The 126340-nt window shown below is 37.1% G+C and overlaps 3 protein-coding genes and 1 long non-coding RNA gene across 7 annotated transcripts; 2 read left to right on the top strand and 2 right to left on the bottom strand.

Moving 5' to 3' along the window:
* Nucleotides 1-5996: 5996 nt before the first annotated feature.
* Nucleotides 5997-9768, bottom strand: LOC121373533. Of its 3 annotated transcripts, none has more exons than XR_005958092.1 (3): nucleotides 9642-9768; nucleotides 7244-7376; nucleotides 5997-6778 (listed from the first exon to the last, which is right to left on the bottom strand). It is a non-coding gene; the product is annotated as an uncharacterized LOC121373533 (long non-coding RNA). The 3 variants fall into 3 exon arrangements; XR_005958087.1 differs by lacking the exon at nucleotides 9642-9768 and adding an exon at nucleotides 8973-9142; XR_005958088.1 differs by lacking the exon at nucleotides 9642-9768 and adding an exon at nucleotides 8322-8381.
* A 60-nt stretch (nucleotides 9769-9828) lies between these two features.
* LOC121373525 (transmembrane 9 superfamily member 2-like) lies at nucleotides 9829-52466 on the top strand. The gene is made up of 19 exons (XM_041500201.1): nucleotides 9829-10106; nucleotides 17488-17555; nucleotides 18985-19084; nucleotides 20332-20459; nucleotides 21175-21304; nucleotides 22352-22497; nucleotides 24108-24237; nucleotides 25659-25738; nucleotides 27300-27408; nucleotides 29529-29648; nucleotides 30595-30616; nucleotides 30786-30838; nucleotides 33901-33958; nucleotides 36064-36121; nucleotides 37614-37773; nucleotides 38627-38778; nucleotides 44731-44842; nucleotides 48894-49065; nucleotides 49518-52466. Exons 1-19 carry the CDS (start codon nucleotides 9978-9980, stop codon nucleotides 49583-49585), a joined length of 1995 nt encoding a protein of 664 aa, XP_041356135.1. The 5' UTR covers nucleotides 9829-9977; the 3' UTR covers nucleotides 49586-52466.
* Nucleotides 52467-55900: 3434 nt separating this feature from the next.
* On the bottom strand, nucleotides 55901-84985 carry LOC121373516 (splicing factor 3A subunit 1-like). Its single transcript, XM_041500190.1, has 19 exons — nucleotides 84805-84985; nucleotides 79282-79446; nucleotides 78681-78703; nucleotides 76900-77027; nucleotides 76072-76231; nucleotides 75264-75326; nucleotides 73345-73435; nucleotides 72024-72095; nucleotides 71445-71521; nucleotides 70788-70946; nucleotides 69979-70135; nucleotides 65873-65974; nucleotides 64870-65042; nucleotides 63784-63926; nucleotides 62150-62388; nucleotides 60063-60283; nucleotides 57805-57906; nucleotides 57179-57250; nucleotides 55901-56907 (listed from the first exon to the last, which is right to left on the bottom strand). The coding sequence occupies exons 1-19, from the start codon at nucleotides 84908-84910 to the stop codon at nucleotides 56806-56808; spliced, it is 2355 nt and encodes a 784-aa protein (XP_041356124.1). The 5' UTR covers nucleotides 84911-84985; the 3' UTR covers nucleotides 55901-56805.
* Nucleotides 84986-86777: 1792 nt separating this feature from the next.
* LOC121373500 (zinc finger B-box domain-containing protein 1-like) lies at nucleotides 86778-123463 on the top strand. 2 transcript variants are annotated; one of them, XM_041500174.1, is made up of 21 exons: nucleotides 86778-86915; nucleotides 90148-90231; nucleotides 90803-90814; nucleotides 94455-94568; nucleotides 95323-95410; nucleotides 97270-97312; nucleotides 97963-98087; nucleotides 99802-99897; nucleotides 101222-101271; nucleotides 102926-102989; nucleotides 106158-106374; nucleotides 110520-110714; nucleotides 112383-112510; nucleotides 113514-113605; nucleotides 115055-115480; nucleotides 115917-116116; nucleotides 116784-116964; nucleotides 117490-118253; nucleotides 119701-119826; nucleotides 120776-120884; nucleotides 123008-123463. In XM_041500174.1, the coding sequence occupies exons 2-21, from the start codon at nucleotides 90170-90172 to the stop codon at nucleotides 123084-123086; spliced, it is 3171 nt and encodes a 1056-aa protein (XP_041356108.1). In that variant the 5' UTR covers nucleotides 86778-86915; nucleotides 90148-90169; the 3' UTR covers nucleotides 123087-123463. The 2 variants fall into 2 exon arrangements, with proteins under 2 accessions (XP_041356108.1, XP_041356114.1); XM_041500180.1 differs by lacking the exon at nucleotides 90803-90814.
* Nucleotides 123464-126340: the final 2877 nt, after the last annotated feature.

Here is a 126340-nt window from a genome sequence, read left to right as displayed (position 1 = left end):
CGAGTGCAATAAATAGGAAGCGAAAATAATGTATGTGAAGTTCTGTATTTATTACATATCTTCTTTATGTTTTACAAAAAAACAATTTCATTTAACGTCATAACAACACTTTGTTAAATCTATGATCAAAACTCCTTTCATGGATTTATTAACGTTAAGAATCTTACTCTGTGGTGGCCATGTGTAATGTTTCAAATATGATGTAACATAATTTGTAAATCGTATATGACGTCGGTAAATAAAAGGTGCTAACTGCAGTAAAAATAAAAAGGGAATTTAAAAGTTCCGGTCCAGAACTTTATCACACGGTTTCAAAATGTTTTTATCAGTATAGTAAGATTGAATAGGTATGTAATAAGTACTATGGCCTTTGTTACCCTAGTTCAGTGTTTTTGGGTATGGCGCTATGGGGGGGGGGGGGGGGGGGGGGGGGGCCTCCCCCAGAAAGAAAATGGGTTAAATTTAGGGTTAGGGTTAAGAAAATCAAACATTAATGATAAGAGTAATTAATTTTGTCAAAAGGTTAACTTAAAAAAAAAATCTTCAAAACAATATGGGTATGGCGCCATACCCATTTTACCCTCTGGCAGAAAGCCTGCAGGTGGGGGGGGGTGGATGGAATGAGAAAATAGCCCAATGGGCACACCAATGGGGATCGATCCTAGACCAAAAGCAAATCTAGCAAACAGTTTACCACTGGGCAACATACTGACCCTAGTGGTTATTGAGAGAAAATAAGTTTTGTAGTTTTGCATCTCTCCACTGAATTGTCAGAACTCTAGGATGGAGCTGGTGTAGGGATGTGAACCCAGTACCTACCAGCCTTAATGCTTGTGGTTTAAACTGCCGGGATCATGTTCTGTCAGTGGAGCACTCGTCTGAGGTGCTTCGGTCAAAGGATCAAATTTCTCAGTGGACCGAGTCTCTGGTTGGGTTTTTCCTCCATCCCAACCAGGGGGGTGGGGGAACGTAGCTCAGTGGTAAAGTGCTAACCTGATGCGTGGTCGGTTTTGGATCGATCCCCGTAGGTGGGCCCATTGGGCTATTTCTCGTTCCAGCCAGTGCTCCACAACTGGTGTAACAAAGGTCGTGGTATGTGCTATCCTGTCTGTGGGATGGTACATATAAAAGATATCTTGCTGCTAATCAAAAAGAGTATCCCATTAGATGGCGGCAGCGGGTTTCCTCTCTCAATATCTGTGTGTTCCTTAACCATATGTCTAACGCCATATAACCATAATTAAAAATGTGTTGAGTGCGTTGTAAAATAAAACGTTCCTTCCTTCCATCCATCCCAACCAGTATCACACAACTGGTGTATCAGAGACCATGGTATGTGTCCTGTCTTTGAGTAAGAGCATACATAAAAGATCTCTAGCTGCTCATGGAAAAAATGTACCGGGTTTCCTCTGAAAACTATTTGTCACAATTAAGGTACATCCAATGGCCGATGATTAATTAATCAACATGCTCAAAATATAATCAAATAAACTTTTTTTCTTAAAAGCTGGGTTCCTTTCTAAATCCAACCTGTAGTGAATGATTTACGGTACTATCTCCATTTATTTTAACTATAGAACAGCAACTATGAAATTTCTTTAGATCTCAAGACTGTATGATTTTAGAAATGGAATTTCAAAAGGTCTGCCTGAAAAATTACATCTACTAACGAGCATAAATCATTAATACTGGCAGAAATAGTGGTTTATTTACAAATAAAAGAGAATAATTGTAAAATTGAAATGTACCATGAGTGATTGAAAGTTGTGATGCATAATATTCATAATAATGATTTGTATATAAAGCTGTAACCTCTGATGTATTTTGTTTTTATATTTAATTATTCAGAAAAGATCATGATCTAATTTTCAAAACAGCAGACTACTTGTGCGAACAAATTTCCGGATTTTCGACAACCAAATGGGAAGATAACTGTAATCTGAGTCCAGACGAGCTCTGTTATTATTTTTAGACCTTTTTCAATGTCACAGACTCATGTTTCACTCTATTGTAACTATCCAGATATACAGCACAACAATTATAGATTTTGGTAGCGATTCCAAACCACTTGTCGTTGTTGCGAAAGACGTGTAACAATCCGTTTGATTACTTTGGCACTACGTAATTGTCAGATCAACTTATGTTATTAGTCTCCTACCGGTCCAACTTATATGTTTCATCTCTCTCCGTCCATACGTCTATAAAGCTCGCTTCGCTACACGACGGTGAGTACATTTGGTATTACAGCTACATGCTGGATGCCTTTCTGATTAAAATAATATTGCGATACGGCTCTAGAATGAATATTCTCTCCATTTGTTTACTTAATTCCCGATTTTGTTAAACCACAAAAAAGCTATTGAAGAAAAACCTCGTTGTTTTGACGGCCAAAACCAATCTAATTAAAATTAGTTCCACTATTACATGTGGATCTAACACCAGCCAGCTGGAGCTCATGTCCACCAATCAAAACCTTACGTGCAGAATCCTGCCAGTGATTTAAAACTAACAACACTGCGTAGTCCCCAATGTCCAGGTAACATTTCGTCTGTAAATAATAATTTGGAATGGAATGGAAACTGGGTTTAACGTGCCCCTATCCACAGAGGTTCAGGCACGCCCACTTCGGATTTAGCCTCTGACCAACTCCGGAGCGGGGGGAGGGGGGGGGGGATTGAGTTTGAAGTGGGCAGGTTTTGGAAAAAAGCCATTTAGTGCGGTCAAACGCAAGCGCGGACAGAATAGCAGACACTTCGCAAACTTGAAGTATCGCCGAGTGGGAGCCGTGCTCTGATTGGCTAAGTTTCGATTCCTCGGTGAAGCCTGACAAATACCTAAGTCTACAAAGAGTAACTGCATCCAAAAACATGTCTGGACTCTAAAATTTAACCCAAAATAGTTGAGACTGCTCGGCCGAAAAGTTTTAAAGGTGATTTTGGAGCAATTGATCAGGCGCCAAAATAAAATGCGTTAGACTTTATAAAAAAATAAACATAAGAATTTTGAACTCGATTGAAAACGTTTAAAGTCTAACTAGCCCAAAAAGGAGGTTGATACCTGTCCTAGCAAAGGTTGGCGTCTAGGGGGATCCGATGTACCCGGTGATCTCAAGCTGCGGGAGGAACTGCCGGTAGTCGGAGTCTGCTAAAGCCTTGGTGATGGTACGGTAATGAGTCCCCGCGGCGGTTTTCAGAACGCGATGTATTGTCGGGTTGTCCATCTCCAATAGTAGCAGTCCTTGGCTGAATATTCCGCTCCGGCAGATGGTGACGCAAACTGCGTTGTGTCCCTCCCGCATCTTGAGTCGATGTACTGCGAATTCCCCCTCATCCGGATTGTCTGGCAAAGGTTGATATGCTAGTGCCTTGGGCGTGCTGATGAGATGGCGTTCGACTTGGATGTTGGTTTTAACCAGTTGTTGAAAACGCTGTGGGAGCCGGCTGGCCTGCAGTGACCACGGCTCCACTGGTTGTTCGTCTGGCTTCGGCGGTTGAGAGGGGCGACTTGGCTTGGCTGGTATGGCACTCGGGGGAGTGGTCGCCTTCCTCTTTACCACAGACACCTTCCGGGCCTGCGCCTCAACGGGTGTCGCCTGTATAATCGGCGGCACAACCGGAGGCGCTGAAGTCAAGGCCTGTGGAGTTGGTCCAAGTTCCATCGTAGAAGACGGGATGTCCGGGGCTGGTGCCTCTTCTATTCCAGTCTTCTTCGGGGGGTCGGCGTTGGGCCGTCCAGCAGACGGAGTCGCTGCCGGCGGTTTAGCCGCCGGTTTTGACTCCCCCCTGCGCCGCCGCTGGCGCATGTCTCCTCTTCCTCCACCTTCCTTTCTTCGGGACTCTATCACCGTACACCAAGGTCACGGTGTACCTTGACCCGGTGTACGTGACTCGATACTCTAGCAAGCTTCCGTATGTGGCAATTAATCCCCCCAGGTGGGGGGGGGGGGGTAATCGCACAGCGCACTCGACAACGTGTTGTTGGATAGGCTGCATAACTGGAATGAAGTACAGAAGAAAGTAATGACATAATATTGGGTCTTGTCTATCTAGACAAAATAGTCGTCTTAAATTAAAACGGACATTTATTCATAGTTTTCATGGGCCATCTACCCGCTGTCTGACTCTGTTTCCAAGTCAATCTAATTAAAATTAGCTCCACTATTACATGTGGATCTAACAGCAGCCAGTTGGAGCTCATGTCCACCAATCAAAACCTTACTTGCAGAATCATGTCGGTGATAATTTGAAAATATTCCGAATTATTCTGAAGGTATACGATATGTTTCATGTGAATTACAAATGCCTTATTTAGACCAGTAGAACTAATTTTAATCAGATTGCTAACAACCCTGCGTAGTCTCCAATGTCCAAGTTACATTTCGTCTGTAAATAATAATTTAAATATTGACCAATCACACTTCGCCTTTTATAACGTTATTTGGGAGCATACAAATTCTAAAAATATCGGGTGAGTCTATTTTAGTGGCCGCAGTACAGCGAACCATACCAATACGTACGAGGTGGGTTATCAGTCTTCAATTTTACATTAATCTATTTTTATTTATTTATAAAAAAACCCAAAAAACTAAATCAGTCTTCAGTTTTACATTACAAATTATTTATTTTATAAAATAAAACATGTTTTAAGGCATTCGTAATTCACACGAAACATGTCGTATACCCTCAGGATAATTCGGAATGTTTTCAAATTATTTTTAAATCACTGGCAGGATTCTGCAAGTAAGGTTTTGACTGGTGGACATGAACTCCAACTGGCTGGTGTTAGATCCACATGTAATAGTTGAGCTAATTTTAATTAGATTGGGCCAAAACAAACCTGATCAAAGTTTTTTGTGTTAATTTAAGGAAAAGAGTTATGTTTATACTCTTAAAAGGTGTCTTGATGAAAGTTTGTATACCCTGGAAGCTAAATTAAGCAAATACGTTTTGGAACGTCATTATATAATTATCCATCCAAGAATTTTCTTATAGTTCAGGCATATCTTCGTCTGCTCCCCCGGGTTTAGAACACCTAATCGTATGTTCCAAATTTTGTTTTTCAGAACAGTTTGTGAAGACTGCGGCCAACTATACTCTGGAAGGTCTGCCGTCCGCAGACATGTGGTTGTCCATCACGGCAGACCAGGCGGGTACCAGTGCACTGGCTGTGGACGAGTATTGTTAACTAGGAGTCATCTCCAAGGACACTGCGTTTCCAGATTCATTGGAATGAATGATCTAGTTTTTATATATTGTTTAATAAATCGACATTATAATGCAATGTAGTGTTAGTTTGTGTTAGTGCCCCACTGGACACCTAAAACAGCATTCCTAGTATATGGATGCATGCTATGACCTTGACTGACCCTTGACCTACATCTGGGGGTTTTCAGATGTGTTTAGACAAAATTTAATGGCAATATGACGTAAGTTGTATTATGTACATGAAAGCTCCACAACGAGTGACGGTTGATTATTGTATTTATTTCACTCTCGTTAGTTAAGACATGGGTTTTACGTCTTAAGTGACGTTTTGAAAATTAACTAACGTGAGTGACATAAGTAAGATGGTCAACCTTCACGAATTGAGAAACTTACTTCATAAATGAGGGAATTTGCATTACGTTTCTGTTGCCATTCTACTAAATTTTGTTTTTATTTTTTTCAAACTGAACAGAGAAAAATTAGGAATTACAATTGTGACGTCACATTACAAATACTGCATCACAATTCGTTTTTATCCAATCTAAAGCCTCTGAGATGTTTGTCATCTGGAGTGTGATAACCTAAATGTTTTATTACTGCTGCCAGTGGTATCACATAGTGTCAGTGATGTAACACGAGCAGTGTCAGAATAAATAGACTATTCAGGCTGTCTTTGAATATAAATGTACATGTAATCAAATCATAAACCAATTATATATAAGCATTCACAGGTCTCGAACAATACTTGGGTGGTTTTTTTTTAGGGTTTTTAGAAATAAGAACGCATTTGAATAGTTGAAATTTGGTTTATGTGTACATTTTAATTGCATGTAACATCTGAACACGAGCATTTGTCCTTGATTCCAAGTCATAACGAAGGAAGTATCTTTCCTTCATCCACCTTGTAGTTGGCACGTGCAGGTTGAACTCCTTGAGGTGGTCCAGGATATATCCCGGCGAGAAAACCCGCTCATGAATCTGATAAACTGACCTTAAAAAAAGAGAGTTCCTGTCCAAAACAAGTCCTTGTTGGCGTCAGAATACCTCATTCAGGATGAATTACCGTGACAGTGCCATTTTAGCGTATCTTTAAATAATACATAGGAAATGTTTTGTTTTGGGTTTTTTGTGGAACAAAAGCCATTTTAAACACTGCTTCTGAAGAGTAACATTGTTTCTGTTATATCATCAGTATACATGTCTGCGTCAAGAGACGGTTCATCTAACACTTGAAATGTATGATTATCATCACTGTCATTTACACTCTGAGATGCGAATGACAAAATCTTCCTAAATCGCTTTTCTCCTTTTTTTTGTGATGATCTCTGCTGTGGTGGTGGTGGAAATTCCTTGTTGGATGTAGGATTTACATCTATAGGTGTTGATATGGAAGATGCTTTCTTAAATGGATTGAGGAAAGATTTATTTGTGCAATTTGTGAAGTCTGAGGTACGACGATTACACAGCCTTTTGCCAGAACTGGATCGTCTAGGTGTCAAGACGGGAAACAACTTTCCTCTTTCGTTATTGGCAAATGCTTAACTTAACTAGCCTCTTTTTGTATCTCCCCATTACTGAAAAAACACAACAAAAAAACACCTTAAGTTGAAAAATATAATCACGATATTTATGGGGTACAAATTCAAATATAATTTTTTGAAGTAAACGAAATCTTGGCTTAAACCAGGGGGAGCAGACGAAGATGTGCCTAAACTATAAGAAATATCTTGGATGAACAATTATAAAATGACTTTCCCAAACATATTGGCATATTTTAGCTTCCAGGGTGTACCAGCTTTCATCATGACACTTTGAAGGTATATAAATATAACTTGTTTCATTAAAATAACACCAATATTTTGATCATGTTTGTTTTGACCGTCAAAACAACGAGGTTTTTCTTTAATAGCTTTTTTGGGGTTGAACAAAATCGAGAATTACGTAAACAGATGGATAGAGTATTCATTGTAGAGCCGTATCGCACTATTTTTTAATCAGAAAGGCATTCAGTATGCAGCTGTAAGACAAAATGTACTCACCGTCGTGTATCGAAGCGAGCTTTATCCGCCATTTTGGTAGTGGTATACGAAGTTCAAACAGGTGTCATACGGTTTAGGTTGGACCCCTTGATCTTGCGAACTTTCAATAGAAAGTAATGAATGTCTGTCACAGCTAGAGGACGCCATTATAAAATAATGAAACAAAATCATAAACAAGCCACATGGTCTACAATAAACGGTTACATAAATATTGTATTTTCCCATGTTATCTTTATGGCATGGGTCATAATAATACATTAAAAACTTGTGACACACTTCTGACATCCGTGAAATTGACAACATTCAGTGTCACTATAATTGACATACTGAATGTTATTAACATCGATTGTGAAGCGGCAACAATCATATTTAACGTTTGTTATAAATTATAGAATATGAATAATAAATAAATCATAACATTCACGTAAGTGCTATACATAATTTATCAAACTCATTTCATAAATTCTGTATGACACTCCCGCTCAATCTATAGTTATGTACCAGTCATGGAAAAATGATTTATTTTGGCTGGGAGGGGAAGGGGAGGGGAGGTTTGGCAAGTAACTTGAGAGTGATGTATTTTGTGAATTGTTGCAAGAGTGGATCCAGGATTTTGTAAAATAAAACGGCCTGGCAAATTTGTTGGAGGTTCGAAAACATACTTTCCCAGAACCTTTTTTTAATAAAGATGTTTAGCACGTGTTTTCAGGGCAAGTTTGATACATTTTGTGATATATCCCCCCCCCCCCCCCCCCCAAGTATATTCATATATATATATATACACATATACGTGCCAGATATATATTTTAATGGCGTATGAAGCGGGGGATAGGAGGGGAAGGAGGACGCCTGGTTTGTAGCAGAAGCGATGGTTTATATATACATACATACACACACACAAGTATTTATATATATATACATACATGTCACTTTTTATTTTTAAGCCCAAGCATTAAAAATAGATAAAATTATTATTCTCCAAAAGGGGAAACAATTTTCAGTTTAAATATATACTCTTCAAAAAAAGTAGGGGAACCTGAAATATTAATGTTAATATCAACTATTAGATCGAACATACCTTTTGATCACAGACATCCTAGTAAAAAACGTTCAGGTCTGTTTATTAACACACCGAAACACATTCCATAGTTTGCACATGCATCACGCAGTTGCCCCGTACACGTGCGTGGGGTGTCATTCTCGATTTTGACAATTTCCAGGAATCACTGTGGAACATTATTTGTCAATCTCTTTCATTCTGTTGATCATACAGTTGTTACTGTTTTGGTTTTAGTCATTTTTCTTGTTTGAATTTGCGATTTACTGATAAAAAAAACCCGTCAACTTTCAAATTTCACTTCTGACCTTCAAGATCTTTAGTGGTCATAAAAGCTACTGTAACACTGAACTACCGGTTGTAATGTTTGCCCAATTAATTCACTATCATTCCCCACAGCTAATATACCTTACAATTTTGGCAATTGTAAATTCTTATTAGAGTTCCCCTACTTTTCTGAAGAGTAGGCTCTATATATATATATATATGTGTGTGTGTGTGTGTGTGTGAGCCCTCCCCCCCCCCCCTTTTTGACACCTTCCTACGGCCGTGTATTTGATCACCATTTTACATCAGAATAAATACGCAAACCACATGTTCCTCTTTAATTGAGAATTAACTAGTGCTCATAATAATAAAGCACCGAGTATGTGTTTATATCCTGAATCACACCTTCCCCAACTTCCCCCACACCATGTGTCTGTGCCCACACACCGGTCTCCGTGGCGTCGTGGTTAGGCCATCGGTCAACAGGCTGGTAGGTACTGGGTTCGGATCCCAGTCGATTTTTAATCCAGATACCGACTCCAAACCCTGAGTGAGTGCTCCGCAAAGCTTAATGGGTAGGTGTAAACCACTTGCATCGACCAGTGATCCATAACTGGTTCAACAAAGGCCATGGTTTGTGCTATCCTGCCTGTGGGAAGCGCAAATAAAAGATCCCTTGCTGCCAATCGGAAAGAGTAGCCCATGAAGTGGCGACAGCGGGTTTCCTCTCAAAAGCTGTGTGGTCCTTAACCATATGTCTGACGTCATATAACCGTAAATAAAATGTGTTGAGTGCGTCGTGAAATAAAACATTTCTTTCTGTGCCCACACTACCCCAACGAGCATTGAGCGTGTTACCTTCGCGGCGACAACGGTGTTGAATAGACCGCTGAGGCGCGCTAACGCCAGCATTTAATTCATTCATTTCAACTTAATTTCGTGCTTATATCCAGTTAAGGTTCAAGCACGCTGTCCTGGGCACACAGCTCAGCTATCTGGGCTGTCTATCCAGGACAGTGGGTTATTTGTTAATTGTTAGTGAGAGAGAAGAGGGTGTAGTGACCTTACACCTACCCATTGAGTCGTTAAAATTTCGCTCTGGGTGGAAGCCAGTACCGGACTGCGAACCCTCTACCTACCAGCCTTATGTCCGATGGCTTATTAACAACGACATCGAGGCCGGTCCAGCCCTTAATGGACACGAGTACTCAAATGGGTAATGTCATAATATTTGTGGACGTAGCTATAAACTGGTTTCGGCACTTATTACGGAAATAGCCGAATGACTGGTGACGTGTAGCAGCCATCTTTGCCAACACGAATCAACTTGTGTATGTTGTATAACGACCCAACACCTCTTGGTTTCGTTCCTCATTACAACCATAGTCTTACATTTATCTTTTGGTCAACATGACCTTCATAAACGTTTATAGCTGTCTCATTTTTGTGACTGGCTTGATCGTTGGAGATTGTTTTTATTTGCCCGGAATCGCTCCAGTGGTTTACTGCAAAGATCCAGCTTCAAATCAAGGATGCCAGGTCGGTACATTTATAATTTAATATGACAAGAATGATAACGATGTGTTGTTGTTGTACTGATGGGATGCCTTTAAAATAACTATTTTCAAAGAACTAAAAAATAACTTTGTCCTAACACCCCCCCCCCCCCATCCCGTCAAACTCAAAGTGGAAATTTTCTAATATGGGGAACTAACTCCGTTTAGCAAAAATTTACAGAAGACCTAAAAATTGGCACAGTGAAATGTTTTTAAATGTAAGCCTTATTTTGGGTTAAAATACCTTTATTAGCATTTACCTTATAAATATTTCAACTAAATTGTCATTAAAATAACACCAACATTGTTTCAAAGGAAACATGTCACGTGACCTATATTTGGCACCAACCATGTACAATTAATTATAAATTGAATCACCTGAAAAAAAAAAAATAATAATTACTTAAAATATCTCCATAAAAAACCCCCAGATACGAGCTCTTAGCGGAAATTGCCGATCTTTAATGAGCAGGGCAATCACGAGGTCCGTTACATCAGAGACGCGTCGCTTGATCTGAAGCCTTACACTTAAAAGCATTAGTCTGTACCACTCATAAAGAATCTAAGACTTGCACAGCTTACCAAAACAATGAGTGTTAGTTCGCAAAACGTTTTGCCGTATCAATTTGAGCTGTTAGTAAATGAAGAACACACATAAATTTACTTACAACAGTGATACTGAAGAGAAAAAACCCAGATTGCGAGTCGGAGGGTGGAGAAACCGATGGTGCCAGACCAGACCGGTCAACCAATTTACAGCCCGGAGCCCAAAAGTAACCTGGAGACAAAACCAAAACTCGGATGCTAATGCCGAGGTGTATACTGTTCATATTTAGCATAAAGATACACCTCGATATGATGTATTTAAATATGTAAAAAATATAAATGTAGGTCAAACATTTTCTTTGTTTTTAGAAAATATCGCATTTTTCATGTTTGGGCTGTACATAATGAAATCTGTATGTACAGTGTAAACAAACGCTGTAATTTACAAGGCCCTTCACTTTCATTAAACTGACTTGTAAAACAACATAACTGACTTGAGAATATAATCAACTTTTTAACTAAATATATTTCAATTTGCATCAATAGAACGAAATGGGGTTATACTTATAGTATTTTTCTCTCTTAAAAAAAAGCAGCATATTATTAGGCCTATTGGTAGGGTTCGTTAGAGTAAAAACGACCACTCACGATACCCATGTGATAATTTTCTTTTCTTTGGTACTACGTAATTGGTCAGTTTTGTAATTTTAGATGGGAAAGTCTACTTAATCAAGGGTTTTACAGCAGTATTTACAGTAATGAAGCAGGGCGGCTGATAATGTCCATTAACATTGTGCTATAGTCGCGACAGGTTACGCCACAATACCCTGTGATCTTAAAAAACTGGCAAGTATTTTGTACGTATGTCTAGACAGTGGTAATCACTTACCTGGTCGATACCCTGCAACATACACCTGCCAATCAGGAATCACATGTGCAGGCCACGGAAAGAAAGGACCAATTAACTAAAACAACACTCCGATTCTCACGTCAGCCCGTGGAAGAAACATAATAGTTATTTCGACACCGACAGTAGTGGTTTATTTTGTATTGAACTTCGTGTTACTTTGGGGCTTCGGGCGATGAGGAACGTTTTTGTGACGTACTCTGCCCGAAGATTAAAATCTTTTTTTTTTTTTTTTTTAAACATATTTAAATACATCGTACTGAGATGTATCCTCATGCCAAATCTTATGTTTGTATATGCCATATTTAATTAATTATTGACGTTTCCTTCTTCGGACGGTGAATACAGATTTTGTTATGTAGGCCTAACATGAAAAATCTCTTCTTTTAAAAAAAAATCTACGTTTGTTTTAACATATATAAATACATCATGCTGAGGTGTATCTTTGTGCCAAATATGTACAATGTACACCTCGGCATTCGCAACCGAGTACTGTTTTTGTCTCTGGGTAACGTTCGGGCTCCAGGCTATAAATTTATACTAAAATAGGCTGACACCAAAGTACTATGCGGTGTTGGTGTCCAATCTTTTGTTTTGCGATACAAACCTTTGGAAAACCGTAAAAAGACAATCCCGATCGTTTAAACTGTTTATTTTCATACCCAAAGGCCGCGCAGTATGGCACTGCTGGACTGAAAAGATCGTACGGCCCTTACTCCATATATAAACAGTTAACAACAATGGAAGAGTACAGCGGCTCTGACGTCACTTCCCTTTTTTTCCGAACACTCACGAATAAATATGCATAAATCGTACTTTGATACTGATTGGCGTAATTTCTTCATTTTAAGTTAACTACGCGTATTTTATTGTTATAAACTTGTTTGTATATTATTTTTATATATTTTATTTTGCTTTTAAAATGAGCTATAATATGGTCTCGTGACATGTTTCCTTTAACACCAAAAAAGGACCATTCACTTGCCTCAAGTATATGATGCATGAATTTAGTACCGTATTAGGCCTATATATATGTATATATGATTTATATCCATTTTTTTAATACGTTTTCTAACTTAATTAAATCAATGTAATTAGATATTATATGCATAATACATATAAAATAATCAGAAAGAGTTTGACCCATACCCCTCTACAGTGTTCTGCACTCGGTTTTATAACTTACTCTTCTTTGGCTAGTGGACACAATTTTTTTACTAGCCAAGCTAAAAATGTTACTCGCCATAGTGTGACAGTACTCATTTTGTATCATTTATGAATGTGTTGTAACCATCATAGCATTATAGATGACTTATGCTGCTAAATTAAATAAATAGCTTGAAACAGTGAAATTGTTTACTTTTCACTCAATCATGAATCTGAAATGAGGACCATTTCAGAACTGATCGCATGATGGAGGTGGGATGGACTGTAATTATAATTCTATGCCTCATATGACTGCTATTTTTTTCCTACATATCCTACCGTTTAACTAAAATATTATTTTGTGGGTGGTGGGTATACAAAAAAAAAATATCTCCCCTCATTTGATTTATGCCAGCAACATGCTTGCTAATTTTTCTACAATAGGTATAGTGCATTGTGTCAGTATTATCGTCATGTTGAAGTTTCATTAAATTTTCTACGTTTTTTGGCTGGCTCTGTTTCGGTTTCAGCTGCAGATTTCTCTGATTGGCCTCAATTCATTTGACTTTTAAGTACTCGTTTCACCTGTCTCATCTTCTTGATTACCATTTGAAGTTTTAGATTTTCGTTTTTCTAAAGAATTGTAAATTTTAAAATTTTGCCACTTTGAAAGTTTTCGCTGTGCTTCTGCATGGTGGGCGGAAACAGCGCATACATCTACACACTAAGGTCTCACTACACAGATGTCATCTGCCATTGAAACCCATGTTAAACTGCCAAACTTCAAGCGAAGATTGCCCATAGAACAGGTTCTCGTTGGCACTAACAACATACACCATTGCGAACATACATTATATAAGCATTTATTTTCACTCCAAAATTGAGAACATTTCTGTCTCAGTTTTTTGCTATATGACCGCATCTGGCTGTAGTACCGGTCTGAACAGGTGGTTCATTAACCGATTCACTCCGGCTGTCACTTGCGCTATATATTCATGTCCCAAAAGGTCGATGCACAATATTACAAAATAACATGGGCAAAATACAGCCAGAAGGCTTACCATTAAACATACATATTGTTTTAATTCTTCACCATTTCCTAGAAGTGAATATGTGAACCATAACGTGTCACAATTAGGAACTATAGTGGACCGTGATCAATGAACTCTCACCCGGAAGTGATCTGTGTAGTGAGACCTTAAACACAGCAAGAAAAAAGAAAAGAAAAACGCTAACTGGGGCTGCATTCGATTTGAACGATTGTAGAAATGTGCGTAATGGGTTAGCAGATCAAATGCAACACTTGTGTCCGTTCAATAATTACATAGTGAAAACTTTGGCATGTTTACTTTTTACCCTGCTCCACATCCCCTCCCCTCCCCCATATCGTTTGTAATGCATCACATGGTGCATCAAAGAGTGTTACGTAACTGTTGAAATGCTTATTTTGTAATGCATTGTTTAATAATCTGTCTCCATTTTGCACGTTTGGTTACAATGTGTATAGTATGAACAGTTAGTGAGCAACCTTTACTTGATTTTGTACTTGTGTTCTTCAATCGAATGCAACCACCAATAATGTACCATAGTGAATCGGTTATGTATAGTACAATACAGTATTCGGAACTTATTTATTACATACATGATCCAGAAATCGATATCAATTGAGATATTCCAAATGGTTGTCTGCATTAAAATAACACACTAATCGAAATACCTGAAATGTTTTTTCGCAAGTATCTGGATTGTTTTCGCCAAATCACTAAAGTCAACGATGAGTTCCAAACGGTACCGACAATTAATACGGAATTCACAGTGATCAATCGGACAACTTCGTAAATAACAAAATGTTCCGACTGCACAATGATGTCAACAAATTTCATTTGTTTTCGTTGTTAGGACTCTGAACGCACATGGCAAATAATTTAATACTTAGACGTTTTTGGAGTCAGTCGCCGGATGACGACGATAATAAATTCAATCAGTCGCCATGCCAACATTTTGGTCACATTTGGCGACCATTTTGGTCGCAACGTAGAACACTGCTCTATATCAAGGCTCTAAAGACGATCCTAACATTAAAACTAACCTTAACCATTGAAAGGAAGAAGAAGAAGGAAATGTTTTATTTAACAATGCACTCAACACATTTTATTTACGGTTATATGGTGTCGGACCATTGAAAGATGTACGGGCCGAACTCGTGCCAAATAATCAACCATGGATCCAAGGAAAATGTTTTAGGGGTGTGTACTCTACCCCCTCCCAGTTTCAAAATGCCAGGGATGCAGAAAGTACTTGCCCACTCGCCAAATGCAAGTAGAAATTCTGACGGACGAATTAAAAAATGCACCTACCAGTCCGACGGGCGATCTATCTATTTCTGACTGACTGTATTATAATTTTATTTATTTATTTATTTATTTATTTATTTTTGCATTGAATCTGCGGCTACGCATCAGTCATGCAAGAATTCGAAACCATTCAAACAAACACAGAAAATGCACCACGTCCCGTCAAAGTTATCTAATAATTCTAAACATCTAACTTTTGTGTTGTAGTCAGTCAGCAATTGATTAACAACTGTAAAATCACACAACTGGACACTTGTCATTAAACAACACCACTATTTTTCAATAACTAATAGCGGTCTCCTTAATTTCTGACTTAGCTACTGAATAAATATAAATTAGCAATTAAAATGAGTTCTGTGTTTTGTATACAGTTATTTTAATACATGTATTTTGCACCAGTTACAACTACTGATATTTTTGTAGTACTACAGATAAATGTTGTAATTGTCATCAACGAACATATAGTTTTCAAGCAAAGAAACACTGCAATGGACTGGTGGCAGTGTGTGGCGCCACCAGTCTTCCTGTGCGGTCTCTATTTAATGTGTGGTTTGAGTATTATTAACCATTTAAAGCTCTGTATGTCATCGTGTATTTCATGGCATTTTCCCCCTCAAGGCTAGTACTGTTGTTTAGACTTTATCAAATGTATGCATTTATTGATTATAAAGTAATTACTAGCCAGTTCAGTCTTTCTTATCTAAAACTGTTGAAAACCGGAAAAGAGTTCGACCCGTACCCCTCTATATCAAGGCTCTCAAGACTAACCCTAACCCTAAAACTAACCTTAACAATTGAAAGGGAGGTATGGGTCGAATTCATGCTGAAAACCGTCACTTGGACTAACTGGCCCAATCGAAAACCACCTTTTTTTTTGTCTCGCCTTTACGAAGTGTAAAGGCGACATAATATGGGTATTACTATTCTGACAGTGGCATCAACATTTGGCTTAAATTTTAAGTTTGAAGTTTTGTATTTCTCAGAAACTACAGTCGACGACAGTCACTTTTCGGACCCTTGTTTTGGCTTCATACACAATAAATAAAACACATCCAACGCCTTCTCTTGCCATGAGCTATCATGGACTCTTAACTTCCCATCACTCACCCAAGTTTATTTCAATAAGAGTAATTTTTTGTTTCCCTTAGAGTATAAAAAGTGAGTACTAGTACTACTACAAAAGGATTGAAATTCAATGTTCAGTGTGATAATATCTTTAATGGCTCCCCATAATATAAATTAGGAAGGCATATAAAAAGTGAGTACTACAAAAGGCTCCCCATAATGTAAATTAGGGAAGCAATTGATCACTATCCTAACAGTGTGTGGACCCTGTTATAAAACCACAGAAAATTATTTTTATTGAAATGCAACTGTTTAAAATTAATTATTACACATGTATGGACATTTGTATATAGGTGGAAGTTTTATAATAGTCTACAGGATATGCTGAACATATTTGTAATTGATAGTCACTTGATAAACAAGTGTGTGTGTGAAGTGTGTCTGTGTGTGTGTGTGTGTCTGTGTGTCACTGCTGTGTGTATGTTACATAAACTTTTTATTGCTACACATGTATGTACATGTACATCAGCATATATCAGGGCTTGAAATAGCAGCCTGGTCGGTGAAATAATTCACCTGTTAAAAATTACTAAAAAAATTGCATGTCATTGTTCAAGATACACATGTATGTACAATCATCTCGTGTTCTATTTAGCTGAGGCTGAGCTTGTGCTTCTGTTATGTTTTAATTTTATAATGCTCTAAAATACATCTCAAACAGTCCTAACTTTCCACACACTGTCCTTAACAATATTCGCGTGGGTGTAATTTTCGCGATTTTAATTTGACCGCGAAAATTAAACTCGCACGAATATTAATACTAGTATCATCTTTAAAAAAAAAAAAAACACAATCAAAAATAAGGTTAACACATTTCATTTACTCACAAACTACTACGACTACTTCAGTTAGCAGCTGTATACACGTGTTTCTTACTTCGTACTATTTTCTAGAAGACCAGCTTTACGAAAGCCACTCACAAGCATGTCCCTCTTTAAAGCAACCCATTCCTGAACATGAATTAACCATCTGGCATGAATGGGTTTCATGTTGCTCATTCGCAAATCAACAGAGATTTTTTCATTCTTTTTCACTGACTTAAGAAAAAACCAAAAAAAACCCCGACTACTCGAAAATTACAAACCGCGAAATGGCTATAATTGACTGGTCGCGAAAATTTACTCCCGCGAATATTACCCGTTTTACAGTATATTCTTTTGGCCTGCTAGTTAAACAAATTTAACAGCAGGCTATATTTTAATTCCTATTTTGTGTCTGGTATATGTTTATAAATTTGTTACCTGTACTGTTCAATCTTTTTTCTTTCCTTTTTTTTTTCTTTTTAGAAAAAATTAGATATTTTCGTAAATCGTCTCAATTCGATGGAAACAGTCGTTCCATATGAGTACCACAGGTAAGCTGTTTTCCTCACATACACATATTTACAACTTGAACTAAAATGATGTTAGGGAGATCATTTGTAAGTGGCTGGCAGCAATTGTTTTTATCACATTTAATAAACGGTTCCTGGGTACAAAATCGGATTTCAAAGATGACATACTTCTCAGCTCTGGCACTCAACAAATTTGTGCATTAATGACTGATAAACTAATCTTGTGTGATTAAAAGTTCCTCATTGGTTAATATATGATTTTATACTGTTAACCTCTATGATAAACCAATGAAATACTGTCTTTCATAGGCTTTGGTATCATACTATCAACCTGATTACATCACATTACATTTGAATCGGATGGTAATAGCTGGCTATAACAGGTCTGTGCAAATTAAAAATTTGCATAACCTGAAATGGGTTTATGCCAAAAGATTTTGCATAACCTATTTTGGTTTGCATAACCTGTTTTTTTTCTTTATAATTAAAAAAAATATTCTAAATTTTGAGAAACAAGGGAGTTGCAATGGTAAGTAAAAAGTATATGTATACAAATGTTTAAGAGATTTAAAAATAATAATAATGATTAGAACTATTGTAATAAATTACCAAAACATAGTGAATGTCAGGCTTGACCTATTATATAAAACACATCATCATGTGTGAATAAATAAGAATTCACTGCAAGGCAATCTCTTACCATTAATTTTATAATATTAGTCTTTTATGTGTATATAATGTCATGACATTCAGTCGTGAGTGGGAGACTTGGTGCCATCTTCCTCATCTGAGGAACAGGGGATACTGATACTGTCACTGTCATTATCACTGACGCTGTCGTCATCGTCATTGTCACTATTTCATTCGGAATTACAGTTAATAATAGGGTCACTGTGACTCTAGTTTACCCTGGTTGCTGATCCAGTTCGAGATTGTAATGGCCATCACAATATAGCCATTTTTGATTGGTTAAATTCAGCTATAAGTTATAACACCTTCTAACAACCAATGGGAATGCACCTACTTCGCAAGATATTTATACAAACTTGACTGGTTACATTACGCACTACGAACAAGCACTGCGTCGGGAACAAGTCTAATGTTTGTACTCGCGATAAAAATATGTTGGTACTTTGCCGGAATTAATAATTCAGTAAATATTACACGAACGGTAAATCGGTTATGCCAAATAAAATAACCGATGCACGAACGAAACGGTCATTCGTGCAATTTGTGCAGGCCTGCTATAAATTATAATATAATTGTTACCTGCAGTTTTTATTCTCATTGACATCACTGATAATAAAATGAATTTTTGAATCGCAGAATAACCAGAAGTATTATGGTAAACTAGTGTACTTGGTTGTTCTTTGTCATTGTAAAAATCGCATTGATAACTAAAATTTCTATACTCATTCATATATATATATATATATATGTACTTTTCCAGTTTTGATTTTTGTACTGTGGCCCAAGAATACCAGGGTTCACCAGTGGAAAATCTGGGTCAGGTCGTATTTGGAGAGAGAATTCGACCATCGCCATACAAAGTAAGTGTCATTAACCTTTAGACTACTGGATTAATTTGTAACAAAAACCACGTTGAGTGGGTACAAGTTTATAATTTTTACTCACATATATTCACTTAAATGTTTTATAAATACATGAAATAAAGTTCATATATGAATCGGTAAGTATTATTTTCGTGTCTTTTTTTGTAATTTTTATTATTTTAGATCGGCTAATTGTGATTAAAATTAGGCAAAAAATCGCAAAAGTTGCGTTTACTTACGGGCATTTGTGGCCAGCTGTCCAGTATTTATGTCCATTATTCCCGATAACAGTGGTTTTCTGACCAGACTTTTTTTTTAAACCCGAACTAAGATTCATATTGCAATATTTGGTAATTTTTGTTGTTGGTAAAACGATCAAATTTATTATCAAATTAGCTGTCACAATCAGCTATCGATCCCTGAAAATGACCGCGACGTGCCGCCATTGTTGTCAAGCGAAAATACTTGCTGAAAACCACTTTTTGAACTCAAAATTTCAAGGTATTTTCAATTGAAAAAATCAAAACAAAAGCCACCATTTTGAAAAAAAATCTTTTTTCTTTAATTATATTTCCATTTCCGGTGAGTGTCATGTGCAAAACGGCGGGAAATATGAATTGGGGAATGCACTGTATACAGTGTACAGTATATCGACTGATGTGACGTCGGGCGAGATATCTCGCCTGCAGTAGTCAGAAGGTTAAATGGAAGTCAGTGAACTGTGTTCAGCTAGGAACATTATATTTAGATTATTAAAGCAGCAAGCTATAAGTTATGAAGGGTGACATTATGTACTTTAAAATCTTTGAAGTGGTCAGATTGAAATGACTGGAAATGGATTTATGAATATTTGCAAATCTTAAGCAGCTGTTAATAACATTACCGTATCAGAAAGACCTTGCTGCACTCAGAACATGCAAAAATCTGTTGTGCCTAAATTATTGATATTTAAACTTTTATCAAAGCCCTGCATAAATTATTGGCACTCCAGAAAAACTTAGTGGTGCAGTCAAACCCCTTTAAACCAGAAACCCTGTAGACCAAGAAAATGTCCAGTTTTAAGAGGTATCTAGTATAGAGTTTATACTGATTTTTAAAAAAGTTCCGGTTTACAGAAGATCCGATTTTGAGAGGTTACACTGTACAACGTAATTTCCTAGTCGTATGCTTCAAGAAGGCAAGGTAATATATTAATACTAGCCATAGCAATATGTTTATTTTATTATTTTAAAAAACAATTTCAGGTGGAATTTCTTGAAACAAAGACTTGTGTTGAAGTATGTGAAAGGAAGTACCAGAAGCTTGACCAGGCTAGTGCAAAGAAGCTGAATTTCCTGCGAAGAGGAATAGCACTAAATTACATGCATCACTGGTATGACTACTACAGATTAAAAATAATAACTCTTTTAAGAATGGGAGGGATGTAGCCCAGTGGTAAAGTGCTTGCTTGATGCACGGGTCGGTCAAGGATTGATGCCCGTCAGTGGGCCCATTGCCTATTTCTCATTCCAGCCAGTGCACCAAGACTGGTATATCAAAGGCCGTGGTATAGGGCACCACTTGAGCACATTGATTTATTAATCATCGGCTATTGGATGTCAAACATTTGGTAATTTTGATGTGTATAGTCTTAGAGAGAAAACCCACTACATTTTTCCATTAGTAGTAAGAGACCTTTTATACACACCATCCCACAAACAGAATAGCAAATAGCAAGAAATAGCCCATGGGCTAGCCCAAATTCCAAGAAATAGCCCAATGGGCTAGCCCAAATACCAAATAGGACTATTTTTATTAAAATAGGTTCACTGCAGGACCCATCAAATTAATGTTTTTGTCCAATAAAACAAAAAATAAACAGGGTTTGAGTTGGGAGAAATACATGTTTAAAGTGGACTACAATTGTCATGTAAAACACTACCATTTTGAATGGTGATATAATCATGGCACTGACATCCGCCATCTAAACCCCCAACCAGGGCAATGCCCTGTACCTTGAAATTTCAGTCACAACATTTTACTTTTGTTAACAGCCATGATATGATGATTTTATGGATTTTTTCTGTTTTTTTCTTTTGCTGTCTCAGGATTGTTGACAACATGCCTATTACGTGGTGCTACCAAGTTGAAAATAAACAGCAGTACTGCACTACAGGGTTTCCCATTGGATGCTACGTCACTAAGCAGGGCAGAAGGAAGAATGCTTGTGCAATGAATGTAATTGTATTTAAGTTGTTTTAGATAGAACTAGAACCTCTTTTCAGTGTTCTTTCTGCCAGCGAGTGACCTTCATATTTTGAATTTAGTAGACAAATTACTAAATATTTCTCTGAACTCCCCATTTTGATGATAAATATAAAGCATATACCTTAAAGCCGCTCAGTCATGGATGGTTGACCTAATTATTGACCCAACAAAGTATTATATGACAATATATACATTTGATTTGTACCTAAAAGTACTTTATTGAACCATCTACATAACCACCATATCCCACTTATTATTGATATTTAAAAAAAATAATAATAGAATTATGTCGACTGCCCATAATTCAGAGAAAAATAACGGCTATTTGGAGAACAGAGGTGTGACGTATTATTTTGAGTCATATGAAAGGCATCCCACAAATTACCAGTTTCAAAACGGTTTACCAAAACGCTTGGTCGTCCTCTGCGATTTAGAGTAAATAAAAAAAACCCTACAAAACTGAAAATAAGTTATTAAAAAATTAATGAAAACATGTACTGAATGATAATAAGCTTATACATTAATCTATTTTATCGGTAAGTATTATTTTTGCAGGTTTTTGTAACTATGATTTTTAGATCAGTTAATGGTGATTAAAATTAGGCCCAAAAAAAAGAAGCCGCGTTTACTTGCGGGCATTTGTGGCCAGCTGTCCAGTATTTATTTCCATTGTTCCCGATAACCGGTTTTCTGACCAGAATTGATTTTAAAACTTGAACTATGATTCATATTGCAAGATTTGGTGATTTTCGTTGTTGGTCAAACAATCAAATTTATTATCAAATTAGCTGTCACAATCAGTTATTGATTCCTGAAAATGACCGCGGCGTGCCGCCATTCTTGTCAGGCTAAAATACGTGCCGAAATATATATATATTTGTTTTGCAATATTTTGATAATAATGAAATGCTTTAATGCTGGGCCAAATCACATGCATGTGCTGACATTATTCTTGTAATTGAATTTCATTGGCCTAATTTATCTTCTTCTTCTTTTTTTTCTTCTTTTTTCCCCCAGACCGCATTCAGTGAACCAAATACTCACTATATTTTTAATCACGTGAACATCACAATCGAGTACCACAGTAACGATGGAAGTGACTGGGGCCAGTCCCTGACGGGTGAGGTCGGACGTATCGTTCAGGCCAAGGTGGAGGTGTTTAGGTTGGTATTGTTAGGATTATGTGCCACTTGCCACTTAGGAGGTTACTATGTGGAGTTCAGGCCTCTGGGGCGGGACGTATCCCAGTGGTAAAGCACCTGCTTGATGCGCGGTCAGTCAGGGATCGATCCCCGTCGTAGGGCCTATTGGTATATTTCTCGTTCCAGCCAGTGCACCACAACTAGTATATCAAAGGCCATGGTATGTGCTATTCTGTGGGTTTGTGGATATAAAAGATCCCTTGCTACTAATGGGAAAATGTAGCAGGTTTCCTCTTTAAGACTGTATGTCAAAATTATCAAATGTTTGATATCCAATAGCCGATGATTAATAAATCAATGTGCTCTAGTGGTGTCCTCAAACAAAACAAACTTCTTTTTTAATGTAAATTGGGATTATGTGCCACTTGGTAGATGACCATGTGTCTGAAAATTGCGAGAGCAATAATTTTGTTCGTGTGTCGCTTGTGTTAGTATAGTTTGCGTAACCCATTTTTTTTTCGCGCATTGAATTTAGAACATATTTACATGGTCATGATGGGTTGCATAAAAACCAAATGGGTTACCTGAATTTGTTTTTGCGTAACCCATAAATGGCTGACACAAATTTTCCATTTTCAGAGGCCTAAGATTTTTATTTATTTGTGGGTGTTACTAGTATTCTCTTGTCAATAACTCCCAGAAATGTAAAAACTCCATGTGGTTATGTCTATTGTAAACTGAAGTGTTTCGCCACAAAACTATGTATTATCGGTTGAATGTTTCTTATTTTCTAAAATCTAACCGTAGACCCTTGAACAGTTAACATGGTCTTACCCACTTTCTAATGATGTCACTAGATTTGCCACAAATAGTGATGGCCCAATGATCGAACATGACAGAAAATTGATCGGTGTAGCTTAACCGATGTGATGATAGATTATAGAAATCCATAATCGATTGTGTGGGAAAATGTTAACCATAATACTTAACATGTAAGCTTTTGTGACATTGCCATTCTAGTTTGCTTCTATACAATCCATGATTTTAATTTTCACACCCTCACAGAAACTATGGAAGTCAATAAAAAATTCAATTCTGTACCCTCAAATATCTTGTGGACGATCATGATTTATTAAATAACTACTAGTATAGATGGACGTGATGTAAAGAACTGAGAATTGCATTCCCCTCATCAGTGAATGAATGAATGTTTAGCGACACCCCAGCACAAAAATACACATCAGCATACATCGATGAAGACTGTGGGATGCTGCCTAAACGTAAATTGTGATGATAGCAATGAAAGTCTGAACAACACAATTTGGTGGGGTAAACTGTCGATATAGTGTTGGAGGGGACTATAGGTTTCTTCTTCGTCCTGTCTGTCTGTCCGTCTGTCCCACTGTCCATCTGTCCAACATATTACTTTCAGGATTTAGTTTTTTGCAATGCCTCAAGATATTTTGTATATAGCTTTATCATGTACTGCTGCAGATCAAGTAGGGGACATGTATTGCTTTAGCAGTACTTTCAAAATACTTGTTTATAATTAATGTTTTTACAGCATATTGGATGGGGGAATTAGTATTTTCACTTATGTTTCAGTTGTGTGTGTTTTTTGTTTTTTCCAGCAATAAACATGATACTACCAAGTTTGGAACCAGTCATGGCTGTGGTGCCAGTGTCCCGGTTTATGGCATCAAAGGTGGCGAGATCGACAAGGACTTCAGCATTCACTACACTTACTCTGTGTATTGGCAGGTAAAAGTTTGGGGATTTTTCGGGGTCTTTTTAATGGTAATTCTCAGATTTTAACCCAGTGCTTTGACTCTGTTTGGAGAAGAAAGGTAGTATCCAAAGTTAAGCTCTGGCCTTGACCTTTAAGGATACTGCAGGTGAGATCGCACTGCTTGACGTTGCACAAGTCGACAAACTGTATTGCATGCAGTGTGTTCACCCATTTGTGTGTTCCAGCCAGTGCACCACGACTGCTATGTCAAAGGCCATGGTATGTGCCATCCTGTCTGTGGGATGGTGCATATAAAACATCCATTGCTGCTAATGTTTACGTTTAAAAAGTTGGGTCTTTTTTTCCTTGATAACAATAGCAGAAAAAAAAAAGTAAGCTTTGTGTACATTCCTCCAAACTCTCCGAACGTTTTGGCAAGTAGTCGGATTATTCAGTTAAATGTATTTTGATATTTTAAAGAAAAACACGTGGCAGTGCTGCTATACACTGAATCGTACAATGTGCACAGTCCCAAGTAAACATGCCAGTAGGTTTATAGTGCTAATAATTCAAATCATGCCTAGACCGGCCTCGGTGGCGTCATGGTTAGGCCATCGGTCTACATGCTGGTAGGTACTGGGTTCGGATCCCAGTCAAGGCATGGGATTTTTAATCCAGATACCGATTCCAAACCCTGAGTGAGTGCTCCGCAAGGCTCAATGGGTAGGTGTAAACTACTTGCACCGACCAGTGATCCATAAGTGGTTCAACAAAGGCCATGGTTTGTGCTATCCTGTCTGTGGAAAGTGCAAATAAAAGATCCCCTGCTGCTAATCGGAAAGAGTAGCCCATGTAGTGGCGCGGGTTTCCTCTCAAAATCTGTGTGGTCTTTAAGCATATGTCTGACGCCATATAATCGTAAATAAAATGTGTTGAGTGCGTCGTTAAATAAAACATTTATTTATTATTTCAAATCATGCCTAGATTCATTGTGTAATCAAATGATCGGTGGGTGCAAACCGATTACAACACATTATCAGTGTTTCTACCAGAAATAAATGTTTGGGTCTGGCGCTATGGAATTGAATGCAGCTACAGTCAACAAGGGGTGTGGGGGCCACCTCTTTTCCCCCCCCCCCCCCCCCCCCCCCCAAAAGGGTTACGTTTAGGGTTAGAGTTAAGAAAATCATACATTAATGATAAGAGTAATTAATTTTGTTAAAAGGTTAACTTTAAGAAAACAAACATTGCAAAATAATCTGGGTATGGCGCCATACCCGTTTTACCCTCTGGCAGATTCCCTGGTTATTGATGACGGAATTCTATTTACAACGCTGAGTATTGTTTTAGTCATGTTGGGTCAAATTTACAAAACCTATTTTTCTTAAATGCATGTGTTTACCCATTGTAAATATTTGTAAATTCAGCCAGAAATATTCTGTTTTGTTTACAGGAGAACAAACACATAAAATGGTCATCGAGATGGGATTATATTCTGCAGTCCATGCCCCACACCAACATTCAGTGGTTCAGGTACATTTGTTACAGATTTTGTATAGTTTTTGTTCAGTTTCCTGCTGATGTCCAATCAAGGTTGAAGCATGGTGTCCTGGGCACACCTCGGCTATCTGTCCCGGGCAGTTGGTTAGTAGTTAGTTATTGGTGAGTGAGCTCTGTGGTCTAGTGGATAAGCTGCTGGACAATCAAGTTGACGACAGTGGTTCAAATCCTGTCAAAGCTGGCTCACACATTCATTCATCTTCTCATCTATCACCCTCTGCCTATCATTCTCATTATTTTAATATAAAAAACTTTCCAATTTCTCCCATGATTTCAATCTAATTCGACCCTTTCTGTCAGTTTCCTCCGACTCTTATCTTCTGAGCTGTCCACACCATCGCCTACCTGTCTCAACTTCCTCCACGGGTGCAGTCTCTGTGTATTTCCCTGTACTCACCTGGCATCCTCGTCCTCTGCCACTAATAAAGCTGGTCTGACCCACGGCACTAACGACCGCCGGTAGTAGGGGTGCATAGTAGGTGGTTACAAGTGCCTCTTAACAATGCCAGAAGTAACAACTGAATACTCCCCGAAGTCTTTGTTAATCAGTATTTGTTGAGGCTCTAGATGAGGGTGATGTTTATCAATAAAAAAAACCTTTTTGGGGTGGAGGGACGGTGTTTTATCTGGAGGAGTTTTGGCAATAAAAATGCAAGATTAACGTGCGTGCACAAACGGCAGGCTGAACTTGTCCCTGCATGTAGAACTGGATTCAACTGGGTTAAGTAATAATTAGCCAACCTTTGGACGACAAAACATGCAACAGTACACTCTTCTTTTTTTTAACGCTATACATTAAAACCGAAATACCACTTTGCGAACCAGTCAAACTAAGTTGCACACGCTTCTAATAATAATAATAATAATAATAATAATAAATGGTGAGTTCATGTTCCCACTGTTTATTATTTTATTTCAGCGTATTCGTGGTTATTTTCGTCATGAAATAATATATTTTTTATTATTTGCCATGTATATAGCCGGTCCTCATTTGCCAAGTCTCTATACACGGCGATCGTTTATATAAAATCCAAAAATACATTATACGGTTGTCGTATATATAGCCTCATCACTACGAGTCTGTTTTGCCGTATTTTTTATGACTACTCAAGAAGAGTCCCAAATTTTAAAAATGAATCGTGTATTTTCATGTTTCCAAATTTAAAAAATAAGCGTATCATGGAATTCCCTTGATCGTAGTTCAATTAAAATATTTTGGATCATACAATAACTAGGTTTGGTATTCCAAATGAATGTAAGTTTCATTTATAATGCATATTTAGAGAAACAAGGCCCATAAAAAAAATTAATACATTAAGAAAAAGTGATACGAATAAACATCAAAGCATCGTGTACATGGGTTACCAGGGCCCCCTTCCACGAAGCGATCTTAGCCCTAAGATTACCTTAAGCGCATAGCTACTCTATGCACTTAAGTTGATCTTAGGGCTAAGATTGCTTTGTGGAACGGGGCCCAGATCCCTTCTTTTAGTACAGGTTTGTATAATAATACAATGATTGTTTTCTTTTGTAGCATCCTCAATTCCCTGGTTATTGTTCTCTTCCTGTCTGGAATGGTGGCCATGATAATGCTGAGAACTCTTCATAAAGACATCGCTCGTTATAACCAGATGGAGAGTGCGGTAAGTAAATTCATTTAGATATTTAAAAAATAATAATTTTTTTATTTAAACTTTAAAAAATAAAATTTGTTAGAAGATCACAAACATGTAGATGGTGAGATAAAGGTGTATCTGCATTATTTCTCTTTTGGTATGGGACTATTTGACAGGGCTGTGTTCCGTAATTGCTGCATCTTCATAAATCAAGGCTAATATTCGTTCCTCGTATTCAGCCTTGATACATGTAGTCAAGATTACTGATATCCACTACTAGCGCCCTCTGTTGGAAGAAAATTTGTAAAACCGATTATGTCCCTTACACAATGACATCGCTGACCAATCACAGCATCGGTAACATATGACAATCTTGAAAGCAATATCAAAAATTAACCGCCGAAACCTTTTTTTTAACATATCGTGACAAACACGACACGTTTCCACGGACGCTGGCGCTGCCATCTTTGTTTACAATAACAAGGGAATCTATAAGAAGCGTTGCGATTCGTTGCAATCAGATCTCATCGCATCCAATGAAATTTAAGCATTTTGTGGCACGATTTCTTGACAACATGTATCAAGGCTGAATACGAGGAACGAATATTAGCCTTGATTTATGAAGATGTAATTGCTGTTGATTGAGCGTTCACGTTATCATCCGAGTTATGGGGCGGGACGTAGCCTAGTGGTACAGCGCTCGCTTAATGCGCAGTCGGTCTGGGATTGATCTCCGTCGGTGGGCCCATTGGGCTATTTCTCATTCCAGCCAGTGCACCACGACTGGTATATCAAAGGCTGTGGTATGTACTACCCTGTCTGTGGGATGGTGCATATAAAAGATCTCTTGCTGCTAATCGAAAAGAGTAGCCCATGAAGTGGTGACAGCGGGTTTCCTCTCTCAATATCTGTGTGGTCCGTAACCATATGTCTGATGCCATATAACCGTAACTAAAATGTGTTGAGTGCGTCGTTAAATAAAACATTTCTTTATTTTTTCATTTGAGTTTGGTGTGCACAGAACCTGAAATGCCTGATGGATTATGTAACTGTTGTTCGAAATATTAAATCTTGATCATTTTCTTTTCAAAATTAAAATGTAAATTACAATTAATTTAATCATTGTGTATGTTCATTTAAGATCCCTTTAAAACTGCTTTTGTCATGTTAATTTAATGAGTCCCTTTAGAGATGGGCTTTCCATTTATGGCTTACGCAAAATTATTAATAAATTCAGGTAACCCTTTTCCTTTTGCATTATCCATTATGTGCATGTAAAGTTAATGTGTGAATTAGGTTATGTTAAGTTGGATTTACGTGTGTGATACGATCGTTTTGCACAATTTTCTGAAGTCAGTAATGCTCTAGATGTAGGGGTGGCACGTAGCCCAGTGGTAAAGCGCTTGCTTGAAGCACGGTCGGTTTGGGATCGATCCCCGTCAGTGGGCCCATTGGGCTATTTCTTGCTCCAGCCAGTGCATCATGACTGGTACATCAAATGGGATGTGTTAACAAAACAGTGGGCTGGAGTGTTTATAATGTTCCACACAATGTCTCAGTTTTTAATCAGAAAAATACAGCCATTCATGGCTATTTTTGTTCGTTAACATAAAATTTAAAACAATGAAATAAAAGCAAAATATCACGCGATGTACGTCAGATTGTGTCGCAGTGACAGGAAAATGTGTGTGGTGTTGACGAGCATTATGTAATTTTACGGGTGGGTGGTCTTAGCAATATAAAACATTACTCGATTGTTGGGGAAACGTCTTGTGCATTACACCACTATTGAACATCCCTTATTTGCTATAGGGGGGCAGGATGTAGCTCAGTTGTAGAGCGTTCGCTTGATGCGTTGTATGTTTAGGATCGATCCCCGTCAGTGGATCCATTAGGCTATTTCTCTCTCCAGCCAGTGCTCCACAGCTTGTGTAACAAAGGCCGTGGTATGTACTATCCTGTCTGTGGGATGGTGCATATAAAAGATCCCTTGCTGCTAATCAAAAAGAGTAGCCCACGAAGTGGCGACAGCGGGTTTCCTCTCTCAATATCTGTGTGGTCCTTAACCATATGTCTGACGCCATATAACCGTAAATAAAATGTGTTGAGTACGTCGGTAAATAAAACATTTCCTTCATTTGCTATAGGAGGATGCTCAAGAAGAGTTTGGTTGGAAGTTGGTGCATGGCGATGTGTTCCGTCCACCGAGGAAAGGAATGTTCCTGTCTGTCCTCACGGGAAATGGTGCCCAGATTTTGTGTATGACCGTCCATAACCCTGGGTATGTGTCGATTGCCAATGTATTATATAATTATGTTGCATTAGTTCTGCTAATGTTAGGGTGGTGGTGGTGGTACTTAGCCCAGTGTTAAAGCGCTCGCTTGATGTGCGGTCAGTTTAGGATCGATCCCTGTCGGTGGGCTCATTGGGCTATTTCTCATTCCAGCCAGTTCACCATGACTGATATATCAAAAGCTGATGTTGGTGCCACACCAAATACAGCTTTGCCAGTGTGCATTGATGCACTTTGAACTGGAAGTGAATAGAACTGGAAGTTGATCATGATGCGGTTGACACACCAACTGCAAAAGCGCTTTGGAAGCAAAATTGACTTGCTACACCAAATATAGTTCTCATGTAACAGGCGGGTTCTGTTGCTTTCATATTACGTCAGGTAATTTACCTGTCTTTTTCCTTCCATGTGACATCATCCTGTTTTTCTTTACCTTTAACGTATCACTTTCGTACGACGTGACGTCATAAAAAGAATCGGAACTGGAATGGGTCCAAAGTGATTCATAACCCAATTTGGTGTAGCACCAACTGGAAGTAATCATATTCAATGCGCATCGGTGCGCTTTGGGTGTTTGGTGTAGAACCAACTTAAGTACAGTTGTCTTTTTAAAAAATGGTGAAATTATCAGTGATTGAGATGAAGGAAATCGTTACATTTAGCTGAGATACATTTATGCCGATTACTGTGATCCGTTGTCTCTGTTTCTCCCTTTCACTCTCACTCTCACTTTCACTCTCTATCTACAGTATCTCTCCCTCTCTATCTATCTCTCCCTCTCCCTCTCCCTCTCCCTCTCCCTCCCTCCCTCCCTCCCTCCCTCCCTCCCTCCCTCCCTCTCTCTCTCTCTCTCTCTCTCTCTCTCTCTCTCTCTCTCTCTCTGTCCTCCCCCATTTCTGTTGAGCTACTGACTCATAAAGATTATCACAATTGTGTTCTTTTTTCAGCAATTGTTTAACCTTTCTTGCTTGTGTTTTTCAATAATAATATAAATGTTTAGTCAAATATTTACTGAATGACTCGTGGCTAAAAGGTTGGATAACAGCAAAAATGTAATGGGATGACCTCGGGAAAATAATTTTCCATAATATTTTTATTTCAGTGTTTGCTGGTCTTGGTTTCTTATCCCCAGCCAACCGAGGGGCATTGATGACCTGTGTTTTGGTATGGCATTCTTGTTTTCTATCTTTACCTTGATAAAGTATCACTATTATAATTAAAGATACCGAGTTAAACATTTACAATTCTGTTATTCATTTAATAGGAGTCAGCTCAGTCGGTTGAGTGCTCGCTTGAGGTGCTTTCTTCACAAGGGTAGCGGGATTTAGCTCAAGTCGGTTGAGTGCTCGCTTGAGGTGCTGTCTTCACAGGGGGAGCGGGATTTAGCTCAAGTCGGTTGAGTGCTCGCTTGAGGTGCTGTCTTCACAGGGGGAGCGGGATTTAGCTCAAGTCGGTTGAGTGCTCGCTTGAGGTGCTGTCTTCACAGGGGGAGCGGGATTTAGCTCAAGTCGGTTGAGTGCTCGTTTGAGGTGCTGTCTTCACCCCCATTTAGCTCAAGTCAGTCTGCTTTCTTCCCGGGATTTGGCAAGTCGGTTGAGTGCTAGCTTGAGGTGCTTTCTTCACAGGGGGAGTGGGATTTAGCTCAAGTCGGTTGAGTGCTCGCTTGAGGTGCTTTCTTCACAGGGGGAGCGGGATTTAGCTCAAGTCGGTTGAGTGCTTGCTTGAGGTGCTGTCTTCATAGGGGGAGCGGGATTTAGCTCAAGTCAGTTGAGTGCTGCTTTCTTCACAGTTGGATAGTTGAGTGCTGCTTTCTTCAAAGTGGGATGTAAGTGGGATGACCTCGGGTGCTGTCTTCAAATGGATTTAGCTCAAGTCAGTTGAGTTTTTCTTCACAGGGGGAGTATTTAGCTCAAGTCAGTTGAGTGCTGCTGGTCTTGGTTTCTTATCCCCAGCCACAGGGGGAGGGGATTTAGCTCAAGTCAGTTGAGTGCATGCTTGAGGTGCTGTCTTCACCTTGGGAGCGGGATTTAGCTCAAGATACTCGAGTTGTCTTCAACATTTACAATTCTGTTATCCATTTAATAGGAGTTAGCTCAGTCGGTTGAGTGCTCGCTTGAGATGCTTTCTTCACAGGAGGAGCGGGATTTAGCTCAAGTCGGTTGAGTACTCACTTGAGGTGCTTTCTTCACAGGGGGAGCGGGATTTAGCTCAAGTCGGTTGATCGCTTGAGGTGCTTTCTTCACAGGGGGAGCGGGATTTAGCTCAAGTCGGTTGATCGCTTGAGGTGCTTTCTTCTTCACAGGGGGAGTGGGATTTAGCTCAAGTCAGTTGAGTGCTGCTTTCTTCACAGGGGGAGCGGGATTTAGCTCAAGTCGGTTGATCGCTTGAGGTGCTTTCTTCACAGGGGGAGCGGGATTTAGCTCAAGTCAGTTGAGTACTCACTTGAGGTGCTTTCTTCACAGGGGGAGCGGGATTTAGCTCAAGTCGGTTGAGTGCTGCTTTCTTCAGGGGGGAGTGCTTTCTTCACAGGGGGAGCGGGATTTAGCTCAAGTCGGTTGATCGCTTGAGGTGCTTTCTTCACAGGGGGAGCGGGATTTAGCTCAAGTCGGTTGAGTGCGCTTGAGGTGCTGTCTTCACAGGGGGAGCGGGATTTAGCTCAAGTCGGTTGAGTGCTCGCTTGAGGTGCTGTCTTCACGGGGAGCGGGATTTAGCTCAAGTCAGTTGAGTGCTGCTTTCTTCACAGGGGGAGCGGGATTTAGCTCAAGTCGGTTGAGTGCTGCTTTGCTTTCACAGGGGGAGCGGGATTTAGCTCAAGTCAGTTGAGTGCTGCTTTCTTCACAGGGGGAGCGGGATTTGGCTCAAGTCAGTTGAGTGCTGCTTTCTTCACAGGGGGAGCGGGATTTAGCTCAAGTCGGTTGAGTGCACGCTTGAGGTGCTTTCTTCACAGGGGGAGCGGGATTTAGCTCAAGTCGGTTGAGTGCTCGCTTGAGGTGCTGTCTTCACAGGGGGAGCGGGATTTAGCTCAAGTCGGTTGAGTGCTTGCTTGAGGTGCTGTCTTCACAGGGGGAGCGGGATTTAGCTCAAGTCAGTTGAGTGCTGCTTTCTTCACAGGGGGAGCGGGATTTAGCTCAAGTCAGTTGAGTGCTGCTTTCTTCACAGGGGAGCGGGATTTAGCTCAAGTCGGTTGAGTACTCACTTGAGGTGCTTTCTTCACAGGGGGAGCGGGATTTAGCTCAAGTCAGTTGAGTACTCACTTGAGGTGCTTGCATCGCAGGATCGAGCCACCTCGGTGGATCCATTCAACTGATTGGGGGTTTTCTCATTCCAACCAGTGCACCACAACTGGTCAAATGCTGTGGTATGTGCTTTCCTGTCTGTGGGAAAGTGCATATAAAAGATCCTTTGCTGCTAATGAAAAAATGTAGCGGACTTCCTCTGATGACTGTGTCAGAATTACCAAATGTTTGACATCAAGTAGCTGATGATTAATTAATCAATGTGCTCTAGTGGTGTCATTAAATGAGACAAAATTTAAAGTTAACTTTCATGTGGGTTTAAAGCGCTGATTGTGATATAGGTCAGGAGGATCGATGCGTTTCAGGGTGGCCCCAGGTATTTCTCGTTAGCCAGTATTCACAACTGGTGTAAAAAGGAAATGTAGGCTATCCTGTCTGGGGTGGTGCATATAAAAAATCCCTTGCTAACCCAAAAAGATGCACTGAACGACAGTGGGTTTATCCCTTATATGTGTGTCGGGACATATGTTTAAGGACCACACAGATATTGAGGGAGGAAACCTGATGTCGCCACTTCATGGGCTACTCTTTTCGATTAGCAGCAAGGGATCTTTTATATGCACTATCCCATAGACAGGATAGCACCTTTGATGTACCAGTCATGGTGCACTGGCTGGAACGAGAAATAGCCCAATTGGCCCACCGACGGGGATCGATCCCAGACCGACCACGCATCAAGCGAGTGCTTTACTACTGGGCTATGTCTCGCCCCTGGAAAGAGAAAATGATGCAAGTTTTCTGCATTCTCTAAATGTGTATACATTGTACATTGATGACATGGTGCATAAATTCATCACACCTAAACGGAATAGAGTCTAAAATGTGATTGACTTTTATGTATGATTTTTCTTGTACGAAGTCGTATTAAAAAAAGTGTACAATTTTTTTATAATATTGTGCTGTTAAATGGTATATAATATTGTCTTCCAGGTTTTGTGTGTGTGTTTAGGAACCCTTGCTGGTTATGTGTCGGCAAGAATTTATAAAAGTAAGTTTTTAATTAGTTATATTTGCTATAGGAAAATGAAGTATAATGTATATTGCAATTTTACAGTTGGATACACAACCATGATCTAATTACATAGTGATGTGCTATGCAGCTAAACTTATCTTCTGTGGTTTAATTTGGTGAAATTTGTATTGTTTTTAACTCAAAATGCTATTTTAAGTTGCATTTCAGTTGAAATTTCATTAAAATTGCAAAAAGGACAATTTGAATTAAAACTGGAATCATCTCGTTGCACTTGCTTATCCATGAAAGGCACACAGATGCCGGGATTCTTTGCCTTGATTCCCTTTTATTGCATCGATAACAAATGCAATTAATGCATTTCCCTTTTTATCCTGAATTTTGAAAATATGGGCCGAATTTACGGAGCCTGTTTTTTTTCTCTTAAACGCAGGTAAGTCTAAACCAGGTGTTTAAGAAGAGTAAATGTATGTAGTTACACGCCTGTAAGTCTAAACTTATTTTAAGCATATTAAATGTATGTAGTGCCTGGGGTCTAATCATGTTTAAAAATATTTTACTGTGTAAAACCAGGTGTTCAAGCATAGTAAATGTATGTACAAAACGCGGTAAGCATAGTAAAATGTAGTTTGTATGGTGTTCATACATAGTAAATGTATGTAGTTACACGCCTGTAAGTCTAAACCAGGTGTTCAAGCATAGTAAATGTATGTAGTTACACGCGGTGTTCAAGCATAGTAAATGTATGTAGTTACACGCATGTAAGTCTAAAACAGGTGTTTAAGCATAGTAAATGTATGTAGTTACACGCCTGTAAGTCTATTTTCAAACTCTGTATGTAGTATCCTGTAATTTTTCAAGAAATTAGTCACACTGTAAGTCTATGAAGCATAGTAAATGTATGTAGTTACACGCGTGTGTTTTCAAGCATAGTAAATGTATGTAGTTACACGCGTGTAAGTCTAAAACAGGTGTTCAAGCATAGTAAATGTATGTAGTCACACGCATAAGTTTAAGCATAGTAAATGTATGTAGTTGTACAAAACAGGTGTAAGTCTAAATGTAGTTACAGCGTGTTCTAAGCATAGTAAATGTATGTAGTTACACGCGTGTAAGTCTAAACCAGGTGTTTAAGCATAGTAAATGTATGTAGTTACACGCGTGTAAGTCTAAACCAGGTGTTTAAGCATAGTAAATGTATGTAGTTGTACGCGTGTAAGTCTAAACCAGGTGTTTAAGCATAGTAAATGTATGTAGTTACACGCGTGTAAGTCTAAACCAGGTGTTCAAGCATAGTAAATGTATGTAGTTACACGCGTGTAAGTCTAAACCAGGTGTTTAAGCATAGTAAATGTATGTAGTTACACGCCTGTAAGTCTAAAACAGGTGTTCAAGCATAGTAAATGTATGTAGTTACACGCGTGTAAGTCTAAACCAGGTGTTTAAGCATAGTAAATGTATGTAGTTACACGCGTGTAAGTCTAAACCAGGTGTTTAAGCATAGTAAATGTATGTAGTTACACGCGTGTAAGTCCAAGTCTAAAGTCTAAAACAGGTGTTTAGGCATAGTAAATGTATGTAGTTACACGCGTGTAAGTCTAAAACCAGGTGTTTAAGCATAGTAAATGTATGTAGTTACACGCATGTAAGTCTAAACATAGTAAATGTATGTAGTTACACGGTGTAAGTCTAAAACAGGTGTTCAGGCATAGTAAATGTATGTAGTTACACGCGTGTAAGTCTAAACCAGGTGTTTAAGCATAGTAAATGTATGTAGTTACACGCGTGTAAGTCTAAAACAGGTGTTTAGGCATAGTAAATGTATGTAGTTACACGCCTGTAAGTCTAAAACAGGTGTTTAAGCATAGTAAATGTATGTAGTTACACGCGTGTAAGTCTAAAACAGGTGTTCAAGCATAGTAAATGTATGTAGTTACACGCCTGTAAGATATAAACAGGCTTTGTAACTTCGCCCTACATGTTTAATTGTTAATGCACCACTGCATTGTATTATATTATTTTATATTCCTTGTGCTTTGCTTTTGATTTGTTTGTCCTTTTTTTTTTGTAATCATCAAGTTAAATTTATACGTATTTAATACAAAGTTGTTGTTTTTCTGCAGTGTTTGGAGGAGAAAAATGGAAATTGAATGTTCTTCTGACAGCTCTCCTGTGCCCAGGGTAAGTTGATTAGTGTCCAGCCGACACATTTCATTGGCTGTTGTGGTGTATGTGCTGGTTCCTTGTCATTCAGACATCGGGTCGGGGGGGGGGGGGGGGGGGGGTTGTTCATAGCGGTCTTTAAATTCCTTAAAAGTCTTTGAATTTGAAATAAAATATTTGAGGGTTTTGAAAATCTTTGAATTGTAATAAAAGTCTTTAAAAAGTTTTTAAATTCTCACAAATCCTAGCCAAAGCAATGATGATATCTTTTACAGCTGTATGCATTTGATATTTTCCACTTACAAGGTTTAATCTGTCACAATGCATGTAAAAAAGCTCAATTTTTTGCCATGGACAGCACCATAAATAAACTGATTTGGTATTTTTATCATATTCTATTAAATGTCTTTGACCACTGTGTAAAAGTCTTTGAAAGTCTTCGAAAATGGCAGGTAAAAGTCTTTGCAAGTCTTTGAATTTGTTTTGTCTTTAAGACTATGAACCCTGTGACTATATCGAATATTAAAAAATGGAAATGATATTCCACTTCATATTATCACATAACTTTATTACCAGAGATTGTTAAATATTGTTCATGTTATAACAATAACTCAATATCTAATCAGTGTAATATTTGCATGACATGAGCTTGACATTGATCACTTGCTGACCCAATTCGTAGAAAAATAATGTGTAGTAGGATTCGACATCTGCTTACTTCTGCATTGTGGCTTGTCTGCAGTTGGTTTGTAATAAATAAAATATTAAACTAGCTTGCCTGGCATACCATTTTTATGAAACTTGTGATAAGTGTTAATATTTGAGACTTGCCTTCGGTCATCAAGATACCAAAACTGTTCACTTATTTCATAAAAGGGGTGGGACATAGCCCAGTAATAAAGCACTCGCTTGATGCGTGGTCGGTTTGGGATTGATTCCTGTCAGTGGGCCCATTGGGCTATTTCTTGCTCCAGCCAGTGCACCACGACTGGTACATCAAAGGCTGTAGTATGTGCTATCCTGTCTATGGGATTGTGCATATAAAAGATCCCTTGCTGCTAATCGAAAAGAGTAGCCCATGACGTAGCGACAACGGGTTTCCTTCCTCAATATCTGTGTGGACCGTAACCATATGTCTGACGCCATATAACCATAAATAAAATGTGTTGAGTGTGTTGTTAAATAAAACATTTCCTTCCTTCATTTCATAAAAATGCTATGACAGGAAAACTTGTTTAGTATTCTATATATGATAATAATAACAATAATTTCTTTGGTAATAGAAAAAATGCAACAATAATAAAACCAAACCAAAAATGTTTTAGGGTACACCTGTCCTGAACCAAAACTGAATATAAATTAATTAGCAACCATGAAAGTTTAAAGTTGATGTCTGTTGATATTATACTGGCTTCAGTTTTATTCGTAAGAGTACATTCGGGGATTCACATACATGTGGGTTTTTTGTTATCAGACTTAGTTTCCTTGTTTGTTTTTTTGTTTTTTTCAGTGTGATCTTTTCGATATTCTTTCTTCTGAATCTCATGCTGTGGATTGAAGGAAGCAGCGCAGCCATCCCGTTCCCCACCATAATTACCTTGTTAGCCTTGTGGTTAGGTATTTCTGTACCACTGACGTTCGTTGGCGCATATTTTGGATTTAAGAAAAGAGTACGTTTAATAGGTTTTTTGTTTTTTTTTATGCTCCCATTTAACATACAAATCTAGAATTGCATATGTATGACAAATATGCATTATGCAGGAAAAGAAAATTCTGAATGGTTAAAATTGATATGCTTGAATCCATGTCTAGATGCTTACCTGTTTTCTTATATGGATGCATTCTGTAGTGATTCATACATGAATTTCCTGTGATGTCATCAAAGTGATGTCATACAGGCAACAACAAAAAATGTGGTTAAAAAAAAACCAAATGCATTGTTTACTGTATATATTGAATCTTGCAAAACACATGCCATGTAATCTCTGTGGAAATAAATAGAATGACTTAATGATTTACTGTATATATTGAATCTTGCAAAACACATGCCATGTAATCTCTGTGGAAATAAATAGAATGACTTAATGATTTACTGTATATATTGAATCTTGCAAAACACATGCCATGTAATCTCTGTGGAAATAAATAGAATGACTTAATGATTTACTGTATATATTGAATCTTGCAAAACACATGCCATGTAATCTCTGTGGAAATAAATAGAATGACTTAATGATTTACTGTATATATTGAATCTTGCAAAACACATGCCATGTAATCTCTGTGGAAATAAATAGAATGACTTAATGAAGTTAAGGACATCATTCTGCTATGTGTTCGTTGCTATGTGATGAATTTGCATGTAGGGGAGGAAGGTTGAAATAGTTAATTTGCACGACAAATTTACGTGATAAATTGCAGATTTTCCAAATGGGAGGTACAACGAGGAATTATATCTAATGTTATTCTTAATTATTTGTAAAGCAGAGATTTTTAATTCTAATGTCTATTTTTGTTTTGTAGCCTATCAAGTATCCTGTGCGTACTAATCAGATTCCACGTCACATCCCCAAACAGACATTCTGGAGAAAACCGCTGCCTGGAATCGTCATGGGCGGCATCCTGCCATTCGGCTGTATATTTCTCCAGCTCTTCTTCATCCTCAACAGTATCTGGTACGTTGGTTTAATAGCCGTAGGGGGGCGGGACGTAAACACTGCCTGGAATCGTCATGGGCGGCATCCTGCCATTCGGCTGTATATTTCTCCAGCTCTTCTTCATCCTCAACAGTATCTGGTACGTTGGTTTAATAGCCGTAGGGGGGCGGGACGTAAACACTGCCTGGAATCGTCATGGGCGGCATCCTGCCATTCGGCTGTATATTTCTCCAGCTCTTCTTCATCCTCAACAGTATCTGGTATGTTGGTTTAATAGCCGTAGGGGGGCGGGACGTAAACACTGCCTGGAATCGTCATGGGCGGCATCCTGCCATTCGGCTGTATATTTCTCCAGCTCTTCTTCATCCTCAACAGTATCTGGTACGTTGGTTTAATAACCGTAGGGGTGGGGGACGTAAACACTGCCTGGAATCGTCATGGGCAGCATCCTGCCATTCGGCTGTATATTTCTCCAGCTCTTCTTCATCCTCAACAGTATCTGGTACGTTGGTTTAATAACCGTAGGGGTGGGGGACGTAAACACTGCCTGGAATCGTCATGGGCAGCATCCTGCCATTCGGCTGTATATTTCTCCAGCTCTTCTTCATCCTCAACAGTATCTGGTACGTTGGTTTAATAACCGTAGGGGGGGCGGGACGTAAACACTGCCTGGAAACGTCATGGGCAGCATCCTGCCATTCGGCTGTATATTTATCCAGCTCTTCTTCATCCTCAACAGTATCTGGTACGTTGGTTTAATAACCGTAGGGGTGGGGGACGTAAACACTGCCTGGAATCGTCATGGGCAGCATCCTGCCATTCGGCTGTATATTTCTCCAGCTCTTCTTCATCCTCAAAAGTATCTGGTACGTTGGTTTAATAACCGTAGGGGGGGCGGGACGTAAACACTGCCTGGAATCGTCATGGGCAGCATCCTGCCATTCGGCTGTATATTTCTCCAGCTCTTCTTCATCCTCAACAGTATCTGGTACGTTGGTTTAATAACCGTAGGGGTGGGGGACGTAAACACTGCCTGGAATCGTCATGGGCAGCATCCTGCCATTCGGCTGTATATTTCTCCAGCTCTTCTTCATCCTCAAAAGTATCTGTACGTTGGTTTAATAACCGTAGGGGGGGCGGGACGTAAATACTGCCTGGAATCGTCATGGGCAGCATCCTGCCATTCGACTGTATATTTATCCAGCTCTTCTTCATCCTCAACAGTATCTGGTACGTTGGTTTAATAGCCGTATGGGGGCGGGACGTAAACACTGCCTGGAATCGTCATGGGCAGCATCCTGCCATTCGGCTGTATATTTATCCAGCTCTTCTTCATCCTCAACAGTATCTGGTACGTTGGTTTAATAACCGTAGGGGTGGGGGACGTAAAGACTGCCTGGAATCGTCATGGGCAGCATCCTGCCATTCGGCTGTATATTTCTCCAGCTCTTCTTCATCCTCAACAGTATCTGGTACGTTGGTTTAATAGCCGTAGGGGGGCGGGACGTAAACACTGCCTGGAATTGTCATGGGCAGCATCCTGCCATTCGGCTGTATATTTATCCAGCTCTTCTTCATCCTCAACAGTATCTGGTACGTTGGTTTAATAGCCGTAGGGGGGCGGGACGTAAACACTGCCTGGAATCATCATGGGCGGCATCCTGCCATTCGGCTGTATATTTCTCCAGCTCTTCTTCATCCTCAACAGTATCTGGTACGTTGGTTTAATAGGCGTAAGGGTGGGGGACGTAAACACTGCCTGGAATCGTCATGGGCAGCATCCTGCCATTCGGCTGTATATTTATCCAGCTCTTCTTCATCCTCAACAGTATCTGGTACGTTGGTTTAATAGCTGTAGGGGGCCGGGACGTAACCCAGTGGTAAAGTGCTAGTTTGATGTGCTGTCAGTTTGGTATCGATCCCCGTTGGTGGGCCCATTGGGCTATTTCTCATTCCAGCCAGTGCACCATGACTGGTACATCAAACTGCATGGTATGTGCTATCCTGTCTGTGGGATGGTGCATATAAAAGATCCTTTGCTACTAATGGAAAAATGTAGCAGGTTTCCTCTAAGACTATCAAAATAACCAAATATTTGACATTCAATATCCGATGATTAATATATCAATGTGCTCTAGTGGTGTCGTTAAACAAAACAAACTTTAATAGCCATGGTACCAGTTAATGATTGGGGTTGGGTGGGATTTAGCTCAGTTGGTAGAGTGCTCGTCTTTGGTGCTTGGGTAGTAGGATCGAACCAGCTCAATGAGTGCTCCAAAACTGGTGTATTAAAGGCCGTGGTATGTGCTGTTCTGTTTGTGGGGAAAGTGCGTATAAATCATTACTTTCTGCTAATGGAAAAGTGCCAGAATTTTCAAATGTTTGACATCTAATAGCTGATGATTTTAACTAATCGATGGTCTGTGACAATTCTGCTTTTGGCACCTATTACTTTCCCGATGGTGTCAACATCAAGTTTTGCATTAAATATTTTTGCATTTAGATTAGTTTCTCAGAAACTGTAAGTCCTAGGTCATTACAACTCAGGCTTTTCCCCAGGATTTTTTAAAGGCACTTAAATTTTTAGCATCATTATAACACAAATCAAGCCAAAATAAGTAGGTTAGTGGGTTGAAAACAATTACGTGTTTGCCTTCAGTCCAGCTAATCATGTTTCTTTCTTCTTCTTTTTTTTCTTTTTTTTAAAGTAACCCATCAATTCCCCACCCCCAACAATTTCATAATTTGTGCCATGTTGTTGCTGTTGATTTCAGCGTCATGTTAAATGCTTGTTGTGATTTCTGCTTGTAAAATAGCTAGGCTAAGAATGCTGACGTCACAGATTATTCCATTTATAAAAAAAAAAAAAAAAAAAAAAAAAAAAGCGTTAATAAAATTAACATTTACGTTCTTTTTAAAATCCAGCTAACTTATTAAATGTCACCTCATGGTCTTACAAATATATATCTAACATTATCTAACAAATATGATTATGGTAAACAAAGTCAGTGCAATTTGTATAAATACTTCATGTTCATTTCCCGCGTGCTCTCGACCATAGGTACAAAATTAAAGGTAGAGTAAACTCAAACGAGATTTATGTGACAGTGTTGGAAAGATGCATACCCGGACCACCAACACATACTGACACTTTAACAAATAAAAAAACATGATTATTCCTGCTAACTGGGGGCAGCCATATTGTTTTGTTTTTGTGACGTCCGGTGGTACATTGTATAGCTTGGGGCGAAGTGACGTCAGCTCCGTCCATCTGCTCTATGCACAGTGTAAACAAACGCTCTAATTTACGACAAGGCGCTTCGCTTTCATCAACCTGACTTGTAGAACAACATAAATGACTTGATAGTATAATAAACTATTTAACTAAAAATATTTCAATTTGCATGAATAGAACGAAATGGAGTTATAGTATTTTTCTTTTTTAAAAAATCCAAAGAAAAAAATGCATATTGTTAGGCCTATTGGTATGCTACGTTCGAGCAAAAACTACCACTCACGATACCCAAGTGATAATTTTCTTTTCTTTGGGACTACGTAATTGGTCAGTTTTGTGATTTTAGATGGGAAAGTCTACTTAATCAAGGGTTTTACAAAATTACTTACACTAATAAAGCAGGACGGCTGATCGATTATGATTAGAGGGGTGTCTGTGCGGTTAACACACAGTACCCTGTGATCTTAATAAAAGAGGCACGTCTTTTTAGCGTGTCTAGACACAGTGTCTGGGGACCGTCTAAATATACACCTGCCAATCAGGAACCACAGGTACAGTCCACGGAAAGAAAAGACCAATTAACTAAGAAAACACTCTGATTATTATTTCAGTACTTGGTGGTTTATTTTGTATTAAAAATAATATATAATTGTTGCTGGCTTACTGGGATGACTATTATTACAGAATATTGTGATGCATCCGCAAAACCCACGTATGTTTTGTTTCTTCAGTTCAAAGACTAATTCCTGATGTGACGTTAGGTATTACGTAACCACCAGCTCGCCAGAGGGTGTATTCACTGCGATGATACAAAATGGCTCTGCCCATTATATATAATAGTCGTCACATTTAACCATTTTATTTATTAACTATACGATTATACTTGTTGATATTAAGCAATAATGTGCATTATATATCGTTGAATATGCATACCAGGTGAAATGCCTTGATTGTCCCTTCCTTTAACAAAGACAAAGGAAATAAACGAAACTGCAGTTAGGTATTCATTGATGTAAACAACTATTGTTTTTCTACAAATTTACATCAAGATTTACTTCTGTGTAATTGTATTGTTTAATGTCCTCAACGATGTGTCTTGACACGTGGGTGTCAGCTGACTCTGAAACATGACGTATATTCTCGCTGAGAGCTCTCCTCGGTTCAGCCAATTAACGAACGTTCTTCCTAACGTTCACAAACTATTTGATTTGTGTCCGTCGTGTCCATTTGGTTTACCGTGAAGCGCACAAGCCAGTGTAGCAAACGTTTGTTTTCACTCGGTCTGGCTGAAGTCGGCCCTTGGGATAGCCTACATGTCTTTCGGCCCTGAACTGGCATGTGTATTCAAATTGACATTCATTGTCAGTTTGTTTTTATTACTTTGGTTCAAAGACTTTACAAAGTTAAAATAACAAGTTACAGATCTTCCAGACATTGAATCACCATCACATGTCAAATGCATGCCATTAAAATTAATAACCGTGATTATTAAAATAAGCAAACATCATAAGGCCTACGCTGTATTCTGGATACACCGTTTCTCATTACCGGTCAAGGGATCGCTATTATGCTAATTGAATATTTGGTATTATTATTATGTTTGAGGTGTCGATAGATTATGTAACCGTTTGTTCACATCAGAAGATAGAAAATGGCTTAGCTAAAATTTTAGCCTCTTGCAAATTTTATTAGGCATTTTTTGTAAAAATAATTTTTAATTAGCTAATAGCTAATTTAGCTACCGACAGCGCGAACCCTAGATGTTTTCAGTATGTGTTTTGAAAATGGGGGTGTTAGGATAGAAATGATTGATTGCCATCTTAACTGTACTTTTAAAACGTGCTTCACCTATCATTTATTCTGTTAAATGGTACAGTTGATTCTGTCAATGGGCATCTTCTTTGATCGGCCTTGAAGCTTAATTGCTCGACACGGGAATCCTGTTACGCGTAAGCACCTTCCTGACGGACTAGCGGTCCCAGTAGATGTGATAAAATCACCAAAAACCAATTGTGAGCAGACAACTGGCCCCTTTTTTAGGTATTTAGGAAGTGTTTTACCTGTCATAGTGATTAGGTGTGTTTGATATACTGGTACACAAGTTATTTGCAAGAGGTAGTCGACTGCCACGCTCGTACTTGTGATAATTGTTTTTCTAAAGCACTTCAAATCAAGGCGTAGCAGCAATTGATTTAAGGCGCTTTAATGCCGTCAAAGTGCTTACTTTACGGACCAAGGCGTGTTGGGCCGCTACGCCTTACGGCCCTGGGGAAACCCCTGCGGCTTTGTGTATAGTTGCACCTATGGATGTTCATCCGCTATGCCTGACGGCCCTGGGAAAACCCCTGTGGCTTTGTGTATAGTTGCACCTATAGATGTTCATCCGCTATGCCTGACTGCCCTGGGGAAACCCCTGCGGCTTTGTGTATAGTTGCACTTATGGATGTTCATCATAGTGCACCAAAACGTTTATCGTAGACAAGACAATTAATTCTGCAGAATTCTTGTATTTTATATGATTTGTTTTATTACACATTCAGTGTTTTGTTACGTAGAAGTTATTTTTAATTTTTTGATGTAATTGAGCAAATATTTTATATATTGTAGCCTTTCCTCAAGCATTAAATGATGTAATCTAAACTGCTAAAGTTCTGCATGAAATCCATGATTCCAATAATACTTGGATGTGTTTTTGTTAGATAAACTAATCTCTTCCCTTTTGTTTTTTTTTGCAGGTCTCACCAGGTGTACTACATGTTTGGATTCCTGATTCTCGTGTTCATCATCTTGGTGGTTACTTGTTCTGAGGCCACCATTGTTCTCTGCTATTTTCACCTGTGTGCGGAGGTAAGGACCCATATTCACAAAAAAGTGTAAATTTACGTCTACGACTAGCACTTACGTGTGCCGTAGATTTACGTTTACGTGCAAGAAGCTCCTTATTCTCAAAGATGGTCGTAAATATAAACGTAACTTAGTTGGACGTAAATCTGCGATTTAACATTCTCACTGGAGTAATTAATAAAAACACATTAGAAACGATGGCCACCGGGTAAATAATAAATGCGCAAAACGCAATTTTGTTTGTCGTCTGCTAACAATAACATTGCGAACAGTGAACCATGGCATTTTGGTATTGGTGGGGATCCGCGTTTTGGTACGAACTTGAGGACATTTCTTAAAAAGGAAAAGATAACTCAGGAGAAATTGGCCAAGTCGAAAACATCCGTTTGATCACGAACAAAAATATGTTCAATCCGTGGGCGTTCGCCATAGCAAACTGCTTCATTTATTGGAAATGCTGCTAGTTTCCGTAAATAATAGTAAATAACGGCGATCGTGCTTGATTTATTATATGTACACAACTTACGTGCAGCGTTAGTTGCAACCTGAGGCACTCTTATATTTATGTCCAACTTTACACGTAACTTACGTTTTCGTTGTTTCGTGAATAGCTCTTCAGTCGTAGATTTACGTTTACGTGTAAAACTAGGCTTACGATATTTTGTGAATATGGGTCAAGATCACTAGTCACTGTTCCATATTGCTTTAGGTAATTTTTTTTTTTGTCTTTGACACCCCAGGCCATCTGATTTCACGGTAACGATCGTTACCGGTAGTGTGTCGGCAAAACCACGGAACCGAAATTTCGTTTTCCATGATTATTATGTCGATTAAAAAAATTAAAAATATTTATCTATATGTAATATATATATATATATATATACATGAATATATATATTATACAAATAATAATGTTTCTCATATAAAACTACTGGAGATAGTTTTCAACACAATCACGACACCCGATTCGGATTTTAGTGTTCGCCAAACTTCTCAGTGTTCGAGTAAACCCGAATCAGAGTTCGACACCGCACACAAATCAAACCCGACCAAAAATTGTAATATTGACATCATGGCATCTGCTCTAAAGAAGAAATAGTCTGAATCCGTTTCTTTGAAAACTTTTTAAAAATGGCCATTTAGTAGCGATTTTGAAGTCGCAGTCGATAACGATCTGATATCTGTTAGATGTAGAGTTTGCAGTGACCATTACAAGTGAGATGCTTATGAAATTGCCCAAATAATTTTTTTTAAGGGGGCATTCATTTAGTTCGATACAAAAAAAGTTGTGATTTTCGACATCCTTCCTATTGTACACGTGCAAATGCATCCACTCCCACACATGAGTCCATTCCCGTTTCAATGATGTAGGTAATAATAGGTATGAGCCTACATTGTACCCGCGTATGCATATATATAAATAATTGATTCATATGTAAATTGCACATTTGAACCAAAATCACTAGCGCTAATTATTTGTAGTGTCGCTGTTAAATTTAGGGACCTAAAATAGGATTTTAATTCAAATATTATCACTGATGAGTCCTGGTTTAGTCTCCAGTTCAACGACGGTCGGGTTCGTGTCTACAGACGTCCTGGGGAGCGCTTCGCTGACGTTAACGTTAGACAACGTCACCGGTTCGGTGGTGGCAATGTCATGGTGTGGGGCGGCATCTCTATCCACCAAAGGACCCCCCTCTATGTGGTGGATGGCAGTCTGAATGGAATCCGCTATCTGAATGAGATTATCCGGCCGTTGGTTCTCCCAGGCCTTCAGCAGATTGGCGACGGACTTTCTTAGACAACAAGGTATCGCCAGGATGGATTGGCCAGCATATTCGCCTGACTTGGCCCCAATAGAGAACACCTGGGACGAATTATGCAGGAGAGTTTGTGATAACCATGCCCCTCTGGCCAACCTTCATGATCTGGGTCAACTTCTTATGGCAGAGTGGCAGGCCATTCCCCAAGAGTTCTTCAGACGTCTGATCAACAGCATGAGGCAACGATGTGTCGATTGTATTCGCGCCAGGGGTGGATTCACACACTATTAAACGAATGTTCTAATGTGTAAAATCCATGTTTGACAACCTTCAACTTTGACAGCATGTCATGTGACTTTCTTGTATACAGTGACGTTTATTTGTTTTTTTGTAAATATGGAACAATAAATAAAAAAATTAGTGTAGTTTACATCATCAATCTAATACACTCTGAAACTTATTTGGTTATAAATGTTTGACCCTTAAATTCTTTTAAGTAGTATATATATCTATATCTATACACACACACACACACACACACACACACACACATATATATATATATATATATATACATACATTACATATACACACACACACACACACACACACACACACACATATATATATCAGAATGTGTTTTGTTGCATTTTTCTTAGTGTATCTAATTGGGAAAAGTAAAAAAAAAGAGATTTTATTCTGTTATAAGTATATTCATAAAGTGGGAATTTAAAAAGGGGAGATTTGAGGTGGGGGGGGGGGGTTGTAGGTAGGTGCCGTTCTGTTTACCCATCCACACGTTTTTATACAGTGTCAACACGAACGCATTGAGTATTATACCAAATATATATATATTTTTTAATGTCAATGTGTTTTCCACCATATCTAAGTATATAAAATACTAGACGGACCTGTGTAGGAACGTCCTGTACAGAGCCGTCATCACTCAGTATATATTTATATATTATTATTATTATTATTATTATTTAAGGAGTTTCTGTTATTTCTTTTACGTTCATCGGGGTATAATTAAATTTCTGCTACATTCATTACAACGTAACATCATCCGATTGGTCCAGACATAGCAACGGGAGTTTGTTCATTTTTCGATGAACGTCATATGTGATGACGTCATTTTATATGGGCAAGATGTCTTAATGAGCGTTATTGTTTATGGATAAAAAATAATTCAAAATAAAGTATGATGTTTTAGTGTTATTATTAGCATGTATCATTCAAATTTAATTATAAGTATTGTGTGTTATTTCTTTTACGTTCATCTGGGTATGAACAAAACAAATCATCCGCAGACTTATGTGAGAACGGCTTTGCCGATGAACGTAAAAGAAACAACAGACAATCCTTAAATGAACAAAACAAATCATCTGTAAACTGTGTGAATCGGCGAAGCCGTTCTCACATAAGTTTGTGGATTATTAATTTTTTCATACCTAGATGAACGTAAAAGAAATAACAGACAATACTTATAATTAAATTTGAAACATACTGAGTAATAATAACATTAAAAGTTCATATATATATATATATATATATATATATATATATACATATTACCTGAGTGAAACAGGTAATATACATATTAGCTGAAAAAATCAGGTAATATACATATTACCTGATTATACAGATTAACTGTAACATATAATATATAATCCGAAATATACATATATTTTCTTTATATACAAAATATATATTTATTTTCTTTACTGTTACTGTGTTTTCCACCATATCTAAGTATACTAGACCGCCCTGTGTAGGAATGTCCTGTACAGAACTGGTAAGGTTTTGGTCCCTTATGTGTTCACTGGCTTCCCTCATACAAAATGTGCCGAACAAACTCTCGTACTTGCAGTAACATTAAAATCGTTTTCTACGTGAAACGATTACCCACAAACGTTTCCGATATCCATTGGCTGGATATCGATGGAAGGATAACGAATTTCCCGGACAGATGCGATTGGAACAGTTAATAATTGAACAATGGTCGTGGCCTCCCATTGCTTTTGCCCCCAATTTGCAGATAGGTCTATTTTGGCGAGATCTCGCAGTTTGCGCCCTCGAGTAACTCCGCAACGGGCACATGCGCAGTGGAATGAGAAAGAAGTCTATTTAAACTATAATTATAACCAATGGCTCATTGATATTCCACTGGTTCATTCACACCATGATTGGAGTGACAATAACAAAAATTAACAAATGTAATTAATTCTCCTGGTTATTATTTATATATCTCAAAACTAAATTGTGGGGTTTTTTTGTGCTTGTTTTTACAGGACTACCAATGGTGGTGGCGCTCGTTTCTGACGAGTGGTTTCACTGCCGTCTACGTCTTCTACTACTGCATACACTACTTTGTGACAAGGCTAGAAATGACGGGAGCGATCAACATCATTCTCTACTTCGGTTACACGTTCATCATCGTCTTTATGTTGTTCTTGTTAACAGGTGGGTCACTTTCCTCAGGCCAACCTGACAAAACATTGCTCTAACTAGACCAATTGGTTAAAAATGGCCCATCTAAACTTTTTAAGGCTGTGATTTTGTTGGGTTTTCCTGGGTGTTTTTTTTCAGTGAAATGTTAGAAATAGGAAAGAGTTTTTTTGGTAACATATGCTGTTTGATGAACAAAGTACTGAAAGATGTGTTGGGTTGCACAAATTAACAAAATGAGTTAACTCTATGTCCTTTTTCTTTTTTTTTTCTTTTTACCGGCCTATGGTAAGTACTATTAATTTTTTACTACACTTCAAACATTTGGTCATGAAAAAGCTTTAACTTGCCCATTTTTAATGTTTTTTAATATAGTCCTGATAATAACCATATGTTTATTGATACTATCTAGTCTAAATTAAGCAGTTAATGGCCAGTTAATGGTAATCAAATGATTTGTTTTTCAGGAACAATCGGTTTCTTCTCGTGTTTCTGGTTTGTGTCGAAGATCTATAGCGTCGTGAAGGTGGATTAATCAACTCTCCTGTTATAGGACAACTCTGTGTATTCTCCATATCCTACTTGTAGAACTGTGGTCAGAATGTCCGCTTTATGTGCGGGTGTCTGGGCGACGTTGGGAATCATCATACCGTATTTAATGCATACATGTGTGGGAGAAAATGTTCATCTGGAATATTAGGCCCGAGGATTTTAAAAAACCCTTTATTTATTTAATATTTCTGTTCTTTATAGTGTACTACTACTGGCCCCTTGCTTGTAAATCTTTTTTAAAGTCTTTAGACTTGATTCTTTAATAACATCTTGAGACTTTTAACTCTCTGTCTGTAAAACTGAAAGTCAAAGCATGATGTTCAGACATGGAATTCAGACTAAAGTCATGACAACACTGTGTAATTTGAATAGTCCAGACTAAAGTCGTGACAACACTGTGTAATTTGAACAATCCAGACTAAAAGTCGTGATAACACCATGTAATTTGAACAATCTAGACTAAAGTCATGACAACACTGTGTAATTTGAACAATCCAGACTAAAAGTCGTGATAACACCATGTAATTTGAACAGTCCAGACCAAAGTCGTGACAACACCATGTAATTTGAACAATCTAGACTAAAGTCATCATAACACCATGTAACTTGAACAGTCCAGACTAAAGTCGTGATAACACCATGTAATTTGAACAATCCAGACTAAAGTCATGATAACACCATGTAATTTGAACAATCCAGACTAAAGTCGTCATAACACCATGTAATTTGAACAATCCAGACTAAAGTCGTCATAACACCATATATTTTGAACAATCCAGACTAAAGTCATGATAACACCATGTAATTTGAACAATCCAGACTAAAGTCGTCATAACACCATGTAATTTGAACAATCCAGACTAAAGTCATGATAACACCATGTAATTTGAACAATCCAGACTAAAGTCGTGATAATACCATGTAATTTGAACAATCCAGACTAAAGTCATCATAACACCCATGTAATTTGAACAGTCCAGACTAAAGTCATGACAGCACTGTGTAATTTGAACAATCCAGACTAAAGTCGTGATAACACCATGTAATTTGAACAATCCAGACTAAAGTCGTGATAACACTGTGTAATCTACCATGATGTCACCGATTTAATTTCAACTTTTGAAAATAGACAAAGACTTTGTAGGCAGGAGCCAGGTTATCTATTAGTATACTTGTCATGCTCAGTGGGTTTTTTATTTTCAATGTAATTGTTGTAGGTTTTAAAGGGATTGATAACTGGGAAAATTATTTCTATTGGGACTTATTTTCTTTATTATTTTTGTTAGATATTTTAATGTCATAGCCAGTCTACTCCTTGTTGCTTTTTATAGGACTTTCATGGGGTAATGAACCATATCTGTACTAGGGAGTGACATCGGCATCGGCCATGGCTTGCACTGTCAGTAACCAAATTGGCCATTGAAAAAGTTTACTTAATTTGCATATGCTAAAATGTGGCCAAGCCTATTTCCCGTAGCATATGTGAAGGAATTGTTTGTGTAACTATTACAGGTGATCTTATCAATATTAATATGAAGACCGCTCCAGCCTCGGTGGTGGAGTGGTTAAGCAATTGGCTTCAAGACTGGTAGGTACTGGGTTCACACCCCAGTACTGGTTACCACCCAGAGTGAGTTTTAACGGCTCAGTTTGGGAGGTGTAAGGCGGCTACACTTGACTTCTCTCCCACTAACTGCTAACAAATAATGATAAGCTACTGTCCAGGTGTATGTGTGCTTGAACTTTGATGATATAAGCATGAAAAAAAGAGAGTATTTTCATATATATTTGATCCGATATATGCTGAAGAAATAAACTGTGATTATCATGATGTATAGTATAGCTGGCATTTGTACTGAAATTTTAGCTTTTGGAGGTGGGGTGGGGTTGGACTGGACTGGCGAGCGAAGTTTATAGGGGTGTCGAGTCGTGCGCCTCTGGAATATATACTTAAAAACCCCCCTGAAAAACGAGCATGTGTAGAGATTTCAGCTTTATAAAGATGATTCCAGTTTTTATTTTTTAATTGGTATCACATCATTGGTTTAAAACAAACATGAATAAATATCAAAACCAAAAATCCCTCTCTTTTTTTTTGTCCTTCAAGTTTTTACTGTTTTTTTACTTTAAAAATTCCTAATGAACATATTCATGTAAGTTTGATCATCTCTGATGGTGAAGTCATGCTAGTGACAATGCATGGATTCACTGAATTACAATTGATTGACTATGACAATCCTCTAGTTTGTCTCTTTGAAAAATAACCGTTTCATAAAAAGGTAAATGATTTGTGAGCTTACATGCTTGAACCCTAATTCACCAACTTTAAACCCAAAAGTTTTCAGAAACCTAGTTGGCAATCCATATTTCTGTTCTACATTTTCAATCAATTTTACACACTGCATGTGATATGCAGAAAATATTAATTACTTAACAGTTTTGATATCTTAAGCTAAGTGAATGACAACCATGCCAATTTCTTCAAACGATGAAACATCTTTGTGTGCCGTTGGATTTGTTGAAGTGGGTTAATACGAACAGTACACCTGCACATGGTTCTTGTTTTATTGAGAAATAATGTGAAGTGTGAGTATATTAATACAGTAAGTGTGTTCTTTAAATAACAGACTGTTATTTGTAGTCCATCTTTCTCTGGTAAAAATAATTTGATGGGGTTTTTTCAGGTTTATTTTTTTTTATTTTTTTTTAACTGGTGTATTGCCCAAAAAACAAAACAAAGTTCTTGTCAGTGTTTTGTTTGTTCATTGTCCTGTATCATGTTTTGGAGGATCATTTCTATGTATTATGTGTAGACAGAAAGAAGAATTGTTAAAGTTATTCCATAAACGATGTGTTGAAAAAAAAAATATTTTAGCGAGTGTGGCAAAGAGGCCATGTCTGCCCAAACAAGGATAGGCCCCATGTGTGGTAATTTTGGCGAGTGTGGGTCTGTCTGGGTCTGGCGAGTGTGGCAAAGCTGCCATGTCTGGTATATTTTGGCGAGTGTGCCAAAGATGCCATGTCTGGTATATTTTGGCAAGTGTTTGACATGTGCTGAGCAAAATATGTGTGCATGTATGGAAGTACTGTCAAGAAAAACTATTTCTTTCACAAGTTTTAGTTGTGTGATTCTATGCAACATTTGCTCCAAATCAGTGTAAGTATTGAGGAAACGTTAAAGTAATTTATTATGCTACTGAAACGGTGTTATTAGCTTGTGTAGTCGAATCAAAATGACAAAGCTGTGAATCTGTACTTGAGACTTGTCGGCATATGTGCTGCATTTGTATGTGTCGGTTTTTCTTCTTTTAATTAAATTTCAAGATTAATTAAATGAATAGTTTTAAGAAAAAAGGTAAAATCCCTATAGCCCCTTTTTAAAACCCATGACATAAATACTGCCAAACCTGCTTAAGCAGCCAAGCAGCAACCTGTGTTAGGAGACCACACATTTAATCCCCCAAATCAATTGTTATAGTATAAACTGACCTGTTTTAAGTAGCCACCTGTATTAAGCAGCAAACTGTGTTAGGAGACTACACATTTAATCCCCCAAATCAATTGTTATAGTATAAACTGACCTGTTTTAAGTAGCCACCTGTATTAAGCAGCAACCTGTGTTAGGAGACCACATATTTAATCCCCCAAATCAATTGTTATAGTATAAACTGACCTGTTTTAAGTAGCCACCTGTATTAAGCAGCAAACTGTGTTAGGAGACTACACATTTAATCCCCCAAATCAATTGTTATAGTATAAACTGACCTGTTTTAAGTAGCCACCTGTATTAAGCAGCAACCTGTGTTAGGAGACCACATATTTAATCCCCCAAATCAATTGTTATAGTATAAACTGACCTGTTTTAAGTAGCCACCTGTATTAAGCAGCAAAGTGTGTTAGGAGACCACACATTTAATCCCCCAAATCAATTGTTATAGTATAAACTGACCTGTTTTAAGTAGCCACCTGTATTAAGCAGCAAACTGTGTTAGGAGGCCACACTTTATTGAGTCGTAATTGACTCTTGACTGTGTCTGCATCTATATTGGGCGAACGTGCTGATGCTATTTAGGATGGCAGTAAAAACAATTTACCAGCTTTAGTTTTATTTAAACCATTACAACATACTACCCAGTTCAATGTTAGTTTATCAAGAATCGGGGGGAAAAGCAGAATAATACCAAATTTTAACAGTTATCTGTTAATTGTATATGATCTGATTAGATAGGTTCACATGTGTACATACTGGCACCAAGTTATCAGTATTATCTGGAGAGAAAACTTGGTTGCTGTTTCATACCAGCAAATGGACATAGTTAATATATGTATATTTGGATTACTTTGTTGGTGGTAGGCACGTGCCATGTCTGACGTAATAAAACAGATTTTTTTTTTTTTTTTTAAATATATACGATTGGCCTTGTATGTGTTTTCACTGTGGGATATATCATATTATATTCTTATAAAATTGATGTTTGTTATTGTTTTTTTGCTGTATTAACTTGCTTGTACATAGTATGTAAATGTATTCCTATTTCCATGAGGGAGATTGCACATTTTGGAAAATAAAATATTTGGGTGATCTTTGGTTTTGGTTTTATTTATTCAGATTCTACTCTTCCATTAAATTTTCTGTCCAGTGGTAGTATGGTATTTTTCCAAAGCAGAGTAGAGAAGAGAAGGCCGTGTGGGAAAATAAGCTTTGTACTAATTGAGTTATCATATGTAAATAAATAAAGTTTCCACTAGAGCACATTGATTTATTAATCATCGGCTATTGGATGTTAAACATTTGGTAATTTTGACATATAGTCGGAGAGGAAACCCACTACGTTTTTCATTAACAGCAAGGGATCTTTTATATGCACCATCACATACAGGATAGCACATACCACAGCCTTTGATATACCAGTTGTGGTGCACTGGCTGGAACGAGAAATGGCTTGACTGCGCATCAAGCAGGTGCTTTACCACTGGACTACACCCCGCCCCTCCTATGTAAATAAAGTATAGTAAAACCTGTCTAAACATAAACGCTGAACAAAGTGAAATCCTGTCGAAACCAGCCCAATTTTTAAAATTCTACAAAGTGATCCTCTAAATCGGATGTTAGGTCCCCAGCATGCTCCTATTTAGACCGGTTTCACTTCATTGACCAATTAATAAATAACCTTAATTTTCCTATATTTTATTTAGCTAATTAAAATTTGCATTGGACTAGACTGCATTAAACCTCAACTTAACTAAATATATTTCTGTAAAATATAATCCTGAATCCTACTGTGGGGTTGGGATGGGGGTGGGGTAATGAAGCAGGATAGTACAGCGCTCACCTTATATGCGATCCATCTCTGTTGGTGCTCCACAACTAGTGTAACGAAGGCTGTGGTATGTTCTGTCCTGTCTGTGGGATGGTGCATATAAAAGATCCCTTGCTGCTAATTGAAAAAGTAGCCCATGAAGTGGTGACAGCGGGTTTCCTCTCAATATGTGTGGTCCTTAACCATACTGAGAGGAAACCCACTGTCGCCACTTCTTGTGCTACTCTTTTCAATTAGCAGCAAGGGATCTTTTATATGCACCATCCTAGACAGATAGTACATACCACGGCCTTTGTTACACCAAACCCCGAGTGAGTGCTCCGCAACGCTCAATGGGTAGGTGTAAACCACTTGCACCGACCAGTGATCCATAACTGGTTCAACAAAGGCCATGGTTTGTGCTATCCTGCCTGTGGGAAGCGCAAATAAAAGATCCCTTGCTGCCTGTCGTAAAAAGAGTAGCCTATGTGGTGACAGCGGGTTTCCTCTAAAAACAGCGTCAGAATGACCATATGTTTGACGTCCAATAGCCGATAAGATAAAAAATCAATGTGCTCTAGTGGCGTCGTTAAATAAAACAAACTTTACTTTTTGTTACACCAGTTGTGGAGCACTGGCTGGGACCACCCAGTGAGAATGAATGTGGTTCTAGTTAAGTATACTGACCAACAAAAAATTAACTTTTTTTTTTCATAATAAAATAATTCGATAGATTGTCAAAATGGGCCTAACAAGTCACTGGTAATTTTAATAAACACAAAAAACTATTGGGATTCAAACAGTGATAAATTACAGAAAACTAAATTAATATTTGCTTTTTTTATGTCGTTCAGTATAAGAACAGACAGCCATAATTATATACAAGCTAATGAAAACCAACGTGGTTCTATTTTTAAGATAGAACAGACGGGCATAATTATACACAAGCTATTCAAAACCAATGTGATTCTATTTTAAATAAAGAACAAACACATGCGTCATATATACAAACTAATTGACTTTTTATTTCCTTATCCATTGGTGCACATTAATAGATGAACAAGTTGCATTACAGTGAAAGACGAATGCAAAAAAAGAAAAAAGAGACAAGTCTTCCATGTTTTACCAGTTATAAACTAGATGGACCAACCCCGACTTAGCGTTCATTATTGGCAAGATATTATTTTTCTGCTGACAGCATGCAGAGATTTAAAATTGGTGATGTTCCGACAAATTAATAAAATTACAATAAAAAATTTATTAGTTCAGTTCTAATGAGGTGATGATCAATTATGCAATTCATAAACTACTGTCATGGAAACTTTTAAACTAATTATTCCTACAGTCTAAGTTATGAAATGTGTGAAATCCACTGGATTCTTAGTTTATTTTGATGCGTAATTTAAAAACTAACAACCAGATATATCAATTACGGTCAAATTTGCCAAATGTCTGGTAAACATGACAACAGGTGTATAGTGCTAATAATTCAAATCCTCTTCATATATTGCAACCGTGTTATTTGACGATGATCAGATGGTGTATATGGATGATAGCTGATGATTGATGATGAAATTCCACCCAATTCCATCTTTAGTAGATACAATGGCGTAGCCAGCATGAGGCAGACGAGGTGCTTGCCTCATCTGGAATTTCCCCAGATTTATTTTATTTTTCCCATAAAACTGATATTTATTTTACAGGTCGGGGTTTGCCTTGGCGTTTTTTCCTCTCTGGCTATGCCCCAGAGATACGATGGCAGTATTGAAGAAGCAAAAAGGTTTCGACAACATGGTTACAAAAACAATGAAAACAGAATGCACAAAATACACTCTATTCAAAGACAATTGTCAAAATTGTCGAATTTGCTTTTCTAAAACGGTCGTGGTTTTATAGTCTGTGTTTATTTCTTCCTTCCTCCTCTCTCCTTCATCTGGAGGTGTACAGTTGATCCATTGATAAAATTGTAGAATGCCAAGGAATTTGAATCTTTGATGAAAAGGCCCTGAAACAATGGTAAAAAATGGCCATGAAAGTCAAACGCTACTTGCAAAAGCTATACATTATGACAAAAAGGTAAAAAAAAAAAACCCATCTGTAGGACAGACAAGACAGACAAAACTGTCTAGCTAACTAGCTAACGGCAACAGCTGGTTCAAAGACACTTTTTTTTCACACCTACTTGTTAACTGTCCATCAGATTTGGTTATATGTCATTTTGCCTGAATTATAAAACACTGTACTACATTTTAACATAATGTGAATTTTGAACCCACCTCGTACTGCAGTTTCTGTTTTCCAGCCGGCATTCCGATGGATTCGTGGAGCTTAGCCTTGATCACAGATACCTGCAAGAAAAATTAATACACCACTTATTTATTTTATGTCTCTTTAGATATTTTATTTCAAAATTTTAAAGAAAAAGGATAAATTAAGTACCAATATGGATATACTGTTTCATTTGATAATCATTTTTGAGAGAGCGAGAGAGGGAGGGAGAGAAAGAGTTAGTGAGAGAGAGAGTGAAAGAGAGAGAGAGAGAGAGAGAGAGAGAGTTAACGAGAGAGGGACTTAGTGAGAGTGAGTTAGACACAGAGACTTAGTGAGAGTGAACTAAACAGAGAGAGACTTAGTGAGTGAGAGAGAGAGAGAGAGAGAGAGAGAGAGAGAGAGAGAGAGAGAGAGAGAGAGAGAGCGAGCAAAACAATGACAGAATTTTCAAAATGTATTTGACAAAAATATTACAAACTTAGCAGAGTTCACTATTCTTATGCCAAGAAATCCTTCCCTCACCTTTAAACAAATATACTGATCCCCAACTGTCCCAAGTCGAGTACCCTGTCCTATTTTCAGTGAGGAGGCAAAAACTACTACCGGTGTCTGTAATTGGAAATGTACTTACCGTGTCTGTGAGTGGTAAAGTAAAGTCCAATTTCTGTCCGTTGAGTTTCCATTCTGGCTTGTCGGTGACATGGGGCACCATCACCTTGAACCGCACTGGACCCTGAAATAAAAGTAAAACTGTTATACACAATTTCACGATATAGTTTGAAATGTGTCGTTTTTTCTTATCCAATTATAAGGTTATTTTGAAACAAGCTCTACAGAAAGAGATCAAATCTACTACCAAAAAGCAGGGAGCAAAATGTTTTTTTGTTTAACGACACCACTAGAGCACATTAATTAATTGTCAGCTATTGGATGTCAAACATTTGATAAATGTCTTAGAGAGGAAACCCGCTACATTTTTCCATTAGTAGCAAGCAGGGAGAAAAACACACACAATCGGCCTCTGACCAGTTGTGGTGCACTGGTTGGAACAAGAAAAAACCCCAATCAGCTGAATGGATCCACCGAGGTGGTTCGATCCTGTGACCTCAGCACTCAACCGACTGAGCTAAATCCCATCTCAGTAGGGAGCAGGGTTAGCTATGCAGCTCACTGAATTCACACAATTGCAAATTTTAAAAACCAACTGACATAATTTAATTTAATTTGGCGAAAAATAATTTAATGTAATGATTGATAATTTGTTGGAAAATAACTGGGATTCTGCAATTAAAAATAAATAGTAAATTGGTAACTTGGTGAAATTTCTTTTTCACCCAAAGCTAGACCCGAGTGAATGATCTTTTATAACCGTATTGCCATTAAAGGGACAGACCCCAGTTTTTAAACACTATCGCACATTCTTAAACTATTAAAACCGCTTTTAATAATTGGAATCATACATTACTGAGATTTTATTGTTTAGATTATCCATTTCCGTACATCTGAAGTGTTTCTGATCATCCTGGTGTTTCTGATACCACAAAATGCATTTTTCATATATACTCTTCAAAAAAAGTAGGAGAACTCTAGAATTTACAATTGCCAAAATTGTAAGGTGTATTAGCAGTAGGGAATGGTTATATGATAATAGTGAATTAATTAGACAAACATTACAACTGGTAGTTCAATATTACAGTAGGTTTTATGACCACCAAAGATCTTGAAGGACGATTGGGGTCAGAAGTGAAATTTGAAAGTTGACAGTTTTTTATCAGTAAATTGCAAATTCAAACAATAAAAATGACTAAAAACAATACAATAACAACTGTATGATCAACTGAATGAAAAACATTGACAGAAATAATGTTCCACAGTGATTAATGGACCTTCCTGGAAATTGTCAAAATCGAGGATGACACCCCACACACGTGTATGGGGCAACTGCGTGATGCACGTGCAAACTATGGAATGTGTTTCAGTGTGTTGATAAACAGATCTGAACATTCTTTACTAGGATGTCTGTGGTCAAAACGTATGTTTGGTCTAATAGTTGATATTAAAATTAATATTTCAGGTTCCCCTACTTTTTTTTGAAGAGTATATTTAAAAACACACACACACACACGCATTTGAGAAATGTCTGTTAAGGAGACGAGCTCAGGGCCCGTGCTTATAAAACTTTAGAGTCCAGACTCAATCTCGAATGACGTCACGCGCATACAATTTGTATGGCGTTGTCATGACATTACTGTCTCAGACTCTATTAGAGACTCGAGTCTAGACTCTAAAAGTTTTATAAGCACTAGGCCTGGTCTATTTTTAAGGATATTTCACTGTTTTAATGACAGACTCTTCTTTAACTTTATTTTTAACTTTATACAAATGTGTTGCAGGTTTGTAGATTAACCAAACTTAAGTGTCCATTTTTACGGGCTGAAACTAGGATCTGTACCTTTAAAGAGACATAACCTAGTTTTTAAACACTAAGGCATATTTTTTTTTACTATTTTACTATTATAGCCGTTTTTGATAACTGAAATCATACTTTACTTAAATTTTATGGTTTAGATTATGAATTTCCGTACATTCGAAGTGTGTTTGGTCATCATGGTGTTTTTAATATCACAAAATTCATTTCTCTATTTTTTAAAAACACATATGCGTCTGAGAAGTAAGAGTTATGGAGTCAGTTTTAGTCTATTTTTAGAGGGTATTTCACCATTTCAAAGTCACGGACTCATGTTTCGCTCAATTGTAACTTTATCCAAATGTGTTACATGTTTGTAGATTAACTAAACTTAGTGTTCATTTTTTTTATGGGTTAAAACTAGGGTATGCGTCTTTTATGGGTTCCCGAAATTTCCAATTTGTACAGCCCTGCATTCATACCTTGTTTCTCTTCAGGAAAATTTCCTCTGGCATGAGATTTTCTTCGGTCTTCGTCTTCTTAGCTAGGGGTTCATCGTCGTGTGGTGGTGGGGGTGGCCTGGGTGGCATAGACATTGGGTGGCCCATGCGTGGCCCAAACCCGGGGGGACCAGGCGGCCCTGGAGGGAGGGGTGGCCCAGGAGGTCCCATTCCCATTGGAGGTCGCATCTGAGAACCCAGTCCTGTGAAAGAAAGGAAGAAAAAAAAGAGGTTTATTTAACGACGCACTCAACACATTTTATTTACGGTTATATGGCATCAGACATGTGGTTAAGGACCACACAGATATTGACTGAGGAAACCTGTTGTCGCCACTTCATGGGCTACTCTTTTCGATTAGCAGCAAGGGATCTTTTATATTCACCATCACTCAGACAGGGTAGCACATACCACGGTCTTTGATATACCAGTCGTGGTGCACTGGCTGGAGCGAGAAATAGCCCAATGGGCCCATCAATGGGGATCGATCCCAGACTGACCGCACATCAAGTGAACGCTTTACCACTGGGCTACGTCTCGCCCTGCCCCAACACACAGAGGCATATTTACGAAAAGGTATTTATCCCATAGTCACATATTTTCGAAGCTATCTTAGCGCTACAACATAGAAAAGACATTGTAGGCTATGACATCTCTATGATGTGTGCTGTAGTGCTGTCATAGCCTACAACAGTTTTACGATATCGTAGTTCTAAGAGAGATTCGGAACTCTCTAGCCAAGATATTTGTTTTGTTTTATTTGTCAGGATGTGTTTTGTTTGTTTATCAGAATTTAGAACAAAAAAAGAAAGTTAAAAAGCCTGTTTTGTTTAACACCACCTCTAGTACACATTGATTAATGAATCATTGGCTACTGGATGTCAAACATCTGGTAATTCTAACACATAATCTTCGGAACAAATTAGTTTATTAGTCTCAAAAGATCTTTTATATGCACCTTCCCACAAACAGGACAGCACATATCAGGGCCTTCATTATACCAGTCACGAGGCACTGGCTGGGATGGGAAAAAACCCAATGACTCGGCAATAATTAGAATACAAAAAAAAGCACATTGATTTATAAAATTGACTATTGGATGTCAAACATTGGGTCATTTTGACATTTAGTCTTAGAGAGGAAACCTGTTACATTTTTCAATAGAAGCAAGGGATCTTTGATAAGCACCATACCACAGACAGGGTAGCACATAACACAGCCTCTGTTACACCAGTCGTGGTGCACTGGCTGAAATGAGAAATAGCCCAATGGGCCCACTGACGGGGATCGATCCTAGACAGACCGCACATCAAACGAGTGCTTCAACACTGGGCTATGTCCTGCCCGAGAACTGAAACCCCCCCAATGGGTACGTTCAATCAGGGGGTTGACCTCAAGACCCACATCTACCTATGAGCTAATTTACACACCACTGTGGTTGTCTCTTGTTTTTGACAATTATAGACTATATAAAGTTTGTTTTGTTTAATGATGCCACTAGAGCACATTGATTAATATATCGATCGGCTACTGGATGTCAAACATATCATAATTCTGACACATAGTCAACAGCGGAAGCCTGCTACATTTTTCTTAATACAGCAAGGGATCTTTTATATGCACTTTCCCACAGACAGGAAAGCACATATCACGGCCTTTGATCAGTTGTGGTGCTCTAGTTGAAATGACAAAAACCCCAATCAGTTGAATAAGAGCAACCAAGGTGGTTCGATTGTGTGACGCTCAGCCGACTGAGCCATACCAGATCAACTCAGAGTTAGCTTAACTATGCTTTGAACAACTTGATCCAGAGACTCACAGCTTCAACTACTATACAAAGACATACACACGAATCTGAAATAAGTAATATTTCTGGAATGAGAAAAACCCCAATCAACTCAACTGAGCAACCAAGGTGGTTCGATCCTGCGATGCTCAACTGACTGAGCCATACCAGGTTAACAGAGGGTTAGCGTAACTATGCTTTGAACAACTTGGCCCAGAGACTCACAGCTTCAACTACTATACGAACACATACACACGAACCTGAAACAAATAATATTTCGTACCCATCATCATTGGTGGTGGTCTGGGGTGCATCACCATCAACCCTCCTTGAGGTGGCATCGACATGGGTGGCCGCACTGGCTGGTTGTGTGGTGGAGGGGGAGGTTTCTGTGGGCCAGACTGCATTGATGATGCTGTTGACTGAGGAGACTGGTTCGGTAAGGGAGGTGCAGATTTCGGAAGGGGTGGGCCGCCTGGTTTCGGCATTGTCGGACCAATTTTTTCCTTCTCTTCATCAGGACTGAAATTAAAAACATATATATATATATATATATATATATATTTCATTTACAGCAGTCAATCAAATAATGGCAATATTGATCATGACATCATCTAGAATCTGGCTCATTAGGCTGACCAATATTAAATTACATATAACCTGTAAAAATTAAATTTAAAAATAAAATGATCAGTTTAAACTGACATAAAATGAGAGTAAAGTAAAGTTTGCTTTGTTTAACAACACCACTAGAGCACACTGATATATTAGTCATCGGCTATTGGATGTCAAAAATTTGGTCATTTCAGTTTTAGAGAGGCAACTACCTACCTTTTTTCCATTAGTAGCAAGGGATCTTTTATATGCACCATCCCACAGACAGGGTAGTACATACCACGGCCTTTGATATACCAGTTGTGGTGCACTGGCTGGCAATGGGGATCGATCCCAGACCAACCGCACACGAAGCAAGCGCTTTACCATTGAGCTACGTCCAGCCCACAAAAATGAGAGTAAAGTTGATCTCAGTACAAGTGGTTGAGAACTGCTTCTCAATTTCTAGCATCTGCTTCTGGATTAAAACATGAGAAGCAGAGACTGCTGCCCATTTCATCAAAATAATTTTGTGCCTTGAGCAGTGACACCAAAAGCCAACTCACACTAAGCCTGTGACTTTATGGATGGTTGCAACAAAACCCAACTTAAACTAAGCCCTTGACTTTGTGGATGGTTGCAATAAAACCCAACTCACACTAAACCCATGACTTAGTAGATGGTTGCAATAAAACCCAACTCACACTAAACCCATGACTTAGTAGATGGTTGCGATAAAACCCAACACACACTAAACCCATGACTTAGTAGATGGTTGCAATAAAACCCAACTCACACTAAACCCATGACTTAGTAGATGGTTGCGATAAAACCCAACACACACTAAGCCCTTGACTTTGTGGATGGTTGCAATAAAACCCAACTCACACTAAGCCCTGGACTTTGTAGATGGTTGCAATAAAACACAACACACACTAAGCCCTTGACTTTGTGGATGGTTGCAATAAAACCCAACACACACTAAGCCCTTGACTTTGTGGATGGTTGCAATAAAACCCAACTCACACTAAGCCCTTGACTTTGTGGATGGTTGCAATAAAACACAACTCAAACTAAGCCCTGGACTTTGTAGATGGTTGCCCTTGACTTTGTGGATGTTACAATAAAACCCAACTCACACTAAACCCACGACTTTGTGGATGGTTGCAATAAAACCCAACTCAAACCAAGCCCTGGACTTTGCAGATGGTTGCAAAAAAAACCAACTCACACTAAGCCCGTGACTTTGTGGATGGTTGTAATAAAACCCAACTCACACTAAGCCCGTGACTTTGTGGATGATTGCAATAAAACCCAACTCACACTAAGCCCTTGACTTTGTGGATGGTAGCGATCTGCTCCTCAATAGAAATGTTCTCCCTGGCTCTCTGAGAGACTTTCTCCATGGAGGCCGTGTGACCGTCCCACACGATCTTAGAGCGTTCTTTCTTGTCCTCTTCACCAATCTGGAATAAAAGAAAGAATGAAAAATATATTTTATTTAACAAAGCTCATCACATTTTAATTACAGTTATATGGTGGGAGAAATGTGGATAACCACAGAGATAATTAGAGAGGAAACCAGCTGTTTCCACTCCAAGGGCTACTCTTTTTCGATTAAATAGCAGCAAGGGCTATGTAAAACATTCATGAGCAATATTATCATACTTAGAACCCTGGCACACCACTGAATATTATAAAGTCTGGACCACACTGTTAACAACTACAATAAATTATTCTCCTACCTTTAATTACCGATACATTTTACCCATATTTTGTCCAGACAAATCGTGAAAAAGCCATTACAATAATACATATTCCACATACTAGATGATAAACATGTCGACTTTGCTAAGATTGCATAGGAAAAAAGCATGCAATTTTTTTTACTGTTATGACGACATATCCTTTCACTCCTTTTGGAGAGTATTCCATAAAAAGGCAAAATAGCAGCACAAAATTACATGGTTTTTGCCGTATGCGATCTCAGCGAAGTTGATATAGGTGTCATAGTTATCATCTAGTATGTGAAGCCTTGGTCACTGTAATGATTTTTTCAAGATTTCTGTCTGGACAAAATTTTGGGGAAATTTAACAATAAATAAAGATAAGAGAGTAATAGTTTGGACTTTAGTTAGTTAGGGCAGAAAAAAATTACTCTTTTTTTCTACTTTAGTTTGTTTTGTTTGTTTGTTTAGTTTGTTTAGTTTGTTGTTATAATCCCTAAAAAAACCCCAAATGTATGGGGTTAAAAAATTGCAATCACCTGGTCTTTGACTAGCTGTGGTACACTGGTTAGAATGGGGAAAAAAAATGCAATCAGTTCAATGGATCCACCGAGGTGGTTCGATCCTGAGACACAAGCATCTCAGGTGAGCTCTCAACCCAACAACTGGAAAAAGCACTGACCTTTTTACCGATCTGCGTCTCCTCGGTGCCGATACCGAAGATGTCGGTACGTCTCTCGGCGAGCTGCTTCAGGTTGATGTCGATAGCCGACCCTGCTGCGTACACTTCCTCCTGGTCCTTCTTCTCCTCTATCGTGCGCTGACGCTCCTCCATCCATTTCGGGTTCAGCAAACCTGGTCGAAAAAAGAAGAAAAAAAAGAAGAAAAAAATGAACCATATTTCAGTAGTTATGGTTAACAAAATATATATTATTAGCAATGTGGCATATCCAGTTTGATGTGTAGCGCCTCCCCTCCCCACCAAAAAAAAACCCAAACCAAAAACACCACCTACAAGCCCAAACAAAATGCAATTAAAATAAAACAGACAGACAATTTATTCAATATAAAGGCCATAGACCCATAATGCAATCAAAAACTAGGTTTTTTTTGCGCATATAAAACAAGGCTTATTGAACATGCTAATTCTTGTCAATGTTTTGAAATGAATTATTAAATTCATCAACTTCAATTATTTAGCAAAACACAGCATAAGCCACGACTGCTTAATAGTGCACGCACTCACCCACCATGTATTATCCTCCACTACCCCCACCCCCAAAGAACCCCACTTAAATAAACTTTTAATAAAAATGTATTTATTTTCTCAATACAAATAGCCTGCATGTAATTGAACATATTGTATTTTAAACAATCAGAAGAAGTAGTAGTAGTGGTGGTGGATCAAACATTCAGTTACTTTACCATTTTCTGATTATAATTAAATGATTTTTTTGACCTGCACTTTCCAGCTGGTATGGGAAATTATCTAATCTGTCCAAGAAGGAGGCTTGATCCATGGACCTATGTCACTTAAGAGGAGTTCAAGTTAGACATTTACTCTCCATTGCAGAATCAGAATTAGAAAGTTCCAATGGATCAGTGAGAATCCAAATGTATTTATCTCAATAAGACACGTATGTCATTTACCACCCGTCTTCCTAGTTGCTGATGAGGTAACTTACCAATTCGCATGTGCTCCTGGACTTTTTGCGCTGAAATCTTTTCCCCGGTGATGGGCGAAATCATGAACTGGTCTGGAGTGGACTCCCCTCCTGGAGCATGAGCTATGAAAAACAAGAAAAATAATGATTAAAAATTAAACATGTAGACATATGATGATTAGAAAAAAAAAATCATTCAAATATACAACATGCTGGACATTTTATCTAAAAATTCAATTAAAAATATGTATTTATTTATTTATTTATATATTGGTTCTTTTATTAATCACTGTCCACTTACATCTTACATATAGAATACTAAACTAGCTTGCCTGTCATACCATTTTTATGAAATGAGTGAACAGTTTTGATATCAACACTGTTCACGAGTTTCATAAAAATGGTATGACAGACAAGCTAGTTTAGTATTTTATTTATTACAAACCAACTGCAAACAAGCCGCAATGCAGAAGTAAGCAGATGTCAAGACCTACTACACATTATGTTTCTATGAATTGGGTCAGCAAGTGATGTATGTCACAGTCACGTCCATCCAATATTACACTAGTTAGATACTGAATAATTGTTATGACAATATCTTACAATGGTGTGTAATAAATATACAGAACTTAACATACGTTTTTTCGCTTCCTATTTATTGCACAAGTTTATTTTGCGAAAGAATATATACCACTTGACCGTGTGCAATAAATAGGAAGCAAAAACAACGTATGTGAAGTTCTGTATTTATTACATATCTTCTTTTATGTTTTATAAAAAGCCGTTTTTAATTTAACGTCATAACAACACTTTGTTATCTATTATCAAAACTCATTTCATGGATGTACTTAATGCTAAGAATCATACTCTGCGGCAGCCTTATGTAATGTTTCAAATACGATGTGACGTCATTTATAAATCATATATGACGTCAGTAAACAAAAGACACTAACTGCAGTAAAAAGAAAAAGGGAATTCCCCATTTAAAAGTTCCGGTCCATATTGCACATATGTGCGATACAAAATAAATTTATTACACGGTTTCAAAATGTCTTTATCACTATAGTAAGCTTGAACAGGTATGTAATAAAGAGCAGTTATTACTCAACTTATGCTTAATGGAATATGGAAATAGGACTTAAAGTTTACGGTACCCCAAAAGATATTAACGTAAACCATTTAAAAAACACACATAATTCATCTTAGCACATATTCACGACATGTAAATTTCACAAACTGTTAGTATCTACAATCAAAATAATGAGTGCATATAAATTTAGAATTTTGGGGATGAGCATGCAACAATTACAAAATTTACATGCACACATTTTCCCTCTTGTTTACAGCATAATAATACACACAGTAATTAACATTTAAAAGAAGTATGCATCAAAAGATAACATCACATCAAGTCTTGATTGGCACCATATGATTCCCAAATGTTTAACACCATTACGCCCTTTGGCAGCCACTGAACACCAACTGACATTATTATAGAGTGATCCCAAAATTGATGTGAAGGTTTTGTTTAACACCATTACGCCCTTTGGCAGCCACTGAACACCAACTGACATTATTATAGAGTGATCTGAAAATTGATGTGAAGGTTTTGTTTAACACCATTACGCCCTTTGGCAGCCACTGAACACCAACTGACATTATTATAGAGTGATCCCAAAATTGATGTGAAGGTTTTGTTTAACACCATTACGCCCTTTGGCAGCCACTGAACACCAACTGACATTATTATAGAGTGATCCCAAAATTGATGTGAAGGTTTTGTTTAACACCATTACGCCCTTTGGCAGCCACTGAACACCAACTGACATTATTATAGAGTGATCCCAAAATTGATGTGAAGGTTTTGTTTAACACCATTACGCCCTTTGGCAGCCACTGAACACCAACTGACATTATTATAGAGTGATCCCAAAATTGATGTGAAGGTTTTGTTTAACACCATTACGCCCTTTGGCAGCCACTGAACACCAACTGACATTATTATAGAGTGATCCCAAAATTGATGTGAAGGTTTTGTTTAACACCATTACGCCCTTTGGCAGCCACTGAACACCAACTGACATTATTATAGAGTGATCCCAAAATTGATGTGAAGGTTTTGTTTAACACCATTACGCCCTTTGGCAGCCACTGAACACCAACTGACATTATTATAGAGTGATCCCAAAATTGATGTGAAGGTTTTGTTTAACACCATTACGCCCTTTGGCAGCCACTGACTGAACACCAACTGACATTATTATAGAGTGATCCCAAAACTGATGTGAAGGTTTTGTTTAACACCATTACGCCCTTTGGCAGCCACTGAACACCAACTGACATTATTATAGAGTGATCCCAAAATTGATGTGAAGGTTTTGTTTAACACCATTACGCCCTTTGGCAGCCACTGAACACCAACTGACATTATTATAGAGTGATCCCAAAATTGATGTGAAGGTTTTGTTTAACACCATTACGCCCTTTGGCAGCCACTGAACACCAACTGACATTATTATAGAGTGATCCCAAAATTGATGTGAAGGTTTTGTTTAACACCATTACGCCCTTTGGCAGCCACTGAACACCAACTGACATTATTATAGAGTGATCCCAAAATGATGTGAAGGTTTTGTTTAACACCATTACGCCCTTTGGCAGCCACTGAACACCAACTGACATTATTATAGAGTGATCCCAAAATTGATGTGAAGGTTTTTTAACACCATTACGCCCTTTGGCAGCCACTGAACACCAACTGACATTATTATAGAGTGATCCCAAAATTGTGAAGGTTTTGTTTAACACCATTACGCCCTTTGAGCCACTGAACACCAACTGACATTATTATAGAGTGATCCCAAAATTGATGTGAAGGTTTTGTTTAACACCATTACGCCCTTTGGCAGCCACTGAACACCAACTGACATTATTATAGAGTGATCCCAAAATTGATGTGAAGGTTTTGTTTAACACCATTACGCCCTTTGGCAGCCACTGAACACCAACTGACATTATTATAGAGTGATCCCAAAATTGATGTGAAGGTTTTGTTTAACACCATTACGCCCTTTGGCAGCCACTGAACACCAACTGACATTATTATAGAGTGATCCCAAAATTGATGTGAAGGTTTTGTTTAACACCATTACGCCCTTTGGCAGCCACTGAACACCAACTGACATTATTATAGAGTGATCCCAAAATTGATGTGAAGGTTTTGTTTAACACCATTACGCCCTTTGGCAGCCACTGAACACCAACTGACATTATTATAGAGTGATCCCAAAATTGATGTGAAGGTTTTGTTTAACACCATTACGCCCTTTGGCAGCCACTGAACACCAACTGACATTATTATAGAGTGATCCCAAAATTGATGTGAAGGTTTTGTTTAACACCATTACGCCCTTTGGCAGCCACTGAACACCAACTGACATTATTATAGAGTGATCCCAAAATTGATGTGAAGGTTTTGTTTAACACCATTACGCCCTTTGGCAGCCACTGAACACCAACTGACATTATTATAGAGTGATCTGAAAATTGATGTGAAGGTTTTGTTTAACACCATTACGCCCTTTGGCAGCCACTGAACACCAACTGACATTATTATAGAGTGATCCAAAATTGATGTGAAGGTTTTGTTTAACAACACCACTAGAGCACATTGATTTATTAATCATCAGCTATTGGATGTCAAACATTTGGTAATTCTTACATGTAATGTTAGGAAACCCGCTACATATTTCCATTTGTAGCAAGGGATCTTTTGTATGTACCATCCCATAAGACAGGATAGTACATACCACGGCCTTTGATATACCAGTCGTGGAGCACTGGCTGGAACGAGAAATAACCCAATTAGCCCAGTGGGTATAGAATGATGCAAATGCTTTTACAGAGTTCCACAAATGTTTGAGAAAGGACACAGAAGATTTGACTTTGACTAATGACCTAGTGTTTTTCACTAGCCTAGACAAGAGGGCTAGTGGATTTGTAGAACCATGGGGCCTTTTAACACATACCACAGACTTTGATAATGATATACCATTCGTGGTGCACTGGCTGGAACGAGAAATAGCCCAATGGGTATTGAAAGTTGAAAATGCTTTTAGTTTTTGTACCTTTGGGATTGTAGTCCTTTCTTACAATCACTTGATCTGGAGTAGGTGGCAGGGGTGGTGCCTCTGTTGGTGGTGGGGGTGGGGGTGGAGGGGGAGCAGGCTTAGCTGGCTTTTCCTTTGTACTGTCCTCGTCATCTTCGGAATCCTCTTCCATATCCTGATAAACAAATTGTCATAAACAAACACATTCTGATAAACAAACAAAACATATCACGACAATCAAAACAAAACAAATATCCTGATATCCAAATACAGAGATGGTGTCATAACGTACAATGGTTTTACCATATCATAGCAGCATCAAGATAGCTTTAAAAATATGGGCCCTAATGAACAAGCATTCTGAGAGTACTGCTAAAGCAATACATGTCCACTATTGGTCCCAAGACATTTTTATAACTCCTAAATTCAAGGGCCATAAAAGTCAAATTTGATCTGTAACTGTGTATGATAAAGCTATACAATTTTTTTAGCTCAGTACCTTGAAGCATTGCGACAAAAACCCAAATGTCTGGAAAACTATATGTTGGACAGACGGACGGACAGACAGACAGGTGGAGAACAAAACCTACAGACCCCTCTGACTGGACAAGTAGGGGATTAAAAAAACAAAAACAAAACCCAAAACATATCCTGATAAATAAACAAAATACATATCCTAATAATCAGGAATTTCAAATATTTCCTCTAAGATCAGTGGATGGAACCAACATAATTTTTTTTTTTTAAACCCCACCCAACTATAAGGCCAAAAGGCTAGTAACTGTGTGGTATCTTGTATACATTAAAAAAAAGAAAAAAGTACTCACTTGAAGTTGCATATCAGGGACAGGGGGCTGGGCTGGGGGGTTAGGGTTGAGTTTTTGAGGAGGAGGAGCTGACTCCTTCTCCTTCAGTTTAGGAGGTGGAGGCTCCTTTTCATCTTCCTCGTCATCAGACTCTACTTCCATCTCAACTTCAGCTTCAATCTGAAATGAGCAAAACAAATATTTAATGACATCTGAACACATTTTAAATTATGGCTATTTTTAGATCTAACATAATTATGGCTATGTTTGAACACGAGAGAGAGAGAGAGAGAGAGAGAGAGAGAGAGAGAGAGAGAGAGAGAGAGAGAGAGAGAGAGAGAGAGAGAGAGGAGAGAGAGAGAGAGAGAGAGAGAGAGAGAGAGAGAGAGGAGAGGGAGAGAGGGGAGAGGGGGAGAGGGAGAGAGGGGGAGAGGGGGAGAGAGGGAGAGAGGGAGAGAGGGAGAGGGAGAGAGGGGGGGGAGAGAGAGAGGGAGAGAGGGAGAGGGGGAGGAGACACTGCCACTATGTACACTATTCAAACTGAAAAGCAGCAAAGAATCTTTTACATACACTTTCCTATAGACAGGACAGTACATACCACAGCTTTTAATGTAAAACATTTTGGGTCATTGCTTGGGATGATGAAAAACAAAATCCCCATAAAACAGTATGCGTTACCTCCCCTCTTTCATATCTTTCTTGCTGAAGCGCTCGTGCACCAACCTCATCTGGGGATGTTGGAGGTGGAAGATTTCCTAAAACAGAAACATCAACATAAACGAACATACGGAAACAACTAACCTTTACAATATTTAGAGCTACCCCTTTAATAACTATTCTACCAACATTCTACTTTAAAATCATGTCCTGAATTATTAAATAATGTATAGTTGAGGTGTGTATGCCCAGGACAGTGTGCTTGAACTTTAATTGGATATAAGGACGAAAATAAGTTGAAATGAAATGAAATAATGTAAAGGCCTAAGGTCATCCATAAATTATTTTTATATAATGGAACCTGATATTTATTTGTAGCAATTTGAAGGTATATAAAATTGTTTTGGAGTAATTTTCCAAGTGGAGTTATGAAAACAATATTTTAAATGCCCGACTTTTTGCTTTTTAATATGATTTCATTTCCGTTAAACATTTTGACAAAATTTGTCTATTAACATTCAAAAGGAACTCAGTCTGTATAGGTCATTTAACTTTGTTATAAGAGCTCGCTTGCACTCTCTATAAACTGTAACATGTTACCTCCTTCATTTGGCTGAAAATCAACAGTTTCCACGACAACAAAGTCATGCCAGTCAATCTGTGAATAAGCCACTGAAACAAAAAATAAAATAAAGAATTCATTAATGAAATCTGATTGAATTTAAAGTGTTTCTCTTTTTCAATAACCATCAAACCATAGTAAATTCTCCCTCTCCCAATCTCTATCTTAAAAACTGTCTATTGTCCGAACCAAATTGTTAACAACTACAAAAAATTACTCTCCTACCTTTAATTGCTGTAAGATCTCCTCCAAAGTTTGTCCAGACACAAATCGCAAAAAAAACCCACTACAAATATACAGATTCCACACATGAGACTGCAACGATGTCGCCGATATTGTCTTTGCTGAGATAGGGAAAAATACATGCAGTTTTCTGCCGTCTGCCATGTTGCTTGTTTATGGAATACTGTTCAAGAGGGGTGAAAGCCTCCAAAGTATGTGACACAATTACTATGAAATCGATGATCTCTAGTGGTATTATTAAAATAATAATAATAATAATAATAAAAAATAATAATATGACGTCATCACGTTTGCTTTTATATCATAACATATTATGACGTTGTTAGATTAAGTCCTATCCTTTCACCCCTCTTGAAGAATATTCCATAAAAAGTCAAAATGACAGCTGATACAAAATTACAAGCTTTTTTCCCTATGCGCTCTCAGCGAAATCGATATAGGTGACATGGTTATCATCTGGTATGTGGAATCTGTGTCATTGTAATGTTTTTTTCAAGATTTGTGTCTGGACAAACTTTGGAGGAAATCTAACGGCAATTAAAGGTAGGAGAGTAATTTTTCGTAGTTGTTAACAATTTGGTTCGGACAATAAGAATACAGCAAAATGCTATTCACTATACTTCAGCCGTAATATTTTAAAAATGGAATGACATATATATTTTACCATCTATCTACACAGTCAAATGAAAGGGTTCGAAAAATCCACTAGCCCTCAGTCCCAGCTAGTCAATATTTCGTCTGGGCTAGCGGAAATTATCAACTGTATTACTATATAACGTAGAACACTAGCCAAAGCTTCTGTGAGGGCTAATAACTTTCTCAAATATATGTTGAACACTGCAAATGCACATTAGTTATTAGTTATTCATATATATTTAACATAATTGTTCTCTTCTGCTGAAATGTTTTCTTAACAACCTTAAAATAAAAAATTGGTATTATGGCACTAAGAATATTTTCTGCGCTCCCACTGTCTGTACATATTTCTGATGCCTCTAAACCTGTCTCATGTGATCACATTTACAATAGACCATTGAAAACATTTATTTCTCAAACCTCGCTCCTTTTCAACTTTCTCTTCTTCTTTTCGTTTTTCCCGATCCTGGTACTTGGCCCACTCAACGCGGTACTTCACGGCATCGAGAACCTGTCAACAGAACACACACGTGATTTAACGATAACTTCCAGACATGTGATACAAGTTAAACTTTGTGTTGTTTAACAGTTTTTTGATTGACACCCATGACATTTTCCCCTTTAGCAGCAAGGGACCTTTTACATGTTCTCAACAGGACTGCACATACCATGGCCTTCCAATTAAATTACAGGACATTATTGGCCAGATGAAACATTTTATAAGGAAGGAAGGAAATGTTTTATTTAACGACGCACTCAACACATTTTATTTACGGTTATATGGCATCAGACATATGATTAAGGACCACACAGATATTGTGGGAGAAAACCTGCTATCGCAACTTCATGGGCTACTCTTTTCGATTAGCAGCAAGGGATCTTTTATATGCACCATCGCATAGACAGGATAGCACATACCACAGCCTTTGATGTACCAGTTGTGGTGCACTGGCTGGAACGAGAAATAGCCCAATGGACCCAATGGCGGGGATCGATCCTAAACCGACTGTGCATAAAGCGAACACTTTACCACTGGGCATTTTATAATGTTCAACAAACACTATCACATTTATTACAAGTATCAGGACTGGTAGTATTAACTGTGATATTAAAAGTTAGATGCACTTTGAACTTTGACCTGATGATATACTATTTGATATACTGCTACTACCCAATCCGCTTGATCTACTTAAAACACTAACAAGTAGTGTATGGCTTGGTTGGCTTGAAATCTCAATAAATAATGCAGAGCAGTTTGTACAAAAATGATATGATTAGATTAAATTTACTATGTTTATAATGTGTGGGCATAGATATAAAAGGTGACAGGGTTTTCCTGATCTGCATGTAAGCACTTCAAGGTATTGTGGTGGACTGGGGATAGTCTAGGATAAACAGCATGGATTGAGTGACGAATGCCCGTCGCGAAGATGTGGAGCCTGACGATTGGCCGAGTACGACAGGAAGGAAATATTTTATTTAACTATGCACTCAACACATTTTAATTACGGTTATATGGTGTCAGACATGGTTATGGACTAGACAGATAATGAGAGAGGAAACCCGCTGTCGCCACTTCATTGGCTACTCTTTCCGATTAGCAGCAAGGGATCTTTTATATGCACCATCCCACAGACAGGATAGTACATACCACGGCCTTTGTTACACCAGTTGTGGAGCACTGACTGGAACAAGAAATAGCCAAATGGCTGTATACTTAAAGTAGCATGTCTACATGTGTGTTGAGAATGCAGATACAGTTAAAATCACACTGTGTTCACTTGTCCGGTCCGGCTGCAGATATGGGTTTTTTTGCCGACCGGATCATAGGTAGATAGGTATGTAAGCATACATGAAAACATGTCCTAAAAGACACAAGTGCATACAAAACCATTCTGGTAACCGCATAAATGGACACGCATACAAAATGTGTCCACAGCTGCACGACATATGCACAAGTGGACACACTACGTGTATAGAGATTACTATACGAGCTTGTGTCGTATCGCCCGAGCGATGAATCCCCGACACGAGTTTCGTAAAATCAGTACAACTCACACGCGAGTGTAATAATTTCTTTATTATCCACATTATTATTGGTGTTTCCTTTATGAAATACAAGACCCAACTCAAAATGTTTCAACCACAACTAGAAGGAGACGATGAAATGATGTCATATTTCAAATGCACAGTTTGAGCTAGGACTGGAGAAGCAACGTCACGTTATGACGTCACTTCCCACAATTACGTCATTACATTTGTTATTACACGTATGCTTCGTATGATTATTATTAACTCGGTTATGTTGAACCATATGGATAATAAATTGAAGTATTAACCTCTCTGTGTGACTCTGATTCTCTCTTCAGCTTTTCCCTCATGTTCTTTGGTGGGATCAGGATCTGAAGTATACAAATAACAAATTGACATAAGCACAAACTATCATGATATAAATTTTACATACCACTACAAATTGTGCAAAGACTAAATCTGTGAAACCATTTTTTTCAGTATGCGATCACACATACATTTTAATAAAATATTTTAAGATCAACAAACTTTATTTTTTAATTCTCACTTGCAAAATAATTGTAAATACAATGTATTGTAAAAAGAAAAACTAAGTGACAAAACTATGTCTTGACTACAGAATAAAAATACCATTTTATTATGTTGGGTCTGGAATAGCCCATGCAAACAGTTCATGTACAACGGTAATGACTGCAGTGATTGACAGAAGTGCCTCACCACATTATAGGGATTCCCAGCACATTGCAAGCTATAAAAACGCTGATGAACCATGAACAAAACAGTTGAAATAAAACTGCAGTAGGCTTAAAAATCGCAATTAATTGCTGCACCCCTACTGTATCCAGTGTTTCTGCCAGAAAGAAACTTTTGGGTATGGCGCTATGGAACTGAATGTAACCACAATCAATGGGATATGGGGGTGGGGGAGGGGGGTGGCCTCACCCGGAAAGAAAATGGGTCAAGTTCAGGGTTAGGGTTTAAAAAATCATACATTAAAGATAAGATATATTAATTTTGTCAAAAGGTAAACTTTAAATTTTAAAAAATAAAATTGGGGTATGGTGCCATACTGGTTTAACCCTCTGGCAGAAACCCTGTGTATGTGATATGCTGTACCTTAGTGTACTGTTCCACCAGCTTTGTGAAGTAGTTGAAGAGACTGTGTTGTGGACGAAGAAAGTCAAACAGGAAGTTTCTCTGTTCTCTCTGCATCACTGTCGTGAGGAACTGGCGGCCGTTACGAGCCACGAACTGAGCGGTCAGTTTGACGACATCTCTGAAAGACAATAAACAGAGGCATTTCAGTCCTTGCCATTTAAGATGAGCCGTCACTCTGATTCCTCGTCATTCCTCCTAGACTAGTTCAAGGACTTAAGGAGATAAATGTTTACCTCCACCTTAGCATGTGAATTAAAAAAAACAAAGGATTAAATATCAATGCTCAGTATAATATTTTGAATTTCACCCCTTAATCTAAGTATGGGGAGCTATTAACAAGCATCAAAACTTAAGAGTCATTGTGACCGAAAGGGCGTATAATTTTAAACTAAAAAACCAACTAACCTCATATTAAAAAAATTATTTATCAGGGGGTGGGAATTGGTGAACTGCTAAAAAGAGGAAATCTAGAGGGGTCCCAGAAATTCTTGAAATCCTAGGTTAAAATCTGTGCCATCCGACACATTTTGGAGGAAAGGACAATTAAAATGTGCGGAAACGCAATGTTCCATGGGAGAAAAACAGCTGATCCGAGGAGAATTCCCACCCCTGATTTATACTAATAAATACTCAGAAACCACATCAGTATTCATAACTTTCTTATATACTGTTTGTTACTAACGCTGCAACAAAAGTGGCTCAATTCTAAACATATATAAATATTATCATTATTACTAAATATATTACCATTACTACAATCATCTTAAAGAGTTTTGAATTACTAACAGGTCATAGGCTGATATTGACGGTGGATCTGCGACAAACTCAGACTCTGGAGGTGGATCTTTCGGAACGAAAGTCTCCGTCAACTTGACCTGCTCCTGCTGTGCTTTGGCAGATGACAGTATGCCAAGCTGAAAAAGAACAAACAAAAATATTGTGAAGTATAACTGGGTGGGAAATCACCCCAAAACAATACAGGTACATGGACCCCCCAAAAAATCACCCCAAAACAACACAGGTACATGGACCCCCCCAAAACAATACAGGTACATGGACCCCCCCCAAAAAAAAATTCACCCCAAAACAATACAGGTACATGGACCCCCGCAAAACAATACAGGTACATGGACCCCCCCAAAACAATACAGGCACATGGACCCCCCCAAAAAAATACAGGCACATGGACCCCCCCAAAACAATACAGGTACATGGACCCCCCCAAAAAAAATCACCCCAAAAGAATACAGGTACATGGACCCCCCCCAAACAATACAGGCACCTGGACCCCCCAAAAAAATCACCCCAAAACAATACAGGCACATGGACCCCCCCAAAACAATACAGGCACATGGACACCCCAAAAAATCACCCCAAAACAATACAGGTACATGGACCCCCCAAAACAATACAGGTACATGGACCACCCCAAAACAATACAGGTACATGGACCACCCCAAAACAATACAGGTACATGGACCACCCCAAAACAATACAGGTACATGGACCACCCCAAAACAATACAGGTACATGGACCACCCCAAAACAATACAGGTACATGGACCACCCCAAAACAATACAGGTACATGGACCACCCCAAAACAATACAGGTACATGGACCACCCCAAAACAATACAGGTACATGGACCACCCCAAAATAATACAGGTACATGGACCACCCCAAAACAATACAGGTACATGGACCACCCCAAAATAATACAGGTACATGGACCACCCCAAAACAATACAGGTACATGGACCACCCCAAAACAATACAGGTACATGGACCACCCCAAAATAATACAGGTACATGGACCAAAAAAACAAAAGAGGTTTGTTTTATTTACTGACACCACTAGATTCATTAATCATCGGCTATTGGATGTCAAACATTAGTTGATTCTGACAGTCTTAGAGAGGAAACCCGCTACATTTTTCCATTAGTAGCAAGAGGTCTTTTATATGCACCATTCCACGGCCTTACATATACCAGTCGTGGTGCACTGGCTGCAACAAGAAACAGCTGAATGTGCCCACCGATGGGGATCGATCCTAGACCGACCGCGCATCAGGCATGCACTTTACAACTGCGTTACGTCCTACACCCGTACATGCAGTCTGATACAGAATACTTGCGTGTACAAATGCATAGGTAGAATAGAATTTATATACATGTACACAAAAAGCAGTAAATATATATAACTTTAATAGTGTTAGTGATGTGTGAATGTAAAAAATTACAATCTTGTACAAAGCATTTAGAAATAATTCAGTATACCTAAGTTATAACACAAAGCAAATGGTTTTAAAAGTTAAATATAATGCTATTGTAAACCCAACATTTAATTTTTTAATTTGTTTTTTTTACCTGCTTTAAAAAAAACCTGCAGCACTTCCTCATGCAATTTCTATTACTACATGTACATTTGAAAAGAAACAACCAGTTTAACATGTATATGATGTGTAGTTCAAACTGAAATTATAGTTATATCTTTAGCATGTTAATACTATAATAACTGTACATGGGCATGTATATCTCAGAACTAGATTTTTAAATATTTACATACCTTTGGAGCCTGAGGTTCCTGACCTGTTGAAAAAATAATAATATTAAATGCAAATAAGTCCATTTATGACAAAACACATAGTTATATATATATATAAGTTATAAGAGCAGGGCCCACATTTTCGGAGCTGTCTTAGTGCTATGAAATCGTAAAACCATTGTAGACTATGACATCAGTACAGCACACGCCATAGTCTCAACATAGCTTACGATGGTTTTACGATATTGTAGTGCTAAAATAACTTTGAAAATATGGGCCCAGGATTTCAATGTAAGAACGTACTACCTATGGCAAATCTGAAAGGTTTTTACCTCAGGCAAAATTCTCACCAATGTCATTTTTGAGCCCGTCTACAGCAATTTTAAACCAATAAATTGGAACAAATAAACACACACAAAAAATTATCCCTTTCAAACATAAAATTCTTTAAAATTCTACGAGTAGAAAATTAAAATCTCTTCCCATTTCTAATCGTATGTACATTGACACAATGTAGAATTAATGACTACACTAGTTACTACCTACATGTACATATAAAAGTATATTCTAGTTTTTAACACAACACACATACATGTACATAAATTTACATCTATATACTGACCTTTGCCCTCTTTAAATTCCTTGACCTTGTGCTGGTAGTATGCATGGTAGGCATCTGTTGAGGTAAGAAAGTTGAACTTTGTGTTGTTCACTTCATTCTGACGAATTCGGTTCTCAAACTCCGGACCATTTCTGGCTACAAAACTTGCAGTTTTGTCAACAATATCCAAGAGTGTTAAAGATATATAAAAAGTGACATACGTTGCAGAATCATTTTGACACTTGAACGACAAATTTGTACCATCAATGCTCCAATAATAATATTAATAATAATAATAATAATAATAGGGTAACAATAAAACACGGTATTGAACTGTTCATGTAAAAGGAATTATGTACCATTTGCGATTATGCCAGTCCTAATAACACATTCTGGACTTAATCCAATTATAGAAACAAAAAGATTTACACAACAACAAAATCCGACACAGACATGTTTAGTGTCATAGGTCACATAACACTGTATCAGTTTGTTGTTTTACTGTGGCACAAGATTGTACATCAACACATATTGCACTACAGAACATGACAAATCTTGAAATGTACCAATAATTGTTTACTACACCTATTTTTATCAAACGTCTTCCCCTTACTCCTGTTGTTCTGGTAAGGAAGAAGTTACTTAGAACTCTCAACTTTTTAAATTCTAGATTATGGCCTATTCAATGAGGCCCTAAATACAGCCAGAGAAATGTTTTGGGGGATTTTGCCGAAAGTTTGCTCAAGTCATAGAATTATTATGCTTGAAAAACAGGCAACTCAGAAGTGTTCCCATTTCTATACAATATGTATCAGGATTAGGAGATTAGGGCTAGGGTCACAATAATTGATGATTATATCTGCGGTAAAATTTCAAAGTCTTTTCCTAATAAGCAGACAACAACAAATCTGACAAATGTTGTGTGAAATGTAAACAAGAAAACAAACCTCAAAGACTTTTAAGCATAACAGTTTGGTGCATTCTTTGTTCGAGCACAGCTGAGGACTCAGACTAGAATGGTAGAAAGTCTTTCTAACAGTTTTTTATTACCAAATTTCAAATAACCAATAATTGTTTGGTACCCATTTCCAAGGATTTTTAAACAACATTTACCAGACCTCATAACTAGGCTAAAGTTAACCTTAAAAATAAATAAATTATTATCGTCAACATCAGAGTCATGTGTGATGCTTCCAACTCCATTCAGTTTGCTTTCTCAAGCACAGTTCGTGCAATCAACAGATCCAATCTGTTGTTGTCTGCTTAAATCTGGGCAAAAATTAAAGTTATTTGGGCAAAATGTGTTAACCTGAGACCTTTTTACCATGTATTTTCATCATTCTGCTCTCAAAATTAGTTGTAATGCATGTACCATCCATTTTGTACTATATTGCCTGGTCATTTCGTACCCTAGTCATTTCGTACCATTGTAAAAAGTTATACTGCATTTTTGCCACAAAGATGCAATTTTGGGGGGGGTTTTAAACTTTATTTTGACAGATGGAAATTCAGAACACGTTATTTCCACTTTACCCAAGTTGGCCAGCCCCTCATTTGGTATTTACTACTAACTGCCAGTTGTGGTATTTACTACTAACTGCCAACTTCTACGGGTTGTCAACCTATGTCAATCATGTAGCATCTTATAGAAGTTTGAAATGTAATGTTATTTTGCAAAAGACACTACCGGGGTGATATCACGTCTGACATTACACATTTTTTAATGGTACAAAATTACTTTTTGCAATTGTACAAAATGACCAAATTTGGTACAAACTGACTACTGTATCATGTATGAATAACGAACTGACTAGCAACCGTAATGCTACTATGAATAAATGTTGTTATCCAGATTCAGGGCTTCTAGATTATTCTCGGAACCGAACATACGGGTACTTCGACCCCTGGCCGCCATTGTTTATCATGTGACGCGGTGAAGCTTCTCCTTAGTTACGTATGGTTTGATAGTGAAATGAGGCAAGTTTAGTCGATCATTTACAATAGTTAACGGTCACGATGCCTAAAACATGTTGTGCAGTTGGCTACATAAACCATAACATGATGTTAAAAAAAACATCGTTTTACAAATTTCCAAAAGAAGAGACTAGGCGCCACTTGTGGGTAGGGTCATTAAAACGACAAACCTGATGGAATTCCATGGCTTCCCTCACAGAATGTGACTACGTTGACTTTAATGTTGTTGCTTGCTGACACCAACAGAGATTAATTTAGCAAACAAAATGGTTAAAGCATGTGCAGTGATAAAAATCCCACATTATACTGTAAATAAAATGCACAATTCCATCGTCTTCCATGAAAACCCCCCCCAACAAAACGATGCATCCAATTCTTGAATAAACAGTATATTCCTTTATCATTACATTTGTGTGGTCCTTTTTTTCCATTTAATCTTAGTTGCTTGGATATTATCTATACTTGTATTTATTTTGCCATACTACAGCTACTACATCTTACTTATTTATTTTTTAATTTTAAAATAAAAGTTTATACTGCTAAATTACACATATAATAATTATAATATAGTAGGCCTAAATTCTTTAATTATATATTTTTTTTTTTTTGCAAATGTGTCTGTAGCAGGCCTGCAGTAAGAAAATATAGGTAGTCCCCACCCCCTACCCACCCGAGCTCTCCGTGTGTTTAGTATTTACTTTGGTGCAGAGGGTTTACAAATAATGTGTGTGCCTTTGTTTCAGTATATATATCTATATCTATATATATACATACATACATACATAGAATATATATATATATATATATATATATATATATTGTATGTGTATATATATATATACACACATAAATCTAAAAATACATTAAAATATACTCTATTGTGGATCAATGTAATTTGGTGGTTGTGGTACATTTGTAGATTTTGCTTGTTCAAGTTAGCTTACCTTTTTATATATATATGTAGTTTCATAGTATTCTACAGTTCAGTGTGTGTGTGTGTGTGTGTGTGTGTGTGTGTGTGTGTGTAATCTGCTTTAGCAATTACCTGCAATAAAATGAATGGTCAACTGCCATATCTGATATTTGTTTTCCATTTTGAAAACACTGTTTGACATGGAGAATATAGCATTTAACCATCTCATTCATATATTTTCCTTGAATATGCTACATAAGTGCATCTACATGAGGTAATTTAACCCGGGTTAAAAGCAACTTAGGTTAAATATGTGTAGTCTAGTAGAAGGCATACCGATATAGATCAGTTTATTAACAACCATGATATTTGCCTCCTTTCTCCAGCTGTATACTATTAAAAATTAGTTTTGTAGATATTACTTAAAGTGAATTGCAATAACAATTCCAATACACCACAAGACTGAACAAGAAAATATCTGCAATATCCATTGTGACTAGATATAAAACACCACCAATATTATATATATATTAACCATTATTTACTCAGGTAAGTTTTTGTGTTTTATTACTAAATATACCAGGTTAAACCCTATTATTAAAACATTTGCATTGGTTGTAGACCTTGACATGAAAATAACCGAGGGAACTGATTATTTGCTCCCTAACGTAGTTTATGGAGGTGGGGGGCAATTTAAAATATTACCATATTGATACTACATGTATATATAAATTCACATGCCAAAGGGAAATATATATTATTCTCCTTGAAATAATTTCAGGTGTGATGGGTCAGTAGAGAGATATTGCTCCCCCTAGATGTAAAGGTCTGAGGATGGCTATATTTTATTATTGCTATTTTCTTTTTGCCTACATTCAACCGGTAAGGAAGGGCAACATCATGTGGTAATTTTGCAATCTGTAAAAACAAAAGCATTTCATTATTTCAAGAAACTGTATTTTGTTTTAAGAATAAAAGAATGTATTCAGTGGAACATTATACTGTTGCCATTACACCTATATAATAAGATATGACAATAATACTATTGTAATTTTGAAGTTGTAAAGTAACAACTTTGCCATTGTTTAATTATTACATACTATTTGGAAATAAAACAATTATTAAATCATAAAAATAATTAACTTAATCATGCATACATATTTTATTATAAATACAAATTATACATTTTGTAGCCCACATCATAATTATTATATTAATAATTATCTTATCATTTCAAAATTGTTAAAATTTATAATTAACATTACCTGAAAATTGCATCAACAAAAATTATATTCTGCCCAACCTGCCGTCCCCTTGACATTCAAAGTACACGGAAACACATCGGTACTAAATATAGATTATACTAATTCAGATTCCCGTTGTTCGTTTCTCTTATATGGCAACCCAAGCTGATATAATACTCATAAGACATATTGCAACTATGTGTTAGCTACAGAAAATAAATGACAATATGTAAGGCATGTAAAAAGTTAATAATAATATGATAGCTTTATTCTACATAGATGTAAACCAGTAATCACTAAGGCACTGCTTGAATGCCAGACAACTCGGCCCGGAGGACAACTCGGCCCACGTCGAGACAGCTCGGCCCAGAGTTCTGAGACAACTTGGCCCACGTCGAGACAGCTCGGCCCAGAGTTCTGAGACAACCCGGCCCACCGCAAGACAACTCGGCCCGGAGTCCAGAGACAACTCGGCACATGGACAATCTTGTCTATTGTTGAACAAGTGTTGTTTTTTAAATTAAAGTATTCTCACAGAAATAAAAGAATGTGTTTTTTGTTTTTTGTTAAATTGATAAATTGTTGACTGGTGACCCTCATGGACTATGTGGACCGCACCTGGATGATGTCTTTTGCGTTATTTCTATAGTACAATACTTCTAGAAACCCATCCGACACTACGATATGCGCCTACGACATACACAATTGTCATTCTTAATGGTGACCATATAGTTAGCGGTATCTATCAGTATAATGCATTATTATTACTATAGTTCAATACTTCGACACTACGACATGGCCAACTATCATACTTAACACGCATATAATGTGTCACAGCATGCCCTGTCTATCAGTCTAATAACTCGGCCACATGGGCCGAGTTGTCTCGGACAACTCGGCCCCGTGGCCGAGATGTCTGGGCCGAGTTGTCCCCCGGTCCGAGTTGTCTGGTCCCCACCTTGCTTCACCCCCAAAGACCCGGATGATTGGTAACTAGGCTGGAAGGACTTTCCTTTGGCACTGTCACTAACCCTAACCCTAACTATTAATGATAAGTATTAAAATGTTATAATGTTCTTTATACATGACAGTGCCAAAGGAAAGTCCTACCCATTATTACTATTATTTAGTAACATTTTATTGGCTTAAAGTGATGTAGGGCTAGTGAATTTTCAAAATCACTGATCCCATGGCAGCATGGGCCATGGGCCGCATGGTCGCTAGTGGATTTTATAAATATTCTAGAAGCCTGCCAGATTCCAGCATTTGCTTTTAATTCGAGCAAAAGACAACCTCAGACCTGCCCCTCTCCCTCCACTCACTACAAAAATGAGAGCCCGTACGCTTATGAGCCGAACGCAGTTTGGGACGTCGATGGTAAATAAACGTGAACTCCGTTCGAGACAAGGATACTCCTTACTTCAGGTGGTGGATAAATAATCCCAATAACAGGTTTAGTAAATGTTTCTTCTGGTGGTGCCTCTTCCACCGGCGGTCGTTGCACGTCAATAGACGGCATGCTGAAGCTGCGATCTTTCTGCTAAAGACTTATTTTAGCCTTTAAAAATAATTTTTAAGGACCAACAAAATGGAGGATAAAGGGGAATAACTATAATGTAAAATGCATTTAAACATAAAACCCTTACCTCCATCGATTCTTTGTTATTTTCTACCATAAATGCATTGAACAACTTCGGGGGGGGGGGGGGGGGGGACAAAAGAAAAATAGTTTTTTTTCTATTACTTTGATTAATAGTTTCAGTTGACTGGTTGATCGGTTGAATGATTCCCCGATTCCGTGATAGGTTCTTTGATGGATTTATTGATGGGTTCGTAGGTTTGGTAATTGATTGATCGATTGATTGATTGATAGGCATATACAGAATGTACAACATAAACCAGTTGTTCCATGCATTGTGCTATATTACAGTGTTACAAATATAGATATAATACAATCAAGATATTATCTAAAACGAATAGACATTATAATTAATGATATATGGGGGCAGGATCTAGCTCAGTCAGTAGAGAGCTCACCTGATGTGCTTGAGTGATAGGTTCGAATCACTTCGGTAAATTAATTCTCTGATTCCCCACCCACCCCATCCCAACCAATGCCAAATTACTAATTTATCAAAGGCTGCAGTATGTATCGTGCTGTCTGTAGGACAGTACACATAAAAGAACCTTTGTTGCTAATAATAAAAAAATGTAGTGTTTCCTCTCAGACTGTTTGTCGGAAATGCCAAATGTTTGACAAAACAATTTGGAAGAAATGTAAAACTATATAATATTATATTTCAGCAAAAATATCTAACGTATGATCAAAACAAACTCATACAATCGGGAAAATGTATATATTTCAAATATTTTCTAAATCCAGCTAAGATACAAAAGGACACGTTTAAAAGAGCAATAACAAAAGTTCGCATATGTGCACACAAATTAGAAATTGAACGAGGCAGATACAGGAAAATAAAAAGGAAGGACAAATTTGTAATTATGATGTAGAAAATGAATTACATTTTATAGCTAAATAGCCTGCTTACCAAAACATACACGCACAAAGAAAAACAAAAAACAACGACAAAAACAAAACACCCCACAAACACCCACATACAGTGACTTACTACATCAAAAACGTAGTCAACGATGTCCATTATTTATAATTAAAACTCTTGGTTCATTAGATTTAAAAGAAATATAATACTTGACAGTCCTGCAGACCTCCTATAATTAAAGTACTAATCAAAATTATACCCAGGTGATTTTTCAATCTTATATATTAGTTATGAAAATCCCTGGAATAAAAACCATAAAAATGTGTCAGTATTATCATGACCAGTTATGGTATTCAAACAACCGGTAGGAAAAATGACAATAAAGGACCTATTATAGATAGAAATATGAGATGTATTTACAATTTTACTGCAAAATTGGGAACAGACTATAACACCCAGGTTTATGTTGATTACACTTGACAGGTGAAATCACAAGTACTAAGCTAAACAGAGAGATGGTCTCAGGTGTGTTCAATATCAAACTTGGTGTTATAGTCTGTTTCATATTACATATGTTTTGCAGTATAATTGTAAATAAATATCATATTTCTATCTATAACAGGTCATTTATTGTCATTTTAGGTACCGGTTGTTTGAATACCATAACAGGTCATGATAATACTGACACATATTTATGGTTTTTATTCTAGGGATTTTCATAACTAATATATAAGTTTGAAAAATCACCTGGGTATAATTTTGATTAGATTTGATTAGTCAGGTTAAGAGGTTGTGGGTTTTAGACTAGTTTGAAAAGATTCTGGGTTAACCGAGACTATCTACGATACCGCAGGTTCTCGCGAGATTTTAATCGGATATTTTTGTTTACCTGCTGCTTGGAACCGTCGCATGTGATGTATCACACCTGCGTTGGTTCTGTTTCAGCTTGTTTCATGTAACGATTTAACTAGAACATTTCTAAACGCTTTTAATTCCAGTTCCTTTTAATGCCTGAACTAAAAGGTGAGTTTAAATCATAAAAACGGACTTGAAGCTTATTCTGTTTTTTGATGAAAATGACAGATCATGGCTGAATTATTCATTTCAATTTTCAGTGATTAATTTTGATAGCATGGATACTGATAGTGACAAATCTTGACTGCAGACCTCAGCAAATTACTAGATAGTTAAACTTTCACGTTAAAGTTGTGCATTTAGATCTGGGGGTTTTTCACAAAATATGTCCTATATCAATAAAACTTGGTTTATAGTTGCACCTATGCTCATCAAAGTCACGAAAGTGCATGTGAAAAATATAAAAAATTAGAAGGAAGGAATCTTATATTTAATGATGCACTCGGCTCATTTTTAATTGCGGTTATATGGTGTCAGACATGGTTATGGACTAGACAGATAATGAGAGAGGAAACCTGCTGCTTCCATGCAATGGGCTACACTTTCTGATTAGCAGTAGGGCATCTTTTATATGGGTATCAGGTCGTTTCGTAACCATACCGGTTCGTACCCAAAAGCATACCAGTTCGTACCCAAAGGCATACCAGTTCGTACCCACATTTGTACATGTTGTTTAATGAAAAACAAAACAACAAGAATCCAAACCAACTGCATTTTAATAATTAGCGATTAGAAATTGTCACGAAGAATCATGTCAAGCGAAGTCAGCTTATTTGTTGATATATTTCAAACACATAACATTTTTTCTTTTTACATGACAAAAAACATTTTATGTACAAACATAGTAATATTTACAAACATAGTAATATTAACATAATTATATAATTATATATAGAGATATTGAAACCCAGTACATTCATACAATTGTATTTATGGTAAAGGTAAATTTGAAATTAATAAAAACTTATATGTTGGTATATTTCTCAAAACTTTCAAAATGTGACTTATTCCTTATTTAGCACCGAGTCCTTCAATTATTGACAGGTGAAAGTAGCATTATGAACTTTTAAATTTGCATATGACATGAAATTTGCATACCATTATTACACGGGTTAATACAATCAAATATTAAATGGGTTTATGACAAAAGAATTACTTTTTGGCTACGAAAAGGTATGCTTTTTGGTTACGAAAAGGTATGCTTTTTGGTTACGAAAAGGTATGCTTTTTGGTTACGAAACAGCATGCTTCAGTGATGCACAGCACATAATTGCTCATTTAATGCTTATAAAAGATACTGAGTGATTATTACAACACATTTTTTGCTAAATGTTACAATATGTTTGTAATATAACATTATAATTGTGTATTTAAAAAATATATTAATGTTAGGTGTAATGTATGACATTATTTAATTGGTTACGAACTGGTATGCTAGTGGTTACGAAACGGTATGGTACGAACGGGTTTGGGTACGAAACGTCTAGAAGCCTTTATATGCAGCATCCCACAGACAGGATAGTACATACCATATTTGGTATAATATCCGCCTGATCCTCTCCCCTTTATTAATTTTAGTTAAGTTCAGGGGTTAGGGGAGGGGGGTTTACCGGGCAGATATTTTCCCCCACATCCTTTGTTACACCAGTTGTGGAACACTGGCTGGATTGAGAAATAGCCCAATGGTCCCACCCACAGTCCTGAATCCATCCTAGTTCCACTGAGTATCAGATGAAAGCTTTACTACTGGGCTACATCCTGCACCTAAGAATTATAAGTTAATATATACATGGATACAACTATCAATCACACTGAATAAGTATATAGTACATGTAGGTCAGACAATTAATTTTACAGAATTCTTGTGTTCATGATTACATACATGTATGCAGTAATAGAAATAAGCAGAATTTTTCTATAGTCCACCTGACAAGTACATCTACAAATCTTCTTGTCCATCAATATTTTTTACTTGTCCAAATAAGTTGTTAGTTATATTCAAGAGCAAGGACAGTGTTTTTGATTGCTCAAAATGAAACAGCATTATAAATTTGAACTTGTCCACTGGACAACCACTAAGGTACATTTTGCTTGTCCCAGCAGATTATCACTTGTCAGGACAAACGGATTAAGTGCTTATTTCGAACACTGACATGTAGTGCTATCAAACAAGTGAAACTAAACAAACCATTAGCTTACACAATTTAGATGTTGAGAGATGATGTACCAGGAGTGCAGAAAGTACTTGCCCGGTCACCAAATGAGAGTAAAAATTCTGATGGACAAGTTAAAAAATGCAACTACCAGTCCGACGGGTGATCTATCTTTTTCTGACTGACTGTATTATAATTTTATTTATTTGATTTGATTTGATTTATTTTTTATTTCTTGCATTGAATCCGTGACTACGCATCAGTCATGCAAGAATTCAAAATCATTCAAACAAAAGTTTTAGAATATCGAAACACATGCGCCACATTGCCAATAACCAACTTAAGAGTTCCGAACTGCTCAAGTGCAACTGGTTATAGCGAAAACGGAACCATGCCAAAACAACGCCAAACGAAAAATGAAACCAAATTGGACAAAATGGAACCTAGCATTGATTGAAACGGCACCCCACAATCTATATATCTTCAAGATATTATTTTTTGCCATTACATTGAGGTGCCGTTATAGCCAAATCGGTTCCGTTTTCGACAACAAAAATGGTTCCATTTTGATAGTGGTTGCAATTTAGTCTAATTCCCAGTCAAAGGTCAAAGGTAAGTTGTTCCCAAAAAAATAATGATTTGTTTACGTTGAAAGTATGTTGCCGGTGTGTTTTGAATAGATTCTTCTGTTAAATACTTGTGGAATGTCACTTGAATTTTATAAATCTATATGAAAGAAATGTGAATAAAGTAGCCTAGTCTTGATCAGAATATTTCAACACGTATTGATTTGTCAATCAAGGTTTGGGGTCTGATTTCGTTCCTTTGCCATGTTATGTTGATAACTTACCAAGTGTCCTTAATGTTTTTGTTATTAAATATATATATGCATACAATGGTGTAGGGAGGTGTCAAAAAATGTGTGTGTGGGGCACACATGCATACATGGTGCTACTGGATCAAGAAAAGTGCCCCCTCCCACTTTCTACGCCAGTGATGTTAAAATATTGCTAAGCAAAAGTATATTTTCTATAGGCTGGTGGATTAATAGAAATTCTGGCGGGCTAGTAAATTTTAGTTAGTTCTGGTCCGGCGGGCTAGTAAAATATTTTCGATTTCTGCACCCCTGTGTATAGTGATGAGTGTAAGGCACATTTAATTAAAATGTTGACCTCATATTAATGCAGATATACCTGAGAAACAGTGAAGATGTCTGGATTTAACACGTCGACCCGGCATTCCGATGATACGTCATTCAAGCTGAAAGCTCAGTAAGTAGTTGTTGTTACCATTATTGTATTAATTACTGCTGCAAGTTCATGTCTGGATTTTTATTTCTTACCTGAAATGCTAATGTTAAAAAGGTAACTGTGTGCATACTTAACAATTTAACATTTATGGTGTATGTGTGTGTGTATGTGTATGTGTGTGTGTATATGTGTGTGTATATGTGTGTGTGTGTGTATGTGTGTGTGTGTGTGTATGTGTGCCAAGGTTTTATTACCCATTATGGCATTATGCTAGAACTGTCAGCATATTTGCCCCCTCCCACATGTTTTTGACATTAAAAAAAAAACCTTTCACTTCGAATGACAAAACAAATTAAATTTAAAAAAAAGGTTTAACTGAGGGGTAAAGAATGTTAACCTCATTTCATGTTTTGGACATGAACATTTCAGATTTTTACTACTTTAAGACTAAAGACAAAAGGATTTTTAAAAATAACTTTAATAAATGTGCATGTTTTGCAGCAGTGAATTATTTTTAAAAGCTTAATTTAGATACACAAGTTATATGCTCTGTTTTCACATAGCTTTTTTTGTTTGTTTTAATTGTTTACAGATCCCGGTATATGTAAGTACACATATATATGTACAATGTATATGTACCAGCTTGTCACTGAAATATTGTAGCTTCACCTTTACTGTAATATCTGGATGTCAGTATCACCATATTATGTATATATTCAATATTCAATTAATGTAATAGTAAATTTACTATTCTAATTTCTAAACGCAGAGTTGTACAGCATTTGACTCAGTAAAGGGGCAGGATGTAGCCCAGTGGTAAAGTGCTCGCTTGGTGTACTGTCAGTCTAGGATCGAACCCCATCAGTGGCACATTCGGTTATTTTTCATTCAAGACAATGCACCACAACAAAAACTTTGACTTAGTAAATGGCCCAACAGAATATTGTCTAAAGATATAAATTATTAATATTTAATTTGATCCAAAAAGTACTTTATTCAGACAGCTCAGGCCAAAGGAAATATGTCCAGCTAAGAAAAAAATATGACCTGCCGGAAATAGGACAGCATGTTGTGAAGGATGGGTTTGGGATAGTGTGTGACAAATTAGCATAGGCGGATCTAGGGTGGAGGTAGTTACCTGGGTCCCCCTAACTTTTGTGACAGTTATAATTTTATTATAAATACATTTTCATTTTTTTTAATGATCCCCTCCAAATCTCCCCCAAAGTTCCATTGGCATTCTGCCTCATGTCATTGCCCCCCCCCCCCCCCCTCCCAAATGGATTTTATGGATTAGGACCTCTCAGATGTATTTTAGAGCATTATGGAATTAAACTATAACAGAATCACAAAGCTAAATAATAGGAAAATGAATCATTCATCGATTTGTCTCTAAGACCATGGTATGTGCTATCCTGTCTGGGATGGTGCATATAAAAGATCCCTTGCTACTAATGGAAAAATGTAGCAGGTTTTCTCTCTAAGACTATATGTCAAAATCACCAAATGTTTGACATTCAATAGCCGATGATTAATAAATCATTGAGCTCTAGTGGTGTTGTTAAACAAAAACAAACTGTAAATTTTTTGTGTCTTGAAAAATGACCTGCAATTTTTGTGGGTACATGTAGCAGGTGCACATAAAACATCCCTTGTTTTAAATTGAAAAATGTACCGGGTTTCCTTTGACATCAAATGATAGATGATTAATAAATCAATGTGCCCTAGTGATGTTGTTAAACAAAACACATTTTAACTTAATTCCATCCAAACCAGTGCCCCATGTCTGGTACATCAAAAGGTGTGGTATGTGCTGTTCTGTCTATGGAAAAATGTGGCAGGTTTCCTCAAAGACCACATGTTCAAAATACCAAATTATGATTAAATAAAACACTAACTTTTTAACTTTTACAGTCTTTGGCTAACTAAGTAGGATCGAGCCACCTCGGTGAATTCATTCAACTGACTGTGTTTTTTCTCATTCCAACCAGTACACCACAACTGGTCAAAGGCTGTGGTATGTGCTTTCCTGTCTCTGGGAAAGTGCATATAAAAGATCCCTCGCTGCATTAGGAAAAATGTAGCATGTTTCCTCTGATGACTATGAGTCAGAATTACCAAATGTTTGACATCCAATAGCCTGATGACTACAAATCTGAATTACCAAATGTTTGACATCCAGTAGTCAATGATTAATTAATCAGTGTGTTCTAGTGGTGTCATTAAACAAAAACAAAGTTCTTATCTAAGTATGCACAAAAATTTACTTTTGGTAGGTCAGTTGCAGGATGACTCTGCCTTTAAGAAACTAATTTTGCTATTAGCTGTTTAGATCTTGGCCTTCAAGTTAGGACAATTAATGGCCTTTTAATGTATTTCATTATGATCATGTTAGACTATACATTGTATTTATCTTATACACCTAGATGGTAATGCAGTTTCTGCATGCACAGCTTTCTGGGATTTTTTTTTTGTATTGATTATCAGTCTTTGTTGCACTTATGGCCTGTAAAATCTATACGTTGTGCATGCTCTATCAGCTCTTGCAGTTCAGAAAATCACTTCAGCAGAAACAAAGGCTGAAGCTAATATATACTCTTCAAAAAAAGTAGGGGAACCTGAAATATTAATGTTAATATCAACTATTAGACCGAACGTACGTTTTAACCTAGTAAAGAACGTTCAGGTCTGTTTATCAACACACCGAAACACATTCCATAGTTTGCACATGCATCACGCAGTTGCCCCGTACACGTGCATGGGGTGTCATTCTCGATTTTGACAAGTTCCAGGAAGGTCGATTAATCACCGTGGAACATTATTTCTGTCAATCTTTTTCATTCTGTTGATCATACAGTTTTTATTGTTTTGTTTTTTATTCATTTTTATTGTTTGAATTTGCGATTTACTGATAAAAAAACTTCAACTTTCAAATTTCACTTCTGACCCCCCCAATTGTCCTTCAAGATCTTTGGTGTTCATAAAACCTACTATAATACTGAACTACTGGTTGTAATGTCTGCCCAATTAATTCACTATTATCATATAACCATTCCCCACAGCTAATATACCTTACAATTTTGACAATTGTAAATTCTTATTAGAATTATTTTTTTGAAGAGTATGTAATAGTTGAAGTCTTCATTTGACATTTGTATTTTATAAACAGGATAAGAACATTAATCGGCATAATAATCAGAAAGTATTGGCTGAAACTTTTAAAATAGAACATTTGTCTGTGTCAAAAACGTTCATTGAAGTTGCATTAGCAAAGAAATGTGGATGTTAATCTAAAAAAAAGTTTTATATCGACATTGCTGAATGCTGAAGTGAACCGCAATGGCTGTCTGTATTTGCATATTACATTACTGCTTTTCATTTTTATTAAAAGTCTTTTTCTTTTTTTTTACACATGAGTCTTGCATAATATTGAATTTATTTGTTCAGTGATATTCTGTGCAAGTAACTTGGTCAAACTATGTGTATGCAACCCCTGCAATTAAGAATATGTCCACAGCAACAAACATGCCATTGAAAAAAACACTGAATATAATCCCAAGACAAAAAAGTGCCATGAAGAATTAATAACTCCATGGCAGTACCAGTTGCCGTGGGCAGTTGCAGGGATTGTGTATGTGTTCCTTAGCCAATAGAATATTTTACTTGTGGTATTTAAGTAATTCCTGAAATATTTCATATACTTAGTTTTCATAAAGATTATATAGTGACATTTATTTAGGTTTACATGCACAGCCTGTTTGCCAGTCTATTTCTTTTATTAAGGGAATAAATATATTGTTTTAAATAAAGTAATAAATATTGTTTCCTTTTGAAATTTAGTTTCGTTATACATTGTTAACATAAATACATGTACAAGTAATAGTAGATAAAATTCTGTAAACTTTAAAATGTTTTCATGAAGACTGATAAAATAATTATATAATAGTATATTATGTTATTTTAACTCGTATAAGAATTGCCATTTAAGCTATAATTGCACCTCCTACCCCCCAAAACCCCCAAACAAACCCACAACCCCCCAAACTCCAAAAAGAAAAAAAACTACCCAAAACAAAACAAATAAATTAATAAGCCCCAAACAAACCAAAATATAGCAACTTTTGCTTATTATATTAAAATTATCACTGTTAGTAATTTTAGTTCCATGTACCTTTTAAAACTTTCTTTTTAATAATTGTTCCAGTAGAATATACATAATTCTGTTTCTCTTCTGTCATGTTTAGGAATTTAAGGAATGCCAAGGACCAGACAAAAAGATTGGAAATTGAGAACATAAAGATGGAAGACAGATTGAGAGAACTGAAATTCGCCATGAGAAGAGAGAAAGAAGAAAGAGAGTGAGTTTTGTAAATACAATCTCAAGTGGCCACCTCTGTTAAGCAGCTACCTGTCTAAAGAAGCCAGTCTTTTATTAAACCATATATACCTAATACAGTACAGACTTACATGTTTTGAGCAGCCACTTAAAAGTCCACTCTTATTCTCACAAATCATCTGATATACATTTAGTACAAGCTGACCTGTTTTAAGCAGACACCTGTCTTAAAAGGTCACTCTTATTTGCCCAAATCATCTGATGTACTGTTACATGTAGTACAAGCTAAACTGTTTTAAACAGCCACCTGTCTTTAAAGGCCACTCTTATTCTCCCAAGCCATGTGATTTACACTTAATGCAAGCTCACCTGTAATAAACAGCCACCTGTCTTAAGAGACCATCTTTTGATACTCCCTTTAGTGACTGCTTAATGTTTAACAGTGTAGAACAGTATCTCTAAAAAGTCTACACACCGAATGGAAAGTTTACTTAATATTCAGTATTCTTAAAAGTTAGTTTTATCCTTTTTAAATTTTATAAATATATGGAAAGCCATGATCCATGAAGGAACTAAATAAAGAAGGGTAGTTTGATGTTGAATAATAAAATGTGAAGTAAATTTTTATTTTATAGTGTAGTACATTAAATTATTGTTTTCAGTGTTGACAATATGCCATGTTTTAAAATTGTTATTTTTTGGAAAAGAAATGGCTATTAAAAACACTAATTATCCATTATTAATATTATGTATCTATTACATAACTGTCATTTTAGGAGGAAAGGTGGAGGTTTCTGGTCAAAAGGGCAAACTGGAACTCTCAATAACTACGCTACTGAAGTTTTGGAAAAGACGAAACCAAAGGTAAGTTCTAATTGATTGGTTTGTTTTGGTTATTAGCAGGTAAGAAATTAAGTTAGAATTTATAAAGTCACTTAGTGATGTCTCATCTTCAGACAAATATGAGACTTTATCTACATTATTTTCAATTAAAACCAAAAATCTTTGTCTTAAAACCATCCACTTAAAAAAAAACCCCTGACAACAATGTTAAAAAGAAAATAAAACTTGATGATTTACCTGTATATTACAGACATCAAGTTAGGGTATGAGGGAAGCAGAAAAAGTATAAAAATGTGCAGTACAATAAGTGTGTGCTTGGCTAAAACTCAAGTTAACTACAAGTAGTCCGTAACAAGTTCAAGTTATTTTGAATTGAAATACATGTTGGGTACTATCTGTTTTTTTGTTTTCTTCTTCAGTTAAATATATATATATATATATATATATATATATATCTATCTATCTATATATCTGAATATCTGTATATCTATCTATATCTATATCTATATCTATATCTATATCTATATCTATATCTGTATATATACACACACAGTCAGACCTCGTTATAGTGACCATATTTGTCCTGCTGGGTCACTTTGTAGTTAAATCGAAATTGCCATTATAAAAATTTATTTTGTTTAATGACAGCACTAGAGCAGATTGATTTATTAATGATCGGCTATTGAGTGTCAATAGTAGCAAGGGATTAGTTATATGCACCATCCCATAGACAGGATAGTACATACCAAGGCATATAATATACCTGTCGTGGTGCACTGGCTGGAATGAGAAATAGCCCAATGGTCTTACTGACAAGGATGGATCACAGACCATCATTAAATACTAAGTATGTTATTATTGATCAAAGTACATCCACAGTCCATCTAATTAATTGGTACCTACTTCCAGTAGACTTGATTGTTTGAAGTTAATCCTTTAACTGAATGACTAAAGGCTTATGTTCAAAAGCAACAGACGTCTACAGAGTTAGCCGACATCTGTAACTCGGACATCATGTGACACTGTCGGCTCGCAACGAGATCAAGGATGCCAAATGGCTGTGTGTACTGCCAACGTGTTACGGCATCTGTGATTATGTAATGTTGTAAAGAGGTGTTTTTAGACGTCGGGTGCACATTTGGTCCTAATTTGCTCTGTCGGTGTTGGAAGGTGTGAATTCCGATGTAATGAACAGAATAACATTGGTGTATGTTCCTTACCAACAATTTGTGGTTGGATGGTGTAAATGTTGTTGTAACGACGGTCGTTGTAATGAGGTCTGACTGTATATATATTTATCATATAACATCTTACATTTTCAGTGCAATCAAAGTATGTGATATTTTTCAGATCACATACTTTAAGAACTTGATAACTTTGCACATTAGATGTAAATTGATCGAGGTCACGGCACTAGGTTTATTGACATTTAAGCAAACGTACTAGGGTGACACTCCATAATTGACATGCATTCATAGTCAGCAAATAAAAACATTCCAATAGCAATTTTACACTGAAAGCTGTCCAGCATTCAGAAAATGTTAAGCACTAGTTTATTTTGATGTAAGGACATCCAAAATGACGTCATTCGAGTTTGATGATATTTCCATTCAAAAAGACACTTCACCACATATTCTTATGTCATTTGGGTATCTAGCAGACTGGAATTAAAGTTGTGTGTACAGTTTACCAGTTTACAAAAAACTGTATTAAACTTGAGATTATATGATTAAGAGATTATTACCCTTGTGTGTTTTACCACAATACAATTATATATATATATGCTACTTAAACAACAAATAGCTGTCATTAAACTTAGTTCTGGGGTATTGTCTAAAGAAACGTTAATATTTTTTGCTGAAACCTTTATTTTTTTTCAGAAAAAGGAAAAGGGAATCAAAATACTGAAGGATGAACCAATAGGTAAGTGGTTTCGGTTCTTTTGTGGATATAATGATCATCCATGTCTACTAGTTTGTTAATATGTGTAACAATTTATGGATTATTATCACCTCTAGTGTCTGGAATCTTTTCACTTGCACCCTGAACTTTTAAAAAATATTTCACTCATGTTTTCATATTAGAAATAATAGTAAATACAAAAACTCCGTACATAATCCCCATGACTATGTGTAAATGATCATGCTAGTAATCAAAACAGGAATCCTCTTTTTTCAAGTACATCTGTTAGCTTGAAATCACGAAATCGCTAAATTTCAGTGTTCTTCTGTTAATTTCACATCACCATCCAAACAACTTTATGATTATGTTGCAATTTGTGTTTTTCCTGTCCAATAGTATATGAAGAGTTCATTTGCAAAACACGATGTGTAAACATTTCCAATTTTTTTCGAGTTAAATGTGAAAATATAGTGATGTTAGTACAATTCAGCATAATGACAATAAAGTTTCTATCAAAAGGTAATTTATGCCCATTGAGCAGGATGTTAAAACTGTGTTTCATATGATGCATGCTATTTAATGTTGCAAAACAAATGTTTTCTCTCAAAATGACTAATATGAATATATAGTGCTCTTCATATTATTATATAACTTAAATTTTGTTTCTTTAGTTATACCTGAACGCAGCAGCCAGCCTGGGACGTTAAAGTACATTGCTCAGCGACCACTTGATGGCAAAGAAAACAAGCCGAAGGTTCTGAAATGTGGCCAGTGTGAGGATCGAAATGCTGCACTGGTGAATATGTTTTCCGTTTTATCGTTTTTGATTATTGAACATGTTTACATTATAATTCATTCAGTTATTTATCTTTGATGTCTAATTAATTTATTTCCATACTGAGGTGTTGTTATCCATTCAATTTTTTTTTTTTTTTCCTTCCTTCGTTCGTTCGTTCGTTCGTTCGTTCGTTCGTTCATTCATCAGGACTCGCCCTGTCCATTGCCAACTTAGCCAAATGCTAATTTACATACAAAGTGACTATAACATTTAGTCATTGGCTAAAAAAATCTTCTTTAAATTAACCATTTTTGAATAATTTTCAGGGAAATACATGTACTCTACATATCTGAAAATTGATTCAAACAAAATTTGTTCCAGTGTAAGCCTTCATCCATCCATCCATCCATCCATCCATCCATCCATCCATCCATCCATCCATCCATCCATCCATCCATCCATCCATCAATCCATTCACAGAGTTAAAAACCCCAACTACAATAAGAATATTATGAACCAGTTTGATACATTTTCCTATTTTTACCCCGGGTTAAATCATCTCAAAAAATGTAAAACCCATGCTGTCGTGCAACAAAATATGAATTATGACACTAATTTTTTTTCGTCAAATTAAAAACAAATTTGTTCTTAAAATTTGCAGTTGGGAAATTTGGCGAGTGGCAGAGCTAGCCCTGTTACGTGTATAAAACTTCGTTAATAATTAAGACCGAAATGTGAACCATGTTGATTCAGGACTTGACAGTGGAATGCATGGTTCAAGTTAAAGTCCTGTCTATAGTGCTGTCAATTATTGATAGTGAGTCTTGTCAAAATGATAAAATGTAATACACAGGGGCTAGTACCGATCTTTATAGCACTTCAGCAGGTCTATATAATAAATAAATATATAGTATAGTCTTACTGAAGTGCCATGTAGATATACTCAACAACGAAAGTTTAGCAAATATCTTTTATGACGTCTAGATTTACCATGGTTGAATAAACTTAAAAGAAAACCAGGTCCTCCTGTTGTGTTAAGGCAAAGGTTGCTGAGTTTATGTTGTTTGTAAATGGTAAACATTTCAGATGTGAATACTAATTAATGAAAATAGGTTAATTTATAAATGTTATGCCATTTTTTTAACATTAGCTAAACTTTTGTTGTTGAGTATATTTTGTAGTCTTGTTCGAGTGCCAAAAGATTTTGTTTCTTTTGTTTAACGACACCACAAGAGCACATTGATTAATCAATCATTGGCTATTGGCTGTCAAATATTTGGTAAAGTGCCAAAAGAAGCCATTCAACAATGACATAATATCAAATTTAGCCGTTTTTAAATACTCCCCCCATGCAACATTTTGTAATGCTGGGGCCATTCCCCCATATAAAATTACATAGCACTCATCTCTCTCCCCTCCCAATGTTCCTATCATAATGATTTAATTTGACCAATATTATTCGATTTTCTGTTTGTATTTCTGTTTGTTTAGTTTGGTAATAAATACCAGGTAGAAAATGTGATGTTAAAGAACAAAATAGCAATGATTGGCTGTATTTTACTTTACAAATAAAAATTAGACCATGCAGTCCCCTTTAACTTTCATTATACATCTCATGATGTACCCTCTTCCTCTCTAGAGCATTTCGTAACTGTTAAACAACCCCTAAAGATTGCTACTAGCCCTTTTTGGGTTATGATTAACTCTGTTTAATTTTGTTTCTTTCTTTCAGTCGTGTCAGCAGTGTTCTGAACATTACTGTACTCGATGTTTTGCTGCATTTCACATCAAAGGTGCTCTTAAGAAACACAGAAGTATTCCGATTACGGTAAGCTGCCATTATAAACGTCTTACTAAACACGCTGTAGTATTGTCAGCATTCTGCTTTCTTCTATTCTACAGCATGTAGATTGGTTTGTGAATCATTCTGGTTACACAAAGACACAATCATATAAAACAAAACACATAATTACTTAACAATAATATATTTTGCCAGATTATGTTCAAAATTTTATATTTATTGTTCCCTGCCATATGTTGGTAGAATTTGAACCAACTTCATCATTATGTAGTTTGACTACTTGTAGATCTATCAAAATACAGCCACAACTGTATGAAAAACAGTTTCGAAAACTAATTAAAAAAAAAAAAAATTCATTAAAACATATTTGCTCTCATTGCTCTAACCTCGCACATATTTTTACATTTTTAACTTTATTTGCACTGAGTAGCTGATGTTTTCTTTTTACAGTTGGCATGTTATTAAGTATTCATTTACCATATTTTACCAGAAATAGGCCTATGTCTTTGAATGAGCCCCCTCTTTTCTGAAGGCATCTAAGAAATTAGACCTTTATTCATCCCCTTATTACAATTTTGCTAAAAGTTCATAAATGGTCAAATCTTCTGTAAGAAGAACACTGTAACAAACGATTAAACACAAATTTAACAACATGAAATTAACACCAGTGAGATTAGTAGTTTAACGGAGTATAACGGAGCATAACATTGTTTTTAATTTCATGTTAGCAGTTTTTGTTTGATCTACCCCAAAACAAGTTAGAACCAAAAGCAATGTCTCTATCTGAAACTGCACCGAGACATACTTTGACAAGGATAGAAATAACTTATTCTAAGCAGCACAAATAATTTTGCTCATTGGTTTATGAACAGGTGCAATGATGCAGATTGACAACTACAGCTGTAGGGAGGGTGTAACACTTAATTAATTGAAAGGAAACACAGGCATTGACCGTAACCTTTTTTCAGTGGTAGCCCACCAGGCTGCCAGGTTATGAAACCTGGTAGTCCTCAGTAAAATTGGTAGCCCATAGTTTTAATAAACTTTTAAAAAAGGAGAGAAAATAGCAAAATCATTTATTTTTATTTGTTTTAGGTTGCTTTTTTAGATGTTTAATCATCTTGTTGATTGCATAGTAACTGGATGTGCAAAACGAAATCTAGTAGCCTGGCGGACTACCAGGTTTAGATATCCGGTAGCCTGAGTGGGTAATTGGTAGCCAAAACACCCCAGGCTACCACTAAGATCAAGCCCTGAAATAGTCCATCTTTCCTTGATTAAAATTAATTTGGATATTTACCATGTTGACTATACACTTCTCATAACAGTTATTTGTTCTTGTACTTTACAGGCCATGGGTCCAAGACAGAGCATGTCTCCAAGACCTGTGAATTCCTATAGGTCAGTACAGCCCCATTTACAATCCACATCTACACACTGTGTTTTCCTTAAATCCAGTACGTGTGTAGACACACACGGTGATAAAAAAACAGAGCAATGGTTATTTTAGTTCCACAACTAGACTAGCACCTTCTGCCCCACAACTTTTCATTCTCCTCCTGTGTGCATGTAGACAGGTAGTCTGTGTTAAATCATGATGTCCAGTAGACATTTCCGAGATGGTCACATAAATGCAGTATTCATGTACACGGGTCTTTTAAGGTTGTGGTATGTACTATTCCTGTCTCTGGGATACTGCATATAAATGATCCCTTTTGCTAATCGGAAAGATTAGCCCATTGCGTGGCTTTAGCAGGAGTCCTGTCTCGTTGTCTGTGTGGTCCAGTGCCATATGTTGTGTTGAGTGCGTTGTTAAATAAAACATTCCTTTCTTTCTTTCTTCATTTGCATAACACTGGACTTAATATGGTGAAATATAGTTTGGTGATAGCATGCTCACTGTAAATGTGTTAGATATAGGATTGTTCCCCTCACTGAACCAATTTCCAGTTCCAACCAGTGTCCTGCAACTGGGCCTGTGCTTATAAAACTTTTAGTAAGAAAGAAAGAAATGTTTTATTTAACGACGCACTTAACACATTTTATTTATGGTTATATGGCGCCAGATGTATGGTTATGGACCACACAGATATTGAGAGAGAAAACCCGCTGTCGCCACATCATGGGCTACTCTTTTCAATTAGCAGCAAGGGATCTTTTATATGCACCATCCCATAGACAGGGTAGTACATACCACAGCCTTTGATATACCAGTCGTGGTTCACTGGCTGGAACGAGAAATAGCCCAATGGGCCCACTGACGGGGATCGATCCCACACCAACCGCGCACTGAGCGAGCGCTGTACCACTGGGCTACGTCTCGCCCCATAAAACATTCGAATCCAGACTCCGTCTCTTATGATATTACATGCATGCAGTTTGTATGGCGTTGTTATGACATTAGTGTCTCAGACTCTATTAGAGTCTCGAGTCTTAGACTCTTAAAAGTTTTATAAGCACCAGGCCTGGTGTATCAAAGGCATGTGTCGCCCTGTCTAGTTGCTGCTTGTTGAATAGCCAGTAGCTGCTGATTAAATAATGTGCCGGGGTGTTTTTAAGCAAGTCTTCCTTTCTATAATGGTAATTATTGATGTTTTAAAGGGACATTCCTGAGTTTGCCTCATTGTAAGATGTTTCCGACTAATAAAATATTTCTACGATTACACTTACATATTAAATATATTTTCTTGTTTAGAATATCAGTGTCTGTATATTCAATGTGTTTCTGGTCGTTTTGATATTTGTAAGAAGCCCAAACTGGATTCTGTCTTGAAATAATTTTGTACGTACGAAAAAAACATATTTTAGGAAATAAAATGAAATTTAATCTAGTACAAATATTAGAACTATCAGAAACACGTTTAATATACAGTCACTAATATTTTATGCAGAAAAAAATATTTGATATGCAATTACAATCGTTAAAAAGTCTCTGTTAGTCGATAATATCTTAAACATTGCAGCAAACTCAGGAATGTCCCTTTAAATATTCTGTGATGATTTTCAGGCTATGTTTTGTTCAAAATATTGATGTACGTGTGTATATATCTTTTAGGGAGTATGACTCGGCACGTAATGTCAGCGTTGTTGGAGCTATGTCAAGTAGAAGTAATTACCAGGTAGTTATTAAGTGCTGTATATTTATTATTGTGTTGCATCATGTTATTAATTTATATGCTTTAAGTTTTTTAAGAAAAAAATTATTGTTACAATAAATTATTGTAACCAGAAAAAAACCCTATTAACATTATTGTCTCTCTTTTTGTTTTGTTTAATGCTTATATCCAATCAAAAGGACTGTCTTGAGTTTGCTGCCATTCTAACATGTTTACGAAGATGGGTTTTTGATGACTAAAATTACATATTAACAATATTTTCTTGTTTTTAATAACAATTTCTATATAAACAAGGTGTCCGTTGTTATCCTAATCAGTGGCGTAGGAAGGACACTTTTATATTTACACACTTTTACACTATTATAGGGTGTATACTACCAAATCAAATCCCATAGACGACAATAGTAACATATGTGGCTAAAACTCCTACCTGCAACATATCAATCGACATAAACGCCACAGATATAAATACTACCACCCCTCACCCTTAAAGTGAAACACAAAAAAGTGGGTGTCAAGCTGCTCATTTCTGAGATAACGGGTAGCGTCTATGACTACCCTAGTTCCGCACAAAATTTGAGTACTTTTTTTTACAGGTACCCCATACATGTTCCAAGCACAAGGCTACTTGACACAGTGGTACTAGATAAAATAAAATTGCATACATTTTTAGCCCAGATGAAACTATTTTTTTTTACAACCAACACACTCACATTTATAACCAATCACAGGACTTGTGGTGTTCACTTCTCTATCAAAAGTTCGGTGCACCTCGAACTTTGCCCCAGCCGGAAGTTATTTGGTTTAGTACTACCTATACTGATAATATACATTTTTCAAAAAGTGTCCAGCTATGTGTTTTTATGACAACCAGGATCTGGTGTATTCTGACATAAAGTGACAGCCTGACTGAAACTGTTGTTTCTACAGTGCAACCTAATATAATGTACACCTCATAAGGCATATATATTGTATACAGTTTTGTACAAATGCAATATGTCATATTAAACAACAAAATGTTTTAAAATAAAACTCCTGAAGATATTTACTGTCAGTTGGGTGTGTGTACTCAGGTATATATGTAGAGACAACAAAGATTGTCAGAGTACCTCTACTCCTTTAAAGTATTCCATTAAAACACATGCACTTGACTGACCCCTAGATTAGGAGACCTGAACAGGTACATCAAAGAAATATCAGTATTAAAAAAATACACTGTCTGAGGAAGGAAACACCAACATGACTGTACCTGTATGAAGTAATAACTTAATGTTCTGGACATTAGTGTTGGGAGGAAATCCTGTATGCAGGGTGTGGTCGTCTTCAAGTTACCAGGTGTGGGAATTTCAAATCCATCGGCCATGCTGATTTTCATAATGAACCATCAAAACCATTGGGAGCCACCCATATTCCTGACTATATTTTATTTGTAGCCTACTGTAGTTGGAGCTTTTAATATTTGTGATATCTGGAATTATCATCCAGCTTTCACACATTTATTTTTGATTAATTACTTTAAAAAACTACTTTTAAATGACATAATTACCTGAACATCTATTTTATTGCATTATTTTCTAATCCAGATCAATACAATATGTATATTGGATGTATTTCTACAATCAGTAATCCAGCATTTTATTTAGCTAGTAACATTGGGTAATACAGCTTTAACAATAAAATAAATTACCAACTTACTCCAAGGCAGATAATCATATCTGAAAAGAATTGGTTCTGAATCCAGTATAAACCTAAAATGGTCTTCATGAGAGCAAACTAAGTGATTATTAAACAAAATATTTGATCTGGAGATCTAAAGATATGTTTAACAAGATTATTGTTATGTATAACTAAGAACAGAAGGCACAATAGTGACAACAAATTTAATTATGTCTTTGGTGAAGTTTTTCTTTAAATTTATTTTAAATTTTGCATAAAACTACAAACTTGTCTAAAATATAACTTAGCACCCTATAAATATGTCAAATGACAATAAAAATCAAGTTCTTTACAAATTTGAGTTTTCAGAATTTCATACATGAAAAATTAACTATGTTAATGGAAACAAAAGACATTAACCCACTATTGACACATGCTATTTTTAATATAAAAATAAATTGCTATTAAAATCTTAATTCAGGTTGCCTATATATAACACCATATTTAAGAGCAGTTGTATATGGCAAGTCAAATACCATGTAAAAAGAAATTATTGAAATATTTACAGTATGAATTATAGGCCAAAACCAATTTTTCCTCAGTGCTAACTTTGATTCAAACTCCATTCAGAGCCATGTACAGTGATTAGTGTCAAGGTAAAGGTCATTGTGAACTTGCGTGGTCCAGGGACAGCTAATTAATCAACCAGTATAGTTTAATTAAATAAAATCACAAAATCATAATATTTTTTATTATGCACTGAATATGTGCATATAGGGTGTATACTACCAAATCAAATCCCATAGACGACAATAGTAACATATGTGGCTAAAACTCCTACCTGCAACGTATCAATCGACATAAACGCCACGGATATAAATACTACCACCCCTCACCCTTAAAGTGAAACACAAAAAAGTGGGTGTCAAGCTGCTCATTTCTGAGATAACGGGTAGCGTCTATGACTACCCTAGTTCCGCACAAAATTTGAGTACTTTTTTTTACAGGTACCCCATACATGTTCCAAGCACAAGGCTACTTGACACAGTGGTACTAGATGAAATAAAATTGCATACATTTTTAGCCCAGATGAAACTATTTTTTTTTACAACCAACACACTCACATTTATAACCAATCACAGGACTTGTGGTGTTTACTTCTCTATCAAAAGTTCGGTGCACCTCGAACTTCGACCCAGCCGGAAGTTATTTGGTTTAGTACTACCTATAAAGCAAATATAAAGCAAAATATCTGAAAAGTGGGGGAGGGGGCGCATGTGCCCTCCCTTGCCCCCCCCCCCCCCCCCACACTTCCTACACCAGTGTTAATGTTTGTGGTAGGCCAAACCAGATTTTATTTTTGAATAATAATAATGTACAAAAAAATATATATATTTCAAGGTAACTAATGTTATTGACTATGGTTTACAGTATTCTATAGTTAAAATGTTTAAGTATTGCAAATATTCTTAACATGGCAGCTTTAAAATTACAAATTACACTGAAATTGTTTAGGATTGGGACCAGAATGGCCCGGATGGTGTGAGCGGTTCGTATGATGGGCCCTCGCTGATGTCTGGAATTTACAATGAGTCGGAGAGTGCGGCATCGTTCCAGCAGGCTCTGATAGCCTGGCGGTCGGGTGACACGGATCAGAGTCCGGGTCGGCAGGCGCTGGGAACCAAGAAACCCAGTCCTAGGAAGATTGTTGTGTCACCTATAAAAAGTCCAGGTGAGAGGTTTAGGTGGTTGAAAGTGATTCGGATTTCAGGGCACATATTTTTGAAGCAATGGCTTAATGCTATGAAATTGTACTGGATATAGCTCCTACAACACTGACATTAAATGGCAAATCATACTCCCTAAAATATACATCAGTATTTTGAACAGAATATAGCCTGAAAATCATCACAGAATATTTAAAACACATATGACAACTATGAGAAGGAATCCTTGTTTTGAAACGCCTCAGCACATTATAGTAGTGATAATTGGTGATAATTGTACTTAGCGCTACGAAATCTTAAAATCATCGTAAGTTCTGACGTCACTATGGTGTGTGCTGTGGTGACATCACAACCTACGATGTTTTTACGATTTTTTAGCGCTAAGATACATGTGTAGCTTCGAAAATCCCTAACCACCTGGTCATTATCTCTCAGTATGTGAGAAATGTTTTTTATATTGTCAGGTTGTAAATTTAGCAGAATTTTGTCCTTCTTATGAGATGGAATCCAAAAATATCGGATTCTATATTATTATCCATATGGTTCAACATAACCGAGTTAATAATAATCAAACGAAGCACACGTGTAATAACAAGTGTAATGAGGTAATTGTGGGAAGCGACGTCATAACTTGATGTTGCTTCTCCAGTCCCAGCTCGGACTGTCCATTTGAAATATGACGTCATTGCATCGTCTCCTTCTAGTTGTGGCTGAAATATTTTGAGTTGGATCTTGTTATTCATAAAGAAAACAACAATAATAATATGGATATTAAAGAAATTATTACACTCGCGTGTGAGTCGTACTGATTTTATGAAACTTGTATCAGGATTCATGTATTACCCTTGCTCTCGCTTGGGCAATACAAAAATCCTGACACATGTTTCATAAAATCAGTACGACACACAAGCTCGTATAATAATCTCTATATATTACATGACTGTTATCATTTTACAATTCTGGTGCAATCTAAAACAAAAAAATCTCCAAATTCATTGTCTGGTTACCTTTTTATTATATTGCATACATATAGTTTTGTTGATCCATACATTGGTTCAAAGTTGTCAGCGTTTAAAATAAGCACTTGTCCGGGTGTCCTGACAAGTGAAAATCTGTTCGGACAAGCGAAATGTACCTTGATGGTTGTCCTGTGGACAAGTGAAAGTGTTCGATGCAGTTTCATTTTTTAAGCAATCAAAAACATTGTCCTTGTACAGACCATTTATTTGGAGAAGTGAAAATATTGGTGGACAAGTAGATTTCTAGATGTATTTGTCCGTTGGACTAGTAAAACATTCTGCTTATTTCTATCACCGGTTGCTAATTGGAAGAAGTACTCTGTGTTCATAGCAGCACTAGTTATATATTTTTTTACACTGCAGGTCATGTGTCACATTTTAAAATCTTTTTTAACACTGCAGGTAAATTGTCGCATTTACCGTTTTATTAACTGCACACCAAGTGCCATATTTTCGAAGCTGTCTTCGTGCTACGAGATATTGTAAAACCATCAGAGGCTATGCCTCATAGTTCCAGATGGTTTTACAATAACGTAGTGCTAAGATAGCTTTGAAAATATCAACTGATATGTCACAATTAAAGGTTTTTTTTAGAACTGTGGACCAAGTGTTACAATTAAAACTAATATATTTACACTGCAAACCAAATGTGACAATTAAAATATTGTTAACACCGCTGGCCAAAGTTTATAGGCCAAATTGAAATATTAACTCTTCAAATCAAATTAAAATAATTAAAATAATGTTTACCCAAACAATATATAAGAATTAAAATATTGTTAACACTGCAAACCGAATGTAACAATCAAAATATTGTTAACACTGCAAACCAAATGTGACAATTAAAATATTGTTAACACTGCCAACCAAATGTGACAATTAAAATATTGTTAACACTGCAAACCAAATGTGACAATTAAAATATTGTTAACACTGCCAACCAAATGTTACAATTAAAATATTGTTAAAACTGCAAACCAAATGTGATAATAATTAAAATATTGTTAACACTGCTGGCCAAATTTTATAGGCCAAATTGAAATATTAACTCTTCAAATCAAATTAAAATAATTAAAATAATGTTTACCCAAACAATATATAAGAATTAAAATATTGTTAACACTGCAAACCGAATGTAACAATCAAAATATTATTAACAATGCAGACCAAATGTGTCAATTAATATATTGTTTACACAGCAAACTAAATGTTACGAATAAAATATTGTTAACACTGCCAACCAAATGTGACAATTAAAATATTGTTAACACTGCCAACCAAATGTGACAATTAAAATATTGTTAAAACTGCAAACCAAATGTGATAATAATTAAAATATTGTTAACACTGCTGGCCAAATTTTATAGGCCAAATTGAAATATTAACTCTTCAAATAAAATTAAAATAATGAAAATAATGTTTACCCAAACAATATATAAGAATTAAAATATTGTTAACACTGCAAACCGAATGTAACAATCAAAATATTATTAACAATGCAGACCAAATGTGTCAATTAATATATTGTTTACACAGCAAACTAAATGTTACGAATAAAATATTGTTAACACTGCAAACCAAATGTAACAATCAAAATATTGTAAACACTGAAAACCAAATGTGAGATTTAAAGTATTTTTAACACTGCAGACCAAATGTAACAAATAAAATATTGTTAACGCTTGAACGAAAATATGACAATTGAAATATTGTTGACAGCAAACTAAATGTAACAAAATATTTTGAACACAGCAAACTAAATGTAACAATTAAAATATTGCTTACACAGCAAACTAAATTGAACAATTAAAATATTGTTAATACTGTAAATGAAATGTGACAGTTAAAATATTGTTGACACGGCAAACTAAATGTGAGAATTAAAATATTGCTGATACTGCAGACTGTGTGGCAATTAAAACATTGTTGACACTGCAGACCCTACAAGTGTAAGTACATTGTACATGTCGTTCATTATTCAGCATTCCCATGTGGAGATCTTCTCTTGCTTTGTCTCCATTGTTAATGTGTAATAGCTGAACCGTGACATTTCGATGTGATGATCAATTATTAAAGGAAACATCTGCAGAATCGATTTGGTTCCATCGAGAATTGATTTTTAAAGGTATTTAAGAGAAACTTATTGGCATAATACATTTTCAAATGTGGTATTATGTGTTATGTTTATACATGTATGTCACAGTCCTTTATACTGTTTTACATGTATATATCTTGTTTGACACCTAACAGCTGATATTTTTTGTCCATCCATCCATCCATCCATCCATCCACCCTTCCACCTAAACACACACACATCCATCCACCCATCCAACCATCCACACATCCATCCATCCACCCTTCCACCTAAACACCCACACATCCATCCACCCATCCATCCATCCACACATCCATCCATCCATCCATCCATCCATCCACACATCCATCCACCCACCCACCCACCCTTCCACCTAAACACACATCCATCCATCCATCCACCCTTCCACCTAAACACCCACCCATCCATCCACCCATCCATCCATCCACACATCCATCCACCCACCCACCCACCCCTCCACCCACCCTTCCACCTAAACACACATCCATCCATCCATCCATCCATCCATCCATCCATCCATCCATCCATCCATCCACCCACCCACCCACCCACCCACCTAAACACACACACATCCATCCATCCATCCATCCATCCATCCATCCATCCATCCATCCATCCACCCACCCACCCACCCTTCCACCTAAACACACATCCATCCATCCATCCATCCATCCATCCATCCACCCATCCATCCATCCATCCACCCACCCACACATCCATCCATCCATCCATCCACCCATCTATTTAATTGTGAATTAAGGGGTATGTGGGATTTAGCTCAGTGTTAGAATGGGTCCACCAAAGAGGTTTGATCCTGCGACTAAAGTCGCCTCCCTCCCACCATAGTTCAGATTCACTGTGCTGTACTAATATATCCTTTTGTTTATTAATTCCTTTTAATTAATTAATTCATTCATTCATTAATTCATTCATTCATTCATTCATTCATTGTGCATTCAATCATCCATCCATCCATCCATCCATCCATCTATCCAACCATTTCATTTCATTTTAGTGTTCAGCATAGAAAGTTCCACAAGCACCACATCAGATGCCAGATCCCCAGACATTCATTTCCATAGCGACGTCAGCTATGCTGAGAGACTGTTACTGAAGAAACACAGGAGAACTGAACTTCCTCCAATCCAGTCTGCCGTTTCTGTCACGCCCACTAACGATAGAACAGGCTCGGCTGGTAGTCGATATCAAGGTTAATATCATGGCTCTTTCGAATGGAGAGTACTATAGGTTTCGTCTCTGTCCTTCTGTCCTTCTGTCTTGTCTGTCTGTCTGTCTGTCTGCACCACATATAGTTTTCTGGATGTTTTTTCTCTCCATGCCTAAAGATATTGAGTTGAAGTTTTGTATATAGCTTTATCATGTACAGTTACATATCAAGTTGGACTTTAATGGGGATTTATCCATGTTTGACAGAGTTGTGGTCCTTGAAATTAGGGGTCCAATAGGGGACCTATATTTGCTTTAGCAGTACTCTTAGAGTAATTGTTTATTTTAGTGCCAAATTTGCAATGTGATCTTTAAAAGTTGCATTTTGGTGTGTACCTTTCTCAATGCAATAATATCAAAACACATTTTCATGATTTACAGTATGAAGTAAAATAACCATTAATACAGCTGCAAATGATATGACCTTGATGGTGTCGTGGTTAGGCCATCGGGCATATGGCTGGTAGGCACATGGTTCGCAGCTCGGTACCTGCTCTCACCCAGAGTGAGTTTTAACGACTTAACGGGCAGATGTAAGGCCACTACACCCTCTTCTTTCTCACTAACCACTAACAACTAATCCACTGTCCTGGACAGACGTCCCAGATAGCTGAGGTGTGTGTGCCCGGGACAGCATGCTTGTACCTTAATTGGATATAAGCACAAAAATAAGTTGAAATGAAATGATATATTTCTGGGCAGGACGTAGCCCAGTGGTAAAGCGCTCGCTTGATGTGCGGTCGGTCTAGGATCGATCCCTGTCAGTGGGCCCATTGGGCTATTTCTCATTCCAGCCAGTGCACCATGACTGGTATATCCAAGGCCGTGGTATGTGCTAACCTGTCTGTGGGATGATGCATGTAAAAGATCCCTTGCTACTAATGGAAAAATGTAGCGGGTTTCCTCTCTAAGACTATATGTCACAATTACCGAATGTTTGACATCCAATAGCCGATGATTAATAAATCAATGTGCTCTATTGATGTCATTAAACACAACAAACTTTAACTCAAAGAGTATATGTCAAAATTACCAAATGTTTGACATCCATTAGCCAATGATTAATAAATCAGTGTGCTTTAGTGGTGTCGTTAAACAAAACAAACACACTTTAACTTTAATTTCTTTAATATTATTCAGTTTGTACCCAGTTAGTTTTTGTTTTTTTTTCTGTTAAAGTTATTGCTGATCTTTTGACATTTTAGCGGCGAGACGTAGCCCAGTGGTAAAGCATTCGCTTGATGCGCAGTCGGTTTAGGATCGATCCCCGGCGGTGGTCCTATTGGGCTATTTCTCATTCCAGCCAGTGCTCCACAACTGGTGTAACAAAGGTCGTGATATGTACTATCCTGTCTGTGGGATGGTGCAAATAAAAGATCCCTTGCTGCTAATCGAAAAGATTAGCCCATGAAGTGGCGACAGCGGGTTTCCTCTCTGTATATCTGTGTGGTCCTTAACCATATGTCTGACACCATATAACCCGTAAATAAACTGTGTTGAGTGCGTCCTTAAATAAAACATTTCCTTTCCTTTCCTTTGATATTTTAGGTCTATTTACCAAATAAATTGTATAATAATATATAAAAATATTAAATTTTGCATAAATTTCTTTTATTGTTTAGTACATAATGTAATTTTGTGTATTTTCAAGATGATATGGACTATGAACCGGTCAGCTTCACTGCACTGTATCAGGCATCCTGCATCGGTGGGCAGTCGCCCCGGCAACCACGAAGAGTAGAATCTGGTCTTTCTATCATAGAGTTAGACGCCACTTCAGTGAGTATTGTATGTAACTGTCTTAGTTTGTTCTACAAATAATGTAATTCAGCACCGGCCTCGATGGCGTCATGGTTAAGCCATCGGATATAAGACTGGTAGGTACAGGGTTCGCAGCCCGGTACCGGCTCCCACCCAGAGTGAGTTTTAACGACTCATTGGGTAGGTGTAAGGCCACTACTTCTCTCTCACGACCACTAACAACTAATCCACTGTCCTGGACAGAAAGCCCATATAGGTGAGGTGTGTGCCCAGGACAGCGTGCTTGAACCTTGATTGGATATAAGCACGAAAATAAGTTGAAATGAAACGAAAAATGAAATGTAATTCAGCTTCGACTGAAAACAACAAAACCACATACAATCTGTTTAATGTTTGACATTTAGATTTGTAGTCAGTAATTGTGGTTTTTGTCTTATAAATATGTCAGTGATGGGGTAAAACGTCCTGGATACAAGTTACGTATTATTATATGCATAGCACTGTCATATGACACGTTTTTGTTATCCATGATGTTTGCAAATTAAAACTTAAAAGGCTGTTTCTTGGTACATTACAGCCTGTAATAGAAACTAATGAAACCAAGGCTACGTTCAGCCAGACCGAGCAGAAAAACCCATCTGCTAGACTGGTTTATGCGCCTCACGTTAAACCAAATGGCCACATTGGGAACCAATCAAATAGTTCGCAAACGTTAGCGAAACGTTCGCTGGCTGGACTTAGGGCAAGCTTTGGTTAAATCAGCCTTGGTGCATCATTAGTCTGCTGTGATCAAGGGTTGTGGAACAACTTTTTCCTGTTATTGTGCTCAGAGTGCTAGAAATACTGTATTTTAACACATAAAATTCAAAAATTTCTTCAACCCCCTCTAATATATCTGGGCCTTTTGACACTTAAAATTCCCTCTTCCAAGCCATCAGACTGACAGTCCACCCCCCACACTGCCACCACTACCACCACTTTCAAATATAATTAGTCTTGAAATTCCTGCATTTATTTGTAGTCAAGACAGCATCCTGCATCGATGGAGTATTCTGACAGGTACCAGGTCGAGGAGGTGGAGCCGTATCAAGCCTGGGAAGTAGAAAACTTAAGGTTTGTGTTCTGCATTGTCAAAATGCGAATCATTGACACAGGTACTGTGTTCTATTAATCACAGTGTAATAGCAGGGCCGTAGCTAGGATTTTTTGTTTGGGGTGGGTGGGGCAACTGAGTAGTTAATAGTCTAAAACTCCTTAAACAGTTAAGAGAATTTTCTTTAATTTTATATAAAATTCCGGATTTGTTTCGGGGGGGGGGGGGCAACTGCCCCCTTTCCCCTCCCCAGCTATGGCCCTGAATAGTCATATTTTACGTGCCCCAATTCACTCGGAATAATATGACAGAGTAGTTGCAGGGTTTCTAGATTATGGTATCCCCACTCCCATGGCTAGTGGTATTCAATGTTTGGCTAGTAAATAACTCATATTGCCATGCCCGACGGCTACTGAAATAAAATAGTCAAATGTTGCAGTTAAGTCTATTTTGTAAATATAAATAGCCTGCCCCCCACCCCAATCCCCCAGTGTTAGTGGGGTTTTTAAGCTCTATCTCCCTTTTTAGGTGACACATCTGATTATTACTATTATTTAGTAAAATTATATTAACTTAAAGTAAAGGAGGGCTAGTGAAGTTTTGATTGTGGCTAGTACATTTTTTAAAATCACTTATCCCATGGTTAGTGGATGTTATAAAAATTCTAGAAGTCCTGGGTTGGAAGCTCTCTTTAAAGTTGTTCAGTCAATTAATTGGATTGACTGAACAGAGAAATTTTCTATTTTGTTGGATCTTGGTGGTGTCGTGGTTAGGCCATCGGTCTACAGGTTGGTAGGTACTGGGTTCGAATCCCAGTCGAGGCATGGGATTTTTAATCCAGATACCGACTCCAAATCCTGAGTGAGTGCTCTGCAAGGCTCAATGGGTAGGTGTAAACCACTTGCACCGACTAGTGTTCCATAACTGGTTCAACAAAGACCATGGTTTGTGCTATCCTGCCTGTGGGAAGCGCAAATAAAAGATCCCTTGCTGCCTGCCGTAAAAGAGTAGCCTATGTGGTGATAGCGGGTTTCCTCTAAAAAAACCCAGTGTCAGAATGACCATATGTTTGATGTCCAATAACCGATGATAAGATAAAAAATCAATATGCTCTAGTGGCGTCGTTAAATAAAACAAACTTTACTTTACTTTTTACTTTTTGTTGGATCTTGCTCTTGTCGGTAGAATGCTCACCTGAGGTGTTTAGTACAAAGGTGGACCTATTCTCCGATTGGGGTTTTCCCCAACTCATCCAGTGTCCCATGACTGGTATATCATAGGCTATGGTATGTGCTGTTCTATCTGTGGAAACGTGCAAATCCCTCACTGCTAGTAGAAAAATGTAGCAGATTGTCTCTATGTATCACAATGACCAAATGATTTAATAGGCGATGATTAATTAATCGATGTACTCTAGTGGTGTCATTAAACAAAACAAGTTTTAACTTTCATTTTCATTTTGTTTTCAGGAAAGCCCTGTCTGCTGTGAAGTCGCCAAGTGAGACATCCGTGGATGGCAAACCTCCAGCCAGAGGTCCGAGAAGTGCCAGAAAGCAGTCTAAGAAATCGTCTGTGTCGAAGGAAGAGATTTCCGTCTCTTCATTCTCATCGGACACCAGTTTGTCTCTGTCGAGCAGAAACAGCAAGCAGGAGACAAACTACAATCAGAGTTCGGCTCGGAGGAACGTCGGTTCCATGCAGAACAGAGGTGACGGCAAAATGAATGTTGTCTTTACGAACAACGATATTGAACCCGAACTTCAGTTCAGTCAGTCGCAGTCACGGACACAGTCACGCGCTGTATCATCAAGATCAAGGCCATCGTCGGCACGCGTAAAGTCGTCCAAATCACGAACAGCATCAAGACTGTCTAGTCGTGCCAGATCAAGAAATGGGTAGGTGCTGGTTGGTATGATAAAAAATCGTGCCTACTTATTTTTAAATTTGAGATTGTTTATAGTTCGTCCCATGCTATAAAAGTGTCTTTTTGTAAATAATTTCAGATTCGTTTGATGTATGAAGAAAAGTAAAAGTGTTTTGGATATAACAAAAATTTACCATTTTTGTGTGCAATTTAAAAACGAATTAAAACTAATACATACCTTAGTAAGAAAACGACACTTACATCGTTATGGCCGCCATTTTTGTTTTATGGGCTGGTGTAGTCTTGCTATATGAGATTACTCTAATTTATTTTCGTATGACTCCCTCTGTAGCGGAGTGCGTCGTTAAGTAAAACATTTCCTTCTTTGCCCTCTGTAGTGAAAACATTTTTTAAAAAGTGATTAATGGCAGTTAATTCCATGACAGTTGTTTGTTTTTAATTCCCAGTGAGGGTGTTTTAACAAAAGCCCCGAACGAGTCTCTGCGAGAGGTTGCTAGTCGTCTGGGTCACACTGAAGTGTACACCTACAATTCGCCGATGAAGGATTTCTTCACCATGGGAGTGAAATCAGAATTTCAGGAAAGAACGGTGACGCCATCCAGCAGTAAGAAAACCAAAGAGAGTTCTTATAAAGTTAGCCACAAACGTAAGTTTCTGTGTGTTTATAGTATTCATTTTATTGTCTAAGAGTACTCGTTTCTAGTCCAGTCAGCTGATAGAATGGTGCTAGAAAAACTACCTAGAAAATGTCCCTAGATGGATATGTGCCTTTTTATTTATTCTCTTGGTTTATTGTCTTGTGTGAGATGAGAGTAATAGCATGTGCCCCCCACTTTTTAGATATTTTGCTTTATATTTGCTTTATAATAGTGTAAAGGTGTGTAAATATAAAAGTGTGCCCCCACACACACACTTTTTGGCACCTTCCTATGCCACTGAAAATGTTATGAATTTTATTATAATTATACTAATATTATAAGACTGGTTGAACTAGAAAATATTTCTGGCACTAGTCCTTTTGTAAATGTTTTTTTCCAGATGATACTCGTCTCAAGAAAATAAATCTTTGGATCTCGCTAAAGCTCACTCCAAGGATTGATTTTGATACTTGTGTCAGAAAAAAAATCTACAAAAGGATGAGTGCTAAAAACTGTTATTCTGGCATGCATCCTTTTGTCAATGTTTTTTTTCATTATTTCATTATCTTTGCAGTATACCAAATGGCACCATGACAAACTATGAAAGTCAGTCCATTTCTTTGACTAATTTAAAGAAAAACTGATGTCATTACCGTATTTCGTACTTCCTTGCAGTGTACAAAATGGCACCATGTTCATGGAAGCCAGAAAATAGCTTAGAGACGAACCTTCCTCCAGACAGTGTTAGTGTGGAGATCTCTGAGGCGTTACTGCAGGGCACTGCCAGCGGACTGATGGATGAACAGACGTCCGAATTTACTCCAGCATCAGAAGTCCATAGTCGCAGCTCCAGCAGGTAGGTATTCTGAAGAGACGAAAATCTGCTTGATTTTGCCACAATTCTGAATTTTAGCATTATCTGAAAACTTTCTTTTTTTGTTTTTTTTTAAATGAAGAGAGTGCAGTAACCTTATACATTTTTAGACCCTGAAAAGTTTTCCTTTTTTATTCAGCCTTTACTGAGTAAAGATGTGAGATATAGGTATTACTTCACCAGTGCTGACGGCGTCAACATTTCCGTTTAATTTCCGATAAAGTTTCGCATTTAATTCCATTTCTCACAAACTATAAATCAATGAAGCTTAGTTTATAGTTACATTGTTGAACTGTTCATCTCAATGTATATTTTTAAAAATTTAAATTTATTGAATTAAAATTTTAATTAAAAACATTTTAATTGATTTTTGTTTAAACTATTGATACGGTTTTGGATGCTGTCACTCTTTCCTGTTAGTATTTGTGTGATCTCTTATTCCTTGCCATCATTATATTTTTACTTGTTACTGACTGACAGAAAACATTTGACATTTTGTCTTTTTAGAGTTGAAACTCCCCGGAATGAGAATCGTGATTGGAACACACCACCCCCTCTTTCAAGGCAGATCACAGCAGAATCCCAAAGACTTAGAAATCCAACAGAGCCGGTAGAACAACCGCATTCATTTGATTCACGAAGATTATCCACTCCGGAAGTGAAAAGCACAACCAGACAAAACAGTAATTTGGCAAGGTCCAGACAAGAAACGCGCGAGTCTCAAAGACTGAAAACGCCAACAGAACAGCAGTATTCCTTTGATTCACGAACATTATCAACACCGGAAGCAAACGGCACAACCAGACAAAACAGTAATTTGCCAATGATCAGACAGGATATGTCTGAGTCCCAAAGACTGAGAAATACACCGGAACCAGTAGGTCGGCATTCACTCGGTTCAGAAAGATTACCAACGCCTGAGTTGAAAAGCAAAACCAGACACAGCAGCAATTTGTCGATGAGCAGACAGGATACCCAGGAGTCCAAAAGACTTAAACAAAATCCATCCGAGCCAGTAGAACGACAGTCGCACGATTCAGAAAGATCATCGACACCGGAAGTGAAAAGCAGAAATGGATACGGCAGTAATCGTCCATCGAGTAGACAGGACAGAAGGCCAGCTTCACGAGCAGCTGGGGACGGGAGGACTTCACGAGTTGGTGGAGAGGGCAGGACTTCACGAGTCGCCGGGGAAGGAAGAACTTCACGAGTCACAGGAGATGGCAGAAATTCACAAGTTGGGGAAGATGGCAGAATTTCAAGAGCCATAGGTATTAGCAGAGAATAATTTTTTATTTTGTTTTAAAAATTGTGATTAGCAACAGTTGTTAATTGATTAAAAAATAATTAGCAACTATAGTCCTTCCCAGCCTCCATGAACAATGTTTTTTGTAAATAATTTCAGTTTGATTTGACTTAACAGGAAAAGTAAAAACTTGTGTTTTAGAAATAATAATAAAAAGCTACTATTTTTGCATATAATCGGCTCAAAAATAAATAACTTGTAGTAAATACCATAGTAAGAGAATGACGTTCTCTGATGGGAAGGACTACAGTATTTAACATTTTAAATTGTGTAGCTATCTTAAAAAAACTTGCTACACGAATCGTGACATGATACATGATTAGTTTTTGACAGAGTTGTATGTTGGGGTGGTGGAAGCGGAAGGTATTTCTTCATTACAGACTTGAAGAGTATTTGTTACAAGAGGGGTGGGATCTAGCCCAGTGGTAAAGCACTCTCTTGATGCGCAGTCAGTCGTTCTCATCCTATCACTCTATGCGTTTTATTCTCATTATCTTAATATAAACAACTTCGTAGAAGGGTTTTTTTTCATTGTCTTTAGGAGTTGGGTATACTTATAAGGATTTTAAAAATATTTTCTTTTGGGGTTAGGTATACGTATTAAGTTGTTTTGTTGTCTTTTGGGGTTGGGTATACTTAGTAGATGGTTTTTTTTATTTATTATTTGAGGTGTTGAGTATACTTAGTAGATGGTGTTTATTATTATTTGAGGTGTTGGGTGTACTTAGTAGATGTTTTTTTTTATTATTTGAGGTGTTGGGTGTACTTAGTAGATGGTGTTTATTATTATTTGAGGTGTTGGGTGTACTTAGTAGATGTTTTTTATTATTATTTGAGGTGTTGGGTGTACTTAGTAGATGGTGTTTTTTTATTATTTGAGGTGTTGGGTGTACTTAGTAGATGTTTTTTTAATTATTATTTGAGGTGTTGGGTGTACTTAGTAGATGGTGTTTATTATTATTTGAGGTGTTGGGTGTACTTAGTAGATGTTTTTTTTTATTATTTGAGGTGTTGGGTGTACTTAGTAGACGTTTTTATTTTTTTATTTGAGGTGTTGGGTATATTTAGTAGATGTTTTTTGTTTATTATTTGAGGTGTTGGGTATATTTAGTAGATGGGTTTTTTTATTTTATTATTTGAGGTGTTGGGTATACTTAGTAGAAGTTTTAATTTTTTTATTTGATGTGTTGGGTATATTTAGTAGATGTTTTATTTTATTTTATTATTTGAGGTGTTGGGTATACTTAGTAGAAGTTTTAATTTTTTTATTTGAGGTGTTGGGTCTATTTAGTAGATGTTTTTTGTTTATTATTTGAGGTGTTGGGTATATTTAGGAGGTGTTTCATTGCAAAATCCATTTGATCCATCTGACATGACTATTAAATAAGACTGGTATGTAATTATTATTACAGTCGTTGATGGTGAAGACATGAGTAAATACGATGATGCCGACTGCGAGGAGATGCAGACCCAAGAAGATAATGAAACCTTGGACCAGCTGGAGTGGGAACTGGCGTCTCAGTCTGGGCGACTGACAGGTAATCTGACTCGTTGTAATATTTAACAGCAAGAGAACCACCTAACACTTACAACACCCAGGGTTTAAGTTGTCCCCGCCAGAACCCAGATGTGAAATCAAGTCGGAAATGTGTGCACTTTGTAGATCTACTAATCTAGTACCATTTTGGCTCTCTGGCTAACTGAAACCTGATTTCGACTTTGGCTACAAAATAAGAAAATAAGCAGGCCTCTAAGAATTAAAATCATTTATGAGTTACACACACAAAACAAAAAAAATCAGGTAACCCATTTTATTGACCATGTAAATGATGTTCTAAATTTAATACTTAAACAAAAATGGGTTTCTCAAAGCTAAAGGTACGCGAGGATCTTGTGAACAAAACTATCATTGTTGCAGTTTTCAGAGGCCCAACAAGAGTATTTATTACTTCACACCAGTGTAAGATATTGCCCATGTCATAACAATCACTCAGTATCTAACTATTGTAATATTGGCGTGATGTGAGCGTGACTTGGATCACTTGCTGAACCAATTCGTAGAAAAATAAGGTATAGTAGGTCTCGACATCTGCTTCTGCGTTGCGGCTTGTTTGCAGTTGGTTTGTAATAAATAAAATACTAAACGAGCTTGCCTGTCATACCATTTTTATGAGACTCGTGAACAGTGTTGGTATCTGACTGGCTTTCGCTCGTCAGATACCAAACCTGTTCACTTATTTCATAAAAATGGTATGACAGGCAGGCTCGTTGAGTATTCTATATTTCTGAGTGATTTAAGTTTGAATGCCTGGAAGTTGTGTAAAAATTACCTGGATTACCAGTATTCACAATGAAAAGAGATCTAAACTGATTTCCATAAATTGTTTTTGGGGGAAATCGGATTCTTTTCAGTGTAAACACAGGCTATGTGAGGCATATCACTTTGGGGTGTTGTTAAATATTCATTCTTTCGTTCTTTCTCTGTAGCTGATGGTCAGATATCCCGACTGAGTGGACTAGAGGACCTGTCTCGTTCTGTGAGCTCACAGGACAGCACTCCAACTGGGCAGAGTTACGATCTCGGCACAAAACTCAGGTCGGTTATTTTGGTGTTTTTGAAAGTTGAAATAATAAAAAAATATATATATTTTGCATAGTCTAAGACTGAAAAACAAATTAACCTTTAGACTACTGGATTAGTTTTTGACAAAACCCCACATTGAGTGGGTACAAGTTTATAATTTTTACTCATATATATTCACTTAAATATATCGGTAAGTATTATTTTAGTGGGGTTTTCTAATTTTTATGATATTTTAGGTAAGTTAATGTTGATTAAAATTAGGCAAAAAATTGAAAAAGTTGCATTTAAATATACGGGGATTTGTGGCCAGCAGTCCTGTATGTATGTCCATTATTTAAAAAAACAAAAAAACCAATCAACAATTCATATCCCAATATTTGGTGATTTTCGTTGTTGGTAAAACAATCAAATGAGCTGCACAATCAGATATTGATTCCTCAAAATGACTACTATTGTTGTCTAGCAAAAATACTTGCCGAAAACCACTTTTTCAACTCAAAATTCCCAGGTATTTTCCATTAAAAAACAAAAACCTAAATCCGCCAAACTTAACTGTTTCCTGTTGTTATATTAATATTTCCGATGAGTGCTGTGTACAAAACGGCGGGAAATATGAATTTGGGAATGCACTGTATACATCTCGCCTGCAGTAGTCAGAAGGTTAAATAAACATTGTGTGACACTAAGCAGTTTAAACCTCCTGACACTAGGACGCAGTCTTGTTTTCGATTACAACAATAAATGATAGCCAAAGTTTTAGATATCCTGTCAAGCAGGCATCACAGTGACTGTGTTTTAGGTTGTCTGCTGGATTCTTCTCTGGTGTGGACCAAGTGGATTGGTCTCTTGATAACCCGTGTGCTAATTTCATACCCAAGTATTTAACCGCTTTGTGAGAAAATACATATACAGTCAACCCTGCTCTAGCAGCAACCTGTATTAAGCAGTAACCTGTATTAAGCAGTAACCTGAATTTCTCTCTAATCATCTAATATAGTACAAACTGACCTGTATTAAGCAGCCAACTGAGTTAAGAGACCACATTTTTATTCTCTCTAATCATCTAATATAGTATTAACTGACCTGTATTAAGCAGCCAACTGAGTTAAGAGACCACATTTTTATTCTCTCTAATCATCTAATATAGTATTAACTGACCTGTATTAAGCAGTCACCTGAGTTAAGAGACCACATTTTTATTCTCTCTAATCATCTAATATAGTATTAACTGTCCTGTATTAAGCAGTCACCTGAGTTAAGAGACCACATTTTTATTGTCTTTAATCATCTAATATAGTACAAACTGACCCTGTATTAAGCAGCCAACTGAGTTAAGAGACCACATTTTTATTCTCTCTAATCATCTAATATAGTATTAACTGTCCTGTATTAAGCAGTCACCTGAGTTAAGAGACCACATTTTTATTCTCTAATCATCTAATGTAGTATTAACTGACCTGTATTAAGCAGTCACCTGAGTTAAGAGACCACATTTTTATTCTCTCTAATCATCTAATATAGTATTAACTGACCTGTATTAAGCAGTCACCTGAGTGAAGAGACCACATTTTTATTCTCTAATCATCTAATATAGTATTAACTGACCTGTATTAAGCACACACCTGTCCTAAAAGGTCAGTTTTTATACTCCTTCGGGGGTCGGATTTAGCTCAGTCAGTTGAGTGCTCTTTTGAAGTGCTTTTGTCACAGAATCGAACTACCTCGGTGAATCTATTCAACTGATTGGGTTTTTTCTTGTTCAACCAGTGCATCACAACTGGTCAAAATCTGTGGTGTGTGCTTTCCTGTCTGTGGGAAAGTGCATATAAAAGATCCCTTGCTGCATTAGGGAAAATGTAGCAGTTTTCCTCTGTTGACTATGAGTCAGAATTACCCAATGTTTGACATCCAATAGCTGATGATTAATTAATCAATGTGCTCTAGTGGTGTTGTTAAACAAAGCAAACTTATACTCCTATATTATTATTTAACACAGGTTTGACTCTGTATTATTATGATTTACATTCAGTTACATGTAGTATAATTATTTATAGCAATTAAAAACAAATGTATATTAAGTACATAAAAAATGTTAAAAGTTTTACATGTCAAAAGTTATTTTATTTTAATTTCAGACTGGATGAATTCAGTGATGAGACGGATGAAAATGACAACAAGATTCTTGATACGGAAGATGTGAAGGCTCTTCACTGACACATTACAGCATTACACGTTGCCCTATAGCTCCATCCATCACAACGGCCTTTATCTCCTAGCAAACTGTTCTGTAATAAATAGCAGACTTAAAAATCAGTACGTAATATGTACAATGCCATGTAGTATGACAAATGGCCTTTTAGGTGTTTTTAGCTCTTACCAAATTGTTCTATAATTAGCTAAAAATCAGTACATAGTATGTACAGTGTAACCTCTCAAAACCGGACCTTCTGTAAACCGGAATTCCCCCCAAAACCAGGCATTTTTCACGGTCCTTTTTAAAAAAAAAATCAGTAAAAAAATTAACCCCTCTGGACCGGATACATCTTTTAACCGGATGTTTTACTTGGGGGGGGGGGGGGGGGGGGGGGGGGGGGCGAGACGTAGCCCAGTGGTAAAGCATTCGCTTGATGCGCGGTTGGTTTGGGATCTATCCCCGTCAGTGGGCCCATTGGGCTATTTCTCGCTCCAGCCAGTGCACCAAGACTGATTCATCAAAGGCCGTGGTATGTGCTATCCTGTCTTTGGGATGGTGCACATAAAAGATCCCTCGCTGCTAATCGTAAAGAGTAGCTCATGAAGTGGCGACAGCGGGTTTCCTCCCTCAATATCTGTGTGGTCCTTAACCATATGTCTGACGCCATATAACTGTAAATAAAATGTGTTGAGTGTGCCGTTAAATAAACCATTTCCTTCCTTTCTTTTACTTGGTGCCGGGGGTGTCTGGTTTAGAGGGATGTCACTATACATGTATTATAATATAAACATTTTTAACTATTCTGTGTTGAGTTTTAAAGATAGTTATTGGATGTTTTATTTAGCTTTAATACTAAATCTTAAAATGTAAGTTTATTGGTTCTTGATATTTACATGATTTTTAAAAGAAAGACAAAAGAAAGTGACTGTGAAATCCTTACAAGTCAAATTATTTTTACCTGCTTCTTCTTAAAAAAAACATCATTGAAAAAGGTATTTGACCGACAACTTAATGTTTTGTCAGCACTTCATGTGTCAGTTAATTTATATCAAAGGCAGGGAAATGTAACTAGGTATTAAAGGTGTATGTTATACAGTGAAACCTCTCAAAACCGGACCCTCTGTTAATCGGAATTCCCTCAAAACCGGACGTTTTTTATGGTCCCTTTTTAAATATCTGTTCTGAAGAGAACCTTTGTAAACCGGATACCTCATTTAACTGGACTTTTTACTTGGTTCCAAGCATGTCCGGTTTAGAGGAGTTTCACTGTAGTTTGATGTTCTACTTCGAACATTGTCACATGAGGAAATGGACCTTTAATAAAGTACACCTACATGTATATAGCAGCATTGGCTTATATCTGTGTTTTCTTTTCAACTTATCCTGACCTCTCACCAGTGGCATTTTCCCCTATTTCACACAAAAAACACTCCGCTTAACCAACACAAAACAGGCTTCTGAAAATTGCGATTACAATCGTTTTATTTGTGCATTGCTCACACAAATGTAATTGTGCGTAACCTATTTTTTGTTCGTTCAAAATTGCTAGCACCAGTTACATGGATATAATGGGTTATGCAAAAAGGAAATGGGCTACATGGATTTATTACTGCATAACCGATAAATGGGAAACGCATATTTTCAATTCTCTAAGACCTGCAAAAGACTGCGATGTCTTTGATAAGACAAGAGCGAAAGAAAAGATGTCAGCACTGTAAGAATGTAGGAGAAGGAAGTCGCTGTAATGTGATTAGTCTTACTCTTATTGCATGCCCATATACCCCTATGGTTTCAGGCATGTCCCTCCAGGGTCATGCCTCTAGAACGGCCAGTAACGTGGCCCTGGACGGAAGGATAATTTGAAGGGGATAATTTGGAATATTATTATAAATTGGGGAAAGAGGATCAATGTGATTAGACAAGGAACCAAAAGACTTATTGTATGATTTAAGCCATTTCATTGGCTGGTGGGATGTTTGGACCAGTCTACTTAAAATAGGGGTAAGTGCCATTGCTGAGAGATCGGGATAAGTATTCAAGAAAAGATAACATGATTCAAGTTTTCTACTTTCTGTTCATTCCAGTCATCTTGAGATGTGTGCCTTATGGCTGTTTTCAGCTTTGTTGTAGTGATGTGAACTTGAAGCCTGGGGCTAGTTTTTCAAATGTTACTGAACTTAACCAAAAATCAAAACCAAGGATTGAAACAATGCAAATAATAATTGAAAAAAAAAGAAAAGAGTTTAAACTTGAGTTAGAACAGTCAAAGTTATCCATACATAATCAATTCTAAAGTTTATTTTGTATTTGAGCAAAATAATTAAAAGAAAAATATTAGACTAACCCAGAGTTAATTTAACTATGCTTTGAACAACTGGGCCCTGGTATGACAACAAAGGCTAATGGATATGATTTTTGTTGTGAAGGATATTATACATTTGACAATGAGTTTGTGAATTATTAAATTAATATTATATATTTGTTGTATTACAAGTAAAGTCAGTTTGTTTTGTTAGATTCAGTTTAATATATTATAATTGTTGTGTTATCAAAGCTTGAACGTTTATTTAGTCCTGTGGTTCTTAACATTCTCAGTGGATAGGTCCAACTGGGTTTACCCTGCACCCACCCACCCACCCATTTCCAACCTGTTCATTACATTCGGTGTATCAAAAAGCTGTGGTATGTGCTAACATGTTTCATAAAACAAACTCTTGCTGTTAGTGGATAGTACGAGTTAGCCATGAGACATTATCAGGTTTCTTCTCTCATTCTCTTGACCAGTTATCATGTTAGACAATAATTGATAATAATAATAATAATAAAAATTATTATTATTATTATGCTACTATTATTAATATTAAAATACACCTGTGACGTCACAGTATTGTCTCAACGCTCCATTATTTTTCAATAATTGAGAGATGAAACCCTACTTAATTAACCTACCAAAATCACTGGTGTTAAACTCCATACTAACATATATTTACATAAAAGTATTATTTAGTGGTGTATTTTAAGTAGGGGAATGTCCGAGTAACTCTCCATTCCTGAAAAATAATGGGACTCAGTTACTTGGAAATTCCCAAATACATAATAATAATAAACATGCAGTGTTATCTTACAAAAATTCCTAACAGAAAATAATATTTTATAAAGTGGTTATTTACAATTACAATGTATTAATGTATCAACATTTTAGCAAGTGTACAAATCATATGTTAGGGGGAGGAGATTAATGCCAATATAGTCCTTTATCATGAACACAATTGTG

The sequence above is a fragment of the Gigantopelta aegis genome, chromosome 1 (genome assembly GCF_016097555.1).
Source record: "Gigantopelta aegis isolate Gae_Host chromosome 1, Gae_host_genome, whole genome shotgun sequence".
In the NCBI taxonomy this organism is placed as follows: Eukaryota; Metazoa; Mollusca; class Gastropoda; order Neomphalida; family Peltospiridae; genus Gigantopelta; species Gigantopelta aegis.
The sequence above is the reverse complement of the archived record's forward strand: the minus strand, read 5'-3'. Positions and strand labels throughout refer to the sequence as shown.

Bases quoted from the DNA above. Each gene is read 5' to 3' on its own strand.
- LOC121373525 (XM_041500201.1), top strand. From the start codon at position 9,978: ATGACCTTCATAAACGTTTATAGCTGTCTCATTTTTGTGACTGGCTTG. The intron at 27,409-29,528 runs GTAAGTAAATTC...CATTTGCTATAG, and splicing joins ATAACCAGATGGAGAGTGCG to GAGGATGCTCAAGAAGAGTT. The intron at 36,122-37,613 runs GTAAGTTGATTA...TGTTTTTTTCAG, and splicing joins ACAGCTCTCCTGTGCCCAGG to TGTGATCTTTTCGATATTCT.
- LOC121373516 (XM_041500190.1), bottom strand. From the start codon at position 84,910: ATGCCGTCTATTGACGTGCAACGACCGCCGGTGGAAGAGGCACCACCA. The intron at 76,232-76,899 runs GTTAGTAATTCA...ATTGTCTTTCAG, and splicing joins TCAATATCAGCCTATGACCT to AGATGTCGTCAAACTGACCG. The intron at 65,975-69,978 runs GTACAAAAACTA...TGTTTTTCATAG, and splicing joins AAAGGACTACAATCCCAAAG to CTCATGCTCCAGGAGGGGAG.
- LOC121373500 (XM_041500174.1), top strand. From the start codon at position 90,170: ATGTCTGGATTTAACACGTCGACCCGGCATTCCGATGATACGTCATTC. The intron at 101,272-102,925 runs GTCAGTACAGCC...TATATCTTTTAG, and splicing joins AGACCTGTGAATTCCTATAG to GGAGTATGACTCGGCACGTA. The intron at 119,827-120,775 runs GTAATCTGACTC...CTTTCTCTGTAG, and splicing joins TCAGTCTGGGCGACTGACAG to CTGATGGTCAGATATCCCGA.